The 129,087-nt window shown below is 39.2% G+C and overlaps 6 protein-coding genes across 8 annotated transcripts; all 6 read right to left on the bottom strand.

Moving 5' to 3' along the window:
* Positions 1–31,326: 31,326 nt before the first annotated feature.
* On the bottom strand, positions 31,327–80,998 carry ankib1b (ankyrin repeat and IBR domain containing 1b). 2 transcript variants are annotated; one of them, XM_056234483.1, is made up of 21 exons: positions 80,845–80,998; positions 71,740–72,004; positions 70,145–70,445; positions 64,545–64,727; positions 64,251–64,368; positions 59,793–60,001; positions 55,678–55,766; positions 55,426–55,570; positions 53,554–53,720; positions 52,765–52,853; positions 52,509–52,639; positions 49,510–49,644; positions 49,208–49,294; positions 40,845–40,911; positions 40,482–40,627; positions 40,215–40,393; positions 38,767–38,818; positions 38,466–38,540; positions 36,963–37,074; positions 33,168–33,211; positions 31,327–33,074 (listed from the first exon to the last, which is right to left on the bottom strand). In XM_056234483.1, exons 2-21 carry the CDS (start codon positions 71,925–71,927, stop codon positions 32,283–32,285), a joined length of 3,309 nt encoding a protein of 1,102 aa, XP_056090458.1. In that variant the 5' UTR covers positions 71,928–72,004; positions 80,845–80,998; the 3' UTR covers positions 31,327–32,282. The 2 variants fall into 2 exon arrangements, with proteins under 2 accessions (XP_056090458.1, XP_056090460.1); XM_056234485.1 differs by lacking the exon at positions 38,466–38,540 and having other exon boundaries at positions 80,845–80,997.
* Positions 80,999–88,290: 7,292 nt separating this feature from the next.
* Positions 88,291–89,546, bottom strand: fabp4b (fatty acid binding protein 4b). Its single transcript, XM_056234492.1, has 4 exons — positions 89,387–89,546; positions 89,039–89,214; positions 88,760–88,861; positions 88,291–88,489 (listed from the first exon to the last, which is right to left on the bottom strand). The coding sequence occupies exons 1-4, from the start codon at positions 89,457–89,459 to the stop codon at positions 88,436–88,438; spliced, it is 405 nt and encodes a 134-aa protein (XP_056090467.1). The 5' UTR covers positions 89,460–89,546; the 3' UTR covers positions 88,291–88,435.
* A 7,156-nt stretch (positions 89,547–96,702) lies between these two features.
* On the bottom strand, positions 96,703–102,012 carry stmn2a (stathmin 2a). Its single transcript, XM_056234491.1, has 5 exons — positions 101,839–102,012; positions 99,662–99,757; positions 98,169–98,344; positions 97,768–97,959; positions 96,703–96,876 (listed from the first exon to the last, which is right to left on the bottom strand). The coding sequence occupies exons 1-5, from the start codon at positions 101,855–101,857 to the stop codon at positions 96,817–96,819; spliced, it is 543 nt and encodes a 180-aa protein (XP_056090466.1). The 5' UTR covers positions 101,858–102,012; the 3' UTR covers positions 96,703–96,816.
* Positions 102,013–107,010: 4,998 nt separating this feature from the next.
* Positions 107,011–110,387, bottom strand: upp1 (uridine phosphorylase 1). Its single transcript, XM_056234490.1, has 7 exons — positions 110,285–110,387; positions 109,758–109,869; positions 109,504–109,662; positions 108,394–108,508; positions 108,016–108,225; positions 107,771–107,917; positions 107,011–107,514 (listed from the first exon to the last, which is right to left on the bottom strand). Exons 1-7 carry the CDS (start codon positions 110,320–110,322, stop codon positions 107,366–107,368), a joined length of 930 nt encoding a protein of 309 aa, XP_056090465.1. The 5' UTR covers positions 110,323–110,387; the 3' UTR covers positions 107,011–107,365.
* A 5,404-nt stretch (positions 110,388–115,791) lies between these two features.
* On the bottom strand, positions 115,792–119,402 carry gra (granulito). The gene is made up of 7 exons (XM_056234493.1): positions 119,283–119,402; positions 118,130–118,200; positions 117,959–117,987; positions 117,744–117,819; positions 116,547–116,656; positions 116,382–116,449; positions 115,792–116,266 (listed from the first exon to the last, which is right to left on the bottom strand). The coding sequence occupies exons 2-7, from the start codon at positions 118,191–118,193 to the stop codon at positions 116,257–116,259; spliced, it is 357 nt and encodes a 118-aa protein (XP_056090468.1). The 5' UTR covers positions 118,194–118,200; positions 119,283–119,402; the 3' UTR covers positions 115,792–116,256.
* Positions 119,403–122,403: 3,001 nt separating this feature from the next.
* Positions 122,404–127,133, bottom strand: rbm12bb (RNA binding motif protein 12Bb). 2 transcript variants are annotated; one of them, XM_056234486.1, is made up of 2 exons: positions 126,947–127,133; positions 122,404–124,535 (listed from the first exon to the last, which is right to left on the bottom strand). In XM_056234486.1, exon 2 carries the CDS (start codon positions 124,511–124,513, stop codon positions 122,618–122,620), a length of 1,896 nt encoding a protein of 631 aa, XP_056090461.1. In that variant the 5' UTR covers positions 124,514–124,535; positions 126,947–127,133; the 3' UTR covers positions 122,404–122,617. The 2 variants fall into 2 exon arrangements, with proteins under 2 accessions (XP_056090461.1, XP_056090462.1); XM_056234487.1 differs by having other exon boundaries at positions 127,082–127,122.
* Between the last annotated feature and the right edge of the window lie 1,954 nt (positions 127,134–129,087).

Consider the following 129,087-nt stretch of genomic DNA (forward strand, 5'->3'; position numbering starts at 1 on the left):
ATTAGATGGATCCAGCCATCTTTCGTGTTTCTCAATATAACAAAGCCTGGCAGTTAGAGTTAGCTATTGTGTTTCTGTAACCAGGGCAGGCACATTCATTGTGTGGTAATCGTGTTGTCATTATACCAGTAATCCAACACGAACCCTGATTCAGGACAACATCTTGGGCTCCATATCCAGGGGCTTGACATTACATCTGGGCCTCTCAGTGGGTGTTTAGAAGACTTTTCCTTTTTCTTCCCACCAACTCTGCCACTTATTTTTGGTACCCTGTGAAATTTAAGAGTCAGGTAACCAAAATGACATTCAAATGAGTGCCCATAAATCATTTATTCTGCTCCAGACAACTACTGGGTGTAAGTCTGACCACTTCTCTTTCATATAGCTTTGTGACTGTGATTGAAACGGAGCAAGAATAATGTGCCTTATTAACAAATCTGTCTTTTTAAATGCATCATATAAATCATTTTATTAATGATAACAACATGAGATTTGTTTTTAGGACTGGGATTAATTACAATCATTTAGAGTCACTTGCCCTAATGGCATCTGTACTGTCTTTGAATAGACTTGCCTATTAACCTAATTAATCAAAGTCCCTGGATAACAATGGACTTTTGCAAGAAAAAGGCAACACATTGTTCACAATGTTTTATACAACATTTGTCCTTTTTTTCTACAATTCCAAAGGAGCAATTATTGAGATTGTCTACCTGAGATGAAAACCACCTGTTCCCATGCAGGCAGTTGTTGAGGCTGATTTCACTGACATTCTGAACTCTGAGGCTGAAATGGAGGCTGAATTTATTCAGAGGCTGGTAGTGATGTAGTCATGGCTCCATTTTCAAACTATATGGAAAAGAATGCTTAAAGGGGCACACAACAAAACCCCATTATATGTATTAGTCATTTGCTGTTTATAATCCATAACATCTTAAAAGGATAGTTCACATAAAAAAAAAAAAAAAAAAAATCTCACCTTCATATTGTTCCAAACTTTCTTCCGCTGAGCACATTGAGATATTCAGAAGAATTTGCTGGTCGATCTTTTGCGTACAATAACAATGAATTGGGACTAAAGCAATTAAGGGACACAAAGGCACCATAATAGGATCATTAAAGGGGTCATGACATGAAAAATCTAATTTGATATTTTGACATATGAGAGGTCTCTGTACCATTAAAACATCCTGAAAGTTTCATAGCTTAAAACATCCTCCTCGTTATGAACAAAGCAATTATTTGATCAGGCTCCAAAACACGGCTCGCTTGGATATTGTGGGATTTGTGACGCCACACAGGCTCCAGATCAAGACATCAACAAATAGTTAAAGCCTACAAATAATTGCACCATAGCCCATTGGCATTCAGTCACTTAAAGGGGTGGTATAATGCCCTTTTCACAAGATGTAAAATAAGTCTCTGAGTGTGTATGTGAAGTTTTAGCTCAAAATACCTCACAGATATTTTGTATAGCATTGTAAAATTGTCACTTTTTGAGGGTGAGCAAAAACGCACAGTTTTTGTGTGTCCCCCTTTAAATGCAAATGAGCTGCTGCTCCCGGCACAGAGGGTTCAAGAGCTTGTGTGTTAGCATCTTCGAATTACCTCACACAGACACACTGAAAATTTCAAAAACTTTTAGCCTTTTATGTTCAAAACGGAGTCGGAGAAAGATGGAGAGACTCAAGAAGAAGTGACAACATGTAGAATGCAACAGGACTTTTCTGAATGGTTAGTTGATGAATTTATGTTGCTGATGGGGAGTTAACTATCTTCTAATCATTGATTAGCATATTCTGTCATGATAATCTATAAATCTTTTGCTGGGGGCGGGGTTTATGTAAATTTTAGGGTTAGTGATGTCACTAACCCGTGAAGAAGCTCATAGTCCCTATCAGCCAAACAGACATGATTACACACTAACTAAAGTTAAAAAAGTGAAATCAAAATCAACCACCCCTTTAACGCCTGACATCTGCCTACACCGTTGCTTCAAAAGCAAACAGAACCTAATATAATCACTGATGCGGTCCATACTGATACAGAATACAGACGCACATTCAGTCATTGACATACTCCACGCACTTACGTCTGTTGACAACAGGAAAAATGGAAGAGTGAAAGAGCATTAACTCGTCCAGTTTAAACATCTCGTTTGTGTCTATGTACAGACTTCAGAAGGATCAAGAACAAGAGGATGGTTTATTTTAATGGGCTCCCGGATCGTGTCGGAGGATTATATGTTTTTTTTTTTTTAAACAGGCCACGGTGTGATGGAGAGGTTGCAAAGAAATTTTTGTTGAAAGATGAAGCAGCCAACTTTATTGGATCTAAGTAAACTGAGTAAACGATTTCATTATTCTTTGTCAGTAAATGACGGTTTTATATGGATAACGTTTTTTTTAAACACTCATGTGAAATAGCGAGTAGACATTGATACTTTTTCCTATGCAATGAGATTATTTTCCTGTGCAATTTATTATTTTAGAACAAAGTTCACTTTTCTGAACCATTTTATCACTGTTGTCAAGATCATTTTTGTGCAAAACCTAACAAACTTTCTTTGAGAAGTGAACTTTCGTTTTTTCTCTCTTTAAAATCAATGCCATTTGGTATATAAAATATAAAGCAAAATTTTTCATGCATTTTTAAATGTGGCTTAAGTATCCAAATACGTTTTTTGTCCACTACTGCTATTACCTAATCGAAAGTGAATCTTTGTTGGTCCCAAATAGGACCTTCACATCGCCTCCCTCATAAAATGGGCCCTAAGTCAACAGCAGTTTGCAAATAGCAACTTCCTTCCCACTAAACAAAATGATCTATACTGATACATCACAAAACCTATTCATGGGATATTTACTCCTTAATCTCAAAATGCTGTGTAATCACAGACCAGATAAGCTCATTGGGGTTTTTCCTATTGCTTAATTCTCTCAGACAAGTTCTCATTCTTATTCACCCTTTATTCATTTATCTGGCTGCTCTTCTCTGCTGCGTAATGACCAAAAGATTTCTCACGGATAGTTTAAGCTTTGGATTTTCCTTACAATAACATCCTCCAGCGAGGTGCCTTGTCAGGGCTATCTGTTTAACTTCACGAGGAAGTCTTGGGGTCAACCACTCAGACATATCTCTCATATTACAGAGACCATTCAGAAAGTCCATTCACTGTCTAGAAACCTTCATTCTAGATTACAGATGATTCACTTAGTAAGGGTCAAGAACTAGCCTATACTTCTCAGTTCACTGCGGCTCTCTAAAGTTTAAAGATGTCCTAGAAAGTAAACAAATAAATACCCGATTCCAAACGTAAACCTATTTAATGAAAAACTAGATGGGTGAGTGTTGCATGAATGACAACGATTCAGCCAAGTTACAATCAAAGAGATTTTCATGGGAAAATTATTGTTTCTAGAATTCCATAACGGAGTGAAATCCTTTCTTTGAAATCAATTCCAGCTGAGCCAGTGAAACATCCAAACAAGCCAAGGTCTTTGTGCTATACCAGAGAACAAAACAAATGACTGTCTAACCATTTTGTAATCATACAGTATAGGCCTTTATAAATAGCCCCATACAAACATCAGGGATGCATGTCCATGAATGCAGAAATACAGTAACAGCAATTTTACATGCCTTTCAAAAATATATGATTTACCTTTAATTTGCTTTGACTGTGGGAATCTAATGCAGGATCTTCTGCTGACATGTTTTAATGGCCTCTTGAGGAACCTTTGAGTTCCTCCTCTAAATGATGTCTTGAATTGCTTCCATGAGTCTGGGATGGAGAGTGCCAACAACGCTTGCCAGTAACACAGACGCCCTCGTGCCAGAGTGATTCCAAGAAAAGAGTCGAAACTCTTCCCTCGTTCTCTGGGAACTTACTACTCTCTACTGGACCGCAAGTGCATCACATCTATTATAGCACATCTTTCATCTGCTGCTGCCTGCAATGTGTATCAATACCGTTTTTGTCACTGTAGACATTGTCACTTTTTTCTAACTATTATAATAAAGCATCAGTAAAAATGTAAATCAATTAGGAATTCATTTGGAAGATCTTACAATTCGAGTTGACAGTATACACAAATCCAAATCTACAGTTTATAGGATTTTCATATATCACATTTCATCAAGCATGAAGTGTAAATAAACTAAATTATCATTAAGTATTCAAAATTATAGGCTTAAAAAAAACATCAACAAAAAGTCTAACAATTATTTAATCATTATCATTACATTTTTGCAATGTTGCACGTTATTCTAACTACACACTTACACATTTCTGAATGTCATACATGAGACCTTTATTATTTTAGAACAAAGTTCACTTTTCTGAACCATTTTATCACTGTTGCCAAGATCATTTTAGTGGAAAACCTAACAAACTTTCGTTGAGAAGTCTGCTTGTGTTTTCTCTCTTTAAAATGAATGCCATTTGGTTTGATATTGTTTTATGTAAAATATAAAACAAACTTTTTCATGCATTTTTCAATGTGGCTTAAGTATCCAAAAACGTTGGTTTTTTTTGGTCCACTGCAGTACTACTATTACCTAATCGAAAGTGAATCTTTGTTGGGCCTAAAAAGGACCTTCACATCGCAAGATCACGGATCCTCCCTCATACAACGGGCCCTAATTCAACAGCAGTTTGCAAATAGCCACTTCCTCCCATCTGACATTTGGCTTAGTAAAGCCACTGTGCTCGTGACCTCCTGGTATTCCCCCAACTTCTGACCCCTGGGCATCTATCCAATAAATAAAATCATAAATTATGCATGACTTTATACAACATTACCCAGCTCCTTTTTTTCGGACAACAATCATTATGCATGTGCCTAAAGTGCTCATTTCTGAATGTTAAACTGCTGTGGTCTACTAAATGTGCTTCATGGGAAGTTTCAGTTCAAGAAAGCAGGCACTGAAATTTGTTTTGCCTGAAAGCGTCATTCCAATTTTGCCCACTAGAGGGCCAAACGCTCACAAAATAACTTCATAGATTTCATTTTAAATAAGAATCTAAAGAATCTCATTTGTAACCTCAGCCTTGCCTTAAAATAGTTTTTATTAAATTATAATTATATAATACAAAACCTATAATATAATTTGTATTTAAAGGTGATGCCCCTTTTCACAAGATGTAATATAAATCTATGGTGTTCCCATAATGTGTCTGTGAAATTTCAGTTCAAAATATTCTTTCATCTGCAAAATGTTCAACTTTCAAATTTCAGTTCTCATCCAATCTCAGAAATAACCAGAAGCGGAGTGCAGCCTTACGGAGAGACTCAGGATGATGTTGCAACTTTTAGACGCACCTGGACATTTCCTGAATGGTTAGTGGATTCATTTATGTAGTTGTTGTGGCGTTACATTGATTCATCTCATCGACTTGCATGTACCGTCATGTTTAACTTTTACTCAAGTTGACAGTTCCCTGAGGTCTTTATAAGACAGCTGTGACATTTTATGGTCAAATAGTGTTCTCGTCTGTGCAGCCAACGACAGAACAGTTTGCATGCGTTGCTCAAACTTTTGCCATTGCGTTAGAACTGGTTACACGGTTGTGAAACCAAATGGCAGTGCCGTGGCCCGTGAGTGGACAGCACAAGCCCTGAAAAGTGAAGCCAAAGCGTCTCGATCGCCCCCCGGTGGTCCACGTTTTCTGTCATTTTAGGTAGTTTTTATCACGCTGATGTAAGTTTAAGTGTTCGTTTTTTTTAAATAAGTTGGGTCTTAGTTAGTTATTTGATGCTATAAAAACAGGAATGTGACACCATGATTGACAGCTGTGATTGACAGCTTCTCTAAACGAAGTAGTCACTGAGGCACCAACAGACTTTTTGGGGGATTTTTGGGAGGAGATTGAAGCTTCAACTTTAATTTGTACATGTCCATAACTGTTTATTTAGCACCAACATAATTGGTACTAACGGTTTCTGCGAGTGTGGGCAAGACCTTAAAATCGCGGCTCCACTTCATGTTCACTACTGCGCAGACTCGGGTCCCGCGTTCACTACTGCCCGGACTCGGGTCCCACATTCACTACTCCGCAGACTCGGGTCCCACATTCACTACTGCGCAGACTCGGGTCCCGCGTTCACTAGTGCCCAGACTCGGGTCCCGCATTCACTACTGCGCAGACTCGGGTCCCGAGTTCACTACTGCCCAGACTCGGGTCCCGCATTCACTACTGCGCAGACTTAGGTCCCGCGTTCACTACTGCGCAGACTTAGGTCCCGCGTTCACTACTGCGCAGACTCGGGTCCCACATTCACTACTGCGCAGACTCGGGTCCCGCGTTCACTAGTGCCCAGACTAGGGTCCCGCATTCACTAGTGCCCAGATTCGGGTCCCGCATTCACTACTGCGCAGACTCAGGTCCCGCGTTCACTACTGCGCAGACTCGGGTCCCACATTCACTAGTGCGCAGACTTAGGTTCCGTGTTCACTACTGCGCAGACTCGGGTCCCACATTCACTACTGCGCAGACTCGGGTCCCGTGTTCACTACTGCGCAGACTCGGGTCCCGCGTTCACTACTGCGCAGACTCGGGTCCCACATTCACTACTGCGCAGACTTAGGTCCCGCGTTCACTACTGCGCAGACTCGGGTCCCACATTCACTACTGCGCAGACTCGGGTCCCGCGTTCACTAGTGCCCAGACTCGGGTCCCGCATTCACTACTGCGCAGACTCGGGTCCCGAGTTCACTACTGCCCAGACTCGGGTCCCGCATTCACTACTGCGCAGACTTAGGTCCCGCGTTCACTACTGCGCAGACTTAGGTCCCGCGTTCACTACTGCGCAGACTCGGGTCCCACATTCACTACTGCGCAGACTCGGGTCCCGCGTTCACTAGTGCCCAGACTAGGGTCCCGCATTCACTAGTGCCCAGACTCGGGTCCCGCATTCACTACTGCGCAGACTCAGGTCCCGCGTTCACTACTGCGCAGACTCGGGTCCCACATTCACTAGTGCGCAGACTTAGGTCCCGTGTTCACTACTGCGCAGACTCTGGTTCCACATTCACTACTGCGCAGACTCGGGTCCCGTGTTCACTACTGCGCAGACTCGGGTCCCGCGTTCACTACTGCGCAGACTCGGGTCCCGCATTCACTAGTGCGCAGACTTAGGTCCCACATTCACTACTGCGCGGAGACTTGGGTCCCGTGTTCACTACTGCGCAGACTCGGGTCCCACATTCACTACTGCGCGGAGACTTGGGTCCCGTGTTCACTACTGCGCAGACTCGGGTCCCACATTCACTACTGCGCAGACTCGGGTCCCACATTCACTACTGCGCGGAGACTTGGGTCCCGTGTTCACTACTGCGCAGACTCGGGTCCCACATTCACTACTGCGCAGACTCGGGTCCCACATTCACTACTGCGCAGACTTGGGTCCCGCATTCACTACTGCGCAGAATCAGGTCCCAAATCTGTGCAAGATGTCAGCGACATATTAGGACTTTGGCGCATAGACAGTAAAAGAAATGGACACAGCGACCCCATAGACTTCAACGGAGAAAAGTGAAGGCAATTATACTGCTGTGCAAAGGCAAAAGACCGTAACTTCGTTTTTGGTCGAAAAAGAGTTATTGATATTTTTGGCACATTCAAGACCTCCTTTATAATGTGGATAAGTATCTTGAGTCAATTCCGTTGTTTTTTCGAGAAAATAATGGTTTGTCTTAACCGTAACTTCCAAAAGCCCATGAGAAACCAAGGCAGAACACCGTAACACCAGTTACGGCTCTTTGGCTAAATAGTTTTGGAACGCTCATATTGAGTTACGGCGCTCTGCCTGTGTTTAGCCACGCGTTAATATGAAGTTACTGTGCTGGCGTTCTATAAAATAATGCTACCTATCAGATTATATGGTGTTCTGCCTTTGTTTTACTCTCCATTAAAATTGAAATTACGATGTAGCCTGTGTACTTTGTACAGCTACCATCCGCCCCTGTAACTTCTGATGTCCTCAGAGCTTTGTCCTGCACTAATGCGGTCAGAACATTTAGTATGCTCTTAACCTGCTCCATCGACAAACGTGCGATATCGATCGCGAAGGATATATGCAGTGCAGAGTTGACAGAAAAATGTTACACATGCCAAAGCAGGTCAATACAACAAAGAACTAAAGCCCCGCCTCACCCAGTTCGGGTACCGGACCTAGTTGAAACAATCATGCATCTAGCTGGCAGAGTGCCAAAACTTCGCCGGCGCCTTCAGCTCCGCCTTGAACACGGTCGAGCCGACGCGGGACTAATATATCACAGAGTGATAATAATGAAGCAACAAGGGTATATTGGCATACAACATAATGAAGCAAGAAGTGCTGGTGCATTCAACATCAGAACAGCTGTTAAAAGCATGCATACAAAACACAGCGTCCGGAATAAATCCGCGGGACGAGCGAAGTGCACGCACAATAATAGGGCAGACAGCTGAAACCAACGCATACTGAAAAGACGCAGAACACAGAAGGTTGTGCTATAAATGCATTAGTCGTCTAAGTAGTCCAGAACGCGCTCCCTACTGAGTCCTAAGGGGTAAAGCACTGCATAGGCTACTTTTCGTGAACGGAGCGTGACACCTTCGAACACGAATCTCAGTAAACGCCTGTGAAAGTATGCGTCTTTCAGATCTGTTTTATCGTGATCATTACACTACATTATAACGCGTGTTTAGCAAGTCTTATGCCACTCGGTACCACTTGAAGATACTCTTTAGTCTTTACCGCTATGGAGGTATTTTGTCATGTCTAATGTATTAATAGGGTCACCAGAATGCAACCAAAGCACAATAACTAGAAGGCTAGGTAATTGTAAATCATACAAAATAAATGCCATGATCACTAGATTTTATACAGGTGTTACTATAATGATTTTGTTAATGGTGATCAGCAATCAAATATTGATAATGTGGAAGTTACTGCCTTTTCCTTGGCATGACTTCTCACTTGTTGCTGACAATACAAAGGCAGAGTACAGTAACTTTAAAATAGTGGTCAAAAGTCAAGTTTGAGCTCAAAATTTTGTTATGTAGATAATTTTCATTACTTAAACATCTAATTGCCAGATTTTCAGTGTCCTACCTATAATTAATTTGGCGGGACAACTAAAAATCTTTAAAGTCATTTTTCTCAGTTCCACACTCTAGCGAGTTAAGGTCTTTTGCCCTTGTAGGGCAGTATAGAAGCACTCATTTCCTGATGGCTGAGCATACTGCGCAGGCTCAAACTGAGCTTGACGACGTAGATGTGACGTGAGCAACCTGTCTGACAGTTGTAAGTCTTCTAGTAGCTGTGCCAAGAGAAATCTGAATCATTCGTAACTTCACGTTCACTACTGCGCAGACTCGGGTCCCGCATTCACTACTGCCCAGACTCGGGTCCTGCATTCACTACTGCGCAGACTTAGGTCCCACATTCACTACTGCGCAGACTCGGGTCCCACATTCACTACTGCGCAGACTCGGGTCCCACATTCACTACTGCGCAGACTCGGGTCCCACATTCACTACTGCGCAGACTCGGGTCCCACATTCACTACTGCACAGACTCGGGTCCCACATTCACTACTGCGCAGACTCGGGTCCCGCGTTCACTACTGCGCAGACTCCGGTCCCGCATTCACTACTGCGCAGACTTAGGTCCCGCATTCAGTACTGCGCAGACTTAGGTCCCACATTCACTACTGCGCAGACTCGGGTCCCGCGTTCATTACTGCGCAGACTCGGGTCCCACATTCACTACTGCGCAGACTCGGGTCCCACATTCACTACTGCGCAGACTCGGGTCCCACATTCACTACTGCGCAGACTCGGGTCCCGCATTCACTACTGCGCAGACTCGGGTCCCGCATTCATTACTGCGCAGACTCGGGTCCCGCGTTCACTACTGCGCAGACTCGGGTCCCGCATTCACTAGTGCGCAGACTTGGGTCCCGTGTTCACTACTGCGCAGACTCGGGTCCCGTGTTCACTACTGCGCAGACTCGGGTCCCGCATTCAAGTCAAGTCAAGTCACCTTTATTTATATAGCGCTTTTTACAATACAGATTGTATCAAAGCGCTTCACAGTGATAACATGAAAACAATATAACAAAGTTTGTTTCTAAAAGAAATTGCGTCAACGTCCACCTTAAGTAAGGCAGATCAATAATATTATTGAATATTAAATGTTAAATGTCCCCAACTAAGCAAGCCAAAAGCCAAGGCAACAGTGGCAAGGAACCAAAACTCCATCAGGTGACAGAATGGAGAAAAAAACCTTGGGAGAAACCAGACTCAGTCGGGGGGCCAGTTCTCCTCTGGCCAACGAAGGAAGAGTGCATGATTCGGGCAGCATTACAAGTCAGATTGGATCGGAACATTTAGAGTATTTTTGGAAGTCCAAGTATGCACGCCGGTCTTAAGACGAGTTGTTGAGGATCAGTGCCGTCCACCATAGAGAGTCCATATCGCCCGTGTAGAGTCGTCACTTCATAGGCTTTGTGATTGGAGCATCTGAAGTCTCCGTGAGAGGCTGGATACAAACTGGAGCTGACGAACGCCATTTTCTCGGGACTCGCGTCCCGAGATAACAGCAGAAAAGCAAAGGGAAAATAATTAGCGTAGCTGCTGTTCATAATGATGATTTCCATAACACAGGCGTAAATGACAAAACATGAAGACAGTGACTCTTGCGTCCCAAAATCACCCCCCTCCGTCCCCCACTCAACTCAGCCCAGCTTACTGACCTCTACGTCCCTCCTGCTGCTGAGACCTAACCACAATCTCACAATCTCTCCGCAACCCAACCATACGCGCCAACCCGTTGACTAAGGCTGTCGAGCCCCACTGGTGCGTGAATAGGCAGTTTCAGTGGACAACGGTTCCGTATGGCATACTACCTACCGCAACACAATATCTGCCCAACCACCCGTCATTCACGCAATATACACAGGAACGTAATGACTGCAAATACTATGCAACCTATACAGATAACCTACAGTCTCTTCAAGTTTTATAGTATTAAATGCATTTGATCTGATTCAGCAGTATTATAAAAGGTAAGCATTATGTAAATGCTTGGCTAAAAAGATGCGTCTTTAATCTAGTTTTAAACTGGGACAGCGAGTCAGAGCCTCGAACAATATCAGGAAGGCTATTCCAGAGTTTAGGAGCTAAATGTGAGAACGCCCTCCCTCCTTTAGTGGACTTAGATATCCTAGGAATGACTAGAAGCCTCGAATTTAGTGATCTTAAAGAACGCGATGGATTGTAGGGCGATAGAAGGTCCATTAAATACACAGGAGCTAAACCATTTAGGGCTTTATAGGTCAGTAATAGTACTTTGTAATTGATACGGAACTTGATAGGTAACCAGTGTAGAGATGATAAAATTGGTGTTATATGATCATATTTTCTTGACCTAGTAAGAACTCTAGCGGCTGCATTTTGCACTAACTGTAGCTTGTTTATTGAGGATGCAGGACAACCGGCTAATAAAGCATTACAGTAATCTAGTCTCGAGGTCATGAATGCATGAACTAACTTTTCTGCATCGGAAACAGATAGCATGTTACGTAATTTAGCAATGTTTCTAAGATGGAAAAAGGCTGTTCTTGTAACATATGAAATATGATTTTCGAAAGACAAGTTGTGGTCTAGTATAACTCCCAGGTCTTTTACCGTAGAGGATAAAGTAACAGGACATCCTTCTATATTAAAGTTGTATTGTAAGTGGTTTTGTGGATAGTTTTTTGGACCAACAAGTAATACCTCCGTTTTATCTGGATTTAGTAGCAGGAAATTATGCGTCATCCAGCATTTTATATCTTTAAGACACTCTGTCAATTTTGATGAGTTAGTGTTTTCATCTGGCCGTGATGAAATATATAATTGAGTGTCATCAGCATAACAGTGGAAATTAATTCCATGTTTTCTTATAATATTACCAAGTGGCAGCATATATATTGAGAATAGCAGAGGGCCTAACACCGATCCTTGCGGCACTCCATAGTCTACTGACGTTATCTTCGATTTTTCCCCATTTAAACAAACAAAATGGTAACGGTCTGATAAATACGATCTGAACCAGCTTAATGCCTGTCCCTGAACACCAGTGTAGATTTGTAGTCGATCCAAGAGTATTTTATGATCGATAGTGTCAAACGCAGCACTAAGATCGAGTAGAACTAATATTGAGATACAGCCTTGGTCAGAAGCTAAAAGTAAATCATTTGTAATTTTAACTAGCGCAGTTTCTGTGCTATGATGCGGTCTGAATCCTGACTGAAATTTTTCATATATCTCATTTTCTTGCATGAAAGAGCACAATTGAGCGGACACAGTCTTTTCTAGTATTTTAGACATAAATGGAAGATTTGAAATCGGTCTGTAATTTGCTAAGTTATTTGGATCTAATTGCGGTTTCTTAATGAGAGGTTTTATTACTGCCAGCTTGAATATTTTTGGAACATGACCTAAAGATAAAGACGAGTTAATAATATTAAGAAGAGGCTCTTCCACTACAGGTAACACTTCTTTCAGAAATTTAGTTGGTATTGGATCCAATAAACATGTTGTTGGTTTAGATGCAATGATAAGTTTATTTAGCTCTTCCTGTCCTATAGTTGTAAAGCGGTGTAGTTGTTCTTGAGGGGCGATAATTGAGGCTGAATCACAAGACACCATAGAGGATTGTACATTTACAATTGTGTTTCGGATGCTTTCTATTTTCTCATTGAAGTAGTTCATAAAATCATTACAGCTATACTGTAACGGAATAATTTGCTCGGGTGATGTCTGTTTATTTGTTAGTCTAGCCACGGTGTTAAATAAAAACCTTGGATTATTTTGGTTATTTTCTATTAGTTTGCGGAGATGCTCAGCCCTGGCTGCTTTTAGAGCTTTTTTATAACGTGACATACTGTCTTTCCACGCGATTCTAAAGACCTCTAAATTAGTTTGTTTCCATTTACGCTCTAGGTTACGAGTTTCTCTCTTGATAGCATGCGTAGCACTGTTGTACCATGGTGCTTTAGTTTTCTCTCTAACCTTTTTTGATCTAATTGGTGCAACAATATCTAATGTACTAGAGAAAATGGTGCTCAAACTGCTAGTCATTTCCTCTAGTTCATCTGTTTGTTTGGGTTCTCTGAGCAGCTGAGATAGATCAGGTAAGGTATTTGAGAATCTATCTATAGTGGTCGGAAGGATTGTTCTGCCTGGTCTATAACGTGGCGCAACATGACAAATTTCAGCAGTGCGTATTATACAAGTTACCATGTGATGATCGGTGAGATCGTCACTTTGCGGTATAATATCTATATCGGTTAGATTGGTTCCATATGATATAATTAAATCTAGTGTATGATTTAGACGATGAGTGGGACCACTGACATTCTGCTTGACCCCAAAGGAGTTTAATAAATCTGTAAACGCAGTCCCTAACGCATCGTTTGTGTTATCTACGTGTATGTTAAAATCTCCAACAATTATTGCTTTATCGGCATTGACCAATAGATCTGAGAGAAAGTCTGCAAACTCTTTTAGGAAATCAGCATATGGTCCTGGAGGTCTATATACAGTAGCCAAGGCTAGAGATAATAGGGATTTATTTCTTACATCTAAGAGCGTAACGTTTAGCACCAGTACTTCAAACGAATTAAACCTGTGACCTGTTTTCTGAGTAACATTAATAATATCTCTATAGATTGTTGCAACACCGCCGCCACGACCGATCAGACGGGGCTCATGTTTATAACAGTATCCTGGCGGAGTAGACTCATTTAGACCGAAATACTCGTTTGGTTTAAGCCAGGTTTCAGTAAGGCAAAGTACATCGAAGCTATTATCTGTGACCATTTCATTTACAATAACCGCCTTAGGTGTGAGCGATCTAATGTTTAGAAGACCTAGTTTTAGAAATTGTTTTTGTTCACTGATATTTAGATTTTCAGGTTTAATTACAATAAGATTTTTCCTAGATCCTACAGTGGATTTATTATTTGGCCTCACTAAACGAGGAATAGACACAGTTTCTATATAATGTTCTACACTACTTATATCAATTAAATTGGCACAGCAAAGACTGTGATTTGGAATTTGATTTTCTAGTCTTACGGTGTGTAACGTCTTGGAGATGTTGTCCGACAGAACAGCCGCTCCGATTCTGCTGGGGTGCAGGCCATCAGCACGGTAGAGCCTAGGTCGCTCCCAGAACAGATTCCAATTATTTACAAAGAGCAGTTTTTGTTCATTACACAATGACATTAACCATTCATTTAGAGCAAATAATCTACTGAACCTTTCCTGTCCTTGTCGGTACGTGGGAAGCGGTCCAGACACGATGATCGTTGCCTCAGGCGCTGTGCTGCGTACCGTCTCGATCAGGCTCCTGTAGTCCTTCTTCAGAACCTCCGTCTGCCGCAGCCTGATATCGTTTGTTCCAGCGTGAAGCACCACAGCTCCGACGCGCTCTTCACTGTTCAGGATCTCGGGAACCTGTGCGGCGACATCAAGAACACGAGCACCAGGAAGGCAGTGAGTGCGCACCTTACCCTTACCTGAGGTAGCACGGACATGACGGACCATGGAAGTGCCGATGATCACGGCGTCGTCGCGTTCCGACTGGCGAAGAGGGGAGAAGCGGTTCCGGGTGGAGATCTCGAAGACCGGGAGGGGCGGAGAGGTTCTTGCTCTGGTCCTGGCTCGTGTCTTCCGCTGTGGGATCACCCAGGGTCCATGGTGTTGGGTTGGTGCCGGAGTGAATGATGCCAGAGATGATCGCGTCCTCCTGGGCAGAGAAACGCACGGAGTGGACGAAGTCGGAGTCAAAAAGTTACTAACCACTGACTTGTGAGCATCGGCGCGTGACGTTTCAAGCGCTGATCGCCGATCCCGCAGCTCGGCTTGCCTCTCTAGCAGACCACGGATCTGTTTCTCCACCGATTCAAGTTCCAATCGTACCGAAATCAGTTCGAATGTGTCCTCACCTGCACTCAGAGGTAACGTTAGACACACATCTGATATGTTCGCCATAACAGATGAACAGTAGATTAGTAGTGATACTACCAATATCACTAGTAATTTAGGACTGAAATGCCGGATATAACCTGTATCCTTTCAGTGAAACGGGTGTAAAATCAGACGGTCAATAGGCGCGAGGCCACGCGTGAAATGCTAGCGGACTAAAGGCTAGTAGCCGAGATTCGCAAAGTTGGGTCTAAGTAGCGATATCAAAGCAATCCGATTGTTTTTTATAAGGAATAGTATCGAGGATAAGTTCCCATGATATAAAAATAGAAAGTGCTTGTTTATAAATGAGTGGTAAAAAAGAAAATCAAGGATTAATGAATTGATTCGACGGAGCTTTCAAACACAAACACCGACTGCCATGGTGGATTGGTGGATTCACTAGTGCGGAGACTTGGGTCCCGTGTTCACTACTGCGCAGACTCGGGTCCCACATTCACTACTGCGCAGACTCTGGTCCCGCGTTCACTACTGCGCAGACTCGGGTCCCGCGTTCACTACTGCGCAGACTCGGGTCCCGCGTTCACTACTGCGCAGACTTGGGTCCCGCATTCACTACTGTGCAGAATCAGGTCCCAAATCTGTGCAAGATGTCAGCGACATATTAGGACTTTGGCGCATAGACAGTAAAAGAAATGGACACAGCGACCCCATAGACTTCAACAGAGAAAAGTGAAGGCAATTATAGAAGCACTCACTTCCTGATGGCTGAGCGTACTGCGCAGGCTCAAACTGAGCTTGACGACGTAGATGTGACGTGAGCAACCTGTCTGACAGTTGTAAGTCTTCTAGTAGCTGTGCCAAGAGAAATCTGAATCATTCCCTTCTGACTCTTGCAGAGACGGAGAGCGTGAGTAGGAGCTGTCCATGAGCTAGCAGGAGCAACTTTATGACTCTCTATGGGCTTCTCCCTTGACTTTATGCCTCCACGTCCCCCCGATTTCCCCCGAGCTTCTCCTCCTGTCTATACGGTAATTTCTCTATACTGTGCGACAGAGAGTCGCATGTTATGACGCAATCGTTAGCCTATTTTTACAAAAACTGCTTCTACGGGACCATAACGTAAGATACAAGGTAATGGAGCCTTTTATACAGTACATTGTCGTGTTTCTTTAGAAATAAACAATGGCCAAATGGAGTCTTTAAATGCCTCAGATGTAAAGTTATTCGCTGTCAAAGTGACGCCAAAATAAATGGGAGTCAATGGAATGCTAACAGCAGGTGAAGGCTTGCTAATCAATGGCGCCCCCCAGGGAAGCTTCGGTGTCCGGCTGATGGATTACCCCCTTGCTTTGGCGGCTCCACTTTGCCTTTCACCAATGGAAGAGAGTGAAGGGCCGTCGTCCATCTTTTTTTACAGTCTATGGTGGAAATGTGCAGATAAAGGGGCGGTAATATTATAATAAGATCCCCTTCTTACGTCAGAAGGGGGGGGGGGGGGGGGGGGGGAATATGATCGGCTTATTTTTTGAGATGCTTGGAAAGAAAGGTTGTCACTTTTTACGTTTTCTGGGTTGGTAGATGCACCGGGATCCCGATTATAGAACTTAAACACAGAAAAAGTCAGATTTTCATGATATGTCCCCTTTAATAATGTGTTATTATATAGTATTAGTAATAATAATAATAATAATAATAATAGTAATATATATTTATAATTTAATTTGTATATTACCATGGTCTGTCTGAATACTAAATTCTGATTGGCTGGAAGGTGTGCAGAAAAAAAGTTGAATGCACAGGTAATTCCAAGTCAGTTTAATCGCAGTTCTATATTAATCCGCTGTTTTCATTGAAGCACACACACACACACAGTCACTCAGAGCACAGAAACTTATTAAGGCTGCCCAGCGACTTTTATTAATAAAATAGCTTCGCTGCTAAATCGCTACATTATATTTCTCAGCCACAAGTAACGCTGGTTTTGAAGTAAATAAACTCAGCTTTGTTGTTAATAGAGAGACCCTGAACAGGCGCAGGTTAATTAATTATTAGAATTAATTCAAATAAATGTAATCTTACGCACTACTTTATCTCTGTGTCTGATTCAAAGCGGGCAGAATGCTAAATCTAACGCGCCGTAACCGACGAAAATAACCGTCATTTTAACCCTTCCATTCAAATATGGCACTGTAAACATCGAAACCAGCTTGAAGTTGTCAGTGCTGGGGCTGGCACATGACCATGGTATAAGCGGGATAATCCACGTCTAACTGTGATTTAAAGGACTTAAATGCACTGCTTCACGTCAGGTGGTTCTTTATGGAGCGAATTATATGCCAAAACCTCACACACACACAAAACGTGTTTTACTCACACCCAATGATTCACAAACAAACTCAATGTGGTTTGTAAATACAAAACATCACTCACAAACTAATGCATATTGTTCTGCAAATAAAAAAACGTACCTATCAAACAAATACAGTATGTTTTACATATACATAGAAACGTATTTCTTCAATGACAAAAATATCATCCAAGTACAAACTAAAATCTTTCAAGTACAAAACAAAATTCTACAAGTACGAAACAAAAAACTTCATGTACAAAACAAAATTCTACAAGTACAAAACAAAAACCTTCAAGTACAAAGCAAAATTCTACAAGTACAAAACAAAATTCTACAAGTACAAAACTAAATTCTACAAGTACGAAAAACTGTCACGTGACTTTTGACACTGTCCAGGCAGATTTTCTCACAAATGCAGTTGAGCAACTTCCTCTTCTAGAACAGTAGATGGCGCTAAGATAGGGGATCAATTTCGCGCTAGTCTCTCGGGAGAAACACCGATCAGAATATCAGAAACACTGATGTGAAACGCGTGCTTGCCTTTGCCCATGGGAAAATGAGCGGTGAACAGGTGTGTTTCTGTCTTACTTTATCTATAATTTACCTTATTGAGGTTTTGGTATTATATAGACAGAAATCCACATTAGCACTTAGTAACACTCCACTCTAGGATAAGGGAATCTATAAACTGAAAGCTCTGCCAGTGCCATCATGTTGCTTTTTACATTTTTGTAAAAACGTTTCATTTACTGAATGAGTCTATTTCTTTCGTTCTCCATAAATTAATGAGAACATTTCATTTAATTGAAAGGGTCCCACTTATTCATTAATTTAGTTGGAATTCAGTCAGCGTAACTGTTAGCCTAATGTAATAAAATAATGAATGAACAAAACAAACAATATACAATTGTTTCTTAACTTCCCTGTGACGTATTGCCCAAATTATTATTTTGGACAGACAAATGAAACCCTCCTTTCAATTAAATTAAATTAAATGTTCTCATTAATTTATGGAGAACGAAAGAAATAGATTCGTTCAGTGTACATAATCACTAATTTAGTAATTTCACACGCGTCTTATGTAGATTTTTTTTTTTTTAAAGCAACATATGATAGAGCTTTCAGCTTAGATTCCCCTATCCTAGAGAGAGTGAAGTGCTACTAGCGGTAATATGGATTTTTGTCTAGATGTAATAAACATTTTGTAAAAGAAAACCTCAATAAGGTTAATTAGATAAAGTAAGACAGAAACACACTTGTTCACCGCTCATTTTCCTCAGCTGTAGGCAGTGTTCTATTTCGTTACAGAATACATGCCCAAAAATGTAATTTGTAACGTATTCCGTTACATTACTCAATCTACAAACTATAAGGTAGCCTCTCTCACAGACATGTCTACTTTTAAACGAACAATTCAAAACGAAAGAAAAAAGACTACAGACTGCTCTCTGCTTATGTAGGCTAATCCTGGCGCGTTCACTGCGAAGATCGCGAGTCAGCATCGTCAACTTCATGTTTTCAGCCGACACACTGACAAAGAATACACTTGTTTATTAATAAACAATTAAAATATCTCCTTGCTATATTTTACATATTCATATTCTTTTGCCGGTTCTTTGTGACAGCTTTAAGGTGCTTTATTGGCAGTGCCACCCTACATGGCACACGCGTCACCACCGCACCCACCAGAATAGGCCTGTTTAGTAAGCAGGATAAGATTGCCGCATTCTTACATTTATAAAAGGCAATTCAATGCGGACCTAATCCCTCAGATTGAGTAATGTAAAGGAATACGTTACAAATTACATTTTTGGGCATGTATTCTGTAACGAAATAGCCTATGTTTTCCCAACACTGCCTACAGCTGAGGAAAAAGAGCGGTGGACAGGTGTTTCTGTCTTACTTTATCTAATTAACCTTATTGAGGTTTTCTTTTGCAAAATGTTTATTACATCTAGACAAAAATCCATATTACCGCTAGTAGCACTTCACTCTCAGATTCGGGCAGCATTACAAGTCAGATTGGATCGGAACATTTAGAGTATTTTTGGAAGTCCAAATATGCACGCCGGTCTTAAGACGAGTTGTTGAGGATCAGTGCCGTCCACCATAGAGAGTCCATATCGCCCGTGTAGAGTCGTCACTTCATAGGCTTTGTGATTGGAGCATCTGAAGTCTCCGTGAGAGGCTGGATACAAACTGGAGCTGACGAACGCCATTTTCTCGGGACTCGCGTCCCGAGATAACAGCAGAAAAGCAAAGGGAAAATAATTAGCGTAGCTGCTGTTCATAATGATGATTTCCATAACACAGGCGTAAATGACAAAACATGAAGACAGTGACTCTTGCGTCCCAAAATCACCCCCCTCCGTCCCCCACTCAACTCAGCCCAGCTTACTGACCTCTACGTCCCTCCTGCTGCTGAGACCTAACCACAATCTCACAATCTCTCCGCAACCCAACCATACGCGCCAACCCGTTGACTAAGGCTGTCGAGCCCCACTGGTGCGTGAATAGGCAGTTTCAGTGGACAACGGTTCCGTATGGCATACTACCTACCGCAACACAATATCTGCCCAACCACCCGTCATTCACGCAATATACACAGGAACGTAATGACTGCAAATACTATGCAACCTATACAGATAACCTACAGTCTCTTCAAGTTTTATAGTATTAAATGCATTTGATCTGATTCAGCAGTATTATAAAAGGTAAGCATTATGTAAATGCTTGGCTAAAAAGATGCGTCTTTAATCTAGTTTTAAACTGGGACAGCGAGTCAGAGCCTCGAACAATATCAGGAAGGCTATTCCAGAGTTTAGGAGCTAAATGTGAGAACGCCCTCCCTCCTTTAGTGGACTTAGATATCCTAGGAATGACTAGAAGCCTCGAATTTAGTGATCTTAAAGAACGCGATGGATTGTAGGGCGATAGAAGGTCCATTAAATACACAGGAGCTAAACCATTTAGGGCTTTATAGGTCAGTAATAGTACTTTGTAATTGATACGGAACTTGATAGGTAACCAGTGTAGAGATGATAAAATTGGTGTTATATGATCATATTTTCTTGACCTAGTAAGAACTCTAGCGGCTGCATTTTGCACTAACTGTAGCTTGTTTATTGAGGATGCAGGACAACCGGCTAATAAAGCATTACAGTAATCTAGTCTCGAGGTCATGAATGCATGAACTAACTTTTCTGCATCGGAAACAGATAGCATGTTACGTAATTTAGCAATTTTTCTAAGATGGAAAAAGGCTGTTCTTGTAACATATGAAATATGATTTTCGAAAGACAAGTTGTGGTCTAGTATAACTCCCAGGTCTTTTACCGTAGAGGATAAAGTAACAGGACATCCTTCTATATTAAAGTTGTATTGTAAGTGGTTTTGTGGATAGTTTTTTGGACCAACAAGTAATACCTCCGTTTTATCTGGATTTAGTAGCAGGAAATTATGCGTCATCCAGCATTTTATATCTTTAAGACACTCTGTCAATTTTGATGAGTTAGTGTTTTCATCTGGCCGTGATGAAATATATAATTGAGTGTCATCAGCATAACAGTGGAAATTAATTCCATGTTTTCTTATAATATTACCAAGTGGCAGCATATATATTGAGAATAGCAGAGGGCCTAACACCGATCCTTGCGGCACTCCATAGTCTACTGACGTTATCTTCGATTTTTCCCCATTTAAACAAACAAAATGGTAACGGTCTGATAAATACGATCTGAACCAGCTTAATGCCTGTCCCTGAACACCAGTGTAGATTTGTAGTCGATCCAAGAGTATTTTATGATCGATAGTGTCAAACGCAGCACTAAGATCGAGTAGAACTAATATTGAGATACAGCCTTGGTCAGAAGCTAAAAGTAAATCATTTGTAATTTTAACTAGCGCAGTTTCTGTGCTATGATGCGGTCTGAATCCTGACTGAAATTTTTCATATATCTCATTTTCTTGCATGAAAGAGCACAATTGAGCGGACACAGTCTTTTCTAGTATTTTAGACATAAATGGAAGATTTGAAATCGGTCTGTAATTTGCTAAGTTATTTGGATCTAATTGCGGTTTCTTAATGAGAGGTTTTATTACTGCCAGCTTGAATATTTTTGGAACATGACCTAAAGATAAAGACGAGTTAATAATATTAAGAAGAGGCTCTTCCACTACAGGTAACACTTCTTTCAGAAATTTAGTTGGTATTGGATCCAATAAACATGTTGTTGGTTTAGATGCAATGATAAGTTTATTTAGCTCTTCCTGTCCTATAGTTGTAAAGCGGTGTAGTTGTTCTTGAGGGGCGATAATTGAGGCTGAATCACAAGACACCATAGAGGATTGTACATTTACAATTGTGTTTCGGATGCTTTCTATTTTCTCATTGAAGTAGTTCATAAAATCATTACAGCTATACTGTAACGGAATAATTTGCTCGGGTGATGTCTGTTTATTTGTTAGTCTAGCCACGGTGTTAAATAAAAACCTTGGATTATTTTGGTTATTTTCTATTAGTTTGCGGAGATGCTCAGCCCTGGCTGCTTTTAGAGCTTTTTTATAACGTGACATACTGTCTTTCCACGCGATTCTAAAGACCTCTAAATTAGTTTGTTTCCATTTACGCTCTAGGTTACGAGTTTCTCTCTTGATAGCATGCGTAGCACTGTTGTACCATGGTGCTTTAGTTTTCTCTCTAACCTTTTTTGATCTAATTGGTGCAACAATATCTAATGTACTAGAGAAAATGGTGCTCAAACTGCTAGTCATTTCCTCTAGTTCATCTGTTTGTTTGGGTTCTCTGAGCAGCTGAGATAGATCAGGTAAGGTATTTGAGAATCTATCTATAGTGGTCGGAAGGATTGTTCTGCCTGGTCTATAACGTGGCGCAACATGACAAATTTCAGCAGTGCGTATTATACAAGTTACCATGTGATGATCGGTGAGATCGTCACTTTGCGGTATAATATCTATATCGGTTAGATTGGTTCCATATGATATAATTAAATCTAGTGTATGATTTAGACGATGAGTGGGACCACTGACATTCTGCTTGACCCCAAAGGAGTTTAATAAATCTGTAAACGCAGTCCCTAACGCATCGTTTGTGTTATCTACGTGTATGTTAAAATCTCCAACAATTATTGCTTTATCGGCATTGACCAATAGATCTGAGAGAAAGTCTGCAAACTCTTTTAGGAAATCAGCATATGGTCCTGGAGGTCTATATACAGTAGCCAAGGCTAGAGATAATAGGGATTTATTTCTTACATCTAAGAGCGTAACGTTTAGCACCAGTACTTCAAACGAATTAAACCTGTGACCTGTTTTCTGAGTAACATTAATAATATCTCTATAGATTGTTGCAACACCGCCGCCACGACCGATCAGACGGGGCTCATGTTTATAACAGTATCCTGGCGGAGTAGACTCATTTAGACCGAAATACTCGTTTGGTTTAAGCCAGGTTTCAGTAAGGCAAAGTACATCGAAGCTATTATCTGTGACCATTTCATTTACAATAACCGCCTTAGGTGTGAGCGATCTAATGTTTAGAAGACCTAGTTTTAGAAATTGTTTTTGTTCACTGATATTTAGATTTTCAGGTTTAATTACAATAAGATTTTTCCTAGATCCTACAGTGGATTTATTATTTGGCCTCACTAAACGAGGAATAGACACAGTTTCTATATAATGTTCTACACTACTTATATCAATTAAATTGGCACAGCAAAGACTGTGATTTGGAATTTGATTTTCTAGTCTTACGGTGTGTAACGTCTTGGAGATGTTGTCCGACAGAACAGCCGCTCCGATTCTGCTGGGGTGCAGGCCATCAGCACGGTAGAGCCTAGGTCGCTCCCAGAACAGATTCCAATTATTTACAAAGAGCAGTTTTTGTTCATTACACAATGACATTAACCATTCATTTAGAGCAAATAATCTACTGAACCTTTCCTGTCCTTGTCGGTACGTGGGAAGCGGTCCAGACACGATGATCGTTGCCTCAGGCGCTGTGCTGCGTACCGTCTCGATCAGGCTCCTGTAGTCCTTCTTCAGAACCTCCGTCTGCCGCAGCCTGATATCGTTTGTTCCAGCGTGAAGCACCACAGCTCCGACGCGCTCTTCACTGTTCAGGATCTCGGGAACCTGTGCGGCGACATCAAGAACACGAGCACCAGGAAGGCAGTGAGTGCGCACCTTACCCTTACCTGAGGTAGCACGGACATGACGGACCATGGAAGTGCCGATGATCACGGCGTCGTCGCGTTCCGACTGGCGAAGAGGGGAGAAGCGGTTCCGGGTGGAGATCTCGAAGACCGGGAGGGGCGGAGAGGTTCTTGCTCTGGTCCTGGCTCGTGTCTTCCGCTGTGGGATCACCCAGGGTCCATGGTGTTGGGTTGGTGCCGGAGTGAATGATGCCAGAGATGATCGCGTCCTCCTGGGCAGAGAAACGCACGGAGTGGACGAAGTCGGAGTCAAAAAGTTACTAACCACTGACTTGTGAGCATCGGCGCGTGACGTTTCAAGCGCTGATCGCCGATCCCGCAGCTCGGCTTGCCTCTCTAGCAGACCACGGATCTGTTTCTCCACCGATTCAAGTTCCAATCGTACCGAAATCAGTTCGAATGTGTCCTCACCTGCACTCAGAGGTAACGTTAGACACACATCTGATATGTTCGCCATAACAGATGAACAGTAGATTAGTAGTGATACTACCAATATCACTAGTAATTTAGGACTGAAATGCCGGATATAACCTGTATCCTTTCAGTGAAACGGGTGTAAAATCAGACGGTCAATAGGCGCGAGGCCACGCGTGAAATGCTAGCGGACTAAAGGCTAGTAGCCGAGATTCGCAAAGTTGGGTCTAAGTAGCGATATCAAAGCAATCCGATTGTTTTTTATAAGGAATAGTATCGAGGATAAGTTCCCATGATATAAAAATAGAAAGTGCTTGTTTATAAATGAGTGGTAAAAAAGAAAATCAAGGATTAATGAATTGATTCGACGGAGCTTTCAAACACAAACACCGACTGCCATGGTGGATTGGTGGATTCACTAGTGCGGAGACTTGGGTCCCGTGTTCACTACTGCGCAGACTCGGGTCCCACATTCACTACTGCGCAGACTCTGGTCCCGCGTTCACTACTGCGCAGACTCGGGTCCCGCGTTCACTACTGCGCAGACTCGGGTCCCGCGTTCACTACTGCGCAGACTTGGGTCCCGCATTCACTACTGTGCAGAATCAGGTCCCAAATCTGTGCAAGATGTCAGCGACATATTAGGACTTTGGCGCATAGACAGTAAAAGAAATGGACACAGCGACCCCATAGACTTCAACAGAGAAAAGTGAAGGCAATTATAGAAGCACTCACTTCCTGATGGCTGAGCGTACTGCGCAGGCTCAAACTGAGCTTGACGACGTAGATGTGACGTGAGCAACCTGTCTGACAGTTGTAAGTCTTCTAGTAGCTGTGCCAAGAGAAATCTGAATCATTCCCTTCTGACTCTTGCAGAGACGGAGAGCGTGAGTAGGAGCTGTCCATGAGCTAGCAGGAGCAACTTTATGACTCTCTATGGGCTTCTCCCTTGACTTTATGCCTCCACGTCCCCCCGATTTCCCCCGAGCTTCTCCTCCTGTCTATACGGTAATTTCTCTATACTGTGCGACAGAGAGTCGCATGTTATGACGCAATCGTTAGCCTATTTTTACAAAAACTGCTTCTACGGGACCATAACGTAAGATACAAGGTAATGGAGCCTTTTATACAGTACATTGTCGTGTTTCTTTAGAAATAAACAATGGCCAAATGGAGTCTTTAAATGCCTCAGATGTAAAGTTATTCGCTGTCAAAGTGACGCCAAAATAAATGGGAGTCAATGGAATGCTAACAGCAGGTGAAGGCTTGCTAATCAATGGCGCCCCCCAGGGAAGCTTCGGTGTCCGGCTGATGGATTACCCCCTTGCTTTGGCGGCTCCACTTTGCCTTTCACCAATGGAAGAGAGTGAAGGGCCGTCGTCCATCTTTTTTTACAGTCTATGGTGGAAATGTGCAGATAAAGGGGCGGTAATATTATAATAAGATCCCCTTCTTACGTCAGAAGGGGGGGGGGGGGGGGGGGAATATGATCGGCTTATTTTTTGAGATGCTTGGAAAGAAAGGTTGTCACTTTTTACGTTTTCTGGGTTGGTAGATGCACCGGGATCCCGATTATAGAACTTAAACACAGAAAAAGTCAGATTTTCATGATATGTCCCCTTTAATAATGTGTTATTATATAGTATTAGTAATAATAATAATAATAATAATAATAATAGTAATATATATTTATAATTTAATTTGTATATTACCATGGTCTGTCTGAATACTAAATTCTGATTGGCTGGAAGGTGTGCAGAAAAAAAGTTGAATGCACAGGTAATTCCAAGTCAGTTTAATCGCAGTTCTATATTAATCCGCTGTTTTCATTGAAGCACACACACACACACAGTCACTCAGAGCACAGAAACTTATTAAGGCTGCCCAGCGACTTTTATTAATAAAATAGCTTCGCTGCTAAATCGCTACATTATATTTCTCAGCCACAAGTAACGCTGGTTTTGAAGTAAATAAACTCAGCTTTGTTGTTAATAGAGAGACCCTGAACAGGCGCAGGTTAATTAATTATTAGAATTAATTCAAATAAATGTAATCTTACGCACTACTTTATCTCTGTGTCTGATTCAAAGCGGGCAGAATGCTAAATCTAACGCGCCGTAACCGACGAAAATAACCGTCATTTTAACCCTTCCATTCAAATATGGCACTGTAAACATCGAAACCAGCTTGAAGTTGTCAGTGCTGGGGCTGGCACATGACCATGGTATAAGCGGGATAATCCACGTCTAACTGTGATTTAAAGGACTTAAATGCACTGCTTCACGTCAGGTGGTTCTTTATGGAGCGAATTATATGCCAAAACCTCACACACACACAAAACGTGTTTTACTCACACCCAATGATTCACAAACAAACTCAATGTGGTTTGTAAATACAAAACATCACTCACAAACTAATGCATATTGTTCTGCAAATAAAAAAACGTACCTATCAAACAAATACAGTATGTTTTACATATACATAGAAACGTATTTCTTCAATGACAAAAATATCATCCAAGTACAAACTAAAATCTTTCAAGTACAAAACAAAATTCTACAAGTACGAAACAAAAAACTTCATGTACAAAACAAAATTCTACAAGTACAAAACAAAAACCTTCAAGTACAAAGCAAAATTCTACAAGTACAAAACAAAATTCTACAAGTACAAAACTAAATTCTACAAGTACGAAAAACTGTCACGTGACTTTTGACACTGTCCAGGCAGATTTTCTCACAAATGCAGTTGAGCAACTTCCTCTTCTAGAACAGTAGATGGCGCTAAGATAGGGGATCAATTTCGCGCTAGTCTCTCGGGAGAAACACCGATCAGAATATCAGAAACACTGATGTGAAACGCGTGCTTGCCTTTGCCCATGGGAAAATGAGCGGTGAACAGGTGTGTTTCTGTCTTACTTTATCTATAATTTACCTTATTGAGGTTTTGGTATTATATAGACAGAAATCCACATTAGCACTTAGTAACACTCCACTCTAGGATAAGGGAATCTATAAACTGAAAGCTCTGCCAGTGCCATCATGTTGCTTTTTACATTTTTGTAAAAACGTTTCATTTACTGAATGAGTCTATTTCTTTCGTTCTCCATAAATTAATGAGAACATTTCATTTAATTGAAAGGGTCCCACTTATTCATTAATTTAGTTGGAATTCAGTCAGCGTAACTGTTAGCCTAATGTAATAAAATAATGAATGAACAAAACAAACAATATACAATTGTTTCTTAACTTCCCTGTGACGTATTGCCCAAATTATTATTTTGGACAGACAAATGAAACCCTCCTTTCAATTAAATTAAATTAAATGTTCTCATTAATTTATGGAGAACGAAAGAAATAGATTCGTTCAGTGTACATAATCACTAATTTAGTAATTTCACACGCGTCTTATGTAGATTTTTTTTTTTTTAAAGCAACATATGATAGAGCTTTCAGCTTAGATTCCCCTATCCTAGAGAGAGTGAAGTGCTACTAGCGGTAATATGGATTTTTGTCTAGATGTAATAAACATTTTGTAAAAGAAAACCTCAATAAGGTTAATTAGATAAAGTAAGACAGAAACACACTTGTTCACCGCTCATTTTCCTCAGCTGTAGGCAGTGTTCTATTTCGTTACAGAATACATGCCCAAAAATGTAATTTGTAACGTATTCCGTTACATTACTCAATCTACAAACTATAAGGTAGCCTCTCTCACAGACATGTCTACTTTTAAACGAACAATTCAAAACGAAAGAAAAAAGACTACAGACTGCTCTCTGCTTATGTAGGCTAATCCTGGCGCGTTCACTGCGAAGATCGCGAGTCAGCATCGTCAACTTCATGTTTTCAGCCGACACACTGACAAAGAATACACTTGTTTATTAATAAACAATTAAAATATCTCCTTGCTATATTTTACATATTCATATTCTTTTGCCGGTTCTTTGTGACAGCTTTAAGGTGCTTTATTGGCAGTGCCACCCTACATGGCACACGCGTCACCACCGCACCCACCAGAATAGGCCTGTTTAGTAAGCAGGATAAGATTGCCGCATTCTTACATTTATAAAAGGCAATTCAATGCGGACCTAATCCCTCAGATTGAGTAATGTAAAGGAATACGTTACAAATTACATTTTTGGGCATGTATTCTGTAACGAAATAGCCTATGTTTTCCCAACACTGCCTACAGCTGAGGAAAAAGAGCGGTGGACAGGTGTTTCTGTCTTACTTTATCTAATTAACCTTATTGAGGTTTTCTTTTGCAAAATGTTTATTACATCTAGACAAAAATCCATATTACCGCTAGTAGCACTTCACTCTCTCTAGGATAGGGGAATCTAAGCTGAAAGCTCTATCATATGTTGCTTTTAAAAAAAAAAATCTACATAAGACGCGTGTGAAATTAATAAATTAGTGATTATGTACACTGAACGAATCCATTTCTTTCGTTCTCCATAAATTAATGAGAACATTTAATTTAATTGAAAGGAGGGTTTCATTTGTCTGTCTAAAATAATAATTTGGGCAATACGTCACAGGGAAGTTAAGAAACAATTGTATATTGTTTGTTTTGTTCATTCATTATTTTATTACATTAACAGTTACGCTGACTGAATTCCAACTAAATTAATGAATAAGTGGGACCCTATCAATTAAATTAAATGTTCTTATTAATTTATGGAGAACGAAAGAAATAGACTCATTCAGTAAATGAAACGTTTTTACAAAAATGTAAAAAGCAACATGATGGCAGAGCTTTCAGTTTATAGATTCCCTTATCCTAGAGTGGAGTGCTACTAAGTGATAATGTGGATTTCTGTCTATATAATAAACATTTACCAAAACCTCAATAAGGTTAATTATAGATAAAGTAAGACAGAAACACACCTGTTCACCGCTCATTTTCCCATGGGCAAAGGCAAGCACGCGTTTCACATCAGTGTTTCTCCCGAGAGACTAGCGCGAAATTGATCCCCTATCTTAGCGCCATCTACTGTTCTAGAAGAGGAAGTTGCTCAACTGCATTTGTGAGAAAATCTGCCTGGACGCGGAAAAATAGTGTCAAAAGTCACGTGACAGTTTTTCGTACTTGTAGAATTTTGTTTTGTACTTGTAGAATTTTGTTTTGTACTTGTAGAATTTTGCTTTGTACTTGAAGGTTTTCGTTTTGTACTTGTAGAATTTTGTTTTGTACATGAAGGTTTTTGTTTCGTACTTGTAGAATTTTGTTTTGTACTTGAAAGATTTTAGTTTGTACTTGGATGATATTTTTGTCATTGAAGAAATACGTTTCTATGTATATGTAAAACATACTGTATTTGTTTGATAGGTACGTTTTTTATTTGCAGAACAATATGCATTAGTTTGTGAGTGATGTTTTGTATTTACAAACCACATTGAGTTTGTTTGTGAATCATTGGGTGTGAGTAAAACACGTTTTGTGTGTTTGTGAGGTTTTGGCACATAATTCGCTCCATAGTTCTTTGCCTGCATGCCGTCGTGCATTAAAATTGCTTTATGCACAGCTAGCTGTGGATTTATTTGTACTGGATTTATATATACTATACTTTTTTATAATTTAACACTGACATTTATTATTATTATCATGATATGATACAAATTGAATTATAAAAATATATTATACAATCGCAAATATTATTATTAGATACAAATAAACTAATCTGAAGGAAAGTCTTGAGGTTACAAATTAAATAATAATAATAATAATAGTTTTTTCTCTCCGCATGTTGGTTTTGGACCGGGGCTTTCATTGTATGTTTTGTTCAAAGAATACTACCACTTTTACAAATGAACTTGTCTTAGCAACTTTATTCAGATTCACACTCAAATCGGTCCAATTCATTGGGCAAACATCACACATTTGTATTTTCCATATAAATTGGGAATGTATCAAGTAGAGATTATGAAAGTGCAAATACCATTTCAAGGATTAGATGTTTAACAATATAAAATCTGTAATGGGTTACAAAATGTGCTTTACTCACCCCAAAAACAATAGCCACCCCCCTCTCCCAAACAATAGCCTTGACACTTTTGTCAAGAAAACATGATCTATTTTTATTATAATTACTTAATGCACAGCATACTGTCACATACAGGACAACTTTTGTCATTCACTTTGTTTGTCATGTTTGGACAGATGTTCAAAATCTACCATATGCTTCATTTGAACAGATTTGAGCTCCACCTCCACCTTTGGCGATATACATTAGTCCGAAGAAATACTGCGATTTAGTGAGCTTAACTGATTCTGATCACACATACATACTGTACATACAGGGAAAAAAAATCATGTGTGCACTCCTCCAAACTAATGGAATGATTCCAAAAAACACTTCGCAAACAGATTTGCCTTCATTTTCACTTTGTAAAGTTTTATGCTATGCAATACTTGCATTAGGACATAAGGTCATTTTAAACATACATATGACATCAAGCCCACAGCAAAGCATCAGGTGTCTGCTCGATCAAACCCACAGCTAAAATTGCCACTATAACGGCAAACCTATGAGCTAAAATGGGTTATTCCAAGGCTGAATGTGAACTAATTATGTGCAATTTTTCTGAAGTGCTTAAAACTCAGTGCTGCTCTGATTTAGCTGAAATGATAGTTTCGTCTGATGATAAGTTGGCCAGGTGTTCGTAAGAAAATAAAAGCAAATCAAAAACATTCTGTTAATTTATCTGAATGGCTTTAAACAATCATTTCAGCAGTCGCATTTTAAGTAATAAGCAGATATTGAAAAGTGGCACTGTGTTATTACAGTTTGATATACACAACAAAAATATATATATTGGTGCTCATTTGTTTTTGCTTTTTTTTTTCATTGTCATCCACTTTATCTTTATCTTCATTCATTTTTAAGGACATTCAATTTGAAATAAATAGAGATTTCATTTCCATAATTTATTGTCGAGAAAAACCACAGTTAAATTAATCGTAAAAAAAAATGGTAATTGTGGGTAAGCTCCACCATGTGTAGAAATGTACTGTAAATCTGCAGCTAAAACAGCTTCTGGACACCACATTGAGACGTCTCAGCCTCTACCGAATGATCCATAGATTAGACCTTAGATATTCTGAGGAGAAAACATGGTTTCAAAAAGTGGTACGTTTTAAAAAAACTAAAGTAAAATACACGTATTCATAATTTTCTATCAGAGATGCACCTGGACCACATCTATGGATTTTTTTTTTTTTCTGAGAATTTGATTTCTACACATTGTTTCCATGTGGATATCACATCTTAACACACAATGTATAGTAGATGGATATAATCCGCAAATTTTATTCTTTTCTTTTTTTTTTCGTTATTTTGTTTTATTAAATAATTGCTTTAAAAACACCCTGGGGGAAGGGGCCAGAGGCATGCGAAATGAACCGAACATATATAAAAAATGTCTTTTAAAAAAACATTGAGCTCAGTTTGCTTAATCGCCACCTGAAAGTACAAGTACAATGTGTATTGGAACTTCCCACACTCCGGGCTCTAAGCACAAGAGAGAGGCTATAAATAAAGAGAAGTTTCACAGAAAAGGCACTGTGATAAGTTGCAAAGAGAAAACGTTTTCCAGAGCTGGTGCGGCGCTCCTGAACCGAGTAGAACCTCGCCGGTACTTTCCGTTCGAATTAACCAATGACGGATTACAGTGATTACGTTTGATAGAAAAAGAAATGTTGTCCGCAACTAGAATTACTGTTCATTTAGTTTCTGTTATTATCAGCCTCACAGCTCTTGTGAGCCTGATGCTGATGTGTACTTCTCTGTATACTACAGGTCTAGTTTAGAGGAAGGATAGTGTACTCAATAGGGCGACTAGGCCCTCAGCAGCAGGCACGATCAGCACACCCTCCACTCGGCGTGTGCAAGCCAGTGTTTTTGGCACCTACAGTATCTTTTACATCCTTTTTAATCAGAAGAACAGGAACTCCCACCCAATACCGTCCTGTTCTATACAGTAGATTTTTCTGGCTACCTCACTTCCTATCTTGTCTTCATATTACTTTCTAGTTCAGTTGCTGACTCCTTTAAAAGTGTTTAACACTCCAGGATTGGAAAAGAGTTTTTAGTGAGCAAAGAACACATGCCTCACAAGCACAAAGCCCTGAAACACACGAGTACTGAATGAGTACTCAAAAACGACCTCTTTACATATCTCGGTTTCAATTTCTACATATCTGACAATACAAAGCTTCTCGTCAGGATTGATCTTGTTCCTCAGGTTTAGAATCCGGCAGCTACTTCGTCAAAAAAGTGGTTTAAAAGTGGTTGGGTGAAGTCAATATTTCATACAAGGTGTACTTGACCCTCCCATTCAGAGGAGCTACTGCTAGGCTGGTCAGGGTCTGAGTCACATTTTGGGGTATCGGAGTGACACGGGTTCGAACCGCTCGGAGTATCGCCCAACTCGATGGCCGAAAGAGGTACCGGACACATATCAAGACCTACCAGGTCCAGCTGTGTCGGCCTGATAGGCTCACGCTCTCCCGCGCCGATACCGGAGTCAAACTCCGCCTCTCTATCGCCCCCTGTTGTCCACTCTGGAATGGCGCACTCGGTCTGCTCTGACATCATCCTCACCGACTGAGCACCGAATTCCTGGTGAGTTGCACCGGCTGAAGGAACCAAACTGATATTCTGCGGATTCATGTCGTGAAACCATGCCATGATGTTGCCTAGAAGGTTGGCGTTTTCTGAACCGAAATCAGAGGTTTCCATACGTCCCGAAGGAGCTTGGAAGGGGCCCTCTGCAGACTCACGGGAAGAATTGCTGGGATTGTTGAGATTGTCGAAACGCAGAGGGACATTTTGGCCACTGATATTACCCAGCTTCTTTAGGCTGTCACCCACCTCTAGCAGCTCGGAGCTGCTCAGGGCAGCACGGGGCACGTCTATCCCGCACAGCACCGGGTCCAGCCGCGTGGGCAGGGATGTTCCGATGGCCCCCAGAGATGCTTCGTTAGCGAGGATCTCTTGAGCATCAACGCCAGCCATGCCTCCAGTCATCCCAGACTCCTGCAGGGACAGCTGGATGGCCAACAGGATATTTGGATCATCCTCATCCAGGGAACTGTGAGGCTGTAGGGTAAAAGTTCAGACGTTACTGTCAGCTGAGGATAAACGCCTGTGACAGTCTACCACAGAACCTCTGGTAAAAGGGTCTCGACTCACCATGGGTAGACCCTGTCTGTGACCACCACCAATTTCTTGTGTGTCTGTAAGACAAGACAAATGGAAAATCTTTTGTTTAGTTAGTTTGCTAGGGGGATGGTGGAAAAAATGCTAGGATTTGCTATCACAGTGATTTCTGAGATACCACATATAAGCCATAAATTATAAATCAGCAGTGTGACCCTGAGTATAGGTTATAATCTACAGTGGGCTTTTGTGCAGTGGAGCTCGTCTTCATCTCAAATAATTGACGTTAGGTTTGTCAAAAGTACAGGTACTTCGTTACCAAGTCAGTACTGAACATGTAACATGTAAAACATTGTAAAAACATGACGATACCAGCATTTCTGCAGTACCGGTGTTACTGAGTACATTCGGTACCCACTGATAGGCGGCTGCTTTCAAATGCCCCCCTGTGTCTGTCTAAGGGATGTGAAGAGCGTAAAATGTTTCCATTTACAACGTGTTTTTGAAGCGTTTATCATTCATTGTAGACAATCACAGAGATACAGTCGTGCTCAGAATTGATGGTACCCCTCGTCCCCTTGGAATTATAAGGTTCTATCTGCGTTCTGAGCAGTTTTGAGATATTGAGCTTCAAAGTTTTTGCATTACATATAGGAAAATGTATATGGGGAACAAGTTTCTTTCAAACATGAAAATAACAGGGACCCTAAATGTATTCTAAATATACAACATCAAAATCCTCTCAAATTTGTAAATGGGTTTTTTTGGAATGGGTCAAACGCAGATAGAACCTTCTAATTCTAAAAAAACACTTTTCGCTTAGAATTATAAGGTTCTATCTGCCAAAACATTATTTGAACATTAAATATAAAATTAATGTTGTAACAATGTCTCAACATGTGTTAGAAAGTAAAATTTTATCCTTTCTATGTCATTTATTTCATATTTTTTAGCACTTCCATGTATTTAGGACATTTCAAATTAAGCAAGGTAGGTCTAAATATTTTGTCCAGTGCAGAATCTTAATTTTCGTTACCAATTTGGTGGGTAATTAAACACATTATTGCAGAAATTGTTACTTTAATCTTTCTTTTGTTTAGACAGAAAGCAGCTACTGTAATACATCTGAGCAGGACTTTCTTCCAGCTAAAGTGGGCCAGGTGAAATGGCTTTCTCTCTAGACATCAGTATGGCTGAAATAACATGCTAACGTTTATTGTTGTAATTAAGACCCCATCAATGAAATTGTTAACTATTTGACCTTTAAGGCTTAAAATTGTAAAAATTAAGACATTTTAAGACGTTAAAAACTACAAGAAAATCGACATGCTTCAGCAAATTAATTCATAAAGTTTAATAATCATTGAAAAATGATTCACTGACTATTATGATCACAAAAAATGTCAGACTAATTTTTTAATCACACACACACACACTCTCTCACTCGCACACACACACAGTCACACACTTTCACACACACACACACACTTTCACACACACACACACACACACACACACACACGCACACGCACACGCACACACACTCTCTTACACACACCAACACACACACACACACACGCGCGCGCACACACACACGCACACACACACACACACACACTCACACACACTTTCACACACTCGCACACACACACACACTTTCACACACTCGCGCACACACACACACTTGCATGTTAAATGTTTTTTTTAAATATTCAATTTACTCACTGAATATTTGTATAATTCAGATAATAATAACTATAATAATAATATTAATAATAACCTCATTGATAATTAATAATAATAACCAATACACTATAAAGAAAATGGCCAAATTGAAGCCACTTCATAACACTACACAATTTAGTGAATATTTAATTTACTGTAAATGTATAGCATTATGCCTTTATGGGGTTTCTTTTTGTCTTCAAGGAAAAATCCGGCGACATGACATATAAAGTTGATTCTGATTGGTCCTCTTCTGTGCATTCGAAGTGCTGATTGGCTCACGCAGATAGAACCTTATAGAGCCAAGTTAGAGTTCGATTTTGTAGATAGAACCTTTTTGTTTTTTCAATAAAAAGTCCCACAATGGACAAAATTTAAAAAAACACATCACATAATGTAAATAAGTTGTCACAGAATAAGAATATGTGAATAACTCAATTTTGACAAAAATGTCAGATAGAACCTTATAATTCCAAGGGGACGCCCTGGTAAACATGATCAAAACTGTCTGTAAAAAATAAATCTGCATCGTTTATCATTTTGATCTTTCATTCAAAAAATTGTCAAAAATCTAACCGATCGATTGTATCTGTTGAGCGAGTGAACTCAGTGGCCAATCAGAGGTGTTTAAGTTAGTCAGAATCCACTCAACCTCGCTCAAAACACCAAAGTTTTAGATCACCACACGCTTTATAGTTCTGCACACTTGCGAATCCTTTCATTATTACCAACATTGTGCAGTGTAGACAGATTTTTGTTTATAGCATGAGTTTTCGAAGGAGTGTAGATCATAGTGAGCAGGTGCAGAACGTAGCCTTGAAGTGATTAACTGCAGTGTTTATAAAGGGAGCGCTCTTTGTTCGCTTTCTGCTTATAACTTATATACGATTTGAAAAAAGGTTTTGTTTTTCATGCTGCTCAGTACACTGCAAAGTTTCTAGATATACAACAGTATTTAAATGCGCGACTGAATACGAAATTACAATGATTGACAGTGATATAACTATAGGAACAGACGGGACAAAACAATCAGATACTATGTCAAAATAGATGTGAATAAAGTATTATGAGTGTAATAGACCTGCCACTTGTAATATGTAATGTGTATGTTTCTGAAGGCTATGCTGTTTAAATGTATTATTTACTTATAATTATTATCATCATAAATAATAAACCCATTTAAATTAAATATTTTTATTTTCAAATAGTTAAAATAGTAAAATAGTTCCAATCATTTTTGCTCTGGTACCAAAATAGTTACCGACTACAGAGAACTGTGAAATGTTTACTGGTATTGGTACCGGCTACTGTAATTTTGGTACCGTGATAACACTAATTGACGTAATCAAATATTTGAAATATTAAAAACACAATGCACCACCGCTGTCTTTCGGTGCAAGTGCACAGGACCGAGGCCAGTTGGAGTCCGGTTATGGTGAATACACCATGGACGAAGCTGAGCTACATTATCTAGGTCAGTTAGTCAAAATTTTCAATGAAATCAATCAACCTTTTAAAGTGCATGTAAACATACTTTATGTGAACTATTCCTTGCAACAAAAAAAGTGTGCTTCATTGTATTGAATGTGTACTTGTAGAAACTTGCACAAAACTCTAATTGCAGATGTTATAATTTTAGTAAAGTACACGTTCATCACTTACATTTTCAACCCACTTAAGTACACTTTTAAAAAGAAAGTGTACTTGTTTTTCACAGGAGATTAGAAACCCTCTAATTATCATTTGGATGTAATCCACCTCATGTTATCAACACAGAATGGAACACAAACTTTGTGTATAAACTGCTTAAACAATTTGGATTCAGTCAGATTTAATATATAGAAAGTGTTGTTAGTGTCATCATATGTAGAATATCAGGCCTGACAGATTAATTCCATGAATTTATGCTGCTTCATAAAAGCCTATATTGCAAAAGAAAGTGATAAATAGATTTACAGCGCATTTTTTGCTGAGCTTAGTGTGGAAAGAACAGCAAAAAAATCATGAAACTGTACTTGCAGCTGCTTGAACTATGGAGCACCAAATGCACACATGTGGGACCAAATATGGGTTCCAAAATGAGAACACGTTCACAAAACGTACCTAAAGTGCCATGGCCTGGGTCATCAGGGTCGGGTGTGTTACTGCGGAGGCTGGCCATGTCTCCTCTCCTGCGTTGCCTGTGTCTGCGTCTGTACTGGAATTCGGCATACTCCTATAACACAAAACCGCACACAACCCCATTTCAAAGCTGCTTCATGAGGTGTACCAGCATTCCCACTGGACCCTGTGAATACAAGTCAGACTTTCAGAAGTACCCTACACCTCTCTACAGAAATTCTGTTGTGTGACTGACATCAATGTTCAGGGCTTTTGGCTTTATCATTTCACAATAACAGATAAGACGTTTTGAGGAAAGTCAAAAAGCCTTTTAAAGGAATGGTTCAACCAAAAATGTAATCCTGTTATTAGTACTAACCATGTTGTTCGAGTCCTGTGAAGACCCTTTTTAATAATGTGCAAAAATTACACAGAGCTATCACATGGCTTCAGAAGACTTACAATATAATATAATCAATAAGGACAGCTTTTATAATAATTTTATGTTGTTTTGTGTCCTTGAAAGCTTCAGTCTCATTCATTGTAACTGCATGGAAAAGAGTGACCAGCATTACTAAAGGTTTTCTCTCCTGTATTTTGTGAAATTAATGAGACAAACAAGTTTGGAATGACATGAGGGAGAGTAAATGCCAGGATTTTCATTTTTTTGGAGAACTAATCCTTTAAGCTCCTCAAATCACGTACATATTCAAACAGTCTGACACTCTGTAATGAAATTTACTACAAAACCAACAAGATATGGCATTTCAGGTGTATATATGTTGGTATAATCAATTTAGGATTTAATCACAGATCATAACTGATCCATACTGCACTTCTTAAAACTTTATTTTCACCATAGGTTGACAAATCTAAACCAAACTGAAGCTGAATGCAATAAGCATGCAACAACGGTAGCAAACTCAAAAAAATAAATACATACATTAGGACAAAACATTCCTGAGAGGTAACACTCAAGCATCAATAATAAAAAGTTGAATAAAGTGCATCACTATTATTCCTCTTTCTACAAGCCATAAATCCAGAGCAAAATGAAACTGCAAGCCTGCATACATGATTTCAAAAGAAGAGCAGCAACCAGCGATACAGACTGAAGTGGTGACCTGGTTCACCTTGGAATGTCTGCAAAAACGCATTTTTCATGACCTTTCATGGCATAGTCAAAGCAAAAAGCAGGAATCTGCCTTTTGAAGTTACAAGACCAAAGGCATCTTTTAGAAGACCATGTCGGGATAAATGAACAGAAACGAAAAAGATCTCGCTTTCCAGATGATGTTAAAACAGCATCGGAATTCTTAATCTGGAGTGCACAGCAATCGTCTGAAATATATAAACAGCGGCAATAGAGTATGAACAGAAAAAAAGAAAACATGCAACCAACTAAAAGTTGACAATGACATAAGTGATGGGGTGTACATGACAGGTGCCATTCCACGGTTCGTTCAGCCGTTCCAGAGATGGGGTCTAATGAGGATTCTTTAATACCTGCGGATGGCTTCCTGTATACTGACAGTGCTCTCTCGGATCAATTCCCCCGAGAAAGGCATGATTCCTCTGGATCTTTAGATTAGAACAAAATAGCGGTACACTGTTTAACTGCACATTACAGGTCTTACACATTCACAACTGCTGCAACAAGACTACATCTTGTTCTATAGGCCGGTATGCACTGGCAAAACCTCAGGCACCCTTCACAAACTAAGTTGGCCACAAATATACATTTAACAAAGACACTCTTACACAAACTATGGCCAAAATCTCAAAACAAGCAAAACAAAACAGTTACCTCGGGAGAGGCGAAACCCAAGTACTCCCAGTCCCATGTTCCACCAGCAAAACTGTAGACGCAAACAAAAAAAGAATGAAGTTCCATGTGATTCTATAAATTTTTAGGCTGCAGGTGTAGTTCTGTTACAAAGGAAAAGCAGCTCTAGTGCTGTAAATACTAGTGCTGAAAAACCATACTTAATCAAAATCGAACCTATTTTCTTTCATTTCATAGAAATGAGTTTGCTATGTCTTTTAAAATCTAAATCGTGTTAAAACACACGATAAGTTCTTAGGAATGTACCCTGTATGTATGTTGGCTTCATATAGTTTTTTTAAAATGTAAAGACTACAAATGTGGTATGACCAGCAAATATACATCATCATAATTATTCAAAAAAATATTAAATACAGCTTCAAATGTTCCCATTTTGCTTTTGTCCTCTATGCTGACTGCATCATATGGCATTAATTTGGTGGACGAAAGATTTTTAGATGTGTATAATATATTAACAAAACTGCTTCGCAACTTTTTATCCCACAATGATAATAAAAGACTATAAAAGATTATTATAAATATGCCAAATGACTTAAGTAATTCCTTTCAATAATTTCATCTTTTTAAAAAGATTTTTTTTTAATAATATGGTAGACAGAAAAAAAGGTTAAAAAAATGTGTATATATATATATATATATATATAAATCATTTTGGTAACACTTTACAATAAGGTTCATTAGCTAACTACATTAGTTAACATTAAATAAGAATGAACAATACTTCATCAGCATTTGTTAATCTTTGTTAATGTTAATTTCAACATTTACTAATACTTTATTAAAATCTTGTTAACATTAGTTAATGCACTGTGAACTAACATGAACAAACAATGAACAGCTGGATTTGTATTAAATAACGTTAACAAAGATTAACAAAAACAGTAACAAATGTATTGCTCATTGTTAGTTCATGTTAGTTAATAATACATTAACTAATGTTTAATAAATGAACCTTATTGTAAAGTGTTACCATCATTTTTTATTCAGAAATTAAACATTACATTTCATAAAGTCACATTTCGCAAAAAAAAAAAATTTACAACAAAATAATAAACATATATAAAATATTCCTTTAGAAAAAAACTGAATCATAGAAGATGTGTATTTAAGTAACTGTATGTGTTTTGAGGGGTTTTAAAATAGATTAATAGACCTGGACAAAAAATTAGCAACATGTCATTGACTCATTCTTGAAACGACTTGCCTTTTTTCATCTGACATCACCTAGGCCATACGCATAGATTTGTGTGGCACGGACAGGATGTTAACCAGATGTTAACCAACAGCCAAAAAGCTATTTTGCCATTGCAGGTAATGCAGCCTTTCTAAAGTCTCACCATTCTTGGTTGCAAATGCAGTTTTTATTTAAACTATTTTAAGAAGTCTATCATTGGGGAAGAGGCTCTTACCTGCGTCGAGGGGCTTCGGGTGAATCGTTGGGGGCCACACCTCTTGCCACAGATGCCAGAAACTCCTGCCTCTTTTGCTGCACCAGGCAGGCGGCGCGGATTATCTTATGCCGAGGCGTGCGGAGGTAAGGCCGGTTGACTTTCTGTGCAAGATCTTCAGTCACCATTTCCAAGTCAGTCTAACAAGAAAAATAAGAGTGCTGCGTTGTCACTAACTCAGAACTCACACGTTAAGAATATCCCAAGACTAGCATCGGTGTTATTAACCTGCATAAGTTCAAATATTTCCTTCTTTGTGCTCTTGGGCTCCAGAAAGAAGCCATAAGGGTAAGAGCACTTGAGAATACGACGAGTTTTAAGTAGTTCGTGCACTGCATCTTCAATGAAAGTGGTGTCTGGAGGGCCTCCTTCTCCTGCAACAACACAGTAATGCGAAACAGGAGTTAAAATATAATTTCAAAAGTCTACAAGTATTAAACTTGAACTGCTGCTAAATGTAGAAGTTTACTCTCGACACTGTACTTCCAGTCTGTAAATTATAACAAAGGGAAAGGACACAAGGTTGACCATGCATTAACATGGCTTGGAAATAATTTCTTAAAATTATACAAGTGTGGTTTTGCATCTTACTTCCACTCAGAACTTTGCTCAGTTGTTCCATCTTGTCTTTGGCCGTCTTAAGCAGGCGTTCTTCAAGCTGTAGGACAGGGTAATACAGATTAATACACTACTTTAAAATAAAGACCATCATGCAGAGATGCTCACAAGTCTCTGAGCTAGAGTCCAAGTCAAGTCTCAAGTCTCTGAGCTAGAGTCCAAGTCAAGTCTCAAGTCTCTGAGCTAGAGTCCAAGTCAAGTCTCAAGTCTTTGAGCTAGAGTCCAAGTCAAGTCTCAAGTCTCTTGTGGTTATAAGCGTTGCATCACGTACAGCGACCCATCCAGGTTGCTTAGAACACTGCATAACTTTATATAAGGAATTCAAAGCATGTAATATGTTAGGTTACACTTTATTTCGATAGTCCACTTTAGACATTCTACTAACCATGTACATTTTCAACTACATGTCAACTAACTCTCATTAGAGTATTCGTAGACTGTAGTAGACTGTCAGGTTATGATGTGGGTTTGGAGAACAAGTTGACTTGTAGTTGCCAAGTTACTTATAGTCAGTAGAATATCTGTTGGGGAACCAACAAAATAAGATATTATAATACATAATTAGCAGATATTAAGCCTACTAATACTCTAATGAGAGTTAGTTGACATGCAGCTGCAAAGTTACTTATAGTTAGTCGAATGTATAAAGTGGACTATCAAAATAAAGTGGTACCATATGTTATTATGACTCCTTTATCTATTAGTATACAGTATCAGCTTTGATTTTGGTATATAATCAGTGTAAACAGGCTATTGCAACATGACAAAAACACCAAGAATGCTTTACTTTTAGTTAATTTCTTTATTTTGCCTTGTAGCTTGAACATACCAAGACATAAGACCAAATATAGAAAATGATATAACTCACAACACTAAAATTGACACACTCCTATTTAGTGCAAAACATCAGTGTAGCTAAATGCAAATAAACTATTGCGTCCAAATGAAATTAACACTACAGTGCACTTCCAAAACATTCAAATGCTCAAAATCTTTAGTGTAAATGTGAAGCAACTGACCAACTTATGGCATGTAACTTGTTAAGAACAAAATGTTTAGAAATAAAAAAAATCCAAAGGGTGAGATCAGACTGGTTAACCTTCTCTTCTCTTAACACACTAGGTATGGGCCACAAAACATTTCTGGCTTCTTCTGGCTGCACTGCCTATGCAACTAATCATAGCTTATATACTGTAAGTCAACACATCCCAGACTCTCAAACCAGTGTAACGTTATAACTGTGACCGAGCGTTCATACAGGGTTCGCCTAACACTTCAGAAATAAGAAAACAATAAAACGGTAGCAGTTGGAACTTCTCTTCTCTTTATTAGACATCAGATCACACACTTCAAAAAAAAACCAGACACCCTAGTATCAAGTGCGCATGCCCATGCCTATATACGGCAAGCCCCTAGGGGAAGAATACATTGCGCATATACCTACAACGAGCGCCAGTCTATCCAGAATTAGTGCGTCATAACAGAGTCTAACAAAGTCTGTTACATACGTCCCCCCCTCACAAAATAAACGTCCCCGTTTATGTTTCAGAATAACAACATTAACTGTCATAAACAATAAACAGCCTTGTACAATGAAACAAAATAGAGTACATAGCACATTATCGTTACTGCAACAAGCCTATTAATAGAACATAACTGTATTTTTTTTTTACAGTTACAACAGGTTCTACAATAGAACAAATTCAAACATGCACACCCCTTAAACAGAGGTACACAGTTACTTCAATACAAAACAAAATCTTTCAAATGGCCCGGAAGTCTATGAACTCTCCCAGTCCTACTCATGTTTTGCTCGGACCCCTTAACTGAACATGGCGAGTCAGACAAAGCACTCAGATCTTTCTGGGGAGAAACACACTCCTCTCCACCAGAAACTCTGGACTCCAGGGGAAGAGACTCAGGCTGTGAGTCCGGAACATTGGACAACGTCTGATTCTGTGACACAAGAGAAACGGGCAATGTGTAAGGCCGCATCCTATTGTAATGCACGACCTGCGCCCTCTCACCAGAGTCAAAAGGATCTACAATACGGTAAGTCAGTCCCTGTTCCCCACATGAATCCATGACCTGCACTATTTTATACGGTCCCTTCCAATGGGGTGCCAGTTTCATGCGGCTCTCCACTGGGTTGTGGAGCCACACCATGGCACCTACATGATAGGGCTGGTGACGCCATCCAACATCATGGTACAGTTTTTGGCGGTCGTGAGCTGCCTCACCGTGCATCCGTGCACTGCTAAAGGCAGAGTTCAGTTTTGTCAGCAATTTGGAAACAAACTCAGCATGTGATGCTGACATCTGAGAGTCAAGAGCACGGGTGGGTAACAGTACATCAGCAGGGACCCGTGCTTCCCGGCCGTGAGTCAAGAAGTAAGGTGTGAAACGAGTGCTGGAGTGAGTTGTTGTGTTGTACGCAAAAGCCACATGCTTCACATAATCGTCCCATTCACCTCCATAGGTCAAAAGAGTCTTAGCCAGTTGATCAATCAGAGTCCGATTAAATCGTTCAACCATACCGTCCGACTGCGGATGGTAGGGAGTGGTGCGTGTCTTTTTAATGCTCAGCAGATGACAGAGATTCTGAACCACCTCCGCCTCAAACTGACGACCCTGGTCCGAATGCAAAGTCTCTGGAACGCCATGAATCAGAACATAGTCCTCAAACAGACAACGTGCTACTGTCTGTGCTGACTGATTAAGCAAAGCATACAGGTTGACAAATTTAGTAAAGTAGTCCTCGACAACCAGCACATACCGGTTTCCTTTTGAAGTCACAGGCAGCTCTAAGATGTCCATAGCCACTCTTTCAAATGGCCGTACTGAATGGGAACCACCCATAGGTGCACAGTGGGCTGGAACTGGACCACGCCGTGTCTGACATGCCTTACACTGCTCACACCATGCTTTGATGTCCCTGTACATAGAAGGCCAGTAACAAAATTGTCTCGCCCGTTCCCACACACGCTCCGAAGAGAAATGGGCAGAAGCTGGGGCCCCATGCAGCTGTAAAAGAACATCCGAAATTAGAGTAGAGGGTACAACCATTTGGACTACAGAGCCACTTGTGAGGGGACACAAAACTGACCGGCATAACAGTCCATCAATAATAGAAAGACGGTTAAATTCAGTCCAAAGCTTCCGCAAACACTGAGAAGCTTCTTTTAGATTTCTCCTGGATGGTCTTTGGGATTGCATCACCCAGTTTAACACAGTCTTAATATCAGGGTCAGCATGCTGCATAGCCCTAATGTCTGATAAGCTGTGTGACAAAACATTCATGGAAGACATGCAGTCTGAATTGTCATTTGAGTTGATAGTGGTCACATCTTCTGCCGAATCGGTGACCTCAGAGGAACATAGAATGTTATCTGTTTGACTAGAACTCACCACATTCACTTCCAGTACCTCCTTAACACTGGCCTCAGCTTCGTCAGGGCGGCGAGAAAGCGCGTCGGCATTCTTATGTTTTTTTCCATCTTTGTGTACAATGACCCAATGCAATGGATCAAGCTCAAGAATCCACCTCCCTCTTCTTCCTGTTGGGTCATCATCAATGGATATACGCCGAAGTGCCAAGAGTGGTCGATGGTCTGTGATAATGGTAAATGAGGCAAGTCCAATGTAATGCTTGAATTCCCTTACAGCCCACACAATAGCCCACAACTCACGATCAAAGGTCGACCAACGTCTTTGTGTGGAATTCAATGCCCGGCTTGCATATGCGACCACATGTTCGAGGCCATCTCTGTCCTGGGCAAGAACTGCACCTACAGCCAGGTTGGATGCATCAGTGTAGATTTTAAAAGGCACACTGAAGTCAGGCAATACCACAACAGGATCAGACGACAACACACTTTTTAAAAGGTTAAATGATTTGTCGCACTCAGCATTCCACACAAAGGGCACATTTTTCCCGACAAGATGGTTTAGTGGGGCAGCGAGTCTAGAAAAATCCTTGACGAATCGTCTGTAATAGGAACACAGTCCCACAAAGGCTCTCACCTCAGAAGGAGAACGAGGAATTGGCCAGTTCAAGACTTTCACGGTGTTCTTTGGATCAGGTTGAAGACCTTTTTGAGAAACGACATGGCCAAGAAAGACCACGTGATCTCTGGCAAGGTGACATTTGCCTGAATTAAGTCTCAAACCAGCAGATTGGATTCTTGAAAACACCTCTTTCAGGCTAGACAGGTGTTCTTCAAAAGTTTTGCTATAAATTAAAATGTCATCGAGATATACCATGCAGATGTGCCACGGGAGCCCTCTGAGGACCAGCTCCATTAAGCGCTGAAATGTGGCGGGGGCGTTGGATAGGCCCATCGGCATGGACCGCCACTGATAGAGGCCCTGTCCTGTTGTAAAGGCCGTCTTTTCTCTGTCCTCTTCAGCAACTTCCACCTGCCAGTAACCGTTGGAGAAATCTAGTGTGCTGAACCACACTGAACCCGACAACGCGTCCAGTGTGTCATCCACACGGGGTAGAGGATGAGAGTCTTTAATAGTCGCACTGTTTAATCGCCTGTAGTCTACACAAAAACGCCATGTGCCACACTTCTTTTTCACCAAAACAACTGGTGACGCCCAGGGACTACAGCTCTCCTCAATGACACCATCTTCTAACAGGCCAGCCACTTGTTTCTCTATCTCAGCCCGTTTTTCAGGGGATGCACGATATGCACGCTGTTTGATAGGAGTTTGCTCACCAGTTCTGATGTGATGTTTTACTAGCGTACATCTACTGGAATTCCGTTTGGAGAGGCTGAAGATGTCATTGTATTCCAACAGTAATGCTGAAAGCGCAGCTCTCTCAGATTCAGAAATAGGTGACTCATCCAATGACACAGGAGGCGCGACCCTGGAAAAGGTCGCTGCAGCTACGTCAACCGGAGCATGAAACAGCTGGACATCGGAGTCATCAATTGTGTAAAACTCACCCAGGTGCATACCTGGTTTCAATGAAATGTCCTGTCCAGTAGGATTCAAAACCCGAGCATTTGTCAGTCCATTGTGAACCATGGCGACTGTGTGAGCAACCACTAGACCGGAAGAATCTGCCACATTCGGTTCCAGATAGCCAACAAAGTCACACTGCAAATGGGCTGCGTTGGGTGTACACACTTTAACTGCCACAACTGACTCACTGAGTGGTGGTAAGTTCATAGCGGTGGCCAGCGACACGTTGCAGCACAATGGAACAAAATCTTTGCTGGTAAGGAGAGGAACTGAGATGTCCCACAGTTGTAGCTTAGCACGGCTGAGGTCCAGTAAAGCATGGTTCCTCAACAAAAAGTCCCAGCCCAGCAACACAGTCTGTGTGGTTTCTCTTAGCACATGAAATACATGCTGCCACGACTCAGTTCCCAGCTGAAATGTTATTGTTATGGTGCCAAGTGTATCTAGCATTTGTCCATTCACAGCACGTGCTGATACATAGTCCTTTTTCAAGGGCCGATTACGAAGTGATGGAATTGACATACGGAAATCGGCACTCATAAGGGATACACTGGAACCAGAGTCCACTAACATCTGAACCTCCACACCTTCAATTACTCCTCTCACATATGACACCAGCTCTTGGCTAGCATCCACAATCAAATTGATGTCTTTTGAAATTGAGTCACCATCATCAACATTGTCCATTACAGGGCCCACAGGCAGCATAGCTGGTGTTTGGGCCGCAACATCAGCTAAAGCCCGTTTCCCGGCCCATTGCGGCGCTCCACTCCGCTAGGAGACATGAAACGCACTCCTCGCTTTCTCGAGTCATCCTCATAGCTGTTCCATCTGCGAGGACCAGGGCTAGGGCTGCGTCTTGCAGGGGACTGAGCAGAGTATGAGTCTTTATAGCCACGAACATCCATACCTGATGTACGCTCATCAAAGTGTTGGAACGATTTCCTCTCAGGTGAACGGCCCCTCCTTGCGCTGTCAAAGACACGTGACTGGCATCCACGGCCCCCGCAGACACACTGGCACATTCCACTTAACTGAGAGCGGCCTCCATTCCACTCATCCATTGCTCTAGGACTCACACTGGATTTCAATCTTTGGTTTTCATCACCCAAGCGCCTCAGTTCCATTTTCATATCTCTCATTTCTTCCGTCAATCTATCCACTGCTCTGTACAGTCCTCCATTATCAGTCACAGAGTGAACCGCAGCCACAGCACCACCATCAATATTACCATAGCCAGCATTAACAGGCATGTAATCAGTCTTTATTGAGTCTCTGGCATTTTCGCACCGACCTGCAATTATCACGGCCTCCTCCAAATCCGTTGCTCCCTGTTCATGGCATTTAGATCTGAGCACAGGATCCAAACCGGCCAAGAAACGACGAAACTTTTCCTCTCTTTGGGCCTTGTCGCCATATTCAGGGAAAGCCTCGTCCACTAACCTGCTAATCTCAGCTGCATACACCTCCAAACTTTCCCGCGGCGCACGAGGGCGAGCTGATAAACTGGCTCTGAAGCGATCCATAAACTGTCTCTGCCCAAAAGCTTCCTTTAGTCTTTCCTTTACAGCCGTATAGTCACCCTGAACAGTTTTAGGAAGGCTGTCCCACAGAAGAAATGCCGCGTTGCTTAAACGTGTTGGTAGAATCCTCACTAGCTCATAATTAACCGACGCAGGGCCATCACCCTCTGTAAGAGCTCTGACGGCGACCTCGAACTGCCGCGCCCAGCACAGAAAACTCTGTTTCTCGTCACCAGAGAAAGACGGCGGTAGCTCGATTTTCACGTGCCTGTTGATCTTGTCGCGGTCACGTCTCGAATAAAAATCATCATCGCCTTTATACCACATGATGGCCGCGTCGACGCTGAACCCGCGCGTGCTAACTCAGTTAAGAACTTTTCACTAAACTAACTAGTTAAACACCCGCCGTAACTCTGGACCACGTAAACGCAAATAAAACAAAACAGCACCGCTGCCACCAATGTGACCGAGCGTTCATACAGGGTTCGCCTAACACTTCAGAAATAAGAAAACAATAAAACGGTAGCAGTTGGAACTTCTCTTCTCTTTATTAGACATCAGATCACACACTTCAAAAAAAAACCAGACACCCTAGTATCAAGTGCGCATGCCCATGCCTATATACGGCAAGCCCCTAGGGGAAGAATACATTGCGCATATACCTACAACGAGCGCCAGTCTATCCAGAATTAGTGCGTCATAACAGAGTCTAACAAAGTCTGTTACATAACTAAATGAAACTGTAACGTTACATAAACAACAATAATCCTGTAACCTGTTTGTAGACAACGGGCAGCCAGCGGCACGTAAATGATTAACATTACGTTAACTTAATCGACCACCACAAGTTTGGCAATTAAACAAACGCTCATTCATATTTCATAAGGAAGACAATCGGAGTTAACCTCCCGTAACGTTAGGTAGCTAAAGCAATAAGCAAGCTAACGGTAGATGGTCAATGCTGAGCTAAACATGTTTACTCACCTATCAGGGTGCGTTTTTAGACGCCTGATAAAATTAGATGTAGTTGAGCCAGAATCTTTTATCGTGATACTGCATATTTTGCATTGAGCGCTTCTTTTTAGCGCGTCTTGTTTGAAGTTTTTGAACCCAAAGCTAACGATGAATGGCACAGCAGCTGCCGGTGCAGTCGAACTTTTTTGTTTGTTATCCTCTCATGTGTGGTCGCGCGCGCTGCCAGCAATAGGCCACGTAGTACGTGGTTACGTAGGCAGGTTATAGGTAACGGAGGGAGGGGGATAACAGCGAGCTCATCAGACGTTTCCTAAAAATAAACATTGTTCACGAGTCCCGCAGCTCGAGTCCGAGTCGAGTCTGAAGTCTTTCGAGGACGAGTCTCAAGTCGAGTCTGAAGTCACTGTGTGTGGGACTTAAGTCGCACTCGAGTCCGAGTCTCAAACTCGAGTCCCCATCTCTGCCATCATGTCAGATCTAATGTCAGTCCACAGACTGCCAAAACTCTGCTCATTGACCCCATATTCTACAAAACTGGAAAATAACTTTCATGATCTGGCAAGCTCTAATCTGATTGGCTGTCTTTATGCAATATCTGCGAGTAAGGACACACAGGGTCTTTAACAAGTCACCAAGAAAAAGTCATGATTAATGCACTGGGTTGATAAAACTAACAGTTTCACACCAGTCTATTATTAAGGAATAATCTTTTTCTGATAAACAGCATGTAAAAACAAAAACGGTCAGACGGTCTCTTCCAGTGAAGGCAGTACTTGGCCAGACTAAGCTGCATTGTGAACCAGACATATTTGTGTTTAGTCGAAGATTGTACATAAAATCAGGCTGATCTTTGTAGACTTTTACCTGGTAGCTGTGCTCGTGGTTCTTAAAGCGTGTGTAATAGTGCATGAAGCGATCCAACTCCTGGAAGTTGGTGTGTTTCTTCTCTGCCTGCAAATAATAATATAACAATAATAATATTTAAGTGTGTAAAAGTGCAGGCATACTCATTAGTGAGATGTTTTTCTTTCTTCAGTATTAAAAGCTCTATTATCAATCTAATAATGTTTAAAAAAAATCTATAAATGCCCTTTGCATCTGTGTGGTGCTTTAAATGTATAGAACTCATATAAAAAGCATGAGCACCATGAGTAAATAACGTGTACCTCAACAGTCATCTCTTTAGACTGCTCCTCCACCTGCTGAATGACCTCATAGCGTGTGCAACGGTAGTATCCTCCTGTAGAGGAACTGTGTTTTTTCCATTCTTCCAGACAGATCCAGCAGAAATCATACTTGCACTATACAGACACACAAACATTCTTTATTAATAACACCTATGCTAAAACAAACCATAAGTCAACTTTCATTATGTCACTAGCAAATGCATTTATCAGTCTAGCAGGAGGCACACTGGAAGTTGTGGGATTCTGACAGCAGGGATTATGTGTGTTGCTAGGAGACTATCTCTCTCACTTTTTATTTTTGGAGTGCTAGTATTTGCAAAGTCTCTGTTTAGTAACCTTGTTGCAGGATGATCAAGATTGAATTTACAGTAAAGCATTACATCCTAAGGCACATAATATGCATTTCTTGTTCTTTAATCAAAGAGATTTATCAAGATTTCCTCATCTATTATTCTTAAAATGATTCAACGTCAACCTGCTGTTGCAGAGGCAGAACCTTTAGAAACAAATCTTAATCTTTACAACAACATTCAATTATGATATAAAATGAAAGACCATAATGATAAGCGGCAAAGCTTACATTCAGCGCTTTCAAATAATCCTTCCAATCAGGTTTTCATCCAAAGTTCCACTTTTTTGATCTTCTTGATTTACACTTTTCCTGGCTCACAGCCATGTCTGCACAATTCCCTCCTGGTTTACTTCCTACTGGAAGATAATATTTCATCTCTACTGAGAAACATAACCAAGGTGTTGGTTTATGCGTCAATAAACTTCGTGTTATTGACGCATAATTTCCTGCTACTAAATCCAGATAAAACCGAGGTATTACTTGTTGGTCCAAAAAACTATCCACAAAACCACTTACAATACAACTTTAATATAGAAGGATGTCCTGTTACTTTATCCTCTACGGTAAAAGACCTGGGAGTTATACTAGACCACAACTTGTCTTTCGAAAATCATATTTCATATGTTACAAGAACGGCCTTTTTCCATCTTAGAAACATTGCTAAATTACGTAACATGCTATCTGTTTCCGATGCAGAAAAGTTAGTTCATGCATTCATGACCTCGAGACTAGATTACTGTAATGCTTTATTAGCCGGTTGTCCTGCATCCTCAATAAACAAGCTACAGTTAGTGCAAAATGCAGCCGCTAGAGTTCTTACTAGGTCAAGAAAATATGATCATATAACACCAATTTTATCATCTCTACACTGGTTACCTATCAAGTTCCGTATCAATTACAAAGTACTATTACTGACCTATAAAGCCCTAAATGGTTTAGCTCCTGTGTATTTAATGGACCTTCTATCGCCCTACAATCCATCGCGTTCTTTAAGATCACTAAATTCGAGGCTTCTAGTCATTCCTAGGATATCTAAGTCCACTAAAGGAGGGAGGGCGTTCTCACATTTAGCTCCTAAACTCTGGAATAGCCTTCCTGATATTGTTCGAGGCTCAGACTCGCTGTCCCAGTTTAAAACTAGATTAAAGACGCATCTTTTTAGCCAAGCATTTACATAATGCTTACCTTTTATTATACTGCTGAATCAGATCAAATGCATTTAATACTATAAAACTTGAAGAGACTGTAGGTTATCTGTATAGGTTGCATAGTATTTGCAGTTATTACGTTCCTGTGTATATTGCGTGAATGACGGGTGGTTGGGCAGATATTGTGTTGCGGTAGGTAGTATGCCATACGGAACCGTTGTCCACTGAAACTGCCTATTCACGCACCAGTGGGGCTCGACAGCCTTAGTCAACGGGTTGGCGCGTATGGTTGGGTTGCGGAGAGATTGTGAGATTGTGGTTAGGTCTCAGCAGCAGGAGGGACGTAGAGGTCAGTAAGCTGGGCTGAGTTGAGTGGGGGACGGAGGGGGGTGATTTTGGGACGCAAGAGTCACTGTCTTCATGTTTTGTCTTTTACGCCTGTGTTATGGAAATCATCATTATGAACAGCAGCTACGCTAATTATTTAAATGGCGTTCGTCAGCTCCAGTTTGTATCCAGCCTCTCACGGAGACTTCAGATGCTCCAATCACAAAGCCTATGAAGTGACGACTCAACACGGGCGATATGGACTCTCTATGGTGGACGGCACTGATCCTCAACAACTCGTCTTAAGACCGGCGTGCATACTTGGACTTCCAAAAATACTCTAAATGTTCCGATCCAATCTGACTTGTAATGCTGCCCGAATCATGCACTGTTCTTCCGTTGGCCAGAGGAGAACTGGCCCCCCGACTGAGTCTGGTTTCTCCCAAGGTTTTTTTTCTCCATTCTGTCACCTGATGGAGTTTTGGTTCCTTGCCACTGTTGCCTTGGATTTTGGCTTGCTTAGTTGGGGACATTTAACATTTAATATTCAATAATATTATTGATCTGCCTTACTTAAGGTGGACGTTGACGCAATTTCTTTTAGAAACAAACTTTGTTATATTGTTATATTGTTTTTGTTATATTGTTTTCATGTTATCACTGTGAAGCGCTTTGATACAATCTGTATTGTAAAAAGCGCTATATAAATAAAGGTGACTTGACTTGACTTGACAAGGTGGTTAAGTCAAGGTGTCCCCCAAGGTTCTGTTCTTGGCCCTCTCCTTTTCATAATCTATAAACTTTCTATTTGTCAAATCACAAGCCATCATGGTCTTAGTTATAACTGCTTTGCTGATGAGGGTTTTTTTTACCACCTGTTCTGATACACACCCTCCCACTCATTTTGTTCAGCGGCACAGGGAATAATTTTTTTAGAGCAGAATTAAAACTAAGTGGGCCATATTGATTTAAGATTTTGAAAATCCCTTTTAAAATCCATTGGTATCATGTTTGACCCTTTGCTCACTTCCAGATTTCACACCAACTCTCTTTTCAAGCCTGCATTCTACACCTCTGAAAAACTCCATGTCTCCGCCCCATACTTAACCTGGTATATAAATAAATCCTATTATTGTTATTACACAAATAACCTTGGCACATTGCATGTGGTTACAGCCTTCATTCTTCTGAATGGGAGATTTGCAGTTGGCACAAGATTTGGAGTTGGTGAGTAACCACAGGCAGTTGGCAGCATCTTCATACGCCTCACTTACACCTGCCACTGAAATGGAAAAAGACAGAAATAAAGATGCTGCAGGTCCAAAACCATTTTTGGACAGGTAGGAACAGCACTTCAGAAAATGTATCTAGGTGGTTACTGCAAAGTATACAGGAAAACATGCTTACATTCTTCTGGTTTCATGTCAGAGACTTTCTGAAGCCACATCTTCCAAGTTTGGCAGTCACATGGTTCATGGGCCTCTCCTTGGCACTCCCTGTGAAGAGAAACACCAGCATGATGTCGGGCCCAAGAATGAGGGAAATTCCATTTCGATAAATTGGTGTCAAACATGAGCAAAAGATTAATCTATGCTAACATATTAACATGGTGTAACGTAACAGTTTTGGATCTTTACCCTCCAATTTCAGGAGACTGATATGTTCTAGTTTAACATTTAAAACTGTTTTTTCCTGCCATCCACGAGCCACTCAGAACAGAACTGTGACCCACAAGTTGAGAACCACTGCTATTAAACAACATTGGCAGGCTGTTGACAGCAAATACCTTTAAATGACAGCTTCAGCCTAGGGAATTCTCTTCCATATTAGATTCAATCCATATTCACTCAGACAGATTAAATGTTTATGTATGAGAAAGGGAGGAGTGTGTTTTGACTCAAATATAATGCTCAGATCTGGCACAGGCAGTGATGAGGTACGAGCCCACTGTGTGGGTGTGTGTATGTGTCTATCTGTTTGTGTGTTGGGGACATAAGGACCAGAGCTGTGGGGAAGAGAAACACAGCCAGCTGCATCGGCAGAGATCACTGCGAGCAGAACATACAAACATACAAACACGCATTCTTGAATAAGAGCCCTTTAAATCATGTTCTAGTGAACTGGGGTTGTTCAGAATCATAAATTCAATCTTCTGGAACTATGGCTTTGAGATTTGTATCAGTGACTGGCACTGACCAGCAGAAGAGATGGCCTTTTCCACAGTCCACCGCAGGGGCCTGGAGGCGAGGAAAACTGAGCGGGTCAGAGGTGCTGCCACCTGATCCCTGCCCGGCCAATCGCACCGCTCTATCACAGCCAGCCCGCGGGCACCACCGGATGGCAGGATTATTCTCAACAAATGCCTGATGGAGAAGAAGTAGTAAAAAGAAGGAGCAAGGAAGAACAGAGGAGAGAGCAAGTAAAGGAGTCATTTAAAACATAAAACATTTCCTTTATTCATTTATTACGTGGCTCTCTGCAATTCTCTGATCCGATTGGTCAAATGCAGCATTGAGCAGTCAAATATTTTTGCATAATGAGTAATAATATATAAATGTATGCCAAATTATGAGATACAAAGAGCTAGATGAGATAAAATCTATAAAATGTTACATTGCAAATATCCAAGCTAAACAGCTGCAGATTAATATAAATTAAAATTTGTAGGAGGCGATGGCCTCATGGGCAGAACTCCAACAGGTAGCGTGGTTGCACTTTGAGCAACCAGATTTCAAGTCCCGAGCTCGTGGTCCTTTCCCGATCCCGCCCCCCTCTCTCGCCCACCTCACTTCCTGTCCTTTCTCCAGCTGTACAGTCTAAAGGCATAAATCCAAAAATAAATTTTTAAAAATATATATATATTTCTTTTAAATATATATATTTAAGTACTTTACTGACTTAAATACTAGACTTTCTTAAATACTTTATACTTTAAATACATAATATATTTATATTGTAATTATGTACTACACTAACATTAAAAAATTTGGGGCCAGTAAAAAAATGTTATGTTTTTAAAAAGAAGTCTCTTATGTTCACCAAGGCTGCATTAATTTGAGTAAAAACAGTAATATATTGTCAATGTGAAATTTTATTACGATTTAAAATAACTATTTTTCTATTTTATTTGAATATATTTTTAAATGCATTTATTGTCAAAGCTTCAGTCTTCAGTCACATGATCTTTCAGAAATCATTCCAATATGCTGATTTGGTTCTCAAGAAACATTTCCTTATTATTATCAATGTTAAAAAAGGTTGTGCCGCTTCTTTTGCAACAGCTTTTCAATCACTTTTGATCAATTTAATGTGCCCTTGTGGAATCAAAGTTTTACTTTCTTTCAAAAAAGTCTTACTGACCCCAATCTTCTGAATTGCAAGTTATATATTGACCATTGAACCAACAGAACTCTTAATACAAATAAAATATAAACATAATAAAATAGCATCAACTTCAGATTAATATAAAAAGAGCTTATTTTAGTCATGTGAAGTTTTGAGAATTTGCCCTAAACTTTTGTTAACTGAACAGAACTAAACTAAAATATGTTGTACTCTAAGGTTCAACTAATTTGCTGAGTCTTGTTATGATGCCGGGATGCAAGTTAATTTTTACCCACTGCTCCAGAAGTCCGTCAGTACACTCTGACCCTGAAAATGGCTGCAAGAGCGCAGACACCCCTGTGGAAGAGTCAACATCACCATGGCAACATAATGAAAGGCTTGGGACTCCCCAGCGAGAGAAGTGTCATTCTCAGACATTTTCAGATGAGACCTGCCATTGTTACAGTTACTTCAATCCTCTCAGCTCCCATTTCAATGTTCCACTGTTCCGAACTGACTTCACAATAACATTAAACCGTAAAACTCCACTGAGAACTGATCTGTGAGACTGGAAAACCACCTATGAAGGCAGAATCACAGGGTTTAAATCAAAACTCTGGCCGAATGCTGACTGACTGCTGTTTTTCTTAATTTATCCTCATGTTTAACTCACAAAATAATACAATTACAATGACATCTATCCACATAATTCAGACTAATGTGCATCTGATCATGTAATTATACCTTGATGTCAAACTGCAGATAACGTTTGTCCATCTCTCTGGACACAATGCTCTCAATGACCTCAACAGGAACCAGCTGGAAGCAGTCATAGGCTGGGCAGAAGATATTATGGGCCTCCCCCTCCTGAATCTTCAGATTCAGAAAACTGCCAAGGACAACGTACTGTTACATGATATTAGAGCAGTAGTGAGAACTGACAGTGACTGTAATGTGACTAAAATGCTGAAAGGCTCTAATAAGGAAAATGCTCACCTTTCCCAGCATGCTCTGCAGAACTCATGACCACATGGGATATCAACAGGCTCCTCAAACATGGAGGCTGCACACATACAAATACCGCACTGACAGCGGAGAACAAAACAACCTTAGTAAGAGCAAATCGAATGTATACCTAGACATAAAATACATTATACATAGATGAAGCAGTATGAAATGGATCAGAATAATAAACGTTTGATAAAATCACATTTAGCCGATTCATCTCATGACAAACTGCACTATTCAAGAAATTTAGCCAACTCTTCATACCAATTCAGTGAGTATCAAGTTAATTTCTGGTGTAGGCTTTCACTGGCTTTGTGAAAGTGGTGATAATGCACCGAAAGGAACCCGTTTTAAGACTACAATGTCTTCTTTATTGATACGTGAAAGAACCGATTGTTAGCTCATGAACCATGCTCACTTCACAAAGCATTTTAAAGGTCTTCTGAAAAATATAGATAATCCTGGGTGATATGCTGGTAAGTGAGTAAGGAAAGCTTACTTTTGAACCATTTTATCATTTTAAGGCTGGTACACACCAAATCTAGGTAAAAGAACTAGCGGCCAATGGTTGTGACAGCTCACGTCAGCGGTGTCTGGGCAAAAAAAAACTCAAACTACAGCCGACGGCCAACTAGCATGTACGTTCATTCATAAAAGTGAACGTGAACTAGGAATGTGAATATACAAACTGTAAATAAAGCAGCGCTTGCTTACCATTTTGAATATGAATCATGCAGATCAGTTTGTCTTCACTTATATTAATTAGGCTACATATGGCCATGCCGCTATGAAAATATTAGCATATTGGAATATAAAGATGTAGATACATTTATAAGCACCTTCTTTGTGTGCCCACTTTTCTTCAGCGTTTGCTTGCTTTGTCACTTTCGTTTTTCTTTTCGTGCACTGGTTTACAAAGCTAACCAGTTAACCAACCGGCCAGAATAAAGCCAACGGAAGTCCGACTAAAGCTGAAGAGCTGAACACACGGCAAAAACTAGCCCTTATTGTGTCCCAGCCCTTAGATAGCACTCCAATACTTAACTGATGTCTGCCATTTGGCTATCAGAAGCACAGGATGCAGGAAAAGCAGGTTCAACCCAACACTTTATACCCAAGGCACTTTATTTTCACTTTTCAAATATTTGCTTGATTTTTGTTTAAAATAAATGCCTCTCTGAGCTGCTATTCGATGGGAAAAGGGAGACGAATGAGTTCAGAAAACGAACTTGGGTCAGTCGCGTCGAAAGTTAACGCAGCCTACCTTACTCTCCAGTGGGATTTATTTTGTAATTTTGTCTGGCTCAATCAGACAATGGTGGGGGCAGGGCCCGGTTCTAGACATTTGGAGGCCCTAGGCAATATTCATGTTGGAGGCCCCCCACCCCTCTTGAAACTCTTGAAACAAATATGATTCCTAACCTTTTAATATATACAACATTTAATTTTAAATGTTGTATATTTACATTTACATTTATTCATTTAGCTGACGCTTTTATCCAAAGCGACTTACAATTGCTATGTATGTCAGAGGTCGCACGCCTCTGGAGCAACTAGGGGTTAAGTGTCTTGCTCAGGGACACATTGGTGTCTCGCAGTGGATTCGAACCCGGGTCTCAAACACCAAAGGCATGTGTCTTATCCACTGCGCCATCACCACCCCAGTAAAAAGTATTTTTACTTACACCGTACATAAGTTTGGACACATTACTATTTTTAATGTTTTTTAAAGAAGTCTCTTATGCTCATCAAGCCTGGATTTATTTTATCAAAAATACAGAAAAATATATAGTTAAATATTATTAAAATGTAAAATAATGGTTTTCCTATTTTCCTATACTTTAAAATATATTTCTGTGATGCAAAGCTGAATTTAGTGTCACGTGATCCTTCAGAAAACTTTATAATATTCTGATTTATTATCAAATGTTAGCAATGGCTTAATATTTATTTTATAACCTGTGATAACCTTTTTTTCAGGATTTTTTGATTATTAAAAACTTGTTTGAAAAAAGTCTTCACTATTACTTTTTATATATTTAACACATCCTTGCTGAATATTCCTGTTTTTTTCTGTATTTTTGATCAAATAAATGCAGGCTTGTAGAGCATAATAAGAAACTTCTTTCAAAAACATTAAAAATAGTAATTGGTCCAGACTTTTTACCAGTACTGTATATTAATCAAACTTTATCTAAGGTAATCTCTTTTTTGTTTAATGAAGATTTTATTGTTATTGTTGTTATTTTGCTGTTTTATTCAATTTATTCACAGTTCCAGAATACCACTTCAGGAGATGAATATAGCCTTTTATCATTTAAGTGCTTTTATCATTTTTTTAGCTGCGGTATAGCTATGGGCAGGATTTTTCCCTCCCATTTAATTAATATTGACTGCAGATATTGTCATATTATTAATATATAAGTAATATGATATTATGCATTGCGTTGTTAGCTTAAATATGCTATACACAGATCAAGTGGAAGAGAAAGACACGATCGCTACTGATTAGAACAAAAAGATCTAAACTGATATTATTGGCGTAGGTAGGCTATGATGTCAGGGTATAATCTAATCATCAGCAGAATTTAGAAGATATCCATCTTCTCCTTTATTTGAAACATTTAAAAATGTTGTAGTGTGTTGGCTTTTTAACTTTGAATAGAAACGTCTTGACTTTTACTTTTGTAGCGTTTTTAGTCAGCTCCCGACGCGATGTTATTCATTGTACGCGCAAATTCAAAGCGTCGTGTCTGGGCACGTTAATGACGCTCGCGCTCTTTTAAAGACGTAATAAAGCGGTGAAAGATTTTTCCAGAAATGACGCTGATCTACAGTAGCTACAAGTTTATATATTTAGAATACATTGCAATCACTCCAAAATAGATGACGACAACTCACACACACCTGCATTACGAGCTGTGCTTCTTTGCGTGCCTATTTAGGCTTTTGCTTCGCAGCGCCTGATGGATGCGTCCGTTACACACACTTTCAGAAGCCGGCACCCGCTTTGAAACGGAAACATTAATTGGTTTAACTGCAGATGTGTGACAATTCAACAATATCCAATGAGGCTAGTATTTCTGCCCGTCTGGTGGACTATAGGGGATGTTACGGTTATGGAGGCCCCTTCCTCAAAGCCCGAGGCCCTAGGCAATCGCCTGCTCTGCCTATAGCTAGCGCCGGCCCTGGGGGGGTAAATAGCCTCTGCCAAGAAAGCAGGTGTAAAAAGACACTCGAATATATTATACTGAGAGCAGTGTTGAGGAAAGATAGTTTTAAAAGTAGTGGATTACAATATTGCATTACTTAGTTACTTATTATGTAAAGTAATGCATTACGTTACTTTTATGGTACTTTTTCTCATCTGGGCTGGCCTTACTTGTTTGTTTTTTTTAATAACAAAAAAACATATCTATTTTTGGCAAATGTAAAGGCTATTTCACACCAACAGAGAAATGAATAAACCTCAGTCTAGGAAATGCAAATTCACACCTGTATAGCCTGTAAAAAGTACTCGGATGACCGAAAATGTACACTTTACTATCCAATGAGGCCACAAGAAAGGATTTGTGAATGGCAGTGAAGTGACACAACTGATGCTGGTAGGTCTTATGATAATGACAATATGCCAAATGTAGAACGTCCGGATTTGAAGTACCTATTTGTAAAGTTATTCAAAATAAGTATCAACTCCGAGTATGTGATTTCAGATGCAGCCAACTACTTCAGGGGGAAAAAAAAGAAACAAATGTGATATTTATCTAAAGTCATTTTTGATTATTATTAGTATAATTAAATTGGGTCACCGAAGGCCAGCAACAAAGACAATGGTTAATAAAGTGAGATTAAATACATAATGTATATGTGTGTCATTTAACATATTTTTTTGTTTTGTTTATGGGATTTGAACCTACAAACTTTTAGTAGCCCCAATCTAACCCCATTGCTACACCACCCAAATTTATCACTTAATCATTTAAATTTTATTACACAGACTGCAAAAAAAAATGAAAAACAAACTATTGCATATCATCTCCACAGAAGAGGCTGTAGAATTAACTACAAATATTACTAATAGAGAACCAAATCTGATCCCTCACCAGGGAGCGATCGTCATCAGCAGGGGTCAGGCTGATCTCGTCCGGAGAGGTGATAGATGAGCGGGTGGTGCGAGGCGTACGGGGTGAAGGCAGGGTGTCCCAGGTGTTGTAGCCTCTAGGCGGGGGAGTGGGCATCTGAACACCTGAGCGCTGGCAGCAGTCTTCAGCATTAGACATCCAAGCTTCCAGGAGTTTCTCTCTGTCCCAGTCTAAATTTCAAAGGCATACTTGGGTCAGTGTGCTTGGCAAAAAAACAACAATTGGAAGAGTCACACCAATTCTAAAAATATAGATTGATTCTTTCACATTTCAAATGTTTTGAATCAGCTGGAATTTACAAATGATTCAACCGTTTCAACAAGGCTGTTCCTCTGAGTGGGAAACCGCCCAAACCCCCCCCCCCCCCCCCCCCCCCCCCAGATGTTTAGTAGGTTGTTTTCCCACTGGATATGAGAAAACTTGATTGTCATCCAATTAAACCTCCCAGTCATGGTTGGTATACTCCCACATGCGAGGAACAAAAAGGAGGTGAAGCAGGCTACTAGCTAGTAAATCTTATTAAAGATATATTCTGTTCAAATAAAATTGCAAAAAAACTACACTGCTGCGACTAAACCTGCATTCAAACCTTCTTAGAGATGAACTGTAATAAATCCAAACATGGATCTCGACCATATTATTTGCAATTCTGGTTGTAGAATAAAGCTGCTTACGAAATCTCTGCATGACAACAAATTAATTTTTGCTGTTGTTTTAACTGAAAAACATTAACGTAATTTGGGATTACTATTAGGAAATTCAGTGTTTTAGCTTTTTGAGAGAAGTTTCACCAGATTTCATAATTTAGAGAGAGTGTTGATTTATATGATAATATTATAAACCAGGAAACTTGAGTATATAAGTCAAATATATCAAGCTTATGAGTTGACGTTGTCTTGATTTGTGCTTGTAAGTGAAAGTGCAATAATTCTGATGAAATAAAAGAAATTTAAAAAAATGACATGATCAGTAATCAATTTGGAGCAAACTAGTTGTTATCAGTTTAACTGTTATGCAGCATGACTAAAGTTTTCATTGACTAAAACTAGACTAAAATACCCGGGCTTTTAGGCCTGGTTTTACAGACAGGGCTTAGATTAAGTCAGGATTGGATCTTATTTCAATTAGGACATTTAAGTAGCTTTTTTAAACGTGCCTTACAAAATGTGCATCGTGAGACAAAACAATGGCACTGACATATTTTAAGATATGTCAGTACAAGTTGCTTTCAGTTAAAACAGCTCAAACATGCATTTTTTTGTCTGGGACTAGGTTTAAACCTTGTATGTGAAACCAGGGGATAGTCATCTAAAACTTGATTAAACAAAAAACAAATAAAAATGCCATTTGACACAGGACTAAGAATAAGACAATTTAGGGAAAAAAAGCTATTAAAACACATGTCAAGACATTCAATCCATAATAAGTGCAAAAAGACATTTAATTCTTTAATAAAAAGCAGGAGTTTTGAACTAGATCCAAGCTCCAGTTTTCTGCTAACAGAACAAAGGTCCCTCTTGTTCAAGGCTACACAATGGGACAGTGGTGACATAAAAAAGGACATATACTTTGATATCTTTGAATTAACTTATCGGTCAGCATCAATGAAAAGCGCTAGGGTACGAATAGATAAGAAATGCCACTTGTAAGAGGAAATCCTGGAGACATTCCAGAAAGAAAAAGACAGATAACACAGTCCATAGTCCAAGGCTAAACAAATAATTACAACCAAATAAAACTTACTTCCAAAGAAAGAAGCAAGGTTTTCCCAAATGAAAATCCTCAAAATGCATTACATCAGCAAGCCCAATTGTTTGTACTCTAATGTGTTTAGTATCATAGTTTTAGGAGTCAAAACTGTGAATTTGGGTTTAAGATTAAAAGAAGGTGAGACTATATATTAAAGCCTCAGCTGGTGGTCTCAAGAGAGGCTGTGGCAATAATAGCAGCGCGCACACACATCAGAGCTGTGCCCTTTTCTCCCATGGGTTCTAGTCATCTGGAACAAGGCCTGCTAGACAGCCTGCTCACATAATTGGAGATTATTAAAGAAAGCACTGATCCAATTATGAGTCTTGTGCCAGAGAGTTTAGCAGCCCGAAACATGAGTCCTCTTGTAAAATTAGTCTGCTCTTAGGTTACAAATGCTTTTTAGATTTGCTGTACAGCAAATACCTTACAGTTTATTAAACTTATCCAAGGACAATACCATATCCGTTTCAAATGCACCTGAAGCAATATTTTTCATGAGTTAGGAACTGGAAGGATAGCATCAGAATGAACCTAATAAGTAGACCAGCACTGAATATATGCCTACATATTTACACAGAATTCAAACGGCCAGCCCACACAAAGTTCTACAAATTTCTCGCCCCTTGCAAGTTTGATTGTTAAATAATAGTCAGAAGCATCATATACATAAAAGTCAGAAGCACTGCATCCATTCAAACCAAATTACATGGCCCATCAGTTCTTAGTCAAGCGGGTTTTGAGTGAAAAGATCGAAAAAATGCTTAAATGTCATTGAGTCTATGGGGTCCATCAACTGTCTGGTTACTGACATGCTTCAAAATATCTTCCTTTGTTTTCTGCAGAAGAAAGAAATTCATACAGGTTTGAAACAACATATTGGATCCGTCCACCGTCTTAAAGTGACAGCAGCAGGAATATTAGGCTGCTGTCACTTTAAGACGGTGCACGGATCCAATATACTGATACTGTTACACATGCATTGTCTTTCTCGACTGTTTACATTGACTTAAGACATAACCAGCTATGTTTACTAGGATACTCACCAAGATGGGCATTTTGAAATTGTCCATTCAAGCGCAAGAAGACATGAAAGAGAACTCAAATCAGTATTCATGTGCAGTCAGACATGGCTTTCTCAGCGCGCGCTTCGAATGTGTGCCCACACAAAACTTCTCACAGCAAGCGGGTACCAAATTGAGTTCTCTTTCACGTCTCCTTGCGCTTGAATGTTTAAATTGGCAAGACTTTGTTGTTTGGATTTTACTGATGAGCACTTTGTTTATCCATAATGTGAGCTAATAGTTTGTAATGGAAGTTTGTACTCTCTGAGCTGTATATATATATATTAGGGCTGTCAGTTAAACGCGTTATTAACGGCGTTAACGCAAACCCATTTTAACGGCGTTAATTTTTTATCGCGCGATTAACTGTCTTTTTGGCCTAGCAAACTTTGTAGTTTTTTTCACATGCTTTTGCAACAGGGCGCGGAATGCGTGGCGCTGCGCTATAAAACCCATTCATTTCAATGGCTTGCGCCGCGCGAGGACGTTTCCAGCTAGACCGGAAACAAAACAGGCACGACGCCGCACACACTTGTTTGGGCTTGCGAGCCGGCCAAATAATTGGTTAACGTTACGTTTTGAGTGGATGATGAGCGCGAGACGCCGAAAATGGATGCCAATAAGATTCTGAATGGAAAGTTTACTTTTAAAAAGGTGCCAAATGGTTCCATTGACAAGACCAAAGTGATCTGTGTGTTTTGTTGTTGTAAACTGAGCTATCATCATAGCAGCACGTCCAGTCTGAAATACCACTTGATGATGGCCAAGCACACACACAGCTGATGCGAATTCTCCGCCCCCTCGTCAATATCAGGACCTCGTCAGTATTTCTTTCACCCTTTTATTGATGGACAGTGTTACATTGTGTGAGAGATTATTTGCTCCAAGTGAGAATGTTAGTGTGAAATTGAACAGTATATGCCAATGTTGTTTTCAATAAAAAACATTTGCACAAAGCAAGCTGATCCACTTTTTCATGTTGATAAGAGCATTAAAATGAGAAAAAAGAATGGGACAAAAAGAAATCAAGAGACATTTAGAATAGATAAAAATGTGCAATTAATTGCGATTAATCGCGAGTTAACTATGACATTAATGTGATTAAATTAAATTAAATATTTTAATCGTTTGACAGCACTAATAATATATATATATATATATATATATATATATATATATATATATACTGTTAATCTATTCTGCCAATGAATGGAAATTGTTTTTGAGTTCTAAAAATGCAATAAAAAAAAATTAAAAAAAAATTGGCAAGACTTAAAAACATGTGCAAATGATCAACTTTCAGGTCTCTTTACATGGCATGTGTAAGCCTCTCACTTTCTCTCACGGTGAGTGCCATGTGTGAGAGAAAGTGACAGAGGGCATCAAGCAAGCGGCGGTGCATAAAACTCAGAAGGCAATGAAATTATATCTGAGCTTAACTTATTTTTTTGCCTCTTACAATCACATGCGAGTGAAATCATACAATTGCATTGTAGAGCCCTCAGAAAAACCCAGTTTTCAGCTACCAATATGTAGTTCTTTCAACACATAACAATTAAATTTGGACATGCCAATGGAGGCAAAATATCTTGTGACACAATCGTACCGTGAGCCCGAAGAAGAGCCTCTGCGGTGAAGAGAGGAGCTTGCAGCATGTCTGCCGTCTCCACTATCAGCATGTCCTTCAGTCTTCTGAGATCTTGCACTCTCAAACCTTCATAAAACTGAAAAACAGACAGAGTTAAATTGAGTCATTGAGTCATAGCGAAATCACTTTTCAGTCATTTGCAATAAACTCTTATATTTTTATTGTTCTAAACAATTTATTGTTCATCTGGACATCAGGGCTTGAGGCCAATGTTAATGTCCAGAAATTCCAGAGTTTAATTGGAGAGCTCACCTCCTTGCGGTCTAAGGCTGCATACTCTGCCTCGATATCCTCGGCATGGGGGTCAGTGGAGAAGACCATCTGAGACTCCAGACTGAGCGCAAGCTCCTTATGATGCTGCCTTTCTGCACAGTCACATGGGGTCTCCTTGTTCTCATTCTCCGCAAACAGGTCTCCACCACGCTTCACCAGAAACTGCAGAGGGGTCAGGAGGGAAATACTGTTACAGTTCAATAGACTTAAAGACCCACTCCGATGAAAATAATGTTTTTCTAGGTGTTAACATGTTCTTGTGGCATTTTTCTTATGTTAGAGGACATATCTTGAGAAAAATAAGCTCAAAGTTGTATTTCTGAGTATTTCTACATTCAAATGGCTGTGAATCAGTAGCAGACGCTAAAATGCCGTTCAAAATAGACTGGAGTTGTGACGTAGTAACTCCACTGGGCGGGGCCACAAGCTTGTTAAAATTAATCGAAAGTGCCCCTCTCAAACAAATATCAATGATAATATTGTTTTCAATAAAACAAAATGCATTTGATTATAATTAACATGACAATGTGACAAAATTCACGTTTACTTGTATGTTTCTGTCGGTTTGAGCTGTCGTTGCCATGACTCGTTCCTATGGGTTGCGTCACTTGCGTGTCTTGCATCGGACTCGACTGAAGGGGTCAGTCTCCGTTTTCGAGCCCGAGGGTCAGTAATGTGGACGGCAGGAGCGCATAATCGTTGCAAAAGTTATGCGTTTTAAAACGAAAACGCACTGTACGGCTGGATAGCTCCAATATTGCTCTCAATTTTTGTTGCACCGGTAATGACAGGTTGGGGGTGTAAGCTAGCGGGAGAGACAGAGCTCTCAGCAACGGGGAGGGGGAGGGTCATCTCCGTGCCAACGGCTCCGCCCACAACGCAGAGGCGAATTGCTAATGAGCTACTGCCGCTCTGCTGAAGCAAAGTCCCAGAAAACGGCACAGGTTTTGTGAGTTTGGCTAAAAATGGCATAATCATAATTTAAAGACCACTGGGAATGTTTACAAATAGCTCAAAATATGATCGGAGTGGGACTTTAAAGGGTTAGTTCACCCAAAAATGAAAATTATGTCATTAATGACTCACCCTCATGTCGTTCCAAGCCCGTAAGACCTCCGTTCATCTTCGGAACACAGTTTAAGATATTTTAGATTTAGTCCGAGAGCTTTCTGTCCCTCCATTGAAAATGTATGTACGGTATACTGTCCTTGTCCAGAAAGGAAGTAAAGACATCATCAAAGTAGTCCATGTGACATCAGTGGGTTAGTTAGAATGTTTTGAAGCATCGAAAATACATTTTGGTCCAAAAATAACAAAAACTACGACTTTATTCAGCATTGTATTCTCTTACGGTTCTGTTGTCTTTTTTTTTTTTTTTTTTTTTTTTGGTTCTGTTGTCAAGCCACGTTCACGAGTCTGCAGTGATGCTGATGACATAAGACGCTGCTGACGTGTATCTGATGTGTCCGTGTATTCGGGTTCAAATAAATATGGCTGGGCAAAAAAAATGCAAGTCTTCCTCTGTGTCGACATCCTTAAACATGTTTGCGAAGATTGTTTTGTTTACAGCGTGCGTCTCCCTCAGACTGTAAACGAAGCTCGGGCGCACCAGATTACACGTCAGCAGCGTCTTACGTCACCAGCATCACTGAACGTGGCTCGACAACAGAACCGTAAGAGAATACAATGCTGAATAAAGTCGTAGTTTTTGTTATTTTTGGACCAAAATGTATTTTCGATGCTTCAAAACATTCTAACTAACCCACTGATGTCACATGGACTACTTTGATGATGTCTTTACTTCCTTTCTGGACAAGGACAGTATACCGTACATACATTTTCAATGGAGGGACAGAAAGCTCTCGGACTAAATCTAAAATATCTTAAACTGTGTTCCGAAGATGAACGGAGGTCTTACGGGCTTGGAACGACATGAGGGTGAGTCATTAATGACATAATTTTCATTTTTGGGTGAACTAGTCTAACCCTTTAAGAGGACATGATACGAGGAATAATATGTTCCTGGATCTATGAAAACATACTGTTCATTTAATGCATGAATTTCAACACATTTCCTTTTCATGAAATGGGGATGTGGAAGAATTGTGTGTGTTTGAGTTCGGGTAAAAAAACTGTAGAGGTTTCAAAACACGAAACGGTTAGATTTTACAATTATGTTCGGAAACATTTAATAATAACGTCTCATTTGTTAAAATGATGGGAAGATGATGTATTTGTCAGGTTTTTGTCTTTAAAACGCTCTTGTGTGCAGGGTTACTTTCTTACACATCTAATTCCAAATCCCAATCTTATTTTAAAGCTAGTAGTACTAGTAGTATTCGGCGGCAGCGTCTCTAGTAATAGTGAAACTGTAAGTTTATCTGCTCCAAGAACAGGGCAGTTATGATCTCGCTAGTGAAAAATGTATGTAGCTTTTGAGTTGTTAAATTATTTTACTGAAAATCTTCAGAGCAGCGCTGACAACACGTTTCTGTGCGAGTGTGTGTCCATACTGTATGAGTGTTTGAGTGGGAGAGAGAGAATGAGAAAGAGAATTATGTGCTTTCCCTACATAATAAAACATAATTTTGTGGCAAAAAACATGGAAATAATTTGACGTTTTTATCCTATTGTTTACTATATTTATTATTTAACATTAGCTTTAAAAAAAAGTGATGTTCAATGTTAGCTTGATACCAAACATTACAGTGGAGAAAATAATGATTTGATGCCCTGATGATTTTGCTTGATGAAGTTTGCCCACTTACATAGAAATGAAGGGTCTTTTTATTGTAGGTTTATTTTAACGAATAGAGACAGAATATCAACCAAACGATCCAGAAAAAAACACATTATATAAAGGTTATAAATTGATTAGCATTTGATCGAGTGAATTAAGTATTTGATCCCCTACCAACCAGCAAGAATTCTGCCTCCCACAGATCGGTTATGTGCTAAGAAAGTACTCCTAATGTCAGCTCATTGTGTGTATAAAAGACACCTGTCCACAGAATCTGTATCTTCCATTACAACCTCTCCACCACCATGGGCAAGACCAAAGAGCGTCAGGGACCAGATTGTAGACCTGCACAAGGCTGGAATGGGCTACAAGACCATCAGCAAGAAGCTTGGTGAAAAGGAGACAACTGTTGGTGCCATTATTCGGAAATGGAAGAAATACAAAATACCCATCAATCGCCCTCGGTCTGTAGCTCCATGCAAGATCTCGCCTCATGGGGTACGGATGATAATGAGAAAGATGAGGGATCAGCCCAGAACTACACTGGAGGAGCTTGTTAATGATCTCAAGGCAGTTGGGACCACAGTCACTAAGCAAACCATTGGTAACACACTACGCCGCAATTAATTGAAATCCAGCAGCACCCGCAAGGTCCCACCGCTCAAGAAGGCACATATAAAAGGCAGCCCTTTTAAAGTTTAACAATAATCATCTAATGATTCAGAGAAGGCTTGGGAGAAAGTGCTGTGGTCAGATGAGACCAAAACTGAGCATTTGGCATCAACTCAACTCGCTGTGTTTGGAGGAAGAGAAATGCTGACTATGACCCCAAGAATACCATCCCTTCAGTCAAGCACGGAGGTGGAAACATTATGCTCTTGGGCTGTTTCTCTGCTAAGGGTACTGAGGGGCCAATGGACGAGGCCATGTACCGTAAAATCTTGGACAAGAAACTCCATCCCTCAGCAAGAACACTGAAGATGGGTCGTGGATGGGTCCTTCAGCATGAGAATGACCCAAAACATACCGCCAAGGCAACAAAAGAGTGGCTCAAGAAGAAGCACATTAAGGTCTTGGAGTGGCCTAGCCAGTCTCCAGACCATAATCCTATAGAAAATCTGTGGAGGGAGCTAAAACTTCGAATGGCAAAGCGACAGCCAAGAAACCTTAAGGATTTAGAGAGGATTTGTAAACAGGAATGGACCAAAATCCCTCCTGAGATGTGTGCAAACCTGGTGACCAACTACAAGAAATGCCTTACCTCTGTGCTTTCCAATAAGGGTTTCTCCACCAAGTACTAAATGATGTTTTGCTTGGGGATCAAATACTTATTTCACTCACTGAAATGCAAATCAATTTATAACCGCTTTACATAATGTGTTTTTTCTGGATTTTTCGGTTGATATTCTGTCTCGATCCGTTAAAATAAACCTAACATAAAAATGATTGACCCTTCATTTCTTTGTAAGTAGGCAAACTTACAAAATCAGCCGGGGATCAAATAATTATTTTCTCCACTGTAACTAATATTAACCTTATTGAAGCTTATTGTAAAGTGTTGCCCAATAAACATGCACACTTTTTAGGAATTAATGTTCTTTGAATGGATTTCTTAGGCTTCTGCAAACATGATTTAATCATCTCTACTGTCAAAACAAACAATTCATTCATGATTTCCAAATGTTCCAGGTTTGTTGTTTGGACAGACCTGCCCCCACTGCTAAAAGATTCCTAAAGGAAACACTGTAACTCTTCTCATTTTAATTTTTCTAAAACATTAACCAAGATGGCCTAGTATTGTTGTTGTCTGTTGTCTCGTTTTTCACCGTAATTCTTAAAGTTAACATAATCTGACTGAGGAATATTAGACAAATTGTAAATATTGTAACTGTGGTCAAATGTAAATTAACTTGTGCCTATTTAACTTTATTAAAAAATTATTATTTAATTCTGCAATTTACCTTCAATAGCGATTATCATCAATTTGATTACACAGATACTAATTAAACTAAACTGAGCTAGAAAATGGCATCTCTGAATTCAATAATAAAATGCCTTTAACTGAAAATGTAATGTTTAGCCTAATCTTATTATTATACATTACTGACACTCTATCCTCCAATTTGATACTGTTAAGTGCTTTGACACAATCTGTATTGTTAAAAGCAATATATAAATAAAGGTGACTTGACTTCATGCCGATCCAGTGAGCATTGTTTCCGCGTGTGATTCACGCACATTTGCGTTTAAATCTGTTCATCAAATTACGTTAATGTATTAACCAGCATTTATGACCGATGAGCAATGCATTTGTTACAGTATATTTTAATCTTTGATAACAGTAGGTAATAAAAATACAACGGATCATGTTAGCTCTGGTCCAATGAAAAAATATTAACAGATAGAACTCAGGACATTTTTGTTCATGTAAAATATACCTCATTGTCATGTTCTAGACTTGTTATATTTAGCTTTACATAAAAAAAATACCCCCTTAATATTGTGGCAGTTTTTTTCTCTGTGGTATCGAAAATGGTATCGAATATTGATATTTTTCAATGTATCGTATCGAAGTTAGAAATTCTAGTATCGTGACAACACTACTGTACGCACAAAAAAGCAAAGGAAAAATGTTTTTAGTACATTGTTGTCGTCTAAACGTACCCTTAGTACTATCGTGCTATACCTGTTTTGGTGTAGACAGGTGCTGTGTGCAAAAAATATTCCCTATACTCTATATAGGCGTTCACTATACATGATTTGGGTCAGAAAAACTGTGTCAGTGCACATGCACATTTTGACAAATACAAGCACCTAGACTACAATGCGTTTTACATACCTCCACACACGTCTTCATCCCTGAGGCAGCGGCATAGTGTAATGGTGTGTTCTTTTTGTTATCAGTGGCACTGGCATCTGCACTCTCATATTCACCACGATCCAGTTTGGCACCAGTCCACTTTAGGATCATCTGGAGGCACTCAGCCCGCCTGCGTTCATCTTCATAGGGCCGGGCCAGTCGCGGCTGCAGCGCCCCTTCAGATAGCAGGATATGTGGCCCCATGCACAACACATGCAGTGCGGACTCATTGTGCACGTTACGTTTGTTGGGGTTCCCATCCTTGCTGAAGAGGAAGGACCTGTGAAAAGATGGCATGATGAGTCACAAATAAATGGTAAAAACTAAAGCACTTAAATATTGGGAAATAAATGAATAATTATTGGTTTCGCTGAAGGAACAGATTTTAGGGATATATCGATATTAAAATTCTGACGATACAATAAGCTGATGATAATTTTGACATCACACCACCCCCAGATAGAACATATAGCTTTCCAAGTATCTTTCCAAAAATTATACATTGAGCAACACTGGCCTTCTGATTCAGAACCAGAATCTTCAGCACATTTGTAGTTGAAACAGCTGGTTTTCCTTAAAATAACTTTCAAAGCTTGGCCCCTAAGGTTCCTCACTTTTTAGGCCACAGCATTTCAAACTGGACAGGAAAAACAGCAGAAATTGATTGTACATGACTTGAGTACTTCTAACAGTATGAAAGCATTTAAGAACCAAGAAAATCATCCTTTATAAAAATCACGCCTGGAGCCTGACAGATGGCCTACGAGTGTGTCAGATTCAATTGTTATGCGGGTCAATGACATATAGGAGAGTCCGCAATGATGGAAAGGTTTAAAACATGCCAAATTCTTCAAATTGTTCCCTCTGTATTCATGTTGGTTGGTTGCATATGGTTTTGAAAAACTTCAAGAAAAGTTACAATTTAATTACAGTTACAGTTACTTTAGTTACAGACTCTAAAAAATGTCAAGGTGTAACCATCAAAAAGTAATATCATATTTATTTTCCTGTCAATTTGAATAAATCTAAGTCTTAATCATGTTTTTTTTTACTTTAAATATATTTTGTGAAGAAAAAAAGTAAATTAATTCATAAATATCATTATATCTTTGAGTTGTGCACCACATGACATTTTACGAAATTTACAACCAGAACCGACCTTAGTTTGTCATACAAAGGTCAAATTATGAGATATTTTAAGACACATATTGACCTTGACACACAGTCATTTGGGTTTTCATGATTATATTTATGGTATTATTTATTGTAAAATGTTTTCATGTCGGTTGGACCACATGACTTGTATTTGGCAGAGAAGCATTTTATTTTATGCCCCCCAAAAAATATCAAAATTAATTTTAATTCAGAAATTGAAAATGTGATCATCAAAAAATAGGTGTATTCAAGCCATTGATGAAATGTACTTAAATAAATTAATGACATTTTTACAAAATAATACATTAGGCCTAATAGACCCCAAAACAGTGCCATTGACCCATAATGATTGCTAGAGATAAATAAAAACAAAGCAGAATGCCCAAATGCTAAATATTACTGGAGAAACTATGTCTTACCTGAGAATGCGTGTCATGGCATGTCTGGCAGCATAATGGAGCGGGGTGTTGTGTTGGTACGGTTCCCCATATGAGGTGTTGGGGTCTAGTGACTCTTTGAACTGAGGGTTGCCCTCGTAAAGCTGATAGGCCAGAACCTCATCGCCATTGATCAGTGCCTTACGGAACTTGGTGGCCGTGTTCCCCATCTCTCGCTTCCCAGCTCTTCAGAACGATCAGACCTCTTCAGCCTGTGGGCCCACAGATAGCAGACATGGTGTGCTTCCTGGGAACAGGAATAAAGAAAACGATGTGTCCAATGTATGGAGAACTTCATCAGATAGGCTTTGGCGGTCCTGCAGAGTTTAGTTCTAACTTGCCTCAACACACCTGCCTGGACGTTTCAGTATGCCTTGTAAGAGCTTGATCAGCTGGTTCAGGTGTGTTTAATTGAGGTTGGAGCTAAACTCTACAGTGGCCCTCCAGGAGCAGGATTGAACACCCCTGATATAGACCATGTACACACTGTAGAGTTTCAGGAGTGACAACAGCATTTAAATAGAGGAGTGAATCGCCTAAATTATTATTCTGTGTGTGTATGGAACAAGACTCGCTCCCACAATTGCAAAGATTCCAATGTTCTGATGTTTGTTATCCACTATTTTTGACCAAAGTAATATTACAGTGACCAAATTCTCGTTATGTTCTACGATTTTGACTAAACCACTGTCAACAAACGTCAAACGTTGTGTTATGTTTATGCTCGGAAGGCTGTTTTGTGAAACATTCTCTTGAAGTGTTGCCATGTCCACTCAATATAAGCATTTTAAGGCTTGTCACATAAAACAATCAGGTTTATGAAGTTATTAAAGCAGTGTTGTATTACAAATTTATTAAATGTTTAGGTTCCAATACAATAGTATATAAACTGAGAAAGTTCTGTACATTGTGTTTTACATTTTATGATGATATCAGCTGTTAAGCAGAGTTTCCACCACGAGATTCCTGCCAGTCATTTTCTCTCTATTATAAGTTAAATGAGTCAGATTACTGAGACTCTCACCCTTTGCTTTAATGGCTCTTGGAGCCCCTGTCCCAGTCGTTGAATAGTCAGGCTGATTGGATTAGCATCAATGCATTTGAATGACACTGATGAGTGATGCTATGAATGACACGTGATCTGATGAGATCACGGCTGTAACGAGCTGATTCCTGTACTTCATTTAAATGCCACCTCTCTGTAAATCCCTCCCCCTTGAAATGTATATAAACTACAATGTAAAGTTCCCTTAGTCAGACTTGATGACTCCAGCTACCGACAGCTCGTGTTTACAATAAAGAATCCTGCTGAAGATAAAACCAAGTCTCCTGGTCTTTGCTTCTGAGTTTCCAACGGTTTTGGCGCCGTGACCCGAATAGAGCTACTCACCTGAATCCAGATTGAAACTTCAAGCTCAACAAAGATCTGACTGAGTTCAAGACTGAATCTTTCTGTACAACCAAGGGTTAGTGAGTGCTACTATCCAAAAGAACCATTAAGACCAGTACAAATTTGTTATCCTCTGCGCTGTCAGAAAAGAGTTAACAGACAGCTGTAGGGTTTGGTTAACTATCCTTTAAAGTTTTCTTTTAGAGATAAAAGTTATCCTCTGTTCAGGCAAGGAAGATTAGCATTACATGCTGTTCAATCAGGGGAGGTTAACAACAGCTACAGTGTGTTAACAGTAGTTTATCCTCTGCTTTGCCAGGGAAGTGTTTCATTCTCTGTATAGTCAGTAGAGATGTTCCAATACCCTTTTTCCCTTCCCGATACCGATACCTGGACTCAGGGTATCGGCCGATACCATGTACTGATCCGATACCTGGGTGTGTATCTATACAGCTGCAATTCATACTAGCCCTGTATGAATTGATAGAATTATTTTATGGTGTGCTTCAGACTTATCCCTTAATAAAACATGAACAAATAGATACAGTGAACTAGAGTATTTTTATTATCTGACATACATTTCACAGCGTGAAAGTGAAAAAGAACTTAAAATGCAGCCACACATCTAATAAAAAAAGTGCAACAAATAAATCTAGGTATCTAAAAAATGATATATGAATACCGGTAATATAAGAAAATAACCTATTTATAACTTAAAGTGCAGAAACAATTTTGTTAAATACACAGCATTTCAGTTTTGACAGCGGCTGGTCATCCAGAACAATAAACTCGATAATTTTGTCGGTTATATTTATCGCTCGTTGGCTGTCTTTTGAAAACTTTTCTCTTCGTTTGAATGAAGCTTCCAGAGATTGTTGATTCTGGCGCGGCTCATCCTTCTCTGCCCTTGCCATCGTGTTCTGCGGGGTGACGCGTCTTAAATCGCTTTATTAAGTGTTGAAGCTGCTAATCTTGTGCCACCCCTCGAAATTGCAGTATGGCATATGAGACATGTTGCCGTTTTACTGGTTGGTTGGTCCAGTCTTAAATACTGCCAAACAGCGGAGATACTGCTAGTGCGCGCTTTCTTCTTCGCAGCTCTAAACAGTGGTTGCTTGTGGCAACAGCACAACTTCCTGTGTTGCCACAAGCAACCGCTGTTTAGAGCAGCGAAGAAGAATTGATCTCCGATTTGCAGCGTTAAGCAAAGCTAGCGTGCATAACTAGTTATTGTTTAAGAAAAGGGTGTCGCATCGGTACATGGGTAGAAGTACTCGATACCGATGCCAGAATTTTTATTGGTATCGGCGGCATTTCCGATACTAGTATCGGAATCGGAACAACTCTAGTAATGAACAACCTGCTTGTTAAAGCGAATAATCCTGTATCTGAGGCAAAATCACTAAATATGCAGCACGAGTTATACATTTCTAACTCCAAACAATTGGCCACTGAACCAGCTGATAAAATCTTCCTTTGATTCGATACGTGATTACAACTTGACACTCAAATTAACCGATCGCATTTTACTGATGCATTAGACGCGTGCGTCCACACGCACTGAGAGGGAGCGCGGTGTGTCAGTGTTCACCGGGCTGTGGTCAAATAATGACACAGTTACAAGGTGTGTTTAGGGATGGGACGATTACCGGTTTCACTATAAACCACGATAGAATGTACTGGCGGTTAGTATTATCATTTAAAATTTAATTATCATTAAAACCGTGTTTGATTATCGCGATTTTAATAACTCACTATAAATCATGTCCACAGTCTGACGCAGGCGCGCAGCGTTTGATTTTTCAGCCTTTTAAAAGGTCCAAATCTGAGGTGTGGTCATATGTTGGTTTTTACAAAAGTCTTGAGGGAAACTTAATCGAGGATTGTCACCCTGTCTGCCGAACATGCACAAAAAAGTCGCTGCAATAGGGAAAAACATTTTACTGTTTATGGGAAAAACATTTAAAATCTGCCGATCGTCTTGTGTGACCATCACCCACTGTTGTATAGCGAACGCAAGGCAAGTTAACTTCGACCCCAATACCAAAACTACGTCTGGGAAATAATTGGGCACAAAATATTATTTTGAGTTGAAATATTTTATCTCACTCACTTGAAATGAACGTGAAGCTTCCTCGAAGAAAAGTTCTCAGCAAGTGGCTTTGAGCCAAAGACGAACGAAGACGTTCAATTAAGAGTGACATTTAAGAGATAATAATGTATATACACTCACCTAAAGGATTATTAGGAACACCTGTTCAATTTCTCATTAATACAATTATCTAATCAACCAATCACATGGCAGTTGCTTCAATGCATTTAGGGGTGTGATCCTGGTCAAGACAACCTCCTGAACTCCAAACTGAATGTCAGAATGGGAAAGAAAGGTGATTTAAGCCATTTTGAGCGTGGCATGGTTGTTGGTGCCAGACGGGCCGGTCTGAGTATTTCACAATCTGCTGAGTAACTGGGATTTTCACGCACAACCATTTCTAGGGTTTACAAAGAATGCTGTGAAAAAGGAAAAACATCCAGTATGCGGCAGTCCTGTGGGCGAAAATGCCTTGTTGATGCTAGAGGTCAGAGGAGAATGGGCCGACTGATTCAAGCTGATAGTAGAGCAACTTTGACTGAAATAACCACTCGTTACAACCGAGGTATGCAGCAAAGCATTTGTGAAGCCACAACACGCACAACCTTGAGGCGGATGGGCTACAACAGCAGAAGACCCCACCGGGTACCACTCATCTCCACTACAAATAGGAAAAAGAGGCTACAATTTGCAAGAGCTCACCAAAATTGGACAGTTGAAGACTGGAAAAATGTTGCCTGGTCTGATGAGTCTCGATTTCTGTTGAGACATTCAGATGGTAGAGTCAGAATTTGGCGTAAACAGAATGAGAACATGGATCCATCATGCCTTGTTACCACTGTGCAGGCTGGTGGTGGTGGTGTAATGGTGTGGGGGATGTTTTCTTGGCACACTTTAGGCCCCTTAGTGCCAATTGGGCATTGTTTAAATGCCACGGCCTACCTGAGCATTGTTTCTGACCATGTCCATCCCTTTATGGCCACCATGTAACCATCCTCTGATGGCTACTTCCAGCAGGATAATGCACCATGTCACAAAGCTCGAATCATTTCAAATTGGTTTCTTGAACATGACAATGAGTTCACTGTGCTAAAATGGCCCCCACAGTCACCAGATCTCAACCCAATAGAGCATCTTTGGGATGTGGTGGAACGGGAGCTTCGTGCCCTGGATGTGCATCCCACAAATCTCCATCAACTGCAAGATGCTATCCTATCAATATGGGTCAACATTTCTAAAGAATGCTTTCAGCACCTTGTTGAATCAATGCCACGTAGAATTAAGGCAGTTCTGAAGGTGAAAGGGGGTCAAGCACAGTATTAGTATGGTGTTCCTAATAGTCCTTCAGGTGAGTGTATATTTGTATGCAATAACATATTATTACATGGCTTGGCTGAATTCCAGTGTAGAATGTGGTGTGTTATTTCTTGATAACAGACCGCTGCGAAGTGCGAAGTATAACAGACCGTTGCCATGAAAAATAGCGCATTGCTATGGACACAGCAGGATTCTAACCAGAGACAGAACGGACTATTTTCTTTAGCGGAAGCAATACAATCGTTTTTAAATCAAATTCCTTTTTAAATCAATATTTTGTGTCGCCTCGCTATACATTATCCCTTACTTAGTTTGGCCAACACTGAAAGTTTTTCCAGTAACCGATAAAGAATCTAGACAATAATACAGCGCAAACATTATTGGCTGGCATGTATTGGCACAATGTGGCATTTTATCTCTCTAGGTGGGTCCAACGATAAACTGTAGACGAGTGTGTCGAACTGCCCGCGAACGCTCGCCTCTGACGTGTTCTTTTTTTAGTTCAGCGCTCAGGACCGTCGTGCGTCATCAACAATCGACACCCCATAGTACAAAAAATCTGAAAAAAAGTAGTGATCGCGCTTTTTTATTTTTCTTAATCATGAAAGCGTTTCAGGTATTCTTAACCAAGCGCCTTAATTAGGAGGGGTATTGACATCATATCTAGACCAATTTGGCAAACTAGCCGAAGATCTTTTTATTCCACCATGAGACTCCTGCCAGTTCTTTTCTCTCTATTGTAAGTTAAATGAGTCAGATTACTGAGATTCTCACCCTTTGTCTTTAATGGCTCTTGGAGCCCCTGTCCCAGTCGTTGAATAGTCAGGCTGATTGGATTAGCATCTATGCATTTGAATGACACTGTTATGCTGATGAGATCACGGCTGTAACGAGCTGACTCCCGTTCTTCATTTAACTGCCACCTCTCTGTAAATCCCTCCCCCTTGAAATGTATATAAACTACAATGTAAAGTTCCATTAGTCAGACTTGATGACTGCAGCTACCGACAGCGCGTGTTCTCAATAAAGAATCCTCCTGAAGATAAAACCAAGTCTCCTGGTCTTCGCTTCTAGATTTCTAACAGCAGGAAGGTGAGGGACAAATATTTGGTCTTATTTTCAATCTAAAGCATTTGGATTTATTTCAGTTTATTATTGGATTTTTCTTGTTTGGTGTCGTTTCCAACAAGATCTGGCAACACGAATGAGTCAAGCCTCTTTCCCAGTGGTTTTCTTGCACTGCGTATAGTACAGAAGAGAGAAAGATCTCTGATGGATGTTTAAATACATCATTAACAACTAGTTGTTCAGTTCGGCTCCGTACACACTGCGTAGAATTTTTGTAAATGCAGTTGTAACTTGTTACTACCTGAATTTTTTGGGAGTTAATTCGGCTGTAGAATGTAGTTGAATTATGTGCGTACAGAACAGGATTAAGCATTAAAAGGCGAACTAGCCAAAACTAGCCAAATAGAAAATTAATCATTATTAAATGTATAACCTTTACAACCACGTTTAGTCAAAACCTGCAGGAACAGGCCTGAAGTGTTATTTGGAGGGAACTGACTCCCGAATCCCCACCACCAAACAGCACCTACAAAACAAACTCATCTGTTTAACCACAGAAGAGGCCTGACAGAAACAGATGCTAAACATGTCCCACTTCACATGTGTGCCCTTTAGAAGACCTGCAAGAGCATAGACGACGCCACTGAGAGCAGACCTAAAACCAGCGCATCTTCTACACAAATCCTTGTCAACCGTCCAGAGAGAGAAATTAAAACAGGTCTTGGATCAGAAGCAGACGGCTAATTGTCTCAACAACACTGACTCATTCTCCACAGGAGCTTGTGAGGAAAGAAACATACTTCCTCCAGGAACACTAGGGGCTTCCGGCTCCCTCCGCCAACTGCTGTCGGCCTACTGCGAGCAGGTTCTGTCGAGGGGCAGGATTCAGCAGGGCAAAAGTTATGCCCCCACAAATGCCATCTGTCTACATGGACACCTGAGGTGTCAGTTGTATTCATATTTACACTGACATTATGGGTGTAGTATCTCAACAGCAGAAAAAAAGCAGAAAAAAATAAATCAGGCCATTTGCAAAAACAGACTCAATTTCACCACAGACAGGCAACCTCATGGGTAAAAACTCGACTGGCCTAGTTTCATGGCTAACCTCTTTGGGTGGTCTTGAGTTGGCTTTAATAGAGCTATAAGAGTGAACTATATTTTAAAGAGGGGTCTCAGTCACAACATTAAAGTGATAGTGCATGCAAAAAAATTAATTCTGCCATTATTTACTCAGCCTCATGTCATTTTCTTTCTTCTGTGAAATACAAAAGAAGATATTTTGAAGAATGTCGGTAACCAAATTATTTTGATTCCCATTGACTTCCGTTGTATCTGGGGGGGAAAACACCAAGACATTTCTCAAAATATCTTATTTTATATTCCACAGAAAAAAAGAAAGTCATGGAGTTTTGGAACAGCATGAGGGTGAGTACATAATTAAAAAAATTTAATGAACAATCTCTTTAAGCTTCTCCATGGCAAAATACCAGAAAGCCACTCGGTTATGATTGCTTAACACACCCATAATTTTATTCTTTTTATATCAAAGTGCCCCATATCTGCAGGAAATTTGGGTAACACTTTATTTTACCGTGTCATTGTTACACATACTACATGTAGCCTAGTTACTGTAGAAAGAACTCTAAATCATGCATAATTACATGCAACTAACCCTAAATCAAACCCCAATCCTAACTCTATAGTAAATAGGCCTACGTTTAGTTAATTATTAGCTAATACTTAAATTTATACTTACACTGTAACACGGACACCTTAAAATAAAGTGTAACCGGAATTGTAATGCGCTTGTATATCTACCCTTACAAAAAGATATTAACATTCTACCCATAGTTTCCACCATAAAACAGTTATTACTCCCATAATACTATGGCAATTTCAAAATCTTTCACAAAAATGTTTAGCAGCTGCAGCTGTTTCGTACCAGCAGTGCTTGTTGGTTTCTTGTTTTGTTCATTTTTATGTATGTTTTTCTCCATCACATTCTAAACGCATCCATATAATGGACTTTCAATAACTTTTGTGCTTTTATATGTCTGTTTTGTAAAACATTAGGCCTATGAAGTAAACTTTTAATTATTATATGCATCTCTGTCAATTGCATAACTCAATTCAATTCACATTTATTTGCATAGCACTTTTCACAATACATATCGTTTCAAAGCAGCTTACAGAAAATGCATGCCTCTATATTACAATATGAATAATGCTAGTCATGTGGTGTCAGCATGGCAGCACCCACAAGTGGGCGACCCACTCCATGTAGAACAAAACAGCTTTTTCTAGAAGCCTGATTTATCTGTGGCCTTCATTTTATGTGGATGTATGTACATCATTTTTGTGAAATTTCTCAAAAATGCTACCTTTGTGTGCAAAGGCTAATTAGCAAAAATTCATGACTGCAGCTTTAAGAGACAGAGAGATGGTAAAACACGATCTGAAGCAGACCTCATTAAATCTTTTATGGCTCGTCATCAGTAGCAACAACAAATGTAAGTTAGTACTATGGCATTTTGGAGCGGAGACTATGGGCACCATGGTAACTTTTGTAAGGGTATTAAGATAAGTTAACGTGTAATTTCTCCAGTTGGAGAGTGAAATGCTCGGCATGCAGGAAGTCAGCTGCTGTGTGTGTCTGTGTGTGCTCGTGCCGCTCCAGATTATTTGCGCTGTTTATAGCCAAACGTCGATTTCCTAGAAGGGGCTGGGCGACGTGTTTACAGCCTCTGCAATTTACATACACATTACATAGATACACACTCGAATCACAAGAAAATCAACACTGTAATGTGCTGTCATGTATTGCAAAACATGATTTACACTGACGAAAATAGTCACCGGGGCGTGTTTTCAGCGACTGTTTTAATAGCTGGACGGTTTTATTTTTTCCTGCACGTTCCTTATTGCGCACAAAAGCGCATCTGTTACTTCTTTTTATAAAATCAATACATGAGCTAGTCGCTTATGTACATATCAGTCATGATAACTGTTAGCTTGGCAACTTGTCAACCAAGATGTTACATCAAAGAGAGAGATGCAGATTGTTTACAAGCATAACTTTAAGAAATAAACGCAATTTAACCGCTGTCAACTAGTCAATGTGTTGTTATGACACATAAACGTATTAATAATTCTGCATGTCGTTATAAACAAGTCATTTAACCGAAGGAGCACAATAAAATCTAAATAACCCACTTACCCAATTAGCACGACGATAGCGGCCGTTTTTCTATTTCTGCCTCCGAATAATTTGGCGGTTGTCTGGTGAAACTCTGTTGATCAAATAAAAATCTGCCTCTCGCCTTTGTTGTGAACGGGTCCTCCTCGGCCGCCGTGAAGCCTCCGTCAATCACGGCGATGCCTTCACTGAAATTCTGTATTTCAAAATAAAAGTCCCACCAGTTGCGCTCCCATACTACAGTATCGAAAGGAAGGGCGACTTTTCGTTACTACAAAGCGAAATATGTTCCAAGTTCACTGTTTATTAATTTTAGATAAAAAAAATATTATGTTGTAAATAAAATAAGATTATACATATTTTAATCTGTTATAATAATCAAATATTTTTTTGTGACACCCGTAAAATAATTTATGACATCACGTAGGCCTGTGCTAAGTTAGCCCAGTTTAAATGTAATGACAATAATTTTAGTAGGCTAACTATTCTTTTTTGGAAGTGTTAATGCAAGTATTTCTAAAAGAAAATAATCGTTAAATAAACAGCTTTGCTTTTGCTTTGTATATTTTAAAAATGAGTAAATTAGATTAATAAATTGACTTCCAGTAGTGTGGCAGCAGGACTGCAGCACCGATCGAACTTTTGCCAGTTGCCCTGGTGTTATTTTATTGAATTAATTTATCATATTTGAAGTTGGAACAACTGTACCTTATAATGTAATTTTAATTAATTTACATTAGAAGCCTTTAGCAACATGTTATATAGTTACAATTTCTATTTATAATGACATACATGCTGAGATGTGTACTTACTTTGTTAAAATTGCAGTCCGTTACTGATTACAAATTACATTAAGAATATTGTAGCATGATCTATTAGACATATTTCAGGTAATGTACTTCGTTTTGATTACTTTTATGTTATTTTTATCACATTTGAAAGGGATTAGCCTACTGTGTAAAAACACAGAAAAGAGAAAGAAAATATATTCCATTCTTTGTTATCAACATCATGAAATGCATTAACATTACATCACTAGGTTTTCCCAAACTGGGGTTCATGGAAGAACTGCAGGAGGTTTGTGAGTTGATGAAATGTGTTTGGGGAAAAAAATATATTTAAAAGTCAAAATTTGTTTGCCATGCAGGAGTTGATTAGATATGCAGTGTTTAGAAAAGCAGCATACCTTCAAATTTTTATTTTTATATCTGACATGTTATCCTCTGTGAAACAAGAATAATTAGGCAGAATCAATAGTTTATGAATAATTTTCTGCCATTCTGTGAATACATAATCATGTAATTTATTTATAAAAAAAATTTTAAAAAAAAGGAGGCCAACTGTAATCTGATTATGAGCATTTTAAAGCAGAATATAGTCTAATTACAAGACTATTTTTTGGATCTGATTACATAATCCAGATTACATGCAATCAGTTGGAGTTTTGGTTACACTTTATTTGAAGGTGACATTATTACGGTGAAAGTATATATTTATGTACTGGGTAATATTAAGAAATTACATGTAGCTATAGGGTTAGGGTAGGATTACGATTTTGTTGAGGTATACGATTTTGTATACGATTTATAGTTGCATGTAATAATGCATCATTTACTGTTATTACTATAAGTATGTAACATATGTAACAATGACACTGTAAAATAAAGTGTTACCTTACATTTATCATATTGTCTCTGAATTTCACAAACTTGGAGTAATTCTCTTCATTGAAAATAAAAATGCATAGAAAATGTTTTTAAGGCATTCACCCCCAACAGGAATACATTTTACATTTAGGAATTTATGAACTGGAAAATTCTATGACATCAATAGAATTTTCTTGCTTAAACTAATTCAATAGAGAAAACCCATGACAGATAAGTGCTACAGAAAATAATTATTAGTTTTGAAATAAAAGCCAAACAAGATGTTTTCATCATCATCATTTTAATTGTAGCTATAACTGCATAAATGCAGCTCCATAATATGCTTTTTCTTTAAAACCTGTCAAAACTCTACTATTGTAACAAATAAATGTGATGCTGTTTACTTAATGGAGACTGACTATGGTGCATATTATGCATTTTATACATTTCAGAGAGATTAGATCGAACACGATAACAAGAAACGTGATAGTAATGATATTGAACACCAGGTGGCAGTGTTGTAAGAAAATGTTACTCCTCAAACTTAACGTTGCAAACACGCTTCAAGTTGCACAAATGAACTAAATATAAGTATTTAGTTATATATATTATAGTTATAAATAAGTATTTTTAGTTATAAATAACCAAATATAACTAAATATAAATTGAACTATTTAAACTGCCAGACAAAGATGAGACTGCATTTGTAAAATTCCATATTGAATTTTAAAGACAGATGTTAGCTTAACTGTAGCATATCAACTCTGTCTAAGAGTTTAAAGTGATATCTATTAAAATAATATTTTTTTGTATCTTTTGTATCCACTTTTCTAATTTCTTTGTCATTTTTTTCCATACTAAAGTCAATGGGGCCCATCAACTGTTTGGTTACCTATATTCTTCAAAATGTATTCTTTTGCGTTCAGTAGCAAAAAGAAATTCATACAGGTTTGGAACAACTTGGGGGAGAGTAAATGATGACAACATTTTCATTTTTGGGTGAATTATCCCTTTAATTACTTGACAGGCTAATTCAAATCCAACTGTTCGCTCCTGCAGGGTAATATCATCAAATTCCCTGACATTTTAAGCTGTAAGGACATTCTTAAAAGGGTGTCCCTTTTAAGTAAAGTCTTGAAAACAATGGACCATTGAGAGAAAATTCAAGGCTTCACTCTCTCAGACTTTAAACCTGTCTCATGACCCCATAAAGCTTACATCATTTGATATAACACTGCCTGAAGCCGTACATAAATAGCCTACTGCATTTTGGGATTTTTTTTAGAATGATTATTATTAATATCATTATTGTTTTTCTTGTTGCTGTTATTAAATAATAATAATAATAACAAACAATATATAATTACCCTATAATATATAATACTTGTTATAATTGTATGTATGAGAATAATAATTAATGAAAATAACACTTAATTGTATATATTAATAACACAAATAATTTATTATGAAAATAATATGAAAATAATGACAAAAAGAAATTTGTGAACATTTATTATTGTAATGTAGTTAGTCCCATGATAAAGAGAAGAGGCAGAGAATATAAAATATAAGTCCTTTTATTTAAATAAAGTAAAACAAAACTAATCCATAATTTTCTGAAAACTAATTTTCCAATGAAATAGCAACGAAGCACCGTGATGGGTAGTTTGAGGGAAAAAAGGGAGGATGTTCTAGAGGTGGACGAGGCACCGGCGAGGCGCAGAAAACCCATAGGGGGGCAGATGGGAGGAACCAGGGTGAAGAAGAGAGCGGGAGAAGCCATGGATGAGTTGATGGTGGGAGGAGCCATGGAGGAGATGGCGGTGATAGGGTCCAAGGAGGTACGGACGGTAGACGAGATTTCAGACTGACCCAGGAGACGTCGATGATGGAGGGAGGAGCCAATGTGGTAATTTGAGCCCGACCGACTGAGGTGACGCAGGAAGATAGTGAGGTCCAGGCGACGTCCAATAGACCTCAAGACCCGGCAACATTGCTTGAGTGGGCCTGGAAGACTGAAGGTGATGATACACGGGGCAACTTTTTGAGCAATGTTGCTGGGCAATGTTGCCGAGCGATTGTTGTTTGGGCACGTTCACATTGAGAATGGGCAACAAATTGCTATTTAGATTATTTATGTGTCTCACCTGGTTCAAAAAGTTACCCCGTGTATCATCACCTTAAGGCGATGCCGGTGTGAGTGAGGACCCTGGTGGAGCCTGAGGGATGCCTTAGGGGTTGAGGGATGGAGCGCAGCCGACAGCCCGGGAGTCCTTGGTGTTGGTGGAGTGACGACTGACCAGTGCGCAGCCGGTGGGACGAGGGAGCTCTTTGGAGCTGAAAGGTCTACAGTCCGAGGTGGAGCTGAGGGCTCAGAGGGACGAGGTGGAGCCAGAGAATCCCAATGCGGAGCTGGTGACTGAGAGCTCCGAGGCGGATCCAGGTTGCATGGCGGAGCCGAAAGGGCTGAAGAAATCCAGCTGAGGAAGGGCAGAGGGAATGCCTTGCTTCGGTGGAGCGAACAGGAGAGGAAGGTTGGGTGCGGAGATAGACTTGGGGATAGACAGGAATGGTGGTGACAAAGACAACACTGTGCTGGACGATACCAGTGGTGACAAAGAGACATTAGTACAGGAGGGGACCGGTGACAGAGAAGGTTCGTGGGTGGGCAGGGTGGGAAGCACTACCTCCGTAATCCATTCTATTAGCCATTCTTCCTTATCCAGCTCCACTAAAACTCCCACAGGCACGGATGTAATGGTCGGCTCACACACCTGATTAGACGGGACCTCAGGCATCTCTTCCGGGACTGACTCTGCAGCTGGCACTTACTCAGTTGCGGGCTTAGCCTCAGGAGTGATGGTGGGTAATGCTGGGTTTCTGTCTGTGGTGGGCTCTGGCTCCTTATCTGCGGTGAATGTGGTAGCTGGGTTTGGCCCTGCGGTGGTGACGGATGGTGAGTAGGGCTGGACGCTGGCGGCGGGATCCTCGTCTACCTAGCCCACAGTTAAAGAAGATCCATTTACCCAGAGGGCAAAGTTGATGTACTTGGCCAGTGTCCAGTAGGAGTTTCCCCATAGCATCACCAGCCAGATCTCATCGTCCAGTCCGATCCAAAACCCCTTCACGAGTCATGACATTGCAGGTGAATGGTGAACTAATTCCTGCACATACTCCTCCATGTCTCTACCTCCCTGAAACATAAAAATCGTGGCCCCGTTGGATCTGTTAGAGCTCCCATTGGAGCGAAATTAATGGAGGCAAGATCCAGCTTCATTTCTTTTAAGGTCTGGTATATAACACACAAACAATACCAGACTGAAAGGTGCACAAAGAGGAACTTAAATACACAGTATCTGTGTCCCAATTCAGAGGCTGCCTCCTTTGAAGGCCACGAAGGTCGGACTGAGCGTTGTTAAGTGGAACATTCTAGCCTACGGAGGACTGTTCTTGTCGCCTAGCAACTGTGACAGTTGCCGTTGATGAGCGGCAGTAACATTTTGTGGCGAGCAGGACGAGGCCGAGGGCTGTGAAAGAGCGGCGCGAGGCCGGTGGCGTGATACTGATGAGCGACACCTGCGCGACGCACCGGTCTTGTATCTCTCACGGAGGAGCGGAAGCATAAAAGGAGGAGCGATGACAGTGGAGAGTGAGAGAGGAACAGGCCTGGTTTTATGTTGTGTTTTGTCTCTGTTTTGTGTAGCCAGCAGTCGTCCGGGAGGGGCTGCAGGCTTATACTTTCATTTTGTATTTGTTTTATTTATTATTAAAATCTTGAAATGTTTGCCGGTTCCCGCTTCCTTCTTCCCATAACATGTGAACCTCGTTACACATTTGTACTGGACTTTTTTGAAAGTTATATTAAACTGTCTAAAAATAAAACAGGGTTCACAAACTGTCTAAATATGATCACCATGGTCCATTTCTGTAAATAATAAATAGTATAAACTATATGTAAACTTACATTTGTGTCATTAGATATTTGAGTAAGCTGAAACCCAATACTTATGTTTAAAAGTGTAATACAGCAATTTCTTTAAAGAAAAAAAAATCCTTTCATCACTGGCGCGCAATGAATTCTGGGGTAGGCAAAGCCGCAAGGGATCCATCTGTTGTATCCTTCATTTCACTGGAAAAGAAAGCTGCATTTGAAGGAGACTTCGAATTGGGACAGCCTTTGTGACGCAATCGTCCTTCGAATGCACCCTTTGAAGGATGCAGCCTCTGAATTGGGACACAGCTAGTGTCAATGTCCCTGTCCCAAATGGCACACTTCACAATAGCTGTGGCATGCGCATGTCCGTTAAGTCCACAAGACCGTAGGTTATCCCAGTTGTCATTTTAGGTTTCAGAAGAGTACTTGCGAGCGCCCCCTTTGCAGTCAATATGCGCTCTCAATGTGCACTTTCATTGAGCCCGCGCACTGAAGCGAGCTCCGCAGCAGACTTCTTCCTGACAGTCAAAGCGGCATTACATCATGAAAGTGCGGACTCGTAAGAAGAATGCAAGTGTTTAGGGTGCCATTTGGGACAGGGCCAATGACAACATAGCAAACAGGTGTGATGATTAAATGAGTGTCCATGACAACTGATGACTGGCGGGAAACTAGGGACAAAGGAAACACAGGAAACAGGTAACTGACGAATGTAAACTAAAAGTCCATGAAAACGAAACTAAACACACAGATCGTGACGATAATTAAACGGAAAAAATAATGGTTTCCAGCAAGCTGATTAAGAGCATATCAATGCACAATACTTGTTGCCTCTCCTAAAATATGATTTGGTCAAAGTATACCTTAACTAGGGTTCCGATGAATGCACATTAATCCTTACAATAATTCAAAATCCTCTTTCATACCACATGCTTTAATATAAATTGCATTATAATACTCAGTAAGATTAGGATCACAAAAGAGGAATAAATATTTTAGAAGCAGAAGTTTGCAAGGAGCGCATGGTCAGCCACTCCAACTGCTAAAGTAGTGCTAATCCTTGGGGTATTGAGGTTATTAGACTCAGGAAATTATTGTGAACTGGACTGCTGAGGATTAACACATCACATGTTCACTGGGCACTATAGGAGGTGCTGATGAATGGTGCTCGGATGATATCTTTTTACGTATGTGATTGGATGTTAAGCATCTTGCCATAGCAGTCATTTGCGGTTTGAATTTTACACCACAGATGAATATGAATAATTTTGCATGGAAAACAGTATGGGGCATGATACAGGCCCATAATGTGGCAGCACATACCTTACTGAAATACTGTTTCATGGCAATTGATATCATTTTTATTCTAGAGCTGTAATGTTGCATTGTCTGCCTTGGAAAACTCTAAGGAGAGTCTGAGGAGAGAAATGTACAATAGCTTTGAACTAGCAGAACTTGATCTGAACTTGTAAACTTGCCACTGTAAAAAATCAAACAAAAAAAAGATCAATAAGTTATTAAAACATGTGTTTTTTACATTGCTTTAACTCAATTTTCAACTTTTTTAATTTAAGTTATACAAGATACAACTCATTTTTCCATGTCAGTTTAATGTAATTTAAGTTGAAATCACTTAAACATTGATTGGACTTAACAATTTAAGGCAGCAACTTATTTTATCTTTATATTTTATGTGTCCAAATTCAAATGAAAGTGTCTACATTAGGATTATCTAATTCTAATTATGTAAACTATGCTGTGTGTGTACTCAACTAATTTCATGCAATCATTTTCCAATTCTTCACCTCTTTGTTCATATATTTAGTTCTTATATAGGAACAAAAATCATTTATTTCTAATCAATAAATGAGTAAAGAGACATTTGATATTTTTTATTATTTTATTACGTTTATAAAGCAAAAAAAAAAAGTTTTTTATTGCAACAAAGCAATTGATATATCACATCAAATTAAGAGTCAGTCATTAAAATCGAACAAAGTCTTCAATCTGTCTTGAGGCACAGTTCATTCAGTCATGCATCTTTCTCATATGTCCTGATTGCGACAACATCATCCATGGTGCATTTCTGTACAAATGGAAGAAAGGAGAGAGAGAGAGAGAGAGAGAGAGAGAGAGAGAGAGAGAGAGAGAGAGAGAGAGAGAGAGAGAGAGAGAGAGAGAGAGAGAGAGAGAGAGAGAGAGAGAGAGAGAGAGAGAGAGAGAGAGAGAGAGAGAGAGAGAGAGCATTAACAATGGATGCAACACTTAAAATCCTAATCAAACCAGATGTTTTCTGATAAAATATAGATAAAGAAAGCATTTACTTGTACAAATTGCACATGGCTTTTATACATACCGCTATCATTTTGGTGTCCTGAACCTCTCTTTCAATTATTGTGGTCTTCCCTTCCCAGGTCTGCCTTTGAATAAGTTTACCATCTGCAAGGCTCATAATAGTCTGAATAAAAGAATGAAGAAATGAATGGAAATGAAAGGACACATGATGCTTATATATATATATATATATATATATATATATTTTTTTTTTTTTTTTTTTTTTTTTACACATTTATTTATTTCTTTGTTTGTTTGTTTGTTTGTTTGTTTGTTTGTTTGTTTGTTTCAATGCCCTTGCCTTCACTTTTCTGTCATCTGCTGTCGTCTCATCAAATTCTTCCTCTAATTTGAATTTAATTTCCAGGGTCTTGAAAGTAGTGACAGCTTTCATAGAGATGAACCCCTGGTCATCCAAAGCAATAGTCAGACTGGGTTTTGCTAGGTTAGCCATTTGCCGAGAGGCAAAACCAGCACCTAACCAGCAATACAAAAATTACATTACTGGTATTACAAGGTGCATGACTGTAATAGACTGGACAAAAAGTTGCCTTCTGACATAAGTGCATGGAAACAAAACATAGTACAAACATAGTTAGCCTATATATTATTGTGTATATAAAATAATATTAGTCGATTTTTGTCTTACCTACAGCCTTCATGTATTCATCAAAATTGTCACTTGAAGTCATTTTCCATTTACCAACGTATTGCTCAACCATTGTTACAACAAATAAACAACTCGATAATTACAACACAATACGTTTTACTCTTTAATATATGTTTAGGATATAAAGTGTTGCAAAAGCGCAGACCAGGGGAGATTTAAAGAGTGCAGGGATAAGAGTAACCACCCGCTGACCAATCAGTGCCATTGCTGTGATATTTGAGAATTTTATTGGTTAACAGATTTTGAAAGGGGAGGGCTTGTATCTGTATTTGAATACAAGGTCAAAAGTCAAGCCATATAAAAAAAAAATCGCTTACTTCTGTAGAATAAATAAAGTGGGCATGTTGATTGTGCTAATATTAATAATAATAATAATAATAAGACATTTAACTTAACAACTTCTTTAAACAATAAGAATTACCCTATGGACTGACCTGTTGCAGTTTAAATATGGCAGACTGCACATCAAGAGCATAGACAGTAAAAGAAGATCAAGAGCAAAACTGAAGCTTTGTTCTTGATGAGTATAACAATTCAAAATTTGCACGAGTCCATAAATAGGTTCATGAATCTCGCTGTCTAAGTTTAGTGCAGAACGGAAACGATGACATCTACTGGTGATGATTAATAATAAAGCAATTCTGCAACAAAGAATTGGCTAAAGCAGGATTATAGTCCTAATATTAAAGAGCATAATAGTCGCACAGAAGGGCCATCAATGGGGTTTCTGTTTTTATTCACTCAGGATCCATGCTGGAGGTTACACTGACATGTCAAACAAAGATAATGCTCACAGTGGTATTCAATCTAAAATCACTGCAAGAAGTCTCACCCCTGCTATGATGTCCTCATAAGCAACAATTGAAATCCACAGCAATCCTCAGTCATAACTTACACTCATAATTCATCTGAGAAAAAAACTACTCTAAAATTGTATAAGCAAATTAATTCAGCCATTTCAAGCTTTATATTTTCAAAAGAATGTTACCTTAAAAAGTCGGATGATGAATGAATGAATGAGATGAGGCATATAGCGCTTTCATATGTACTACACCCAAAGCGCTTTACAATCATATCAGGGAATCTCTCCTCAACCACCACCAGTGTGCAGCATCCACTTGGATGATGCAACGGCAGCCACAGTACAACGGCGCCAGTGCGCTCACAACAACACACCAGCTACAGATGCAGGAGAGAGTGATAGGGCCAATTCAGTGGATGGTGGATGATAAAGGTATTTACTTTTTTCCTGAGTTTTTGTCAGATTTATTGAATTAATATTTGTCCTCCCAACATCCAAACCATGTACATGTTTTCATTTTCATGGACTTTTAGTTTGCTCGTCATTGGCTGTGTCCGAAAACTGATAAATGCTGCCTTCGGAGGACATTACAGGTCGGAAGGCTTCAAATCAAGGCACGTCCGAATGCAATGTTAGTTTCACGTCTTGTCTCCTGAGATACCTTCATCTAATCGATTTTTGAAGGCAGCATGTATCCTTCGCTGCCTTTTATCCCAGAATCCTGTGCTTTCCATTCTGTGACAGTTGAGCTATAAAGATGGCGTCTGAAAGTTCCGGCTGGTCATCATTTTGTGTGTGATGTACATTTTTGATCAACGTTTTCCACTTATAATGTCATTTCTAGCAAGAAATTACTATTGTAGTCATTAAATATTCACTAGTTTTCACCAAAGCTTGCTCTGTTTTGTTGTAGATCAATGTTACGCTGCCTCAGAAGTCTGTCCGAAATCAGTTTCGAGACGTAGCCTATACCTTTGTGCACAAATACTGCCTGCAAAGTCATTGTCTGATAGCGGGCCGCGAGGCAACAAGTCAGCTGCCTACGTTTTTGGACGCAGCCATTATTTCCTGTAGTCTTTGTTCACATTTCCCACCACTTGTTTGTTACCATGGAACTGTTTGTTACCATGGTTTGTTTCCCACCACTTGTTTGTTACCAACATAACAGACACGCTGTTATGTTGTGGATTATCTGAGTTTATATCTTAATTAAATACATTTGTATTGGAACCTTTTGATAGTGGTGATGAGAGGAAGCCTCATGAAGCATTGAAGCTTTTCAGCCAAGTGGTTCACAAAAGGGTTAATTTGCTCACAATACCACCTGGTGGTCAAAGAGTGTAAAACAAGCAGAGACATTACCGATGACCTGATGTAAACTGTAATACATTGTATTTTGCGCCAGTTAAGGCTTAGAAATCACGGTGAAGAAAAAAACAATTTCCAGATAGACTAATCTATTTATATGAATATAATGTGTATTTTCTGGTGGTATATAATGATTGTATAACATAACTGTGGAGAAATAAGATCAAAGTATTCCCATACTGGGAAAGTCTTTCTCTTTCTTGCTCAAAACTATCAAACTATCAAATAACCAAAACTCACCTTATAACAACCACACATTTTGAGGGATCCCATGGCTTTATATATCTGTCAAAATATCGCGCTAAGATTCAAACTGCTTCCTGAACCAGGTGGAAGCGAGGCTTCGTATTCTCTGTATTGGATCGGGGCGAACTACGAACATCAAATAGACCTCCCAGTCAAGCAAGGACTCAGTTGGAGGAAACTATTCTGCATAGCTATGTCCATCTCATCACCAGACCCAGATCCCAGCCCACTAACACCCTGCGACACGGAGCAACAGCCAGAGCTCCCAGCAGATGGAGTGCCAGCGCCTGTCACAATGGAGCAGCCAACGGCAATAGAAGTGGATGTGCCTATCATCGCACCGGAGCCTGAGCCCCTTACGTCTGACCTGGCGTCCGAGCCGGCCACCGAACCCGTGACAGAGGAAATACTAGTGGAGTCTGAGGGAATGGAGGAGTTCCCTGTCCACAACCTCACCGTAGGGAGTGCGTGCTGGACTAGGAGACTGATATGTTGATCCCACCCTCCCTCCCTCTTCTACCACCACCTCTAGTTCCAGCACTGTCTTTGTCACCTCCTGTCTACCCCATTGTTCATCCCTTACCTTCTCACTGCATCGGGGGTTCACCTGGGACATCCCATGAGCCATCCTCGACCGGGCTGGGGGATTCCCTGGCTCTGCCTCCGGCCACTGTCTCTGTTACTCCACCTCAGGCCGTCGCCCTAACTCCTCCGCCTTGGCTCCTCTGTCGACCATCCGGCCCACAATGCCACGGGCTCCCTTGACCTGCCAGCTCCGTCTGGGTCAGACCTCGCCCGCCTATCGTCATGGACTTGTGGGCCATCCGTTGCACTTCGGTCCTCCACCCCTGCGGCTCAGTCTGCCTCCGCCCTCCCTCAGGCTTCGCAACAGTCCTCAGTCACACCATTTACAACGCAGCCCTCCGGATCTTCAGCTCCATCTCGGGGGTTGTTGTGGCAGCTCCATTGCAGTAGTCGATGCCATCAGTGTCGTGCAGATCCGTCTACCCTCCGTCTGCACCCAGGGCTCCTTCTCCATCAGCGACGTCCTCATGGTGGCGTTAAACTCCGTACCACCATGGTTCCTCCCTCCGGCAACATCGCTGTGGGGAGCTGGGAATCACCCTATTATCACATTACTCTAACATAAGCTTCTACCACCTTCTGCTCCGCCCTGGTCACACCCATCATCACATCCCTGGTTTCTGCCATGGTTCCTCCCTGGCCTGTCCTTCCAAGACCTCCAAATACCAACCATTCGCCTGCTCCTCATCCGCTTCCTAAACTGCCTCCTCTCCCTTACCGCAGCACGAGGCCACGCCTTCTCGTATAATGTCACAAACTGATAGTTTAGTTTTCACTTTTCATGGACTTTTAGTTTGCTTGTCATTATTTCCTGTTGTCTTTGTTCACGTTTCCCGCCACTTGTTTGTTACCATGGATATGCATTAATCATCACAGTTGTTTGTATTTGAGTTTGTTATCTTTGTATACTTAAACTGAACATTTGCATAGAGTTGGGGGGTGTTGTACTGTCACAATTATAAAGGTCCAAAGATGAAGATGAGTCAAAGGTTCCAATGCGAATGCATTTAATAAAGAAATATGCTCTGATAATCCACTACGTAACAGCATGTCTACACTCAAACAATAACCCACAATAAACTGAGGAAACACAGGAACTTAATTAAAACAAAAATAAAATCTAAAATTAATTCACAAATATTCAATTTAAATCATATGCCAATATTATTCATTAAAAATAAATCTTTCCAAGACAAAAAAATGCAGGTCATGCCTAGATTATATAAAGTCATTAGAATGTATTTAACATGTTTATCTATTCTCTCCCCATTTGATAAACATATGGTGTCATGATTGCATCATCATTTCACATCAATGAATCTCTTATTAAAAATCATGAAGACTTTCATATTCATTTTTGTGCCTTTCAGTGTAAACCCAAACAAACAAATGTCCCCACAAGTATAGTAAAACCTGAGATCACCGGGGACCAGCCAGCGGTCCCCGGAAAACAGCTTTTAAATCATACTAAGTAATGTTTTTTGAAAATGTAAAAATGCAGAATGTTTCCTGTGATGGGTAGGTTTAGGGGTAAGGTTAATGTAAGAGGATAGAATATACAGTTTGTACAGTATAAAAATCATTACGTCTATGGAGAGTCCCCACAAAGATAGTCCAGACGTGTGTGTGTGTGTGTGTGTGTGTGTGTGTGTGTGTGTGTGTGTGTGTGTGTGTGTGTGTGTGTGTGTGTGTGTGTGTGTGTGTGTGTGTGTGTGTGTGTGTGTGTGTGTGTGTGTGTGTGTGTGTACGTGCGTGCGTGCGTGTGTGTGTCAAGTTAATCTACTCGCTTCACAAACAGTGCAGCACATGAAAATAGCACTTCGGGGGACTTTGGGGGATCACAATTATGTGGTTGAAACCGCAAATACAGAATGAAGCAAACCATAATGGAGTAGGCAATATAGCACAAAGGTCTTTGAGTGTAAATATCTGCACTCAACAAAACAATAATTAGTTTTAGGAATCTGTAGAGAGCAGAAAGATAAGGAAATGTAGGGCAATAAAAGGCATCTTGCAGAGGGATGATTATGTTATTGCTTGTTCTGCTGCACTAGCATCAATTACTGCCTTCCGCATATTTTCCCACAGGCTGAACCTGCTCCCACTGCTGCTGAGCAGCTGGTAAAGTGTAATCCATGTGGAAAAGAATGAGACAAACTTTCCCGTTAAAAGGGTTTTCTTTTTGTGCCCTCTAAAATGATGGCACGCATTAGTGCTCAAGTTTGTTTCCAGCTTTTATAGAATTGATAATTGTATAATAATAAGACAATACAAAATAGATAATTATATCATGTTTGCTTTGAATGTTTTAATTATTGAGTTTATATTATTATAGCTTATAATTATTTTATATTTAGTACAAATATCTTTTTATATTTCATTTTTTATGTTTTATTCCTGCACAACCCCATCTCTTTAGCAGGTGGTGCATGTTCGAAACAGCTTGCAATTACAGTAACAAGAATAGTATAATTTAAATGTAACATTCAAAACAGATATATGCAAGATAAATAGTTTTATATATTTCATTACACTAACAGTATACTTACCATTAAAGTATACTGTAACATTCAAAGCAAACATATGCACACACACATACATATATAGTACCGGGTTGGACCTCCTTTTGCCTTCAGAACTGCAGAGATTGAGACTCATCAGACTAGGCAACGTTTTTCCAATCTCCTGTTTCCCAATTTTGATGAGCCCAGTTTGAACTTCAGCAGATCGTCTTGACCATGTCTACATGCCTAAATGCACTGAGTTGCTGCCATGCAATTGGCTGATTAAATATTTACAATTACAAGTTGTGTTTTTAAGTTTAGCCCACATGTTACAATAGCTTTACTGTCATCTGCTGGTGAAGCGCTATAATGACATTACAAAAAGCTATATATAAAAAAGCAAACAACAGAGTCTACCATGTTCACAGAACCCCAAACCTTTATTTTCACCAAAGTTTTGCACACACAGAAATGAGAGGGGAAAAGACAAGTTTGGCAGCCGGAGACACTTCAAGCATATTTATAGAAGAGACAGTGATCTAAAAATAAAAAATAAATGAATCGAAATAAATTCATAATCATTCAGTGCATATTCTGCATCTGCCCATCACTTCACCTCTGGAGAGAAAGGACACAAATGCTCGGTCAACCTAACATGGACACACACACTTACAGTACACACTCACTCCAATCTCACCGAAATCAACCAAATAGAAAATAGTCACACGTCAAAGGCTGTAGTTGGGAGTATATGGGGATACATTCAGCTGGTAAAGATGTTACCTATTTTATCAAGCCAAAACACATGTCAGAACATTCGGGGAGATACAACTCCTTTAATTACACCGCTGCACTAATGAAGATGTCCTGCTAAAGACAGATGGCAAACATCAGCCTTGAGAGCCGAATGCCTGAATCAATGTGTGGGTGTGGAGCAGGCCACCAAATAGAGCAACAGGATAGGAACTGGCTGGTTATTCTTTCCTTTTCTTTTAATATAATGCAGGCGATATCAAGCTGTCTAGTCCAAAGGGTCCAGAAAGGGTGCAGTGTTTCCAATCGTCAGCTAACAAAAGAGTACGTTTGCAGATGTCGACATGCAGATGTTCATAACATTTCAAGAAGGGGATATTTCATTTCACAGAGGTTAAGCAAAGGAACTAAAATACAGAATTCCAAAAGAGACACTATGAACATGTTTTTATTTGTTTCAGTACTCATATCTCAAGCTATTTGGTCAGGAAAAAGTAGCTATGTCTTGATCATGCTGTATATAAACTTAAGTGGAATATATAATTATGAGTCTTGGGGTATGTTTGCTTTTTAAAATGTAAATCTATGTTGACCTGGGGCCTGAGCACTGAAGCTTTTTGCATTCTTCACAATTACACCAAACTTTACATCATTTAACACTGCAAACGTAAGCAAGCAGCTTTCTCACAACACCAAAAACCTTTCACATGATCAAACCAGACGTGCCTGAATCGAAGAAAAAAAAAAGAGTAACTGACTTACAATAATAATAAAAGAATTAACAATGTATCGTGTAGATTTGATACATTTGATTTGTTATCATTCAATCTGATAGATAGATAGATAGATAGATAGATAGATAGATAGATAGATAGATAGATAGATAGATAGATAGATAGATAGATAGATAGATAGATAGATAGATAGATAGATAGATAGATAGATAGAGATGGATAAAAAAAGATGTATTTACAAAATAATACTTGTGTCTTCCCATTACTCTATGAAATCAAGCAAGACCATTCAAACAGTATACGAGTGTGATACTAGTTGTTTTGACTGGTTTTGACCAGTGGTTGTGTGTGAGTGTGCGTGAGCAGGATAGGATGATAGGTTGGCTGATGAAGAGTATGAGGAGGAGGAGGAGAACTTCATGCTATTAGCTCTTCCCTCAGCTCCTTGTTCCTGCGGACAATTGCAGCATGTCGCTCCTGATAGGACCAAAACAGACACATAGTATCACATACTATAATTCTGGTCATTCATTTAAGAATACATTAGAATAATTAAAGGTACACTAACTTTTTTGTTGTTTAAAATTAACTAAATTGAAATGGGTCAATACATCAATACAAACATGTTTTTGTCTTACCCTGATTCACTATGGTTAGCCTATTATAAGCGTTTATATTTTAGACTGGGATGGCTTTCGTCAGAAATTGCGTACATATGTCACTCGCCCGTGCCGATCTCTTCATATTTGTGAATAGAGAAAAATCTTTGATGCATGTGTGGTGTGGGAGTGGCATAGGTTAGTTGTCACAGCGAGCGAAAAAGGTTGACATGAAGCAACTAAACCTCGGGGGAATCACCAGTTAAAAAAAACCCCAACAAACATCTCTAACAGAGTTCATTGTAAAGCATAACCTATTGTGAAGGGTCATTTCATTATGGTTGTTCTAGCGCTGTGCTGGAATTTATTTTCAAGGAAGTACCGTGTCTATTAATGGGTAAAGCTATGTCTTAAGCTAGTCAGACTGTCTAAACTGGTTATATCTCTGAAGCCTGTAGTGAATGTTTTATGAGCAGTCGGATAATCTCTCTCTCTCTCTCTTTTAAGTAATGAGAAAGAACCATATTCATCCGCACAGTCACGCTGAGCTGAAGCACAACCAAAACAATGTTCTTCCACAAAATAAAGAATTCAGGGCCAAGTTACATAGTGTACCTTTAACTAACAAACTAATTTATTATTATTATTATTAGATATAATGCAATAGTATAAAAAATAAGCAATTAACTTACTATATATATATATATATATATATATATTATTTTAAATACATTTATATATATATAGTGTGTGTAACGGTTTTGCTCACCTTCTCATGCAAGCGATCCATCATGGCTGCCAGATAAGCCTCCCGGTTTTCCTTGATCTGCTCCATCTTCAGGATGAGCTTTTCCTCTGCCATCTTGCTGAAGTTGCTGTTCTCCTCCATGGCTTTGAGCAGCACATCTCTCTCATGCTCACGTTTCTCAGCCAGAGCTTTGAGCACCTGAGCTTCCTGGGACTGTTGAGGAAAGTCATTATATACATGAGCATTCAAGCATTAAGGCATGGAATGGCATGCATTTCCTGAATCCTGAGGGTTAAATGGATTTCAAAGTGGTTGACCAATATTTATTGATGCATTTATTCATGTGCACTTGTCTGTGTTAATACAATTCTAAGCTTTATAGCTGCAGCTAAGTAAGCTTCTATACATTCAGTTCCACTCACCCTCCTGCGGTCCTCAGCAGCCTCCAGTTTCTTCTGGATATCTTCCAGTGACACATCCCGCTTCTTTGGAGGAGAGGTGATGCTGTGGGCCACATCTGACACAGGTGAGGGCGGTTTCAGGATCACCTCGAAGGCCTGGCCTGAGGCCCTTTTGTTTATGGGCTTTACTTCCATATCTACAAGACAATGACCAAAGGTTAAATGACCTCACTTAATAAAGCAGGCATAGATTCAATGAATGCATGTCGGTTCATTATGGAAGACCATTTCCTCCAAATAAGAAAAAAAAATGCTTTGGCAAATGATAATTCGAAAATAAAAAGTCATAATTACGACATACTAAGTCACAAATATGACAAAAAGTCTAATCTGACAAAAGTTGGAATTATGGCATCATAATAATGAGGACAAACTTAAAAATGATAATATAACTAAGATACTAAGTCATAATCATGAGATAAAGCCAAAATTGAGACATACTAAGTCATAATTATGCCAAGAAGTTAGAAATGATAACATAATTGTGAGATACTACTATTAAGTCAGAATTATAACGTTTTAATTATGAGAAGAAAGTTGAAATTAAGAGAATAAGGAGAAACTATGAGATAAAAATTGCAATTATGAAAATTATGAGATACTAAGTCATAATTATGAGATAAAAAGTCGAGTTGACATAAGTAGTCGATTATGAGAATATTAGTCGAAATGATTACACTAATTACTAATTAAGTAACAAAGTCATAATTATGACAAAATGTTCAATTTTGTCTTTTTATATCATAATTTAGACTTTTTGTCATTATTTCAACTTATCTCATAACTATGACTTAGAATGTAATAATTAAGACTGTTTATATCAATTTGACATTTTTTCAGCTTTTTATGTCATAATTGTGATTTACTAAAGGATGATTTTTTCTTCTGTGGTGCAAATGGACTTTCGATTAATTTATTTTTCATAAATTTAAGATTCTGATCAAGATATTATCAGCATTTTAATATGTTCTTATATTCATTTATCTATATTTATTTATTCTATAAACATCTTATATTCATTATGTCAAATGTATTATTTTTTTATTTATTATATAAAATATCATTACCACTTCACAACAAAGCCCCATCCGCTAATATTAACTAACAACATTGACTAAAAATGTACAATACATTTGTTACAGTAGTTATTAATCTTTTGTAATAAACATTTGGTAATACAAATACAACTGTTCATTGTTAAATCATGTTAGCTCAGGTAAAAGAGACAACTTTTGATTGTAATAATATTTTCGTAAATGCTGAAATTAACATAAAAAAAACAAAAAAAAACATTTAGAACTATTTTTCATTGTAAGTTCATGTTAACTAATGTAGATGACTAATGCTAACAAATGGAACCTTAAGGTAAAGTGATACCAAAATAGCATACAGCATGCATTTCATATATAGTATTATATTGCTTCAAATGAAAACTAATTTGTTCTCTCGCTTACCTTCAAACTCACAAACGAGGTTGTTGCGCGTCTGTGGGCTGAAGCATGAGCAAATGAGCGAGAGCATGGACAGCTCCTTCATCTTCTCTTTGTATGCTGGAACAACACAAAATTGGCCCCTTGTTAGTCGTACACACATCCACTATAGGCTAGTCAAGCACAAATGTGCTGAAGTTTACAGGCCGGAGCATATCGCCCGGTCTCTACAGCTCTTTAGAGGATTCAATTGGGGGCTATAACATACCCTACTTCATCTCTGAGTGTCTGTCTCTATGATGCTTCAACTGAGTGACTGATCGACATTGCTACTTTAGCTACATTAGCTCTTTTCAAAAGCTTATTATTATCATCATTACAGCTACGAACAATGAAAAAAGTAGATTCATCAGGAATTCAGTGAACAAAACATAAACATATGGGAAATTTCCCAACACTATTACTATATACACACTGAAAAAAAGTGTAGGATTTAAATTTTCACTCAGAAAATTGCTAGTAGATTTCACAAATGCAAAGAAATGGCAAGCAACACATTGAATTAAATTTGAAATTTCTTGTGAAACATACTTCAATAATCTTTGTTTCATTTACAACTTAAAAAACAACAACATTTTGTACAGCTTAGTCTTAGTGGATAAACACAATACTGAAATACAGAGTCTACTGAGAGACTTTTCTACGTTCAAACAAATGGAGCTGGCAGACTCATGAAAAATGCAGCAGGCAGGCACACTAATGACACTTCCCATTTCCTGCCCTATGTAGCGTTTTACAGATTACAAGCACATTAGCTAGAAAATTACAGTCAGACATCAATCAGACTAGGAGACAAGTATAAGAAAATAAAAGTAAATATGATAGTCATCAAGTAGTTCTAATCTAGGATGATCTACATATCCCATACTTTCAATGTCCAAATCACACGCAGGAGCAATTTCCTGCCAGGGTCAGATACTGGTGTCCAAAATAGTGTCAATACTTTATTGTCCGGTGCTGCAAAGGCCACCATGCAGCATCCCACTGCTGCAGGGCTGGCCGGTCTCCCAATCTACGTCTCCTCGGCCTCCTGCAACTCCCCAGCCATTCTTAACAATATCAACAAGCAGGCCCACGGTTCGGCAGCCTGATCAATGGATCCTGACAGAACAGCCCATGATAGATTCGGAAAGGCGACTTTACTGCTTCAGTAATTCTACAAGATACCCAGAGCCCGAAAAAAATGCAGAGTGAAATCCGCCCATGCCATCTGGTCATGAATAGCATGGACCAGACTCCACAACAAAATAGAGGCTGATTTTACTAGGGAAATAAACACAATAGATCATTTAGATTTGTATTGTTTAATCCATTTTATATACTAAAATGAGCAGAGCAATATCAATGTTGTTATAGCCTATTATAACAATGCACGTGATGAATGAGCCAGGCCTGTGTGTTATATCTCAAGGCGAGCCTTATTAGTCTGCTTTTAGTTTATATATGCATAAAGTGGCTATTTTAAAACATAAAATGGAGTGTGAATGAGAATCTGTCACCTTATCCTTGATGCCAGTTTATGACAGCACTCATACTTCATGACTATGAAACAAGGACGATGACATCCATAACAAAAAAGCTGCTCTAATTTTCATGATTACTCCATATAAAGCAAGTGTCGCTGGTTAAATGTGTCTTATTAAGGTAAACGCTCCATGAGGAGGTATGTGTGTGTGTTTTTATGGCTATATTGTCTGGGCAGCGTTTCTTGGGTGCGGTCTTTCTGCATTATGATGCGAGGCAGCAGGAGCAGGTGCGCCATCGCCAATCATCTTCCATACGTGTCACTATATTCAGAAATGTACGCAGTATGACATTTATTCTAATTCATAATGCAAGTTACATTCACTTCACTGAATATTCTCAACCATATTAATGGGGGAAATGCGAAACGTACCTTTAGTGGATGCCTCCGATAATGTAAACGTAGAGACTCTAGTCGCAGTTGCTTATAGTGCAATGTGATTTATGCACGAATACGCTATATATGAAAAATATTTAAATATAGCATTGTGTATATTCTATATAGATCGTACATGGTATAACGCTCAGTGGATCTTTTCATAGAGATACTCAGTCTCCATTGACGCGTTTACAAATGCAACAATGGATTAATATGGCAAGTAATGCGCAGCACGTACCGATAGCTGTTTTGGCCATGGTGTCCTTTCTTGAATCCGTGTTAATTTCCACAATGGTCGTGGTTTGTGCCAGTGGCGTTGAGAGCGGATGATGCTTAAGGCACTGAGTCAGCAGAGCACAATGAGGAGCGAGGAGAGATGTGAGGAATGGGAGCGGCTGACTTATGATCCAGTCCGCGCGCAAAAGCAGATTGGCCACCGGCAACACTTCACTTCACTGACGTGTGTGGGAGGAAAAAAATGGCCTGCATCTCATCGAGCGCTAGATGCAGTAACTATCGCGGTCAACTATATTTTTGCCATGTACTTGGATCAAATACACCATGAAATCAAAATCGACTATTCTTATTTTTCATGGAATATTGCAGTATTCTAAAAAAAATAAAAAAAATAATCCTTCACATCATTTTTTTTGTTTTGATATGCCACCGTAATCATTAATCAAAATAACTTCGCCTCCGTCTTGCAACGAAATCTCTTCTCCGATGACGTATTTACTGCCGCGGGGGCGGGTCTATGAAGGTAAATTAGTAGCAAAACTCGAGAGCATGTAGATGTGAATGTGAGAACTTGTACAATAAATATTCGTATGTGTATGTGAACAAAAATGTTTGCATTGTGTTCCCTTTCTAACCAAATGCTATAGTTGGATTGTAATCATAATGCAAAACCCAATACTTATCTAAAGAAATTTGTTAAAAAATAAAGAAGGAGTCTTTTAGAATATCTAAATGTATATCTAATATTTTTTTTTTTAAACGAATAAGATAGAGAAATCATGTCTTAAACAACAAAAGGAATCAAAAAGCCTTTCTATGTATTTATATAGGAAGCTATAGAGCTGGTAAGTCCCGCCCCTTCCGCTTACCCCGCTGGACCTCTAGGTTGAAAAATCGTCAATGCAAGTGAATGAGAGAAAATAATTATTTTCTAATCCCGTTTGAATTTTGCAATGAATGTGAACATATGTTGTCTGTGAATTTTTTATATAATTTTTCGTGTAAAGAATGCTACAATTTAGCGGGTAGAATTTTCATACGGTTAGACTTTGTGTGAGAGCACTTTGTGGACTACAACTCTTCGCTGCTTTCGACGCGTTTGATATACGTCACCACCACTAGCACACGGATCCCGCTAAACATGCCTGTGTCTTTGGTGCACTTCACCGCCTTCTTTCAGGGAGAGGACAAACTAGTTGAGCGTGGTGAAAACCACTTCATTTGTGGACATATGTCACATATGCGACGTGTAGTCTTTCTTGTTATGTCTATTCCACAACTGCTAGCCAAAGAATTAGGGATGCACGATATAGGATTTTGGCCGATATTCGATATGCCGATATTTTCAAAATAATTTTGCCCGATGCCGATACCGATATATTTGTATTTTTTTTTAAGTGCAAAAAAAAGCTTATTAAAGCTTCTATTAAAGTTCTCAGTCAAGAGCAGTGAATGATTTCCTCTGTGTTTTGTTGTTTTATTAACATTAATGGGATAGTTCTCCCAAAAATTTAAATTGTCATCATTTACTCTCTCAAGTTTCTTTCTTCTGTTGAAAATAAAATTTATTTGGAAGAATGTGGCTAACCAAACAGTTCCTGTACTCCAGTGACTTCCATAGTATATTTAAGCACAAGAAATAAATGAATACAGGTTTGTGATAAAAAATGATAGAATTTTTATTTCTGGGTGCAGTATCTCTTTAAGGACAAGCGGCAGCATATTATTACTGTCTCATTAAGAACTGCACGCGACGCGTCTAATATACACGGCACGCATTTGACAAGCAGATTTTCTCTGTTTGCTTTCACTTTAGACATAACCAACTTTGTTTATGTAAACCTTGTGTGTATTTGACAGTATCAGCGCAATAAGACTCGAAAGATTAGTCCAGTATGCAGGCGCTGTTACAGGCTTTTAGTTCCTGTGAGCGTCGGGTGGGTGTACGCGCTCAGAAAAGCGGATGTTAGAACAGCGCATCAGCACGTGAATGACATGTTTACCTAGCAAGACTTTGACGCACATGCAAATAATGAACTTTTGTGAATTGCGGTGTCCCGTGAGTGTACTCTGCCTCTGCGTTTACATGTGATGTGATGTGAATGTACGTCGCGTTGTACAGTATGTTGAGATGAAGGCGCCAGAATTGAACTGATACAATGCACGATACTATGATTTTTCTTCAAAAGCAGATCGTGGAGACATTTTAATCGTCCACGATCAACAACCGTGAGACGCACACCCCTAGTTGGAAGTTTAAGTTGCTGGCGCTCATGCTTCGTTCGCGGTCTTCACGTGCGCATAGGAAACATGCCACCCTATCGGCAAGGCTCATCGGCAGAAATATTCATATCGGCCGATGCCGATGATGGTGATTTTAAGCTTTTATCGGCCGATACCGATGTTGTCCCGATATCATCGTGCATCCCTACAAAGAATCATACAATATACTGTCAGACTCGTTACATGAGAAATTATATAAAAAATTCACAGACAACATATGTTCACATTCATGGCACAATTCAAACGGGATCAGAAAATAATTATTTTCTCTCATTCACTTGCATTGACGCTTTATCAACCTAGAGGTCCACTTGGAGTTTTACGGATGGGCGGGACTTACCAGCTCTATAGGCAGGTACAGGTCATTGCACACATGTAACTATTTTTTAAAAATTGAGAACTTTGTAAGTGTACAGACCTTTAATAAGAAGATATTTTATAAAGGCAGTCCACTTCGTGTAAACAGACAGGAGCCATCTTTGGAAAACAGTCTCGACTAATCAAACCACGAACGACGTGCTAAGTGAGCTGAACTGTATGAAGTTCAGTGAACTTCTGAACTGTATGAATGGCGTTAGTGGTTTGATTTGTCGAGACTGTTTTCCAAAGATGGCTCCTGTCTGTATACACGAAGTGGACTGTCTTTATAAAATATCTTCTAATTAAACGGTCTGTACACTTACAAAGTTCTCAATGCTTCGTTTTGCATGTAGGGACCCTCATTATGTTACTGTGTTAGTGTGGGGCTATTTTGAGCCTTGTTAGTGGTATTAACTAGCGATTTCTTTTTACTTATTAAATGCCCCCATTACTAGCGTTATACGCTAAACTGTTTTTAGAGATAAAACTCTTAAATTCGATTATCATGAAAACAAATCTCAGAGAACGGTTGACTAGGTACCAATGTTTTATTAGACCAAAGGTTCATTTTGCGCCGGAGTTCTCCTTTAAGCCATGTTAGCGTTTCAGAACATCCACGAGGAGCCGGGTTTCGTGACATCATCGCGTACAATAGAAGTCCCATTTCATTGGCTAGGCAGCAACCAATAAAACGGCTCCTTTGAACACCCCCGCTCCCGCCCCCTTTTCTCTCTCGCCACTACTGAGTTGCAAGTGCAAAAGTTAGTTTTGCACCTCATATATCGCGAAAATAGTAGCAAAAGTCAAGGCGCGAAATTTTAACTTGCAGTGACAGATTTGAGAAGTTGCAAGTGCCAATTTGAGGTTGTACTGCGAATTTGAATGTTAGAAGAAGTGCAAATATATTTTACATGTTTGTGACTGTCATTGTATTTCTGTGAATGGCATTTTACACATTTGTGACTAGGCCTGCTTGTCTGCAGCTTCAAATTCAGAATAAAGGATTGTGACTATTGTCTGCGAGTGCAAATTTCAACATTCAACTTCAGATTTTTATTTTACAGGTTTTCACATTGGAGCTGTGAGTGTAAATGTTCACATACAAGTACGAATATTTATTGTACAAGTTCTCAAATTCACATCTACGTGCTCTCGAGTATTGCTACTCTTTTACCTTCATACGGGTCAACCTGTCACTCATTTGACATAAAGCAATAGCAAACAACAATAATCCATTCAATTTCATTGATCCATTACAAGGACAAAATCAAAAATAATATTAGCTGTAATATTAAAACCCTGTTAGAAATGTTTATAATTTGTGCAATTTCGTATTAACAATTAATAAAAATCAACAGTAAATAAACGAAATCATAAAAAAGGCAAAATTGGGAACAGAGTTTTTATTTGATTAAACTGCCACTTTGGGACTAAATGTTGGTTTAAGAAAGATATATAACACATCACTCTCTAATACTGAAGTCCTTGCACTGGCTCCCAGTCAGGTTCCGCGTTGATTTTAAAATCCTTATGCTCACATATAAGGCACTGCATGGTCTGGCCCCTCAGTATCTGTCTGCGCTTATAACTTTATATATGCGTCATTTGCTCTCCTCTCAAACTGGTTTACTGGCTGTTCCACAGACACGTTTGCGATCTGTAGGGGACAGGGCTTTCTCGTTCTATGTTCGTAGACTCTGGAACCCTTCTCATAGAGATACACAAAATGTAAGCATTTTTAGGTTCGCTTTTTTTTAACCGTTTTAAATATTTTGTTGTGTTTTTTTGTTACGCTTTGTTTCTCTATCTGTGTATTTTTTCCCTTGTATTTTTTATTGTGTAAAGTGCCTTGAGAAGGTGCTATATAAAATAAAGTTTATTATTATGTGCTTTTTACAATAACTTATTTTGTGTGATAAGATGGAATGAGATTTACTTGTCTTATGTGATGTACAAAGGGTGTAAATTATGTTATGTCACAATTAAGCATTGTTACATTTTTGTATTTCAACTCAGTAGGCTCCGAGACTCAGTCAGACGTTTCTATTAATACTCTCTATTACATTTTCATATTTTAATATTCTAATGTTCAAGTCTTGATGGACTTTGATGAGCATAATAATGTTGTCACATTGTCAACACTTGTTTTTTGCATTTATGAGACAAATTAACTTCATTCAACTTTCATTTATTAAATTATTTAATCGTTGTGTTCTTTTTCTCAGAATGATGTAAAACAAAACAATCAGTGACATAATTAAAATAACACTTTGCATGTTAAACATTGCAAAATTACTTCAATATTGCATAATATTTCTCCTTAAGACGTTTGTGATCATTACAGTAGAATTTTACAAGCAGTTTGTTTGTAACATAACCATACAGTGACAAACATAAGCAAGAGAGGTTTGTTATTTAAAAAGGGTCGTTGGACTCTTATAAAGTAACTAGTGCTAAAACTGCTTAGTTCTCTCTCATTTCTAAAACATCTTTCCCTTTTACACAACGACTTCATCAGGAGTAGTTTAAATACAGCGCATTTTAAAACAATAATAAATAGCCGGTATTTAAGACAAATCAAACCGTCTAGAACATAATGTGCCTACCATTTCAAAACAAGTAAATGAAGCTATTACATTCAAGGCATGAATTTATATGAGCTTGTAAGTAACTGCAGTGTGTTAAACCGTAGAACATTTTTAAGATATTTATGTTACTTTGGTCATTTTTTATAAAACCGGTCAACTTATAAGTGCTGCATTTTTTCTTTTTACCATATATTGATATAATCATTGTCCTGATCAAAACTGCACTGTACTGTTCCCTACCTTCAGCTCAGGACTGTTCTGAAAGTTTGCTTGGAAAGCTTTCTGACTAGTAGTGAACTAGCTTTTCTTGGAGGCTTTCAGCTTCTTTTTGATGTAATGTCCGACCAGGGCCTGAGGTCGCTGCTGGTAGTTTTTCAGGACGTCATGAGAGCTGGTCAGCTGGTCTCCTTTCAGTCTGTCCAGCAGTGTTACACACACAACCGCAGCTGAAAATACAGGAAAAAAGCTCTTTCGTATGATCAAATCTCAACCCATCCACAATAAACAACATTAGCAGACTTAATGTCTGACAAGAGGTCAAAAGCAGTCAGACTAACTGCAATAAAAGATCATAAACCTCTAGCACCCATTTCAAATGCATAAACGCCCATTTGTATGAACCTAAACAACCAATTGAATAACACAAACTCGTGCATGTATTACTCATTAACTTGAAGAAATGGTGTGTTAAAGATGACATACCTCGAAGATTGCTCAGTTTGCACATGGCGGCAAACACAGACGACTCCATCTCAATGTTACGAACCCCAGCGGCATAGGCTTCGGCAAGATATCTCTGTTTATCTTCTTCGCTGTACGAGCAAAAGGCCCCATCCAGCCGCGCTTGACCTGTACAAAGACAGAGCCTTCAAATACAGCAAACACCTCAGTGCAAAATTATCATAACATTCTATTATATTTAAGAGTGTATGTTAAAATAATTCTACCTTCGTAGAAGTCAAGGGTGCACATTGTGTTACCAAGGACGGTGTCAAACTCTGCAAGGTCTTTGCCACACTGAAGCAGCTCCTCTGCAAGTTCCCCGTCGAGTTCTGTGCTCCTGACCACTGGTTTACCCAGGATGATCTGCTCAAGGCGAGGCTGAAACACAGAATCCACCGACTGTTTGGTAATCAACACAGTCCCTGGCTTTAAACCTGACAAAAGACAGACAGAAAAACAGCTCTGCTCAAAGACAACTCTGAGACTCAGGAAATGATTCACAAAAATCCCCTGGTTTACAACACCAGGGTGAGGTTGGAGCTGATTTTGAAAGCATGAAAACACCTTTTTGATTAAGCAGTTCAATGGTAAAAGCAGTGTACCTATTCCACCTGACGTTCCGATGCGCACTACGGTGACATCAGTGCAGCGGGCATGGTACAGGAGCTTGATAAGCTCATGCAACATTATAGAGATTGATGGGATGCCCATGCCATGCTAGAACACAGAGAATATTCAATGTTAATATTCAGACAAACTTCATTTGCAATGACGTAAACCTCAATCGATCTGACAGAGCTCGATCTAAATTTAATTACCCCCTGACTGAAACGGATGGCGTAGACCTGAAAAAAAAATTAAGCATGTAAACGCCTGAATGTGATTTCTCAGTCGGATTCAAAGTGATCTTGTGAACATTCATTCCCATTAAAATGAGTGCATGTAAACATACTTAATCCTTCAGAAACCATTCTTATATGATGAGTCGGTCGGTGCTCAAGAAACATTTCTTAACATCATCACATTTCACATTATCATCTTCAGAACACAAATGAACATCTTTTTGATGAAATCTGAGAACTTTCAGTCCCTCCATAGATGGCTACGCAACTGACATTTTGACTTCAAAAAGTTCATAAAGAGATCGTAAAACTAATCCATATGAATTGAGCGGTTTAGTCCAAATTTTCGGAAGAGACACGATCGCTTTATATGATGAACAGATATAATTTAGGCTTTTATTCACATATAAACAGTAAACACTGATCAGCGAACATAAACAGAAGCTCAACCGAACCTGCTTGACATACAGGAACAAACCTCATTGGTTCTCTCACGACAAGCGAACATACTTGAGCTTCCGTTTATCATAACTGATGTGTGAGTTGACGAATAGTTATATGTGAATAAAAGCCTAAATTCAATCTGTTCATTATATAAAGCGATCATGTCCCTTCAGAAAATTTGGACTAAACCACTCAATCAATATGGATTAGTTTTACGATCTCTCTATGAACTTTTTGATTGTTACAAAGATGAATGAGTCTTACAGGTTTGGAATGACATGATGGTGAGTAATTAATGACAGAATTTTCATTTTTGGGTGAACTAAGCCTTTAATGCATCCTTGCTGAATAAGAAAAATAAAAATCTTACTGACCCCAAACTTTTGGAATAGTAGTGTACATATGGATGAGTTTGAGTTCACTCACACTGACAGACAGCACAGGTCCAACTTTGTACATAGCGTAGCGATCGGTTCCTGCACATATATTTGGATATTCTGCGTTGGGGTCTGAAAGCCCCAGTTCTTTGGCAATGTATTCAGTGAAAGACTTCATCCTCCATGGACTTCCCCCTACGCACACAAACTGAGACAAAAAGTCCAACCAAGTGAGTTAGACAGACCCAGATGATTCTGAAGGTGTCATGTTTTAGTGTGAAAAGGAAATAAAGTAAAGTTTACTTTGACATCTCCAAATATCGCTGCCAAGTCGTGAGTGGATGTTCCCAGGTTAAAATGGTAAAGGATGTCATCTGTCATGGAGTCTAAATGGGGATTGTTCACATATATAGACCTATTCAGGGAAAATACAAGTTTGACAGTTAGGTGTGAAACAGCATAGCTGTTGGTTATTGTCCTTAGTATTACGAAAACGGTTTAAAGTAACACTTTAACAACACACCATAACAATAACAGTCATTCAGGAGGACTATAACCCAGGGGTCGTGAGAAGAGCGGTGTGAAGAACATCGTTTCCGTTTTGTATCACTTCTCATAAAACTGAATGTAATTTAAACGACACATTTGTGTCCAGCGAATGAAATCTGTCATTTATCCAGTGCGCTGTACAATGCTTTGTTGCGTAAAGAATATGACATATTTACATAAATCATTCAATGGCATATCAAACGGAAGGGCTGAAAGCCCATGCATATAATAAAGAATAAGGACATAAATTAATACACTAACACGTTAGATTCATTCGTTACCTATCGCATGCTCCATTCTTCTCTTCATCCAGCGGCATTTTCAGTTTTCTCCTGAGATGGACACATCAACAGGTTACTTTTCCACGTAAAAAAATCGTCTGGTATAACTTAACGTTAACAACTCACGTTAAGTTAAATCTATGCAGAATGAAAACAGCATTCCTTAAAGAATAGAGTCTCAATGAAGCTCAGTGTTAGTTACCGTTAGATGTTTATAACGCCTCCTGTGTCCACCGAGAAGGTCACTTGATAAAATACCATCAGTTTCTGCCAGTTGCGGTTGCTGTAAAACATCCGGCTGTGACGCTGGTGTACGTGACGCCACCGGCACCGAACGAGAATCGTGTTGTTGTTTTTTTCACAAGCCCCGCCTCCTGCGGCAGGATGAGCTCGGATGAGGCAACGGATTTGACAGTTGAAAAGTCCTTAGGCTTGTTTGAGATGAGCAAAATATGCGCAGAACCGATCACCGGTGATCAGCGCGAGATGCATGCCGGTTAGAAATGTGTCCGAGAGCGGTCCGCCTTGCTCTGATGTCATGCAGACGTATGTCAAAAAACTCTCGCGACCGCAAGGCGCACGTGTCGGATTCTGCAGTCGCGCGCAGTTGCTCTCCACCGACTGCGCTGATCAAAAGCACGATGGGAAACGACTTGCTGACGACACAGCTTAATGCTCATTGGTTTAAACAACCGTGATGTATTGTTCTCTTTTAAAATGTTTGATTTTAAAGCTCTGATATCATGTTTTATGTGTAGAAATTATGTGTGGATATCCCCAAACTCTCTGACAGTGCATCTATGTGATGTAATGTTAAAAAAACAAAAAAAACACATAGGCCTATCTGTATTAAAGAAAAAATGATTCATAAACATGTAGGCCTATTTAAAATGGAATTAAATAAGTGCTTTGGGTGTCTTGTTCATTATATTTATTTTAATATTCAAGCAACAAAACTTAAATTACATCCAGTTTATTAGCAACACCATGCACGAGTGTGAAACCCGTGAATCCCGCGATATCCTCCTTTGATCTCACAGGTGTCTGATCCACTGCGAGAAGAGCGACCCGTCCGGCTTGCCTGCGCTTTTTTCACTCCTCCTCTCGACTACATTTCAGGCGAGGCAAGGCGCATCTCAAACAAGCCTCTTCATAGCAACGATCAGGATAAGGGCGGGGCCTCGATTCCATAGGCTGGATCAGCTGGATACTGACGTCATAACATTGGGCTACTTTTTAATTTTTAAGATGACCGTCACAAGTTGCTTAATTTACCTGCAATCACATTACATTAACTATAGATGTGTTACACTAACTTTATAATAATTATAATTTGTATTAATGTTTTTATTAATTTTGAACAATGGCACACGTTTAATGCTTTTGAAAGGAGTCTCCTTTGCTCATCAAGCCTGCATTTATTTGATCAAAATACAGAAGAAGAAAAAATGTGAAATATTACAATTTAAAATAATGGTTTTCTATTTTAATATACTTTGAAATGTAATTTATTTCTGTGATGCAAAGCTGAATTTTCAGCATCATTAAATTAGTCTTCACAGTCACATGATCCTTCAGAAATCATTCTAATATGCTGATTTAAAAAAAAAAAAAAAAAAAAGAAAGTAGAACAGTATTTATTTAGAATAAAACCTTTTGTAACTATACACTACCATTCAAAAGTTTGAGGTCAGTTACATTTTAAAGAAATTAAAACTTATTTAGCAACGATGTGTTAAATTGATAAAAAAAAATGATAGTAAAGATTTCCATTTTGAATAAATGCTGTTCTTTTTTACTTTTTATTCACAGGGTTATCACAGGTTCCAAAAAATATTAAGCAGCACAACTGTTTCCAACATTGATAATAAATCAATCAGCATATTAGAATGATTTCTGAAGGATCATGTGACACTGAAGACTGGAGTAATGATGCTGAAACTTCAGCTTTGCATCAAAGAAATTAATTATATTTTAAAGTATATTACACTATAAAACAACTATTTTAAATTGTAATAATATTTGAAAATATTAAATTGTTTTCTGTATTTTTTTTTGATCAAATAAAATGCAGGCTTGATGAGCCTTTTCAAAAACATTAAAATAGTAATATATACAGTCGTGCTCAGAATTTAAGGTAACCCTGGTAAATATGATCAAAACTGTAAAAAATAAATCTGCATCGTTTACCCTTTTGATCTTTCATTCAAAAAATTGCCAAAAATCGAACCTTAAATTGAAGTAAAAGAATTGAAAGTGGGGGGGGGGGGGGGGGGGGGGGGGGGGGGGGGGGGAGTGTCACATTATGAAATAAATGTTTTTCTCCAAAACACGTTGGCCACAATTATTCACACCCCTAGAATTTTTTACAAGTAAAATATCTCTGAAGTATATTCCCATTAATGTTTACCTTTTTTAGCACACCAGGACGACTAGGAACATGAAATTGTCCAGCCATGACTTCTTGTTTCACAGGAGTTTAAATATGAGGAAACACAAAGGCCAAATTCCCTTAATCATCCATTACAATGAGTAAAACCAAAGAATATAGTTCTGATGTGCATCAAAAGATTGTTGAGCTTCACAAAATAGAAAGTGGCTGTAAGAAAATAGCTAAAGACTTGAAAATCCCCATTTTGACCATTAGGGCAATAATTAAGAAGTTCCAATCAACTAAAGATGTTATGAATCTGCCAGAAAGAGGACGTGTGTCTATATTGCCTTAATACACGGTGAGGAGGAAAGTGGCCAAAGACTCTTCAAGGATCACAGATGGAGAATTGCAGAGATTAGTTGAGTCTTTGGGGTCAGAAAGCCTATAAAACAATTTTTTTTTAAATCAAACAACCCCTCCATCACCACATGTTGTTTGGGAGGGTTTCAAGAAAAATCTTCCTCACTCATCCAAGAACAAACTCCAGCAAATTCAGTTGTCAGACACGACTGGAACTTCAAACGGCACAGGCTTCTGTGGTCAGTTGAAACTAAAAAAAGAGCTTTTTGGCAGCAAACACGCTAGATGGGTTTGGTGCACACAAGGATAAAAAGTACCCCATGTGTACAATTTAATAAACCGTTGGATCTTTAATGTTGTGGGCATATTTTTCTGCTGGAGGTCCTGGACTTCTTGTTCAGATACATGGCATTGTGGATTCTATCAAATATCAACAGATAAAAAAATCAAAACCTGACGGCTTCTGCTAGAAATCTTATAATGGGCCGTGGTTGGATCTTCCACCAGGACAGTGATCCAAAACAAACATCAGAAATCAACACAAAAAATTGTTACGGAGCACAAAATGAAGCTTCTGCCATGACCGTCCCAGTTCCCTGACCTGATGAGTGGAGTGAACAGGAGAGAAGCACCACCAACATGGATCTGGGAATCTGAAGGATCTGGAGAGAATGGTCTCTGATCTCTTGTCAGTTGTTCTCCAAACTCATCAGGCATTATAAGAGAAAACTCAGAGCTGTTATCTTGGCAAAAGGAGATTGCAAAAAGTATTTAATAAAAGGGTGCCAATAATTGTGCCCAACGTGTTTTGGAGAAAAACATTTATTTCATGTGATTTCCCTCCCACTTTTAGGGGTGGAACGGTACACAGAAGTCACGGTTCGGTTCATACCTCGGTTCAGACATCACGGTTCGGTACGATTTCGGTACAATGGAGTGAAAAGCAAAGCAAAAATGCAGAAGGCATTTTTATAAATGTCTTAAACCTTGTATTTTTTTAAATAAGTTTTATTAATAAAGGCATAGAACCAGTTTATTTGTAGTGCACTGACAGTAGTTTTATATAATTAGTTTATTAATTAAATTATTAAAAAGGCGAAAACCTTGAGATATGTTTGGTAATTGTACCTGAATGAATTTAAAATTAATTTGCTATTTCAGATCAAGATATTTGTTTTCCTTCATTTTAATTAACTAACTTTATTCTCATCTGAATTATAAATAATTGATTTCCGTATAAAATAATACTACCATAAAAACTTTTGTTAACAGTTGTAGGTTACAGTTTGACAAGAGTTTAGAGTGTGACAAAAGCACAATGTTGTGTTTTATTGCCAGTGTACACAAATATAAGTAAACAATTTGCAGTTTTAATGATGTCCTGTATGAAAAAAATGACGGAGTATGTTTTTACGTTTCCACTGTTCGATCGCCCGTGCCTCTCTCTCTCACACACACACACACACACACACACACACAAACTGTTCATCGCGCGATTCGCGCCCGCGCCTCTCTCTCTCTCTCGCACGCGCGCGCACACACACACACTGTTCATCGCGCGATTCGCGCCCGCGCCTCTCTCTCTCTCGCGCGCGCGCACACACACACACACACACACTGTTCATCGCGCGATTCGCGCCCGCGCCTCTCTCTCTCTCGCACGCGCGCGCACACACACACACACTGTTCGATCGCGCCTCTCTCTCTCGCACACACACACACACTGTTCATCGCGCCTCTCTCTCTCTCTCTCGCGCGCACACAGACACACACACTCCTGCATTGCAATCTTGATCGCAGCCTGTTCATTGCTGCGTTAACAGTCACACCAAAAGCGAATAGAGCGAAATTTATCGCTATTTAAGAGTTTTGTTTTTTTATTTGTACCGTGTATTCTGCGTGCAAATTCGTGCACCGAACCGTGACGCCCGTACCGTTTCGGTTCAATACGAATACATGTACCGTTCCACCCCTACCCACTTTCAATTCTTTTTCTTCAATTTACGGTTAGATTTTTGGCAATTTTTTGAATGAAAGATCAAAATGATAAACGATGCAGATTTATTTTTTACAGACAGTTGTGATCATATTTACCAGGGCTGCCATTAATTCTGAGCACGACTGTATATATATATATTTATATATTACACATACACACACATATTGTATATATAAAATGCAATGAATTCAATAAAACAAAGCAGAACAGCAACTAAAACATGTTCTTTTATTGAATGTAATGAATTTAGTGGAATAAATCCAATCTCACTCTCAAATCCAATTTCAAGTTAAGACAATGAGTTAACAGATTACAGTGAGATACAAAAAAAACAAATATTGCCTCTGCCCAGATGTGCAAATCATGGGGGGGGTAATCCTTGCATAAGATCCAGAGTGGTTGATTATTTTACCATTTTTAGCAACCCCTAATAAGACAATATTATAATACTGAAAGGGCTACAGTACTGTAACAACCACTTATTCTGTGCTCTAATCCACTTTACAGCAATGAGTTAAATAAATTTCAAACATAGGCATATGTAAACAAAAGAGATCTATTTTCGAGTGTCATGCTTGCAAAAAAAGAGAAAATAACTTACTGTACCTTAAAAAAAAAGCTTATTACCCATCCACAGGCTCAATAATTGTCAAAAGATAGTGGCAGTTCTGTTTTACTTGCCATAATGTTCAGTGTTAATACAATTAAGCAAAGTGAACACATTCCCAATCTGACGTACGAATTTGCTAGAAGTCAAACTATAAAGTGCACTTCAATCTTAAACAATTCAAGTCCAAATCTCCACAATAATTAAATTGACACAGCAGATCATGAAACTAGACTAGTAACACAACCAACATTAGGCAAGGATCAAAAGCCTGAGTTCAACATCACCACCGTCTGATAAGTTAAAATAAAAGACTATGGTCAAGAAAGGACAAAGAGTGAGTTTAAAACAACAAATTAGGATGTGGAATCTTTTGCAAGGATCAAGGCATCAGTCCTGTTAGTAGTATCATTTAACACTGTACTGTGGACTGGTTAGGAACAAGCATTGCAACACCTACATAGAATACAAATGTGTTCTTTTTTCTATACAAAACCTCAGGTGATTTGACCTTTTATAACAATGAAAGTTATTAAATTAACTTGTGGTCATTTTTTTTTTTACACTTTCCACTTTGGCCCATATGCAGTGCAGTTTTAGACCATTGTATAAAAAGACTAAGAAATTCCACATCAGGCAGCCCTGTGTAAAGAAATGGAAATAGATAAACTGAAGTGAAAACGTTAATATGCAACACACAAAATACTCATTTCAACTCTTGCATTGGTTGTGATATTAGTTTGATGTCTTCACTTACAAGTCTTCGTCGTCACTGTTGTTGTTATTGTAGTTGGTGATGAAGTATCTGGGCACGTCATTGGTCCTCTAGATCGGGTGAAAAGATGATAATCGGAAGTTGTGCTATGCATTTTCATTATCACACACACCTATAAAAATCGAATCAAATCTGTGGATAACTCACTCCATTCTCCAAAACGATTGGATGTTCTGGTAAAAACTCAGGTTTCTTCTTAGCCATCGGACAACTTGCCATCTTGATGAGGAAGTCCCGAGTGTAGCAAATTCTTTCGGCTACAGTAAAAATAATTTTTAAAAAGTATTATAAGATCTACTTTAATAAAAATGAAAAGTATTTTACCTGTACTCTATATGATCATCATCCCACTGTTTTACTTCTAATTCCAGATATAGTCATCTCCCTAATACTTCTATAAAGGTTATACACTCTTAAAAATAAAGGCTTTTGCACCAGAGGAACGGTTTCATAGTTCTTATAACTATTGGCAGAAGTACCAGCTTTTTGGTTTGTTCACCCCGCAGGAACTGAGAACAATATAAGTTATAGGAACGCCTTTCAAGAGGTACTCGCTGCAGAGTCAAATGACGTCCAGCTCCACCTCTCTGGACGTCTAATGTGGTGGAGGGATAGAGTAGTGAATAGGGTTAGGGTCTGGTTGGATATTCTGGCTCCACCCATTAGACCCAAATTACATTCGCTCCTCCTCGCTGGATGTCTAGCGAGGGGGAGCTAGACGTAAGCTCCACCCATTGGACTCAATTAGATCCTTCAGAGTAGGGTTCATCCCAGCAAAATAGGAACTTCCAGTGACGCAAGTACACGCTGATTGGCCAAACGCATACTATACAAAACACTGGGATCTGCCATTTTTAAAAAGACGTGTAAACACAGTTTACATATACTTACTTCACAAACTAACTCCAAGAACATGGAAAACAGTGACAGATAGACTGTAAGTCCAGGTACTCATCAACCTTTACACTAGTTGTAGAATGCCGGCCTTAAATGACGTCGCTGTCAGCTGGTTTACATTTCAGATTTCCAACTGGCGGTGCAAATGCAACAAGGAAAATAGGCCCAGGAGAATATTTAGTTCTCTGCCCTGCTCTGGTGGATAGTTCCTACAACTACCCAGTGCGAAAGCCGCTAGTGATGCCATATAAGAACCACTTTGGGTTCCCCAAATAATCTTTCATTAAATGGTACTTAAAATAGTGTGACATTTTAAATGATCTAAAGAACCTTTTTCTGCTATAAAGAACTTTCTGTGTAATTAAAAGGCTCCATAGAAGTAACATTTTTCCATTGGACCATAAATCCCAAATAGAGCACCTTTATTTTGAAGAGTGAGAGGTGGACACATGCCTTTCTTCTTTGGTTGAGGACTTTGAAGATGCAGGATTTCATAGAAATGCTCCACTTTAATAATGTTGTCCTGTCAACAGTAAAAACAGTTACCTGACAGAAAAATACACTCTTTCAGAGAAATTAGATAAGAAAAAGAAGAGGCGAGCAGCTACAATTAAAATCCAAAACATGACAATATTATCTTAGGACAATAAAATTGGACTTACTGGCTTAATCTCAGCACAGCTTTGAGGCACTAGAAGTGAGATATCCAAAGCAGCATACAAACACACCAACACACACAGAAAACAATACATAAGAAATCAAAATTGGCATCAAATGAAACAGTGACACAGTGTTTTGCATTTTTAAGAATCAAACTTAGTGAGAACATTCACATTTTGAACCTTGACGGCGCAGTGGTCTTGCTGGTTCCAGATTTTTTACAATCCTCTTGTCCATTCTTCTGCTTAAGGACAAACATTTCAGCATATTAATGTGTGACAAACATGCATGTGTTTTCGTTTGCATTTTCATCAATTTCCATTGACAAGAAAAATCTGGGAAATTTCCAACTCCACAGGGATGGACGAGATCAACTAGAATCAGCAAAACATTTTACTTTTCAAATTATTGTCTAAAAACATTATAGTATTAAAGTTCCAAATGTTTACTCAAATGTCAGTTTTCTTCCCACAAAGACCCCTCCCCCTACTTTTAAGGATCAAGTCTGAGTAAAACTGGAAAAATAAGCTCATAAGTTTATATGACTTTATCAGAATATAATTTTTATGCCCTTGTGAAGTCAATTAGATCGGTTAACATGCTATTTGGATTGCATTCATGTTGTTTAGGCTAGCCTATATTTAAATGCAAAAATTCAAGATGCCCATAATATTGGTTATTTGTAACTTAGATCACCAATAGCTGTTTTCTTGGCTTCTGTTATCACGGTTTAACTGTGTATTATCTTGATTCACACTTTGGCAAGTAAGACATTACAACTGAGGCAGATAACGTTAATCACTAACGTTAATCTAGTAAAGTTAGTGCAAAGTGATGCATTCAGATCTGTTGTTGCATTTTTAGTAACGTTAATGCAAATACAAAAACCCCTGGAAAAGTTATGAGGATATATTAGTCTACATATTGGTAGATAAGCTACCAAACGCAAATCCACACCTTTAATGTTTTATTCGGTTTTAATTAAGTTTTAATATTTCACACGACGCATAAGTCATGATAAATACTTTTTTAAAACCATCGAAGTGTCCTGCAGAACTGTAAAAACTAGAACGGCGCATACCGTTGTTAAATAAAACCGACATACGTGTAAAATATTAAAAAATAAAGGTGGCGTGAACTTTATCATCTGACTCAATCGGCATCAACGGTGCTGCTAGCTGCTAGCCACCATGACTGCGAACTTTTCCCTTGATAATCATTTTTTTTCCTCTCCACATAACATCTTTAGGATTGACAAAAATATAAAAGAATGTCACAACACAATCCGTCTAAAATAAACGAGTAAATATAATATTGGCAACTTACATGTTGTTCTCACTGTAGCGTCCAGCCTCAGTCACCGCGCTGTCTGTCTCTCTCTGTCATTTCCAAATTCATTCCCCCTGAGCTCGTGACTCCATCTGTGCGTTCATATCACTCTGAACTCACCCAACATCACATAGGCTACAGAAAATAATAATATTAATAATTACTGTGCTTATCCACATCTTTGATTGTCAGCGAGTTTTGCAACAAAAAAAAGGAAAAGAAAAAGAAAACAAAGTTTGTTTTATTTTAATACTTCGGTCGGCCCAAAAAAAATATGATATGCAATTATGCATAAAAATGATCTTGTACACCCACTGATTTAGGTATAAATTAATCCTCGCGGAAAGGTTTTGAGTTATGATTTGGTCATGAGGTTTATTTGCATTCACTAAGCATTCGGGCAGGTAAACTGTCTAAAAGGCAAGTTCTTCATTGAACTAGTAGGCTAAGCTACCTGATTCTTGGTCTGGTGAACTCTGGTAAGAGCCCAAAAACACTGGTTCCATGGTCTGTTGTTCAAGTCACTTAACTTCTTTAACAGTGTTGCCAGTTTGTTTAGTTGGAAGCCCTAAGGCTTTGACTGCCAACCTGCTGAACAAACTTTTCTAACTAGTTTTGAGAAACAAAGGCTTATTGTTTCCCCTTTTCACCTGTGCACCAATTTCTCACCCGGACCTTTGCTTTAGGTTTACTTGACTATGCACAAAACATTTGCACTGGCCATTGTGACCCAATAGCATGACCTCAATACCAACCTGTTGCTTGTGCACTTGTTTTCTGCAACTCTGTCAATACCTGACGATAGAAATCACATTGATGCACATAGGCCTAGCACAGGGGTGTCCAAACTCGGTCCTGGAGGGCCACCGTCCTGCAGAGTTTAGCTCCAACCCCAATTAAACGCACCTGAAACAGCTAATCAAGGTCTTAATTAGCTGTTGAAGGTCATTAGGCATGCTAAAAACTTAGGTGTGTTGAGGCAAGTTGGAACTAAACTCTGCAGGACAGTGGCCCTCCAGGACCGAGTTTGGACACCCCTGGCCTACCACGTTCTTTGCGTAAAAAATATTAAATCTCTCAATTTAACTCCTATAATTTATGGCTTTTTGGTTGCACCCTACATGTGACAATATGACCATTGTCTTTAGTGTAGGGCAGGCTATTACATGATTTTTGCACCCTTTTCACGCATGGTGTCCCAAACTCTTACTTCAAAATTATTACTAACCTTCTACAGATTTTGCATTGCCTTCCTTTTTCCTTTTTTAAGGATAACCCACTTCTACCATATAGTGTTTGTTTTGTTTTTTCACAGGATCCGTTGTGCTGCAGTTCCCTCTAGTGGCCTCTTCTTTTTCATTATATGAGTATGAAAAGCCGGGTTGTATTTGACTGAGTGCTGTTAAAATTGCTGTCAACTGCGGTTTGAATTACCTGGGAAAATGGCCCCATGACAATGGGCTACAGTTTGTAAGGCAAAATGAAAAAAAAAAAAAAAGCCTAAATGAATGCTGATAAACAGTTTCACCATCTATATTGTTTGTGAACAGCATGCTGTGAAAAAACTAAATGGAATAAGTATAATATCATTATACAATATAAATAGGCATATACATATAATTAATTAAATACTGATTCAGTTGCTTAAAATAGACAATTGATGTTGTGATGCTTAATGCTGCATGGTACGCCTACAGAAACCTAGTTATGTGCATTTTCAATTATTTCACATTATTAGTCAGTAATCATGTGAAATAATGCAAGATCAGTATGGCATTAAAACACATTTTATAGGCTGCATGCAAAAATCAGAACATTAGTCCATGCTTTTTCTAAAAATGTTCCTTCAAATTCCTTTTCTTTTTTCTATAAATGTTCCTTAAATTTACTTCATCGCATCAACAAATGTTATGAGACCTTTGAAACATGAAATAATAATAATAAATATATAATTATAGATTATGTAGTTTAGCTGTTGCCATAAAATAAAGCTTTATACATTTGTTTGATTCAGATGGAACCAGATTTTTTCCTATATCCACCTTAGTTTTTCCACACAAAATTAAACTATTTCCTGTGAATCTTTTAGACTTATGATTCATTAAACTAGAAGAATAACAAAGTGCCCTAAACGGTGAAACTATTTGCACTACAGTGTGTATTAAGATGAGTTCAAATATGATTGCAAATACCAGTTTGGTGTCTCGAACACTGCAATGGACTTTTTTTGTACAGCTAAAATAACTGGAAGCAGCTGGCACCGGAAGCCTTGCACATCTCAAGGTGAAAATGGCCGTATCCATGCTTGTGTTAAAAAATGTGGATAGATCAGGGGTAGCCAACCCTTCTCCTAAGGCTATCATCCTGAACTTGCTAATCAAGGGCTGCATCCGAAATTACACACTTCCCAATGGTAGGCAAAAACAGTAGGCCTATGTGACAAAAGTATAGTATGTCTGAATTCACAGGACAAAAAGTACTTAGTTGACCTACTATTTCCGGCGAGATTCTGAAGTGCACATACGATGGACACTTTACCTCATGAAGCCACTGGAGAGGACGCAACTGATGGTGATAGGTCATATGACAGTTAAGGTTACATTCATACTACACTCATTCAAAATAACTTACTTTTTTAGCGGTCTAAAAATTACTTGGCTACCCCTAATAGGAACAAACTAAGAGAGCAAGCGCTTTCAGATGCAGTCTATGTGTTCAGGATCACTTGTTAATAACAGGCAAGTGAGTTGGAGCAGGGTTAAAACTGAAGTCTGCAGAAAGGTAGCCCTCCAGCTGCTGGGTTGACCACCCTAGACTATGGATTATATTGGTAATCAAGTCATTTTACAATTATAATTCAGACTTAATGAAAATGCATATTATTATTACTGCATTGCAAATTAAACTATACCAACCGTGAATAATAAACCCACTGTGGACCACCACAAAAAAGAAAACACACTTAGAAAGAAATCAGAAGAACAAGCTGATGTCTTTAATAGCATTGGACATGAAATGACAGTTTTTATGGATGTATGAGGAAATTGACAATCTCACAATGTTAAGAAGGATCTTTTAAATCTGCTTTTATCTGAAAACCACAGCACATTTAACAGCACAAATAATACTGAGTCTAGATACTGTTACTGGCATGCATACAAATGCATAATTTCCGAATAGTCAAGATAAGGTATGAATCTAAATTAAAGCAGTATTTCAAAAAAAGTAAAAGAAAACATGTCGGCACTTGTCAAATCACTGAAAATGCACATACAACTTAAAAGAGAAAGAAAACGCACAAGTTTAATCAATATTGTAGCCCAAAAGCATATCTAATCAAACACAATCTGAATCTTCCTGGTGCCAATTGGTCTTCCATTTAATTCTTGAAGAGCAGTGAGCGCCTCCCTGTAGGATTCGAACACTACGGTTGCAGCACGCCTGGGAGCTCCATTTCTGTCATACTGCAATGAAGCAGATCCTGGAATCAATCTGTATCCATAGAAGAAATCATAAATCTCATCAATCCTTATCTGAGATGGTAGATTGAGCAATTTAAGACCAGTCGGACCATCAAGTTGTTGGTCAGGTGATCCGTAAGGTTGACTTCCATTACCATCCAGCCCGGGCCCAAATGCATTATTCCGGCCAAAATTAGGCTCAAAGCGATCATGACCTCCATAATCCTGGCGCAAATTAGGCTGCATCTCACAATCATCTCGAGGCATCTGGGTGTTCGAAAAACGAGGACCATCATTCAAAATTTCGTTCCTTTCTTGTGAGCTAACCGTCAACTGCTCATTCACACCAAAATTCTGCATCTGGGCCATCGTTATGCACTTAAGCATGACCTCGGATCCAAGAAACCTCTGTCCGTTTAGGGACTGTGCCGTCATGGCTTCCTTCTCAGACTGGAAGATCACCAACGCCTCACCGAGCCCAGCTCCTCTTTCGTCATGCAATAAGACAACCCTATCCTCTGAAAGTGGAAATCCATGAAAAAAGTCCATGATCTCCACCTTGCGAACATCAAACGGGAGATTGCGTACGTAGACACACCTCAACTGAGAGTCAGGAGTGTTTCGTTGAGGCTGGGGCACTTCAGCTGATCGTCTCGACCCTTTCACCTCATCTCTCTCGTCAATGGACGATTCCAACAAGGTGACCATTTTCTCCTTGGAGATGGGTGACACGTACACTACCTTATGCAGCAACAATTCCTTATTATGAGCCAAGCCAGCACAATAGTCTGTGAGATTTCTAAACACCACAACAGCCGATTTGGTCTTATCATCCTTTTTTTGGGCAAAGATAATAATCTGGTCATCCTTCAAAGTAACCGGATGAAGAAACATCCTCAAATCCCTCTTTTCAACCACATGAGGCAAGTTCTCAAACATGACACAGTATTCTTCGTGAGGGGGTGAGCGTGATCTAGACCTGAAGGAAATGGGAGATCGAGATCTCGTTCGCTCTAAGGACGGTGTTTCCCGAATATCCTGTCTGGGGACACCTCCTGCTGCCAGCCACTGCTCCTCGGAGCATCTTGATAGTTGTATATACCGTGCCCCCATGTATAGTCGATCCCTTTTCAGACCTTCGATTACATCCTCTTTGGAAGCCAAGCGCACAATACTTTGTCCATTGAACGTTCCTCGGGGGTTTCTCAAAAACAGAACATCTTCAATCTTTATCCCACTGAAAAATGTATGGACGTCATCCTTTGTTGCAGAGAATGGCATCCCTGTCAATTTTAAGTAAAGATCCGCTCTCTCTAGCACTTCTGCTTCTCTCTGGTGTCGTATCTCACTGAATGAAGATGGAGAGGGCCTGTTCCTTGTGTCTTGATGATCCGGCCTTCGTACATCTACTCTTGGGTCTTTATTGAATGGCAGAGGACCTCGTTCCGCAGAAGGTCTTTTGGCACCCTCCTTGTACATTCCCCTGCCTTTTAACTCAGACCTTCTAGTGCTTTCCTCGAGAACACTCTGCATTTCTGACTTGCTACTCAGGAGCAAGTTGACAGGAGAGCCCTTAATGCAGCCCCCTGAGCGCGCCATCGCTCGTCTCGCATCTTCATCAGATGCAAATATTATAAAAGCTTCCTCAAGCTCCCCACCAATTATATGAACCCCACCATCAGGGATTCTGAGCCCAGTGAAGAAATTGCGAATGTCCTCAGAACCAGCCGTGATTCTGAGTCCCTGTAATCGGATGACCACAGCCATGATGGAGCACACACAACAGCACCTGCAGACAAAAGGGGTACATATAATAGCGTTATCGCTGACACAACCATTGCCTCCATTTAACAATATTCAAAAGAAATCCCAACTATCATTTTCAAACCGAGGTTAAACCACAAAATTAGGAGAAACAAACCTCTCACGGCCAATAAATATAGCTAACAACAATAACAACCAGTTTGCAGCAAGTAATAACGTGCTTCTGATCCAGAAAACCAAGATAACGTGCCTCGGATTAACAGGAAAGACTCGTTTTCCAACCTTTGACATCGTTCTTTCAGCTTCCGCATGCAAATGTGCAAGTAATATGAACATTCACAAATACAGCTTATCAGCTGACCGCACTATCAAGAGAGAAACCTCATAAAAAGTGTATAAAAGTAACAAGAAATTACAAATTTCACTGCTAGCATCCATACATACACATATTGCAGGTACTTAACTGTAAAATACTTTGTCCTTTTAAATTCTGTTAGCTACTGTTTTATAATATCCACAATTTCCAACAGAAACCGATCAACAGCAGACAATTGATTTCATCAACTTAAAAATAACAAGGCACTTAACATGAAGCTCAACACCCACTTACAAACTGCACAGCCATCTAACCAAATAACAAAACAACCGCCCAATACATTGCACACACAATTCCACTTCGCTTGTGTGCAAACTGTGAATTATAAATGCTTTTAAATCAGTGGTTCTCAAGCAGGGGCCCAGGCCCACAAGGGGGCCTCAGCAAAGAGGAAATTGTACCATTCATTCAGAGAGGGGAACGTGATCGGCAAAGGACCACGGGCTAAAAAAGAAAAAAGTTTGACTCAAGAAGGGAATGGATGCACCGAAATTATCGGCCGAAAATGGCTTTTCTGGTTTTTGGCCGAAAGAGAAAAATGGCCAAAAATATATGCCGCACCGCCCCTCAGTGTTCAGCGCCCGGGTTTCACTCTTGCTCTAGCCGTTATCACTGCGCAGTGTGGCGCTCTTCTCAATATTCCGCCATATGCATGCTCATCGGAAAAGCAAAGTCCAAATAACGCGCCAACATGAAATTTCTATTTGCAATAGCCCTACTGTGCTTTAACGTGTGGTATAGCCATTCTGGGGAAAGCTGGTAAAATGACGCCACCCTCTCGTTCACTGATCCACTTCTCGCTATGCTCTTCTCACATGCTCTGATAACAATTGCTTTGTATGAATATACATTATTTGGATAATTAGTAAAAAAATAAATCTGATTATGTTGCATAGAACTGGATAAAGAATAATACATTGATATTAAATATAAATATATTTTAGTCCAATTTTAGAGTAACTTTTTTTTTTATAAAAGTGTGATTATTTTATTGGCTTGCCTTTTTTTAATTCGGTATCATTAATTGTTGAATTTTATTAAAAAGTCTTATATTCATAAAATTATACAAAAAAAAGCCAATTTAAAAAGCATTCGTTTTCAGCCATGTGCATCCAGAACTTTCGTCCCAGAATTTTCATTTCAGTGCATCCCTAGATTTAAGTCATTACAGCAGAATAATTTAAAGAAATATCAGCCAACACTGATTTGCGTAATAAGAGTGAGAACTACTGTTTTAAATGCGAACTATGAGATTAAGAAATGCAATACCCTCCAGCAAACTTGCCATTTTATTGCCAATAAAACACAAAGCTCACACCACATTTACATCTCTTAAGTATCCAGGAAAAATCATTTTCTATAAACTTCTCTATTAGAAAAAAGTCAATTTGAGACTGTCAATTCCCGATGTCACAGAGCCCATCCACTTGGAACAGTAAGCATGTCCTATTTTCAGTTGTAATACTCTTCAAATAAAAGAAAGAGGTCTTTTTACAATTCGACTTCAAAACCAAGCTTCCCATTTCGCTGCACTTCTTTATGTAACCAACACAAGGCTGAGGGCGCATTTTCACACACCCACAAAAAAAAACAGTGTCTGTACATGGCTTCCGCTTTCTCATCTGGTCCGTGGTGCATAAAATCCCCTCTTTAATTTCAAACGATTTTATAATAACACTGGCGACAATTACAAACTTATTTTCGAAGAGTAGACCTCTGTAGTGTCCCTCGTGCTTTCTATTTGTGTTGAACCGCGAACTCTGTGCTTTCAGATTCAAAACTGCGCCGAATCAAACGGCTAACATTCACGAGCGTCGTCGAATTCAGCCGAACCAACCAACCCAACTGTTTTAATAAGCACAATATAGCTACGTTAATACACAATGGCGAACACACGGAACACACATATAAGACATAAAGAGCAACGTCAATTCCGTCATAACAAGAAAAAACATTGGAGTAAACAAAGAGTGCAGCAGCTGTCTTCCGTAGTATCGGCAATGCTAACGTTAAACGTGAGAGGCCCAGAATGTGAAGCGCACAAAATTGATCAAACTTACACAAAACAAAGATATCAATCCTTTCCAAATATAAAGGAATGCGAAACTAATGTCGATCTGCGGTGTCGTATATCCTATTCCAACCGTGACTAAGCAACAATTTCGTTGTTTGTGATATCTGACGCAAGGACGAACCGAAAGAAACTAGAGCATCCGTATCTCCTCCAACGCCATCTGTAAAACTACGGAAACCTGGAGGCGCTGAACACAAAAACTCTAACGAGAGACACAATAGACGCCAGTCTGATCATTCTATCTAGAATATCTCCAATATCTTCAACGACCCATTTCCTATGAATAAATTATACCACTCAAAAGGGATATACAAAATTGGACTCAAACAAATATTGATTTGAGCTCTATAAAGTGTAATGTGGTGGTGTAACAACCAAATAATGACCTTGACTTTTTTAAAATAAATAATGAAACCGTATGCCAAATTGCTTACATATACTTACGATTATTTAATTTTCTTTTCTTTTTTAAATTTCTTACACAACCTAGAAGTTTTGACTAGCTAATATTATCAACTATTGACTATGTTAATATTACTATATTTTTAAATATTACACATTTAAAAAATATGCTTTGATGACAATGGAAATTCTCCTTTTAGGGACATATACACAGATTCTGTGGGTTCCTACTTGCAAGATACAAGGCCATGACCATGTCTTAAAAATGGGGGATAGTGACCTGTGACATATTATGTTGAATATCAAGGTTTTTTTTTTGTGTGTATGTTTGTTAATGAGGGATTTCTGTGCACATTTATATATTATTTTTAATTTTGAAGTGAAAAGGAAAAAATAGACCTTTACGGTAAGATCGGCTAGTAGTGGTGCCATCTATTTAGATTCCATCTATGGGCTGTATTTAAATCATAGAATAATTGTAAATTTCAGATGAATCTCTTTTACAGCTGGGATTTGGCTTTGTCTGTTTTGGTCAATTGTTCAATTAAATGTCAAACCACAATTTTAAATAGAATAGTTGATTCAGTATTTAATTACTAGGGGTGTAACAATATATCGCAATACAAAAATGCAACAATATGTATTGTGTATAGTTCACCCAATTACTGTGTGAGTTTTAGTGTCAGTAGCCTATATAATGTTGAATATACATAATAATGCAACGGGGGAATATTTGTGGGTCCTGATAATGCCAAATGTCATATGCTACCAGTAAAAAGTGGCCACCATTATTTTAAATATAGTCAGTGAAAGAGTGCACGCGTATTTGTCTAAAATAATTTACAGCTTCAGAATCATGAATATTTGTATTCTGGTGTCACTATTGTCGTGCATTGGGTTATCAGCACCAAGTCCAAGCCTATTCATTTCCACCCCCAATGTAATACCAAATTTAGCATTTTAATCAACAGTACATTTTTTCCTTTGTCTTGGAGTATCGCAAAAATATTGTATCGTGAGTTCAGTACCATGAAATGTCTCGAATCGTGACATGAGGGTATCGTTACACCCCTATTAATTACATATTATATTGATTCTGCAAAAGTTCTTGACCCTGCTTAGATACTTGTTTCACGGTTGGTATAACGACAACAACCAAATGACGCCTGTAATCTAGAAATGTACAAACAACCTGATTTCAGAATAGTCCTGTGAGCAGGCAGATCCCTGTAACTGACATACAACAAAGGGTTACTGATTCAGAGGTCCATTGAACACAATGATGCCCTCATTTTAACCTCTGTGAGGCTTTAGACATGATAAAGGGGTTGTCCTGGTTACCATGGCCAGCTGCCAACACTTCCTAAATAATCATACTAAAGCCTGGTGCTGAGATACCATATTCACAAATAAATAAAATAATAGAAAATCAGGGAAAAGGTAGCATAGATAAAACACACTGGAATTAACTGAAAAAAGAAAATACAGTAAATGAATATAAAAAAAAACCTGTGGTGAATTTTGAAGTGTTCTCACTAAAGACAAACACACCAAACAAAATATGTTTAGACAGACAAGGCCATTTGAAGATAACAACAAAACATCAGACCTGTAGAAGAGAGAACATGTACAGAATTACAAACAATTAATCAAGTATGGGACTTTTGAAGACAAGAAAGAGACATGCACAGTACAAGATAGACTAGGCAGGGCTATTTCCACTAC

This window comes from Rhinichthys klamathensis, unplaced genomic scaffold (assembly GCF_029890125.1).
Source record: "Rhinichthys klamathensis goyatoka isolate OS25496 unplaced genomic scaffold, OSU_Roscu_1.1 h1tg000395l_1, whole genome shotgun sequence".
In the NCBI taxonomy this organism is placed as follows: Eukaryota; Metazoa; Chordata; class Actinopteri; order Cypriniformes; family Leuciscidae; genus Rhinichthys; species Rhinichthys klamathensis.

Bases quoted from the DNA above. Each gene is read 5' to 3' on its own strand.
- ankib1b (XM_056234483.1), bottom strand. From the start codon at position 71,927: ATGGGGAACACGGCCACCAAGTTCCGTAAGGCACTGATCAATGGCGAT. The intron at 55,767-59,792 runs GTGAGGGATCAG...CTCCGCTGTCAG, and splicing joins CTGATGACGATCGCTCCCTG to TGCGGTATTTGTATGTGTGC. The intron at 40,912-49,207 runs GTAAAAGTCTAC...CCTGTCCTACAG, and splicing joins ACCACGAGCACAGCTACCAG to CTTGAAGAACGCCTGCTTAA.
- fabp4b (XM_056234492.1), bottom strand. From the start codon at position 89,459: ATGGTTGAGCAATACGTTGGTAAATGGAAAATGACTTCAAGTGACAAT. The intron at 89,215-89,386 runs GTAAGACAAAAA...ATTGCTGGTTAG, and splicing joins TGAATACATGAAGGCTGTAG to GTGCTGGTTTTGCCTCTCGG. The intron at 88,862-89,038 runs GCAAGGGCATTG...TCTTTTATTCAG, and splicing joins CAGATGACAGAAAAGTGAAG to ACTATTATGAGCCTTGCAGA.
- stmn2a (XM_056234491.1), bottom strand. The intron at 98,345-99,661 runs GTAAGCGAGAGA...ATTGTCTTGTAG, and splicing joins CCTCGTTTGTGAGTTTGAAG to ATATGGAAGTAAAGCCCATA. The intron at 96,877-97,767 runs GTGAGCAAAACC...TGGTCCTATCAG, and splicing joins TGGATCGCTTGCATGAGAAG to GAGCGACATGCTGCAATTGT.
- upp1 (XM_056234490.1), bottom strand. From the start codon at position 110,322: ATGCCGCTGGATGAAGAGAAGAATGGAGCATGCGATAG. The intron at 109,870-110,284 runs GTAACGAATGAA...TTCCCTGAATAG, and splicing joins AAGAATGGAGCATGCGATAG to GTCTATATATGTGAACAATC. The intron at 107,918-108,015 runs GTAGAATTATTT...GTCTTTGTACAG, and splicing joins CACCCTTGACTTCTACGAAG to GTCAAGCGCGGCTGGATGGG.
- gra (XM_056234493.1), bottom strand. From the start codon at position 118,193: ATGGACAAGAGGATTGTAAAAAATCTGGAACCAGCAAGACCACTGCGC. The intron at 117,988-118,129 runs GTGAATGTTCTC...TCTCACTTCTAG, and splicing joins GCGCCGTCAAGGTTCAAAAT to TGCCTCAAAGCTGTGCTGAG. The intron at 116,657-117,743 runs GTCCACCTCTCA...TTTTTACTGTAG, and splicing joins ACCAAAGAAGAAAGGCATGT to CCGAAAGAATTTGCTACACT.
- rbm12bb (XM_056234486.1), bottom strand. From the start codon at position 124,513: ATGGCTGTGGTCATCCGATTACAGGGACTCAGAATCACGGCTGGTTCT.